This window comes from Ischnura elegans, chromosome 10, assembly GCF_921293095.1.
Source record: "Ischnura elegans chromosome 10, ioIscEleg1.1, whole genome shotgun sequence".
NCBI lineage: Eukaryota > Metazoa > Arthropoda > Insecta > Odonata > Coenagrionidae > Ischnura > Ischnura elegans.
This window is the reverse complement of record NC_060255.1, coordinates 17,863,438-18,007,616: the sequence shown is the minus strand read 5'-3', so window position 1 is coordinate 18,007,616 and position 144,179 is coordinate 17,863,438. Positions and strand designations below refer to the sequence as shown.

Sequence of the window (144,179 nt, the reverse complement as noted above, 5' to 3'; positions counted from 1 at the left end):
GACTATATTAAAAATGTTGCATATTGGAGGGTAATGGGGGGGGGGGGGGTACGAGCCCCCGTGATCCCCTCTTGATCCGCCTATGGTGTCAGAAGATAAAAGTATAAGAATTGAACCTGATGCTATTTGAAAGGATCATTTTAGAGATTTTTTTAGACTTCCTTGCCATATCGAGGAACAAATTCACTAAAACATATGAGGACCGTAATAAATTATTAAATTATATAAGCTGTAAAAAAGTTACTTACTTTTTACAGTGTTGTTTCTTACCAAATTGCTATTTTAAAACAACGATCATCTTGTGATTAAGATCCAGTATAGCATCAAAATCTATTCCGGTGATGCTACTTCCGAAAATTAACCAAGGGAAGGCCTCCAATCACTCCATATTGCCCATGTGTTTAATGGTCATAATTTCTTATAATTTACCCACAAAAATTTTAAAGCTGCCTAAATAAGGCTATAATATCTAGCTTCCTTTTTTCTATATGCTTTACTCCGTCATCAAAATCTAGGAGGGGAACGATAATATGTGGCCCAGATGGCTCCATTGAGAATCTAATACTATTGAGGAAACAAAATTGGTCACCTGCAGAAGTGAATCCAGGAAGAGGTTAGGGGAGACTACAAATCCCCCTGCGGTATCCAATTTCCACTAAATAAAATGGCAATTTTGTACTGCTACTGGGAAGTTATCCCCCAAGTTTCCCAGCCTGCAAGTTTCCCCCAGTTTGTCCCCTATCCTGGAGCCGTTGCTGTTCATATAATTTTTTAGATTGATTTTGACTCCATCCATTGTATTCTTGGCTAGTTATGACTTTTTAAATATGAAATTTTCCTCTCATTTCTAACAAATTGAAATGGTTCGACCTGAATCACTTGGACATTATTTTCCTATCCATGCCAATAAATATATGTACAATCTTGTTCCAGGAAAGAAAAGTCACTTGACCTTTTATTTATTTTTTTAGCTACTATTAATTTTAAACCACTCCTTTCATGAAATGGATGCAAAATGTTTGTTTTATTAGATACTTATCCCTCCCAAATTATATTCCCAACTTTTGTCAGGTTATCCATCCATATCATGTGAAAAAAATTTTATCAATTTTCTCTGAATATTTTATGGAGAAACACTGTGCATAAAATTCAATTCTTACTCTGAGCATTTTTTACCTCCAAAATAGACACCACATGTTGTAAATTTGAATAAACAAAGCATCATTTGAAAAAAAATAATTCTTGAAATCTTTTGTCAGGTCATCCATCCATATCATGCAAAAAAATTTTATCAATTTTCTCTGAATATTTTATAGAGAAACACTGTGCATAACATTCAATTCTTACTCTGAGAATTTTTTACCTCCAAAATGGACACCACATGTTGTAAATTTGAATAAGCAAAGCATCATTTGAAAAAAATAATTCTTGAAATCGTATCATGAAAGGTGGATATCTGCGAGCTATATTTGGATGTTGTACTTTTTTTTAGTCATAAATAATTGCTTTTACTTACTAATTTTGAAAGTATTATTTTTTGCAATCATTTCGTTGGGCACAGACAATTTTCGTATTGCAATAATTTTCAGAAAAATCTTTATATATTAGTGTATCCATTATTTTTGACGTGTGCCGATGCATCACATTATCATCATTGTTCAACATCACTAATAATGGTAGTAATAATAGGTCTACACTTGATTCTCCTATCAGCTAATATTTTCACACTTGTGTATTTCTTCTTTTTCACATCCTTATTTACCCGTTCCATATATTTTGTTGAAGGCCTACTTTCCGTTCTTGCCCTCTACATTTCCCTCAATGATTGTATAATCTGGCCATCATGTCTCAAGATTGGACCTTTTAAAGTCGTTCTTTCTTCTTATCAAGGTTTTCATGAGGATTCTCTTTTCTCCTACTCTTCATAGGACTTTTCATTACTAACTTAGTCGGTCTTTTTGAGGTGAATATGTTTACCCAATTATGAATTACTCGTGTGTACGAGTATCCATATTTTGGGGGCTTAAAATACTCAATAAGCGGACACACAACTACTAATGGAAACAGGGAGGCGGACATATAAATAGTATAGGAAGGGGAGGCAATTCGAGGGTTATGCGCTGAGAATTTTTTATTTTATTTTAGGTGAAAAATAGTGAGTTTTAAAGTTTTTAAAAAGCCTTTTAGAGGAGTCGTTTGATCAAAATCAGAATCCCGAAAACTCGACTCACTATAACTCGACACATCGGGAAATTCTACAAGCCTGAAACATCCCAGACGAAACGGAAGCGTTCGGGAAAGTGTGCTGGAAGTTTTGCAGGAGTGTTCAGGAAGCGTTTAACGGTATGTGGACGCTTCCCGGCAGCTTCCCGAACACTTCCTGAACAATACCTGACTGTCGACCCTTCGCTTGCCGAACGCTCCCTCGAACTTCCTGGTTGAAAAGCTTCCCAAACACTTCTCGAACAATGAAGGATCTAAGGTTATCCCGGCGAATAAACTGGAGGAAGAAATTTCGGCTTTCCAGCCGGGTCCAAGGGTTTTTTTAGCACCGACTTTTCGAGGGCGAAGTCAGCCATCGTCTTCAGGGTGAAATTTTCGAAAAAATTGAAAAAAAAAGAAAGTAAATAAAAGATTCACCCTGAAGACGATGGCAGTCGTCGCCCTCGAAACGTCGGTGCTGAAACCCCTTGGACCCTGCTGGAAACCCAATAACTCTTCCTCCACTTCCCAAACACTCCACGTCTCTCGACACTTCGGCTTTGCTGACGCTTCCTCGTCACTCCCGAGTTGAAACGCTCCCAGGACGCTCGAGCGACGCTTTCCATACACTGCCCCTGGAGTGATCCAAAAGCTCTCCGAAATCTCCCTGGTTTCTTTACTCGTTTCTGAACACTTCCCTCGCGCTTTCGCGAGTAGGGTGGGCCTATTTTGGTCATAGCACTTCCTCAAATGACTGATAATTTGTCATTTGTAATGTATGATGGAAAGGGTAAATCACAGTTGAAGTTGCATTTGAGAGAAATCACAAACAAACCACGAGAAGCGGGAGCGTCGATGAAGTATTGCGGGAGTGGAAGTAGCGGTTGAGTGTTATCACGGTAGTACACTAAAATCAGCTACGGCTTTACACAGTGCAATTTATGGTAGCGAAGAGGATGGACGTACCGCCGTAGATTTCCCAAGTCCCACCGCCGCCAGCGAGGGTCGCACCTTTTATAGTGGCGTAGAATTTTTTGAGCGGTAGACCGGTGGTTACTGAATCCTACTCGCACACGAAGGTCAAAGGTTCGATTCTTGGACGCGGCATTTTTTTCATAAATTGTTTCTACCTTTCATTTTACAAAAGCTGCTCTTCATCATTATTTCTATGATTTACAATATAAATTTTATTTTTCTATGTGGAAATATTTTTCTGCATTGTGGCAGCGTCAGGTGTCAGATGGACACTTCCCGAACGCTTCCGGAGGCGTTCCAAGAGGATCATAATCTGCTTCCCGGACACTTCCGTGACGCCTCCTCAGCGCTTCCGAAACACTTGACCGCTACTTCCAGAACACTCCGTCCGACTCTTCATCAACACTTCCGTTTCACCTGTTGTTTTTGGCTTTGAAAAAAGAAACAAAACATCAACAGCACCAGTGGCACCGACTTCATGGGGCCTGAGGGCGCCCGAGCCCCCTCAAAAAATTCGTTATGGGTGTGAGGAAAAAATTGGGCTTGTCGATTTTCCCCGTAGTGTACAGATATCGAGATTCGAGGTATCAGGGTTATAATGTTGATCATGTGACTATTCTAAAATGCTTAAAAAACTTAAAACTCACCAAGTACTTATTAAATTTCGCGGTGCAAGATTTTGGGCCCCCAATATTTTTTGTATGTCGGCAGCCGTGAACAGCACGTTATTTTAGTAAAAAGCCAATTTCATTTACAGTTATAAATACGCTCATAGACTATTACAGTGGAGGGAATATATAGCTCTGAACTAACTGAAATTATTTTCAAATATATCCTAAAGTATCATAAAAGAATAAAACATGAAATATTGCTGTCGCTAAGCAATAGCACTTTTGTTAATAAGTGATATAGCTAATTTAAGTTTAAATTGAATAAGACTCAGGGTTCATTAAATTACAACATGATTTAAACGTTAATAATTTAATACAATCAGTGAAGTTATACAGTAAGCCTAATACTTTTGGTGAACAAGTATATAAACATCGGGTTTTAATTGGGTCTTACTCTCGAAAAATACTGTAGTACTTCAAAATAAATAACACAGTACTGTAGTATGAAATATAGATATAAACTTAATAAATAAAAACAGTAGTAAAAGTAAAGTATCATAAAAGAATAAAACATGAAATATTGCTGTCGCTAAGCAATAGCACTTTTGTTAATAAGTGATATAGCTAATTTAAGTTTACATTGAATAAGACTCAGGGTTCATTAAATTACAACATGATTTAAACGTTAATAATTTAATACAATCAGTGAAGTTATACAGTAAGCCTAATACTTTTGGTGAACAAGTATATAAACATCGGGTTTTAATTGGGTCTTACTCTCGAAAAATACTGTAGTACTTCAAAATAAATAACACAGTACTGTAGTATGAAATATAGATATAAACTTAATAAATAAAAACAGTACTGATTTATCATTGACATTTCGAAACTGAAAATTAAAATTTTTGCATGTATTTATACATTTTATAAAATTTATAATATTGCTATAAATACCATTATTAGGGCAAGAGTGTCTTTAGAAAAGTGCAAATGTCGACCGTCTGACCGGATTACTGTATATGAAGTCGTTGATTACTGGTCCGATATCCAAACAACCAAATTCTTCCAAAACATCCCGGTGGGCATGGAGAACAGCCAAGTTATTCACTTGCTTCTGTCCCATTGCTGATCGAAGATATTATTTAATGACCGTTCTGCTGTCGCTGCCATTATCGGAACAACTTGGAGAAACTAATTGTACTTCACTGCTTCTCATATCTGCAGTCTCTTGTGTAATGTACTTTCATTTATTACGCACGTTTTTTAAGATCAGCTGTTTTTTTATTAGCAATATCGGCTAATATATGAAAGTGTAAGTGCAGTCTCTCAATGTCTAGGTCATTTTGAAAAACTCAGTTCATTTCAAAACATTTGTTTGCCCTCTGTTTATTAAAAGCAAACTCTCTTGTTTAACTGCAATAATCTGCGTGAGTTCAGTGGGTGCAAATCGCTCAGTAATGCAAGATTTCTCCGCTTCACAAACTTCATAGTAAATAGCTTTGTAGCATTCCTTAGGGGTTTTGAAAGTGTGCGGTGAGCTACCTTCGTCGTTTTTATATTTCTTTGGCATACATCTATTCGGAGGAAGCGAAGGGTCATCAATCTGTGAAGGTTTCTTTTTTAAACACAATTCCCAAAAGGGTTCAAAACTGTCACGCCTTCCATTCATTATACAAATCAAGCCCTCATATATTTTTCCTAGATCAGTAACAATTATATGAGGGCATTGAATTTTTTTAAAGACATCCTCTAATGGGTTCATTAAATGGAAATAAAGACGTAAAAATAAATAAGTCTGTGGTTGTGTGTACATCCAAAACTAACTTTTGTAGTCCATAGTCGACTATGAGAGCACTGTCCTAGTGAATTATTCATTGACAAATAAAGACGAGACTGAACGTTTTTTATAATAATAAACAGAGTTAGTGATTCAGTGTGGGGGGATTCTGCATGTTCTGGCCATGCATTTTTGGTCAACCAAGACTTCTGAAATGATCTTCCATTGCCAGATTGTCCACGTTTCAGCTGTGAACACTTCTCGCCTGATGACGATGAAGCAATTGACGACACAATAATTGTCAGAGGTTGACATGCAGTATCATTAAATTCCAAGCGTGCCTTTTTAGTAACAAATTTATCCATCACAAACTTAATTTCACAATACGCTAAGAGACTGAAGTAAACAATAAAATACAGTCACATAAAAGTTTATCTTAAACACTTAAGTCGAAACGGTGAACACGTCTGCATTGAAAGAAAATTCGTGCAGCCGTTTGGAAACACATAGCGAACATACTGGCATCCTTTCTATGGATATATGTATATAGATACGTGTTTTCCTGAAAATTCTAAATGCGGTGCAAATAAGTCTCATGAGGCCTAAGGAACAAAATCTTTCAAATACAATATATCCAAGTAATTAACGTATGAATGACTCCATTTCTTCTCGCGAAATAATCATAAATAGCATACAATACAGGAAAATTATTTGCCATGTTGTGAGTGACGATTTACGCGAGACTTTTTTAATCTTACGTAAAATTGGTATCACATTACCAGTCTGAATTATCGTGTTATACATTGTAATTTTTAACTTTCACACATTTTTGGCCTGATCAATTTATTATATTTTCATTGTATTACATGCCAAATCCCAGAGCAGATAAATGCTTGTTCGGAAACGATAAAGCAAATTAAAGCCATACCCGGTACTTTCTCGAATGCATCTCAAAGTATCTTTACAATCATAATTTTTTTATTACCATCATAATCTAATTTTCCCATCATTAGCGATTTAGTATATGCATTTATTTTGTTTTACCCATTTTTTTTGAATCAAAGTTGGCTACTTGGGGAAAAAAGATTAGCTTATTTTCAAATGTACAATATTATGAAATATAAAAACATTTTAGAAAGCGAATAAGATATATTTATTTCGCAAAAATCTATCATTTCAAGTGCGCCATGTTGTTTTATTGTTGTCACACATGTTTAGTTCCATATATCGCCTGAAAATTGGCCTCAATATGCGGGATTGAACCCAGCTACCGATATATTTTCTGTCTGAAAATCCGGAGTAGCCCCCGGATAACATGAAGTTATATGTATTCACTTCTGTAATTAACTTCTGGATTTCTTTGCAGTAAAATATCTGTTAGTTTTCTCTTCCAAAATCAATGAACTAATTTTGGCAAAGTCTAATCAAAATTTTTGGATAGAAAATTGTTGAAAAAAAACAGAGTTGATAATTTGATTGGTCAATGTTTTCTACCCGAATTTATCAGCGCGTCTCCCCTGTGGTGAAATCACCACATTAATTGAAGAATTTCATTCATTTGCTGATGAATTTGGATTCCCGGTTCAATGTTTTTCGAGCTTTCGTATATCGTTATTTTTGTGTCCTCTGAGTTTAACCACGCTGCTTAGAATATGTTATTACTATTTAATTTAATTAATTTTAAACATGGCACAATAACAAAATCCGTTCACAGGCTTCGAATAGTAGATTTTTGAATCAATTCCCGCCTGTGGGTTTTGACCAAGATGATTACTTCGTATATCTTGCTATGTTGATTATAGTAACGTTGAGTTATGAGAAGAAATTAAATATATGTAATATAAGGTTTCCTTTGAAGTCATGAAATAGTCAAGTTTTACAATTAAAATGCCCAAGTTTTGTTGTGCCTCGAATTTACTTTATGCGAGTTAGTATGCAAGTAATCAATGTACGTTGTTTGGGCCGACATATTCACGATTAATTAAATATGGAGTTTTTAAGCTATATCGGTAAATAATCATCGTAATTACTAACATTTCCATGATGCCATAGCCAATCACTTATCTCAAAAAACGTCCAATATTCAACGCACATATTGATGAAGTAAGGTTGGAATATTACATTCACAAAAACGTAATGTCACTAAAAAATATTTTCGAAGAATTCGTTAATTTATTGCCGAAATATTTCAATTTTGGGTGTGGCAGCAGTGATGCTTCGCTAAATTTCATGTTTCAGGTTAATATAATATAATGGGAGCTACAATTCGAATGGTGAAAAGGATTTGTGGGCATTGCCATTCACAATATTTATGATATTTTAATCTCCGTGCATTTCTGTTAACATAAAATTCTTACCATTAAAATCTTACCATCTATGATGCATGATGAAACTCTCGAACTAAAGCTGTGGATGAGAAATGGGGACTCACTTTTTCTAGAAGAAGGCAAAGGGTGAGAGTGAAAAATCTACTACATCATACTATCGCGCTAGGTTGCGTAGAATCAGGGATTCCTCAGACCCTTTTACCGTGGACGAGCTCGTTTTCGAGGGGCTCTACTGCCTGGCTAAAGAAATTGTGCGTAGATATGTAGCAGGGTTGAGACAACGCATACATAGTAGTAGTACAGATGAGCACGGCCTTACCCATTGAGTTAAAAGGAAGTTATAAGGAATTGAGGCTAAGAAAATGATCTCTGCATGTGACTTATTCCATTAAGTTACGTAGGCCCTCTGTACACGTCACTTTTATGGTCAAGGTAGCTATCAAAAAACACTGGTAGCGATAATAATCTCGGACTCTGCCAAAGTAGCGTGTCCAATGCCATTGAAGAAGTAGCAAAAACTCGCAACTCAAACGAAATCCTTTCTAATTGGATCCACTATCTATTACCGAGTGAAGAAAGGAACTGGATCATTCGCAGGCATGGAAATATATTTCTGATTTGATTTATTTATCATAAGCATTACAAAGTATTCATTCATTCGATTAAATAATAAATTAAAACATACATTAATTTATTAAAAACAATAGGTTTACACGAAATACAATCATTACAAAATAAAAATATGCAAGTTAATGTCTTTTCAGGAACTATGTGAATCTATAAGAGAGAGAAATCGAGAATGGATGGAACTCACGGAGCCATCAAAGAACCAAAATAACAGGAAAACTTATTTTTAAACAGAAGTTCAAGAACAACAAAAGTTCAAAAAGAACAAGTCATATCATTCCATCAATGTTATGATAGTAAGTGGAAATCTATTGAAACAATATTTTCCAAAGGAATACAATTGAAAAAGAAGGTTATCGATTAGTATCGAATTATTTCTAAGAATGAAAAATGAAATGTCTTCGATTATCCCTACACAATTTTTGTCTGTTCTTAGAATTTGAAATTTTGCCCTTTTACCGAATTTATTCAATGTTATGTGAATGTGAGCATTAGCCAGTGGAAAAATATTGAAGGAAATAATAATACATTTTTTTTTTATTGAAACATCTCTTCGAAAGATGCATGGATACATTTGCCTTTCTTCAATTGAAATTACTCATTTGCAACACCCTGGAAGGTCTCCGCCATTTGGGTCTCAGCAGCACTTCTCACCCTTGCCTCCTTCACCATGCGTTCATCGAGTGATGTGGAGTTATCATCTGGAGTAAATTTATTCACGACGCTTTAGGCTTCTCAAAAAATTGAAATGAATGTATGTTATGAACCAAATATTTAAATAGAAAATTACAGCCAAAATATAAATACTATGCAGTAGCAACGCAGTACTGAAAATTTATCGCCTATCTATACCTTTGAAAGAAAATAATGGAAAATGGTATTTAATGATAATTATCTATCATGCCATCAACATATGCAAAACGTGCCTCTGTCCTTTTAAAAATATTTTTGTGATGCTCTCTATCTTAAGGTGAAAGTTATTCTAAGATTCTCAATGGAATGAACTGGCTGCATCTAACTGAACTATATACTCGCTAGGTCATGAGCATCAAAATGTTTGTGATGACAGTGGAAATTAAATATGAATGATCTTAATTCAAGCTTCGTTACGAATAATGCTTTATATTACTTTCATTCCATTCAAAGATAAAAGTGTTTAACAACCATAAACATATTGCTATTTAGGAACAAGTTTGTATGTAGGCAACAATTTCGTCGGTTTTTGCGTATCTTTCACCGTTTAGGATTTGCGGGCCGCGGAGCCTGGTGCCAAGAGTACCGCTAAGCGATGCGGCTCGGCGACGCGGCGCAACAGACGGCTCGCCCACGGTCGCCCGCCACGTTAATATACTTCAGTGACTCTCTCTCTCTCTCTGAAATTCAGATTCTGAACTCATTTCGTAGACGAAATCATATCGGCATGCATGCTAATCAATCTTAACTTTATTTTGGAAAATCGTTACAACTTTGTTAACCTACTGAGAAAATTATTCAACAAAGCCAGGTTACAGTTGAACAAGCTCTTTCTTCGTACCCTCATTTATAATTTTTCGAAATTGGGAGACAATCTGCGGCAAATATTGCTTTTGTTTTTCGTAGTTAATAATTCGTCGAATTCTGTGATTAGGGCATCGCAAAACATGACTTATCCAGATTACCCTTATTTTGGCAGTTTTTGCGAAATCGTACTACGAATTAAAGGTGTTGGTATTTAGGCCATCTCGCTAAATAATTATTTAAAGTTTTCGAAAATCTTTTTTTCCCTATCCTCGTATACCCGAGGGTGATCGAAATCCAATTGACGATTTTGAAATTTCAAGAAATGTTTTTTTTGGGACAGCCTACTGTGAGGGCCGTAGCCATAAATTCTGGCCTCTGCATTGCGGCCAAACCAATGCTTGTGTGGTACTACAATGTCATTAGCACTGTCAGCGGCGAAGATATGTGAGCCCCCCGATATTAGTATCGAGATACCCCCCACTCTTAATGTGTGAAATTCACACTTTCGCTTTAAAATCATTTCCGGCTCGCATGGCATTGTGTTGTATCAGGAGATGGTGACCGGCAGCTAAGGCCATGTCGCAATGATTGGAGAGGTAGAGCGGAGGGAAACCCGACGCCGAGATCAGCCTGCTCTCGACGAAATGCGTCAAGGGAACCACGGTCCATCCGACGGATGGAGTGGGGCGCTTTAAGTATGCTCCACACAACGATCAAGCAATGATCGGGTGATCAGTGGCATAGCCAGGATATTATTTCGGGGGGTCGAAAACTAGGGGAAAAATTTTTGAAAAATGGGGAACCAAGTAATGGTTTTTAAAATAATTCTAACAATTCATAACCGAACAAACTTTATTTGTTAAAGAAATATTTTGTGGATTCATGTTTTTTCAAATTTTAGTTTTCTTTTATGAAGGAAAATAATTGTATATTTATATTTACGGGGGCGGGGGGGTTCCGGACCGGGGTAAGGTGAGTGGGGTTATTATCAAAGATACCACTCCTCAAGTGACCCACGGAGAAACATGTGGGGGAGGGGGGACGTCGAAGCAGCGAAATGGGGGGCGAGGAGAGAGGGTGGGAGGACGATAGTGAGGTGGGAGATGACGTCAGGCGATGTATGCCGATGTCCTTCGAACATCTTCGATCGTCACTTGGTCGCACTTCTACACACTCATGAATCAACTCCCCCTTGACCAACCGCCATTCCATCGGCAACACTACAAAATTACAAATTTCCTGGCAGCACGCATCATCCGGGAGGAGGGATGGTGATCCTTGGGCGGTGGGGGTAGAACTCACCTTTTACTAAGGGTGTTAAATTTCTCGCATATATTTAGGGCTTGGGGGCAGCAGGTCCTTTCCCTCGCACTTCCAAGACGTCATATCCCGGTCGGACGCCCCAAATAAGATCATCGAAAAAAAACTGCTCTCCCACACTGAATATATAATAAACACTCGCCTATGGCTAAGTCTGGGACGAACCCTACCTTCACCTATCCAAATCAACCTTCGGGTGCAATAACTTAATGAGGGAATAATTTTGACTAGAAATGCAACGGAGTTTGATTACATCTACATCTACACAATACCCTGCGAGCCACCTCTAGGGTGTTTGGCAGGGGGTGATCAATCAGCAGCATGCAGCATGCATTTGGACTCCCACATGCACACCACACCGTCCAAAAACGTCCCGTATAATAACAAACTATACTACTATATGCTGTTAGAAATAGAATATAGAATGGGAATTCAGAAACATGCATTAAGTTTTACATTGGTTAGTAGGCAACACTACAAGTCATGCAATCTATTTACGAGTTCTATTGCTGCCGTTATAATCTCTTATTGATCGTGGAAAAAATGACATTCGGAATCTGTCTGTTCTGCAATCTATCTCTCTTATTTTATTTATATGATCTGATCTTCCGTAGTACGTTGGCGTCCGCAAGATATGGTTAACTTCGTCAGAAAAGACACTGCTCTTGAATTTATCTAAAAGGCTTAGTCTATTTTTCAATCTACGGTCCGACAGAGATTCCCATTCGAGTTTATCTAAGAGGTCAGTTACACTAACAAGACTATCGTAACGACCTTTCACATACCTGGCAGCTCTTCTTTGCACGCGTTCTAACTCTGTTATTAAGCCTATTTCATGAGGGTCCCAAAAACTGGCAGCGTATTCTAAATGTGGTCTAACGAGGGAAAAGTAGCCAATTTCTCTCACTTTGTCGTCGCACTTTCCTAATATTCTTTTAACAAAACCCATTTTACGATTAGCTTGACCGGTTATTTCTCGAATATGTTTATTCCACGATAGATCATTATTGAGTCTAACGCCTAGATATTTCACGGATTCAACTGCATTTAATTGGGTGCCTCGAATGATATAGTTACGCTGTAGGGAGTTATTCTTCTTCCAGAAATTCATTACGACGCATTTTTCCAAATTTAATTCCAACTGCCAAGCATCGCACCAAGCTTGGATAGCAGCAAGGTCATTCGTTAGTTCATCTATATCTTTGCTGGAACGGATTTCTCTGTAAACTACAGCGTCGTCTGCAAATAATCGTAAATTACTCTGCACTACTTCGCCAATGTCGTTTATATAAAGAAGGAATAGGAGTGGGCCAATGACACTACCCTGAGGAACGCCAGAAGTGACTCTAACCTCATTGGAGACTGCACCGTCTAATACTACTCTTTGGACGCGGTCGCTCAAAAGTTCTCTAATCCAGGAAATGACATCTTCGTCTAGACCATAAGATTTCAGTTTTATTATTAACTTTCCGTGGGGTACTTTATCAAATGCCTTTATGAAATCAAGAAAAATCGAGTCTACTGGAATGTTGTCTTCCCCGGAGACTAAAATATCGTGGGCGAAAAGCGCTAACTGAGTTTCGCACGATCTGTTTTTCCTGAATCCATGTTGAGTTCCCATTAATAAGTTTTGCGCGTCTAGGTGTTTCATTACCGAGCTGACTACGATGTGTTCAAGGACCTTGCAAGAGATGGACGTTAAAGATATCGGCCTGTAATTAGATGGCTGTTCCTTGTCTCCACTTTTAAATATTGGCGTTACATTAGCGATTTTCCAGTCATTAGGTACTTCGTGTTGCTTGATGGATTTACTGAATATTAACTGCAAGTAGGGGGCAATTTCTGAGGCTAGTTATTTATGTACACGAGAAGGGATTTCGTCTGGACCAGGTGATTTATTTGGACTAAGCGATTTCAATATATTTTCTATTCCGAGCGTACTAATGTCAATAGTTGGCATCTTATGTATACAGGGATTGTCATCGGTCTCGGGTGAGTTTTCGGAAGGCTCCGTGAACACGCTCTTAAAGTAGGAATTTAATAAATTGGCTTTATCGTAACTGCTTGTCAACACATCTCCATTGTCGTGTCTCAGGGAACATACGGTAGATCGTTTACCTTGAACTTCCCTAACATATGACCAAAATGCTTTTGGGTTATCCTGTAACTGCTCTACTAGTGTTTTTCTTTTAAAATTCGTGAACGCATTCCTGAACGCTTCCTTCGTGGCGGCTTTAGTCATCCTATATTTTTTAATTATTAGCTCGCGTTCATTAGCGGATAAATCCGTGCTGACTTTTTTCATTTTAGCATGACACGCTCTCTGTCGCCTCAATGATTTTCTCACTTCCGCGTCGTACCATCTCGGTTCGCTGCCTTCTTTTACTATTTTACTTGGGATGTAGCTATTTATTCCCGAAGTAGCTATTTATTACCTTAAGCAACTAAACTTAAGCTTGCATAATTTAAGAATACCGGGACGTAATCATGTAGATATCTTTACGGAGTCACCCGCAACCCATTTTTCGCGCATTCTTGCGTTACTTTGCACCTCCCTGGAGATATATTCCACGAACGATGATAGCGAAGATACCGTCAAGAGGGTTTCTCACAGCGGCCAAGAAGTGAAAGCGGAGGAACTTGGGAAGTTGTAGTAGGGGGAAGTAATGGGGGGAGGGAGGGTTAGAACCATAGATGTCCAACTCCACGCTAAACTTCTTTGATAGTTAAGAGTTTTACTACTATAAGTTAAGATGGCAGCAGCATCGGCATCTGCCGCCAAATTCAAATCACTAAAACACGACCTCCCTTCCCATTCCATTATTTCAAGTCTATTTGCTTCAACTCAAAATGCCCGCAAACTCGTACGCACAAAATAACTGATTCTCAGGAGCGAATGGGTAGTTTCATATCATTTTTATTTGGAGGAAAGAGCCATCAAGGCCTCAGGGCGGTAGGTTATTGTTTATCTTAGGTTATTGTACATAAATTAAAATCGAATATAAAAAGACAAAAATAATATTTATTGTCAATAAGTACATTATTCATGAGAATAACAAACTTAGCCGAATAGTTCTGTTCTACATATTTTTTTCATGATGAAGTTCTGAAGAATGATTCATCAACTCCTGGATAAAGAAAGAAGAGCAAGAAACACAATCAGAGTAAATCACTTGTAATGTTTCAGAAATTAAAGGAAAATTACACCTCCCTATGAAAAACACAAGAAAGTTATGAGAAATGCTAGGACTTTCAAACAAAATTAGCTAAGTAAATTGGCCATTACTGAGTATTGCACTGTGAAACAATTTTTAGACGATATCCACAAAAATCAGTTATGTAAGACAAAAATGGAAGCAGACGCGTAACTATAGGGGGGAAGGGGGATAGATCCCCCCCAAAGCCTCAGAGAAACAAAAAGAAATTGTCTAGTTTTGACATTTAATAACTGCGTCTGCTTAAAGTCAATTTTTTAGTGCGAAAATTATGTGAAATGTATTTCCAGGCATGCTATTTTTCAAAAACTTTCCCCAACGAAGGTGGGTATCCCCTCCCCCAGCTATCCCCTCCCCCCAGGCTATCCCCTCCCCCCAAAGCATAGTCCTAGTTACGCCTCTGAATGGCAGCATGGATGATGCGATGATTCAAAACTTTCTAAGGAACTAGAAATACAGCTCAGTAACTGCTTAGAAGAAAATTATCTTAGACTGTTGCAAAGAGTATTTCAATACCAGGTTAATATTAAAGAAAGATTCACATGACACCAACACAAAAATTCATTAAGTTAACTTCACTAACAAAACAATTTGGTGTAGATAAGTGAAAAATAAAGGCATTAATTATAAATGATTTAACTTAATTAAATAGATTTAAACTAATTTTAATACATAGTAACTTCTAACCACCGAGTTTGGATGTTTGGAGCAAGCACATAGAAGCATAAAAACAATGTGACGAGCGAAGGATGGAAGTTAACTAAGCATAGTAAAAATTATGCATTCCTTTTTCGAGATCCTTGGAATTTAATAATAATCGCTTCAAGCAGATGAACTGCATTTGGATTGATCATTCTTAACAGTCCTGTACTTACTCCACGGGAAAGATATGTCTTTATCAATTGAGAGGAAATGAACTGAAATGTCAGTGTTTTTCTATAGAGTTGGATTAAGTTACCCAAATTTAAACATCCAACAACTACGTTCTTGAGAAGTATTTCACAACACATGACAGCAGATGCAATAAAAATGAATGTGACTTACCTGGCTACTTGTCGAGGAAAAAAGAAAAACTTACAGCCCTTGGAAGGGCAGTCCTTAACTGTGCAACAGTAACGTATTTCTTACGATACTACAAATTTTGAAGATTATTACGATGCAATACGCGCTGGCAAATGCCGACATTCTTCGATTTCACTACAGAACTCCAAAATAACAACACAGTTCACTTGAGAGGACGCGGAAGTCATCTTCATTTGTTTTCCTAATAGCACTTCGAGCGAAAATAAAAATGATTAGAAATAGACTTTTAGTTATCATAAGGAAAGGCAATATAGCGTAAATTGGAAATTCATGGCTGAATTATGCATTTTTATGACTACAAATATTATATATAGCAACAACTACAAGAATAGGTGTCGCAAATCTATCCTGTTGAACTTCCCTGGTTAGAACCGTCAGGCGAAGTATTCCCCGCCATCCTCCGTCCCACACAATCGTCCACATCCGGCACGCATCGGTGGGGGGAGTGCTTGGTGCGAGGCACTCTCATGTCAGCTATCACAGTCAAATGGGGTCCGTGCAAAGACGCTCAGAAGTGCGAGGTGAATACTGCGACGCAACTGCGCCCATTTTCCTCAAGTCGTGCTTGCTGATAGCGATAGACCATGACGTACTGCGCCCGAGGGGAAGTCGTGGATAGGACTTCCTCGCTTCTCCCAAGGTCTTATCATGAGAGTTGAAAGCAAAGACATTGAAGGGCGGGTTCTTCTCGTCGAGCGCAGAAAACGTATTTGTGGATGCAGCTCGAATTTTGTCGTTAACGCAGACGCTAAGAGTCCATTCGAAAAAAAAATCGGAATATGGTTTGGGAAAGGTAAGTGACGAATAAAGAAGACCCTTCCTCAATCTGATTTCATAAGAACTGAACATTACATACGCGGATAATGGCAGATACACGCACGGATGGGAAATTTTTCAAACCTAGTTGATGGTCCGCATCCGCAATTTGCTTGGGCACCTTTGTCCGCGATATCTCTTGCCACCGGCCCAAGGGCCTCCTCAGCTGATGGGACTCCTCCAGGGGCTCCTCTGACTCTCTGTCCGTGGATTCAGTTATATTTCACTATGTCTGCCCCTAATCACCTTGAAGAGAAACATTGATGTCTCTTGCCCAAAAGTTGAAAAAATTTCAGAAAAAAACAGGCAGATTCGGTAACACGCGCTTATGGAGACCAAATCATAATAACCACGTAATCTTCGGAAAACAATCTTTGGCTATAAATTTGAGCGCTACGCAAACGAATTTTATAGCTAATTGGTGAAATACATTGTTTTTTGATGTGTGGGAATTGATAACAGATTGCCAGGTTATGCTACGTGCATACCACACCAAACCACCCGCGTGGTAAATTTTTGGTTCAGTGCCTGCCTAGGGTAAAAATTGCCTATAAGAACTGCTTTGGCTTTAAAGTTATTCGGCTAGGAATGACGGCCGATGTAATTTCACCATTGGTAAAAATTTTATCATAGCCTAATAATAAAAAAATGGGAAAATAGCCGCCCACCTTTCGTAAGTTTTTGACGTCATTGACGTTTAGGCTCATCAAATCTTTAAGAGAGACCTGAGGGAATGAGTCGCTCGCTAGTAAGTTGATTAGAACGAGACGTGTGATACAGGTGCACGAAAGACCGAGGAAAAGCCATGGCCCGTTCGCAAGGGTCCGTGACCATGGGTTTACCCAGCCGGAGGCAGAGGGGACAACTGTCTCCCCCTCCAGACGGAAAAACAAAAGTTACGAACAGATTTTCCTTTTGAAGAAAAATGACATTGGTATACGACATGGAACTAAAATAAAAATAATTTTTTCAAGCAAACAATTATAAAAACTGATAAATTGTTGTCATAATTTCCTTAAAATGTTCGTGCACTTTTGTCGTAATTATTGTACAGGGTATGTTACTTTGTTGTTAATGTCATCTATTTTTTTGTCTTCAATCTTGATGACAGTGAGGGAAAGTGGAACAGAATGTTTCAATAGAGTACAACACCCACACCCAGTTTTGGCGAGGGACATAAATGTCCAATGTAATACGCTTTTACTATTTTCATCCTTCTCTTGATCTTCGAGGCCCCAGCGATTTCTTCTGTCTTCGGGGCCTCAGCTACATCTTCTTTTGTCATCTTCAGTCTTCAAACCTGAAATAAAATGTTTTAGTACAAAACCCACCGTAATACCCAAAGTAGAACAAAACCATTCCTATTTAATACTTTTTCAGTGCACCGTTGTGGTACCATTATTTCAGCGATGAAACATTTTTAAACTTGCTCCTTTGAGCCAGTACTTTTCGTGTACTTGTGTTACCTAGAGCTCATACTTGGTTTTACCAGAGTGGAATCACTTTCTACCAGGAGTCTCTCGTAACTCAGGTAGTGTTTTTCATGTTTCCACTCATTTACCATTCAAGATAACCTGATATATCTTTTGGAAAAATTCACAAAGGCACCACATCGGAGAAAAGCTGCACTGAATTCAGCCTCAAACTCAAATTGATGAATGGTGAGAGAAGGTGAGATTAAGGTGAGAAAAATAACAGAGGACATCCCACGAGGCCATCATCTGCAAGCTCCTGTCCTTTGGATGAGTCTCCATTCTTCTCTTCACATCCAAGATGGCTTACACCTAGGGAGAGAGCGGAAAACGAAATTAAACTTGGGTCTTCGGTTACTTAATCACGGGCCATTCCACCTCAATTCACCAAACGTTTGTCCCTTTGGATCTCAGATTTTGATGAAATTTTCCATCCGTATACACCCATCTGAAACTAAATACAGCGAGTCAGCTTTGAGAAAAAAATGAGGTTTTCAAGTTCATAATTAACGATTTGGTGTTGAAATATTGGAAATTATATGCATCAAGTCACGTTTAAAAAAAATAAAATGTGAAATAAATTGAAATGTGCATAGAGACCATATTTTTTTGGGAAGACTGTAGGGGTATTTAGTTTGGGGTGGGTTTCTTGAGATGAGATGAAGGAATGAAGATGAGAAAAGAAGAAAAATCTTCTTTTTTTCAAATTTCAAATTAATTTTCATCAAAACCTTGGACCCAAGGAAACGTTTGTTGCATTAAAGTGGTGTGAATTTATACCTTTTTGTACCACGACGTTTTAAAGCTATAAGTTTTAACGTCGTGGTAATGAATTCCTGAATATAAGCCTGTTATTTATAAAAGGCAAAATCTAAAAAAAAATCTCGAGTGATTCATATATTTATTCAATGCCTTTTTGAGATCTACTATCCATCGGAAAGAAATTGAATTATTATAATGCTACGGGAAATTCCTGAACTCCACTTTATTTTATCAGATATGGATATTTATGTAAATATAATGGATATTTATAAATATAGAAATTGAATCAAATAAATAATTTTAAAGATTGTGATAAATCAAAGCGCAAAGGCATTTTTTTGAAGTCGAGAAAAATAGGCAGACAACAATATTTAAATAACTTAAAGCATTCAAGTCCTTGACGAAAATTAGCGAATACGGTTCAAGTACGTTGCAAATTAAGCGAAGTTCATAATTTGTCATGGATTAGTATGTATTCGAATTAAAAGTTGCTCTGCTCCTCCGAGATCCTGATTTACCCTTCAACGGGACATAAATTTGGAGAATTAATGTACGCAAGGGTATCTTAATCAATCACAGGCGACATTTTTTCCTAGAAAGATCAATCGTGATAAGGCTGCTGGGAATGTACTTCTAGTCTTTACCTTCGTAAAATTACCTTCTGTCATATCCGTCTAAATTAATCTAGTACTAATTGATTTAAGTAAATATATTAAGATTTGCTCATTATAGACAAACTATTTTAACCCCTAAAATTTCGTACCCACAACAAGCATGAAGAAATGACTTTTACAACAAAGGCCTATTCCTTAAAAGTATGTTTTGATTTAAATTTCTTTTTAAAAACTAAACGTCTTCATGAAACGCATAAAACAAAGAATTTTATTGGCTCTGTCGTTAAAAAAATATACATATTTTTTAACTTTTACCTGACATTCGGACCTATATTAAATTCGGTGAGGTAATCGCAATTATGGATCTACTTCAGCCGTTTAGTTTTATATCCCAAATGCTGATGGAATTAGATCGATCACATTAGGAGGTTAGGCCGATTTTGAGGGCCACCCCCGGTTTACGAACAGAACCGGAAAATTCGCCTATCGCATCACGACGATTATGATAGGAGATGACAATTTGGAATTCACCCAGAATAAAACCATTAGCCAAGTATTGCATGTGATGGAGGCGGCCGAAAGAAAACGTCATTCGCGCCTGGAGAGCAGTTTTAAAAAGGGCAGGCCGCTGATACTCGGTTTACACCACGCACGTGCCGACGACGCGTCGTACGCAGCGGTCGCAGTGAGCTATGAAGGGCACAATTTTTGGGAGGGGCAGGAACTCTCGTCTCGTCGCAGCCGATCTTGTTATAATAATCGATTAAGGATTTATCATAAAACACATTTGTCACATGTTCATTTCTTTTACAATGCTAAAGAACTCTGCCTTGGTGTTTATGATTGGCACCAGGATTCTTTAACACGTGAAAGGATATTATTTAATTCATGAACTTAAGATTGCACCATGTAACCACCCAAATTGTGAAGGAGAATAAACAGAAAATAGAACATGTTCTAATTCGGTTCCTTAATTCACGTGTTAACTCGTAGGTGCGTGTATACATCTGCGAGGAACCGTGTAAGCCACCATCAAGGCCAGGCAAGTGGTGATTCGACGTCAGGTATCAGATACGCGCTCGCTTACCGGGCACAAAACTTGTAAATGTAACTTGCACTTGTAAAATTAAAGTTTGAGCTCGAATGAGCTCAGAGAACTCTGCAACCATTTGCCGTAAAGGAAACTTTTATTAGTAAACTATGAAGACTACGTGGGTATGTGACGTCACGAGAGGTATTTACTGCCCTTTTTGTGTTGAGGCCTGCGCTCTAAGTTCCCCCCACCCTCACCTTCGTCGACACCCTTTAAGTACCTCCCGCTAACCACCAGCTCCACCCAACGACGCGCAAATCGAATCTCTTCAGACCGCCTGCGTAATGCACTCCGACTTAAAATCAAGGCCAACAATTTTGACTCTGCCATGGACTATTCGTGCCAGGCAACCTCCCCTTATATCCATAACAGTTCCCCGCCTTCCATCATCTTTTGTTGTTGGTGGGCAGTACGTAAGAAGCAGTGCGTCACCAAAGGATTTGCCCATTAGCCCTCATTCTGCCATAGTGAAGGTTGAGTCTCACAGCAGTTCGGTTAGTGCTGTGAGGTGGATGATCTCTCGCTGAAGAGTACTGGTAGGTGCTATGTTTGTTAACAACTTATTGTTCCATGCCATTTATACTTGTTTAGTCATATTTTTGATAATTTATGTGCAAGATGGTAGCATTCTTTGGCAACAGGATTTCGTCAAAATTATTGGAGTTTTTGTACCCGTATTTTCGCATAGACTTATCATGTTTTGTACATATCACAAAAATCCGGCTGCAACAGCAAGGTTTAGTCACGCGAAACATTTCCACGCACAAGTTTATGCCTGAATTCATGAATTTTGTACACGATTTCGCATATGTTTCGTCCAATTAAAACTTTTGAGAAAAGTACATGAACTTGTACTAGTTACAGTATTATGCCAGGCCCTCAATAATGGCTTAAATTGGTATGGATCGCATTTTTTCCGCTGTTGAAATTTTTGAAAATTGAATTTTTTTGCGTTAAACCTTAAGGGCTATTTCTTTTCTTTTTAGAGTTTACGAGAGTTGGAGTGAACAATTTTAATTTATTCATTGAATGAAAATTGAAACCTAAAATCAAGCTTGCAACGATCTCTTTCCAGCCTTTGGGTCAACCGTCGGAGTATCATGATCGATCATAATGCTAAAAATATGCATATCTCATGGAAATAATGTGAAGTCACCTGCAGTGTTACTCAAGAGCAGGAACAAGTGTTACTCAGCTATACAGTGAAGTGAAAGTGTCAAAGGTTCATTGTCAGTTGTGTGTTATATGTGAAGTGTTGGTGAATATCAATAATTTGGGGAATCGACGATGTAAAGCTAAGCTCTGCCGCCGATGGACCTGACAGCAAATGAAAGGTAGGGAGACATCTCCTCTTTCAGTGTGGTACAACATGAAGTTTAAGCTTTATTGCAGAAAATTATTTCAATCTGGTTTTAGGACTCGTTTTCAGTGAGGAGAAGAAAAATTCTTTTTAAAAACAGGTTGGCGTCTTTTTGAAAAATGCATGATTTTTTAAAATGCTGATTCAAGTGTTTTTTTTTGTAATACAGCGGAATGAAATAAAAAAGATTTCAGATTAGTTTTATAGGTTATAAATGAAATCATTGCACTTTTACTATCGTGTGACGCTACCACCAATTTTCACATGCTCGATTTAGTTGAATTATGATTTAATGTGATGAATGATGAACTTCGCAATGTTCCATTACATAAATTTTATTTCTTATGAAGTTCAGCACTCAAGCGTCATTCCTAACAGTTAAAACTCCATCAAAGCGTCTGAAAGTGCAAGTTATGTGCAGATCAAATTCTTAAGGAAGTATGTATGGAGTGAGAATAGTTTGATATAGAAAAGAACAGCTGGATCACCACATGGGCGAAGTGGGTTAGATTGAGAAACTTATTTGGGTGGGGGGAAGAAGATAAGCTTCTTTCCCCATTCCCTCTGCGCCCTCGACACATTACCATGCAAACCTACGTGAAGCCGTGATCGCAGCGGGCATGACCCTATTTGACCGCATCTTTCACCCACTTCATCCCGAATGGTGATAGCTGGATAATTGTCTCAGTCTTAAGATGGTCTACCTATCTCTCCCATGAATAACATGACTTAAAAGAACATACCACTACCGCTCGACCGAAGAGATCTTCTAAATAATGGTTATATTCGTAGTTATACCTTTCTCTCAACATATTGCTTGCTTAAGTCTAAAGCAAATGCAAAAAAGCATTGCTCAGGGTATATAACTCCAAAAGATCCTTTACATACCGTAAAAATCTCTGTCGCAACATAAACCATGTATGCTAAATGAACAGTTACACCCTATTTACTTATTTCATTTGTTTATCAAAGGTAAACCCCTCCCCATTTTTTTTGCTTCTTCGCGCACGAAAATTGGAAATTTTGTAACCTTTTGGAAGCTGAAATAAAACGTGAGGAAACTGCCCTGGTGTAAATCTAAAACTCATCGTGATTTTCGTAAATTCAACAATTCAAACATTCAATTATTCGGCGAACGTTTTTCCAGCTACACTCACGCCAAAGAGGCGGACGAAGTCTCTTAAATTTTATTTGACTACGAATTATTGAATTGCGCAATACGGACAAACAAACCTCGCAGGCATAGACTGAATTATCGGCGAGACATCCATAAACATTGTCATACAAGGACGCATTGATTAAAATCCATTAAGTTAGCAATTAAAAATGACTGCAGTGGGGGTGAACCGAACTTGGCGTGAGCTGAAGCTGATATTTGTTAAATCATTTCCAGATTGCTTTTTCTTGCGGTATGCAAGCATTTTATTGTCGGAAAAGGGGGCTTCGTTGATCGCTAACGGACTCTCCTTCACTTAACCGCTTTAACCTCAGAGCCTCTCTTGGGCATACCTCTTAGTGGCGCCTAAAATGCACAATTGATGGTAACTACAATGGTTTTATTTTGGGTAGAATTAAACTATAAATTTGTAATTATTTTAAATATTTTATACCTACTCAATATGACAGTTTTTATACCATTATTGAATAATAAAGCCAACTAAATCAACGATAATTAATTTTAGTCGTGACAAACATTGATTCAAATGATGAAATGAATACATAATGACTTACCTCGAGTAAGATTACACGATGAAGATCAAGAATGTTGTATGCCTTCATGGAAAGAAATCAATTACATTGGTTGCTCCTTAAATTTTCCTTGAAGTAGCATCTTCTGCAGGTAAATTATATATTCATTTGGTTACATAGGCTCCAGTGTTGTCCACAATGAACAATTCAGCAACCCTTTTTGTGTAATGATGACAGCATCAGGCTAGTCCTCACGGACATGCCTTTAGTTGAACATGGCTATCTGGGAAACGAATCTGCGAATGACCAGAAAAAATAAATACTACTGTCATTTTTATTTTTCATTGAAGTGTTACTCATTTCAACGACGTTCAAATGGAAGAATAATGGCTTAAATATTCAGCTAATGGCACTATTTTGAGTCCAAGAAAGGTGTGCCAGCTACTGACTACCACCATTATTATCTACAAACGCAGGAAGCCTTAGAAAGCGTAAGCGATATCTGTGGAATTGCGGATGAGGATGATCACATGTTTGTCTGAAATTATAACACATATTATTTCGAAGATAGGAGTTCTTTGTTGAAATTGAAAGCTCTGTTTTGTCATTGACTAGGTTCCACCGTTTATTCTTGACCAATAAAAAGATAAATAATTTGTGCCTGTCATTCTAAAGTTGTAATGTTCTCACTTACCTCAGTCAATACCGCTGCATTTCTTCTTTGCATTTCTGTTGATAGTGTAAAGTAGTCTTCGCTCCCAATCCTCGTTTCCCGTGATTAAGACGGTGACTTCAACGAACGAAGAAACGATTGAAAATTGATTTAAAGAAGTTAAAACTTGCAGAAATATGATTGTACCGAAAAGACGGATGGTGAATGACTAGGGGGTGTGATGAATGAGTGGGGGGAAGGGGAGGAGCTGGATTGGAAGCGACAGTTGAATGTAGACCAATGAGAAATTTCTCGTTATCGTTTTTTGTTAAGCGATGACGTGTTCTGCACTGACCTTCGATATTACTGGAAAATTCAAGAATATTGATCCACGTGTACTGTGAAAATTGGCCGTTGAAAAAATCCCGCGCTATTTTAGTATAACAGCGCCACCGGATGAACAAATATTTTTTTCGCGCGATATAGTTTTTTTTTAACATATATAATATCGCCGTATTTACTGATATATTTAATTGGATAAAATTTCAAATAACTGAAAACCTACGATATTCAGTTGTTTCTATGGTTTTCGTTTCCATAAAAAGAAAACGATTCGAAATTACCGTGACGTCACAGGTATTCGTCATGTGGCTGGCGAAGTGTCGGAGGTCCCCCTCCCTCTGTGCATGGACTTCACTTCGCGGCTAGATCTCTTGGGGTAAAGAGGTGAGTACTTGACCAATTCTTTTGACGAAGGATTTTTCGTATTGTTTTCAATGTGCTGTCAATTCCCTGTAATGGAGAATTATTCGCAAATACCATTTATTCAACTTCAAGTAAACGTGATCAGAGTGGCTATTATTTTGAATAAACAATTTTTATTAAGCCAGCCGTCTGCTGCCTCAACCTTGAATACCACGTGAGGAATCTCCCGTTTCAGTTAAAGTTAATTTCATGGTAGTGTTTTTTTAAGAATGCCGGTTATAGGGAAATATCCCCTCAGGTTAAAATCGTCCTGTTTTCACTCTCAGCCCTGTGAATTTTGAATTGAAATAATATATTTTGTGAAAAGTATATCGGCGATGGTCGAAATGTCAGAGCGATTTTATGTGACGAATGTTTGATTATTCATCGTGTTTGATGCCTCTTGACTTACATAAGTACTAAGTGTATTCGTTTCTGAGCATAATTGGTGTAACTTATAAAAATTGCGTTCGGTTATGGAGTGTCGACATTTGCAACGAGTAAGTAACCTGTGATTAGTTTAGCCTTTGAATTGATTGCATTTCTTAGGACATCAAAGATAACGGGTTGAATACAGGAATCATGCTTCTTGCAGCAATCCGGTAGCGTGTTATCAGTTCCCTGGTAGCTTAGAAACGTTTTTCCGAAAGTCAATCTGATGATTTTTATCGCTGTGATTGTAAATATGGGGTATTAAAAGTATAAATGGAACAGCGTAATTCATGATAGCCACACTGCTTCGTCTTTGGTTATGACAGAACCTGAATTTTCAAAATTTAACTCATATCCGTGAGCATCAGTCATCAACCCTAATTCGCCCTCTAAACATTCTCTCTCGTTGCTAACTGAATGTTGAATTCTTCCACATATTTATTGTTTCTAAAAGGCATTTTACAAAGTACTCAATGTTTAAATCTAGGAAATGGAAATCGACAGCTTCCATTCTGATATCTAACTGCCAACCCGAAACCGCTGTAATAATCGGTCATATAATTTTCATGAGTAAGGACTATAAGAAAATATTTGCGATTCTAATTGCATTTACAGCGCTTCGTTTGGAATTTTATTTTTTCATTAATACATTCCATAAATCAATACACATTCCTTCTTCATCGTTGTTAGAATGACAAATTGTTCTAGGCTTTAACTTTACCATCATCATTAAGTAATGCTCCTTGTTAACTGTAAACTTTTAGTGCGTGAACATTGCCAGCCTCTAATGCAAACTTTTTCTTTTCAGGTGCACGAGTAATATGGGGTAGCGAATAAACTCAGTGATACGGGTGGGATTTAAAGGGAGATTTTCGATGAGGTAACAAAGAAGAGGACGAAGACTAGAGAAATTAGGTGAGTTAATATCATCCATTAAGTGAACAATATTTGATGGATATTTAAATATTCCCATAGGTCTTCTACTTCTTTTTGTGTCTCTTAGTAGTAACATGTTAACCAAATCATGTTCAGTTCGCATACAAACTGATTCTGTGATAATTTTTTTGACTAGAAGGTACTTTTTAGTTTACTATTTTTCATAGCGTTTTATGCGACACATACTCAGCTGATTAACCAGTGTGATCCTCCGTGACAATGGTGCTTACGAATGCAACAGGAGAATTTAAAATGTTAGAGGTTTACGTAGCTCATGTAAATTTTGAGCGATTACATTTTACTGTATAATGATGCCATGTGGAGTCTCTCAAATTCCATTTCTTACTCTTCATTTTTGGTTCCTTTAAAACGATATCCGAGGCATTTCTTCTCTTTTCTAATCATCCCCCTGTCCCCCGAGGGTTGACTTCGTCAGGCCATCAAGATAAATGCTTCAAGACACGTCCGATTATAATGGTCTGGCTTGTACTTGAAACTTTTACGGGGCTTCTATTCTCTCCCACTCTTACGGGAAATTAGGCATTCCTCACTCGGTCGATTCAATTTATTTTCGCGTTAACGCATCACCAACAGTTTCTCCACTGTTGTAATTGCCCATGATTCATTGCCGTAAATTGTAAGTTCTGCTGAATTGTTTCCTTACTTTATGCTCAAATTTCCTGCTCTTGTAAGTAACTAGATCGTTTGTTTTTCTGAAAATCGCTTTGCCTCATCTATACTACTGATTATTTATTTCTTGCTTGTTCTATCGTTGGTATTTCTGCTTCTCAAATAGTATTGTTGGTATACCTCTTCTACTGTTTGTTTCCCTAGTTTTATGTTATTATTGACTTCGTCTTTTGCTGCACTGTAATATTTTATGGTGATTATCAGATGACATAATCTTTTTAAATGTTAAAAAGGCTCTGCTCATGGATATTCATGACATTAAGACTCCTGACAGGTTTTCTTTGATTTCATCAAACCTTTCTAGGTGTAAATTTTGTAAATTACCTGAGAAATAACACAGCCTCGTCTCACCCAGTTACTATTTCTTCATGGTTAGGTCCTAATTTTATCACTCCCGCCAGTTTTATTTTAATTGTGGATGATTAACCTGTTAATGTTAAGCACCTCAACTTCTTTTACGAGTCTAAGAATTGAATTCTTTATCTACCATGCAACTGATGTGACAAATTCTGGTCTTAGCATTTGGGCTCCCGTCTTCACCCTACCCGAAATCCTTTTCGATTGTTTTCGTAGCAAGTCTCCGTTCCTTATAAAACTCTTCCAGTTATACAATCCATATCTTCACTTGTAGATATTCATTTCAGTCATTAGTTCTCCGTATTTTGTCACTTTCGTTATCACATCTGACGCTCTATATTTTAAAATGGTTCCTCTGGGCTGCTTCAACTGTTCCCCTTGCATGATGTTTTTGAATGCATTCGTCGTTCGTGTTTCTCAGACCTCCCTGGCTTTACGACATATCACGTTCCTTATTCTCATTTGTCATTTCTCAGTTTTCGTATTCGTATTCTTCGGTATTCTCTTCACCGACTACCGAACTTCAGTTCTTTAATTATTTTAGGTAGACATTACATCGCTATAAGTTATAGCCGCTGTCGGTTTAGTTAGGTCCTAGGGTAGCCATTGTCGTCCTATTCTTGGTTCCTGAATATTTCTTTTAGCCAGAATATAGTCTATTGAGAATCTTCTCCTCTCTACTGGCATTTTCCTTGTGTATTTTCTTCGCTTCATTTGGCTTGCGTTCAGTGCCAGTCTTCATTTTGGATACATCATCCCTCTTTCACGGTTATTCACTCGTCTTGAGCTTCGCCGGTGATAGCATTTATGTCACCGAGAATTTCTTCACCTCTTACCTGCTTGATTTCTTCTTTGGTATCTTGATAGACCTACTCCACCCTCGCATCTTTTAGCATTTTTTTGTAGGCTTGAAAACCTCCAAAGCTGCAGTAGTTCTGCCTTTTGGTTTTTAACGTCACCATTACCAACCTTTTATTAAAAACTATACGTAGCTTTTTTATCGGCTGTCTTTCTAAGCTCTATCCCCACCTCGTCATTACCGTTTAGCAATCTTTCGTGTATTATTATGTAAGTAGCTTCCACTCCATAAGTCTCCTACTTCAGTCCATTTCATTCATCTTATTCGTAATACCTCGAGAATCTTTCTTTAAACTTTTATCTTCCGGTTTTCTGGTCTTTGAAGCGATCTCACGATTCATATTCTCATCTTTAAGAAATGTATCACACTTCTTCAATGTACTCCCTCGTGTAGTCCCTTACCTGAAATTCAAATGGGGGACTATCATTGTTTAACCAGGGCATACTTTACTCAAGAAAAATACAATCGTGTTTGAATCGATTGGGGTAGCTTCGAGTTATCTGGATAATCGTGGTGGTTGCCCCTAATCTTCTATTGCCCCGTTCACACTACCTTCATTGTCAACCAGCGTAAAGATGACGTCAGAACCAACGCGCGTTCAAAAATACCATGGTTAGACGGGCGTCATCTGATAAGTGATAAGCTAAGTAAGTCCAAGTAAAAAATGAATTGACAAGAGCAAATAACCTGTTGGAAGGAAATAGAGGATATGCAGGAAAAAATTCTTGTGTTAATAGCAATGATTTTCAATGTGTATGCGTATTATGAGCTGCTTATGAATTAAATAATTGCATTCCAGGGTCGTCGAGCAGTGTTCTCAGTTACGTAGAAGTTAATTCAGATGTGTTCGCCCAACTTATCGTTTCATCGATAGCGTTGTTTGCATTTTTCTACTGCTCTATTGAATCCGAATTAAAGTGACTATAAGTAATAATTTGGTTGGTATCAACCACATAAACTACTACTTGCCCGAGATTCGGATGTGTAGACAAATCGTTGATGTATGTGAAGAAAAGGGTTCCTAGTCTTCAGCCTTAAGCGTCAATTGAGTCACACGTTTGGTGATTTGGAATTGAGATACACTTGTCGCTGCAATGCAGTCATAGATATTAGTTTTCTTATTTTGAAAAAGGACATGATCCAATCTGATGCTATACCATAAATTAAAACTATTTTACTTCAATTCAATGGTGAGTGAACTTGCAGACATGTGACTTGAATATTGTTGAACTTATGAGATAAGAGAGTATGAATATGCTTTTAGAGTATCTATGTCGATCTTATTAATTTAACTTCTAATGGATATTTGTGATGCTTAATATATCGATAGTTAGTGAATTCGCTCATTGATATCTATTTCGTCCGTATTACCGACTCATTGTCTGTATTTCATTCTTTGCATGCTTCTATTCACTTAGGTTGTCATTGTTTACCTAAAACTCATCTTTATATAGCATATTATTAACGGCTATTCCACTATCAATTGTACTATAGAAAAATTTTTACTCGACGTTTCACTCCTCCTACTGGGAGCGTTATCAAGAGAATGGAAGGAATTTTTTCTCGTCCCGAGCTTATATATGTTTTTCGCTACCCATTGTTGTGCCGGATTTGAATTTTAGCCGATAGCCGTTGGCCATTATATTGTGCTAGGAACCCTCTCCATATACGGCTGAGGTTATACCCATCCTCCCCATTAAAGTTATTAGGTCTTTTCGCTATCTCGATGGATTCGCGTATAAGACGCGGATGGTATTCTTCCGTCTTCGCTAATACCCGTGAAGCGTCAAACATTCTATGCCCAGGGCTGGAGGCAAAATGTTCAGCAACAGCTGATGCGTCCCACTGATGTAATTTTAACGCCCTTTCGTGCTCCTTAAGCCTTTGGGAGATTGAACGCTTGCTCTGTCCCACGTAGCTTCTGCGATGGGTAGCGAAAAACATATATAAGCTAGGGACGAGAATAAATTCCTTCCATTCTCTTGATAACGCTCCCAGTAGGAGGAGTGAAACGTCGAGTAAAAATGTTTTCTACACAGCAATACCCGAAAACCACCAACAACATAGATAAAAGAAGCTGTGAAAGTCTTCAGACGAAAATTGTACTATAGTTTTCAATAATGTGCAGACACCCACGAGACCCACTTAACTTATGGTCGGTGAAAACTTGGAAGGTTGGCACTCGAAATAACATGCATCTATCGCCGTCAGGACAACAAGAGCCGACGAGGAGCCCCGTTGGAATTAATATTAGCCGCTGTAATGCAAGAGGAGACTCACTCGTCCACGCTCGCGTAGGGCCCGTGGCGAGGTTTTTCATTTCTTTAGATTCATATTTGCACTCTCCGTTTATGACTCACTAATACGTTGATTCGCAGCCGAATAGGTCTCTTTAGCCCGCGGTGGTTGACGTAAAGTTCTGGAGGGGTTCGAGTCCTAAGTAAGCATTTCTTTTTCATTTATTATAAGGCATTCTTACCATCAAAATTATCTATGCAGATGACTCATCAAAAATTAATGCTGATTTTTTTAAACGAGTCAAGTTATTGAATTAAACTTAGGCTCAGAGGTAATTCGCATGGCGAAGATTTTAATATCACATAAATTAAACTTGGGAGCGGTAATGCTGGAAAATAACGGGATTTCCAAAAAGCATCGATAGGACTCCATCTTCGGTAGCTCAGTCGCGTTCGCGTCCGCCCTCGTCGACTCTTGGTGCCGCGAGGTTCCAAGCTTTCAGCGTCCCGGCCCCGTCAGTTAAGTGGATGTCTTGGGTGTCATGTCTTGGATCAAGGAAAAACGATAGTGCATCTTATTCGTTCACATACTGGAACTTAAATTTAGCCAAACTTCCAGCCGAAGATACCTATAGGTTGTTGAGTTGAATCCTGTATCACCCAATCATTTTTTCCGTCCCTATGGCTGATAGCTCTAAAGATGTTTTCATGGACTAAAAAAGTGATCGCTCGAGCCATTATTTCCTGAATGACAGGGACATTTACACCGTCCATTTTTCATACTAACAATAAGCATCCCGCACACATATCTTCACTTTCCGTATTTGCCCCAGTCATTCAATTAAGATCCAAGTTTGGCGTTAGGGGTGTTATTGATAAATATATAGGTAGCCACTGTTGAAAACAAACCCAAAACCCTTACCGCCTGCACCTGTATGTTAACAGGCATGGCTCAGAGTTATACAAACTTTTGTATATCGGGTTGCCGTAATGCTGCTACAACGTACAACGCTCCTTCGGGCCGCCGACATGATGAGAAAGTCTCACGGGATAAATGAAAGACAACAACTGAAATTTACATGCATATCTAGAGACCTTCAGGCAAATAATATTTCAATTTGTAATGGAATAATTCTGACGTAAACCCTTTAAGATATAACTGGGGCCCATAAAAAGTTTATCCCAATCAAAACTCCTTTAACTACCCCAGTATCTGAGTACCCCAAGTACCCCCAACTAAGTAATAATATAAATTGTCCTGTTTGCATTCGTATCCGATGTGATTTAACTTAATTAGGTGAAATACGTCAAGCTATACTCTTCTGCTCTGCCTTCTCTTCACCAGAATGACATCCGACGATATGTCTTACTCATCACCATGCACTTCCTCCATGGTTACAATTGATGTCATTGATGACAGAAACATTGTGTTCAGGTTTAAGAAACGTAGTGTTTAGCCTCATACTTATCGAAATAGTTTTTTCAGATATCTGTACATGTTTTTGTGCTCCACCACTTAAGGATCCATAAAGTTCATATGCAGTAGCCGTTGAGGCCCACTTATAAAGTTTATAGTTAAAGTTTAAATTACTTGTGGAAATATTTGTAAGCAAACTAAGATCCTCCTTAGATATATACTTCAAGGAATTCCTCTGCGATCGATAGGTTTGATAATCCAAAGACAAACGAAGGAAAAGACTATGACAAAAGCTACTGAAATCAATAATTCATCAACCACTTATAAATTTGAAAAAAAAACAATGGTGAATTGACAGTGGATATATTAGAAACAGAACCACCTTCAATGTTCGCCGCACAGCTGGATGCCACCTTTACTGGGTGCCGATGTTGCACATTCCCACCTTTAGGAGGCTCTGTCATTAGATACACGTTACTACGATAAAAACTTCTCGTGGTACATTTCAACATTATTTCCATGAAATTCTTTACCAAGTTGTTTCTGTATATTTTAATTAATTTTAATTAAGAGATAAGGAATAAGTAGAGATATTCTGAAGCAAAAGAGAGAAAACTACTCAAGTCAATAACTAGGTTTTAAATTTGAAAAAATGTGGATGTGGCGAGGAGCGTTTTCAAGCAGTAGGTACACCAAACTCGAGAGCGATATGGTAAATGACAAGATCAAACTCTAAAATTTACGTTATATCGGATAATTAATGCTTCGGAACGGTCAAGATTAAACTTGAAAATTTACGTTATAATGGATAGTTCAATCTTCACTGCTGTCATTGTTCATGCCACTCTTTTGTAGAGAATCAGTGCGTAAAGATTTTCCCATTGGAACTTATTTTGTTTCCAGTTCGAAGGATAATCGGTAGCGAAGTTCCAAATGGGGTGTTTTATGATGCAAAGCTGCGGTTCCTAAAGTTTTTTCCTCCATTACTTTTCTATATGTAAATAACTAATATTGTAACCACAAAAATGTCAGCGCCCATTTTATGACATAATTTCACTACGAGTAGGTGACACTTTCAGTTAGAAATAATTCTATAAATAGAACTTCGATTTCAACACCCCATATAATATGCATACATATTTCCTGGTGAAGAGATCCATAACTCCTGGCGTCCACCATACTGATTACTTTCGGCGTACCCCCAAGGGGTAGGCGTGCCACAGGTGGGGAACCGCTATTGTAAAGCATTTGAATGTCTTCTTTCCATTTATGATGCAAATTACCTTTATGGATTCATTTGCAACGCGAATGGAAACGTAGTTTTTGAGGTTTACGAACACGAGTTGTTGGCTACTTCATTATTGTAGAGAACTAAAACAATGCCTTCCTACTTCGCTTTATCGCCTGTTCATTCGTAGTTCATTCCGATTCTCCTTATTGCCGCCAAACGCAGGCAATATCATCTTAGTACTGGTGATGTTTTCCTCACTCGGCCGTACAGTCATTTCAGAATTGAAACGCGATATATTTTTCCATCCATTCTTGTTATTCACGTCTTTGCACGGCAAATTTTGCACTCCACGTTTGTTTGTGCATCAGGCTGTGCAACTTCTCGTCTCGTGAAAAACTGGCTTTGTTGCCCATTTGAATTATTTTTTCCGAATGCGATGGCCTGCATTCGCCCCTGGTGATGAGTGATCAAATTCAGTCTCCGACTCATAGAACGCTAACTCCTGAACAAAGGATCCCGGTGTTCCTAGGTATTCCTCGCAAAAACGTGGGCACGTACAACCTTCGACATATCGTAGGAATGAATCTGTTGGAGAAGAAAGACATCCGTGAATCTTGATACAGTCCTTCCACAAACATGTGCCCCTTATTTTTATCCCCTCACGGTTTAGATTTTGATCGGCATCATGATCATTTCTGGTCAGCAATCCTGACATTGTTTTCACGCAGATCTCCCCTGAACTCCCCTAACAGCTGATCTTTTCACACCAACGTATTTCTTCTATTTCACATCCGTCGTTACTCGTTCCATATACTGTATTCGAGGTCTTCCTTTTCCTTTATTGTTATCTACATGTGCCTCAACGATTGTCTTCTTCAGGCCATTATGTCTCAAGATATGGCCTATGAGGTTGTCTCGAGTCTTCTTGCGAAGGTTTTCATGAGGCTTCTCTCCTTTTCTTCTCAGGACTTCCTCATTAATAGCGCAATCGACCTATTTGATACTCATCATTCTTCTATAGCACCACATTTTGAAGGCCCCCAGCATTCATTTCTCCGCAACTGTCACTTTTCATCCCTCACTTCCGTAGAGAAGCTACTCCAAATATAAGTTATAATGAATTGTTTCTTTGCGTGTATGTTTAAATTTCCCGCCGTAAGTAGTTCTTTCCTTCGCCTGGGCTATTTTGCTGATAGTAATAATTCCTTTCTTGAATCTTCCATCGCTAGTTATTCTACTTCCCAAATAACTGAGTTGATATTTTGATAGTTGTGGATAATTTTATTAGTATTTCACGTCACAATAATGCCTAAATTCGTACGCTTTAGGAAATGGATATTCATTCAGGTCCCACAAAATGAGCTAAATGTAGAATATTCTGAATTGAAGTTGTCCAACGAAAATTCAACGCGGTTTTGGTGTAACTCTTCTTTATGGTTATTGCATTATCTTTGCACTTTATCTCTTTTGCATTAGCTATTTTTATCGCCTGTTTTTCCGAAAGGTAATTTCATATTGCAAGCAAAAATTAACAGATATAATTGGCCAAGAACAAGGTTGAGAAAATGATTCCGCTTAAGTAATTCCTAAGTCTCCAAATGTGTACATTGAAGTAAAGGGCCTTACAAACATTTAGAATGGTCCATTAAGATCGAGATCTCAAGAAGAAAACTAAGTTATCGATATTAATTTCGCAAGTTTGAAATTAAGGCAGCAGCTCGATATTTATTAATATTTAGTGTATATATCGCTTTTATAAAGCTAGTAACATGTAATTTTATGCGTATTTTTAAACTTCATATTCGCAACATATGACTTCAAAGCCTAAGGCGTTGGTTATATATTTGACATGGTGAATGGATAAATTAATAAATTAAGGATGAATTAATAAATGAAACTAGAGAACTTCCTTTGGTTTTAAACCTTGAAGTACGACTTATTATTTTTCTATCAGCGGATTGAAATTTTTTAACATTTTATTTCCATTGGATAAGCAAATATTGAATATGGTGGGATTTTTTATTTGCTAATTTTGGATGTGTGATTGACTACTCAATGTTTAAAAAAATTCTGGATCTCTGAGTCACATGAAATTGAGTTAGCTGTAGTTAGTCAGAAAAGAGATCAATGCATGGGAATATTAAAAGAACGTAGTGCTATTATAAATCTTTTCCCTATGATTTTTTCCTATGAATTGGCTTTTATTTAATTTCCACCTTGCTCATGTTATTATCTCCACAATTATTGACATTTACTCAGTGAAGTAACTTGGAATCTCTTCTCTCTTCTTTGCAGAATCAGAGAGTTTGGAAAAAATATCTTCAAAGCAAGGAAAAGTGGAATCACCAAATGGAGAAATGGAGAAGTTCAATTCTTCGGCTACAGAGGAAAGAAGAGAAGAAATAAGTCTTCAATGCGGGAAGGGGATTAGATTTGGTGATAGGCTCTTCATCTCTAGGAATTTTAGGCTGATGACGGATATTTTTATGCGATTCTCTGGGTTTACGTCGATGCGTCTTTAACTCATGCATTCCCGTTTACACACAAATGACACATGGTACGAATCAAGGATCATCATGGTACATGAAGGAACATTAAGCAAAGCGTCGAAATTGACTCTGAGAGTAAAGAATGAATACATGGTTATATGGTTGCAACTAACGAGAGGTTATGATGAATGGTATTAAAATTCAAGTGAATAAAAACATTCACAAAGATCATTGGCCAAGAACAAGGTAGAGAAAATGAATATGAAATAAGCGCTAAAGAAATCCCAAAGTCCCCAAATGAATACTGAAATAAAAGGCCTTATAAACCTTTAGAATGGTTTATTTAGATTATGAGATCTCAAAAAGAAAACTTAGGTAGGGGTGTGTGTGTGCGTGTGTGTGTGATGGTATTTTTTTGTTTTGGGGAGGGCAGTGTTATGTATATTTTTGTATGTGCTACTAATGCTACCTCTCCACAGATTGGATGCATCGCTGGATTTGAAGAAAAGAAGACAGAAGACAACGGTTGAAGTGCGTGTGTGCGCGTGCGAATGCGTGTGTTAGCTTTGATTTGGGCCATTCGGGCCGACTGATTTGCGTAACGTAAGGATAGGCGATTAACATGCGTGCGTTATTTTTAGCCTTTTGAACCAAGGTTTGGTATTCACGCTAATCCATTGCAGCGTACAGGAATGGGACTCTCACTTGGATTGAGTGCAAAGGTACCCCCTGTATGTTGTCGTGGAGTGTATACTAGGCTTTGGGGATTTTTAGTGCGAGTGTTATTTTATTTCTTGTGTGTGCTACTAATCCTACCTCTCCCCAGGTTTTGAAGAGGGGAAGTGGACAGCGAAGTCATCTCTTCACTTGAAGATTAGAAGAAAGAAGACAACGTTTGAAGAGGACCGCATCACTAGGACAGTGCGAGTGTTAGCTTTGATTTGGGCCATTAGGGCCAAAGAAAATTGCGTAACGTAAGGATAGGAGTGCAAGGGTTATTTTATTTCTTGTGTGTGCTACTAATCCTCCTCTCCCCAGGTTTTGAAGAGCAGAAGAGGACAGCGAAGTCATCTCTTCATTTGAAGATTAGAAGAAAGAAGACGACGGATGAAGAGAACCGCATCACTAGGACAGTGCGAGTGTTAGCTTTGATTTGGGCCATTAGGGCCAAAGAAAATTGCGTAACGTAAGGATAGGAGTGCAAGGGTTTTTTTATTTCCTGTGTGTGCTACTAATCCGACCTCTCCACAGGTTTTGAAGAGCAGAAGAGGACAGCGAAGTCATCTCTTCATTTGATGATTAGAAGAAAGAAGACGACGGATGAAGAGGACCGCATCACTAGGACAGTGCGAGTGTTAGCTTTGATTTGGGCCATTAGGGCCAAAGAAAATTGCGTAACGTAAGGCTAGGAGTGCAAGGGTTTTTTTATTTTTTGTATGTGCTACTAATCCGACCTCTCCACAGGTTTTGAAGAGCAGAAGACAGCTGCAGAACGGGACATGCAGTATGCTTACCTATTTCGCGAAGAACATGGCGCCATCCCATTACAGTAAGATTACATTCCGCCTCCATTCGATTTCATACATTCGAGATCTCACTTTGAAATTAAAATAGCTATTTATATTATAAAATCAACTGAGAAAATGAGAATTTTTTTGACAATCTTTTTTTTTGGACTAACATTGTTTCATTTTTTTCATATTTTATATTTCCAGCTTTGAATTAATTCCGGAGTAAAATTTTAAATTTCATAGAACGATATTAGAAATATTTTGTCCACAATTTCAGTTCAATGGGCAGTGAGTGCCCATTACTTTCAGTATATACAATTACTCTGTGAACTTATTTTTATTTTACGATTTATCTTAACTTGCCCTTAATTGCCTTACTTATTCTCTTGCTTATGGTTAGAATCATTTTTTAAACAACTGCCACATTTGATATTAAAGTACTTAATTTTTTTCAGTATTTTCTGGTTTTCAATTCTGAATTTCAGTTAACATTCGAAATTTTTCTCTTTCTAGCTAAGACTCATTCCCAGAATTGAATATCAATTTGGGAGAAGACAGAATTGCTCTGGATTATGGAGACATTTGAACGGATTGGATGCAATCACTTAATGGTAAGAATGGATTTAATTTCTTTCCTTTAAAAAACTAATACATGTGTTGTGACCCTTCTCTTGAAAATCAAAAATATTATCCTTTTCATGAACTAAGAGAGCCAATTATTTACAACATGTAATTTTGACTTATGCTAGTAAAAATAATTGCTTTTTGATTACTTGCTTCTTTGATTGTTGCCTTTCCGATTCGATATCAAGATTTACGATCCAATAACAGTAAATTATTCTTTTTTGTGTTATCACATAGAAAAGTTCGTCTTCTAACCATGAGACATGTCTTCCCCTAGTAGCAAATTTTTTGATGAGATAGTTTTTTTTCGAAAATGGATCATGAGGGAAGAGTTTTCATTGTTATTTCTGAATAGCTTGATTGTATTCATTGTAATCCTTCATTTAGATTTTAGGGTGCTATTTTTTCATCTCTTCAGACTTAACAATTAAGTTCATGCTCTCACTACTTTCCTTTGACCTAAGAAATGCACCTACTATTTATATATGCTCTTAATTTGGTAATAATTTGTTGGAATCAATATTTTAGTATGCCATGAATGTGAAAATAGTTTAATTAATTACTAGAAAATAAATTAAATGATTCTCTAGATAACAAACCCATTAATGGAACATTATGGTCATGTAACCGTAAACGGAATGTCAGTGCTACACTACTACACATAGTTACTGCAAGATTATGAATGTGTATCTTTCTAAAGAAATCAATGTGATAATTTATGCCGTTTTGGCTTTGCTAGAACTTATTACAGTCGCAAAGTATTTTTACTTAAATTAGGAATGTTTTTATTACATTCACCCTAAATATGTCCTTTTGCATGAATTTGTATAGGAATTTATTTGAAAAGCCTCATCTCAAGTAGCTAAAGAATATTGAAAAATGATTTTAAAATTATTTCAAATGATTTTAAAATCAAAATATCATAAGATGGCTAAATTCATGATTTTTTCAAGATTTTAAAATAATTTTAAAATAATGTATTAGGCATTGCTCTTTTTAAGTCTTGTATCATTTGATCTCATTTTGTTGATAGTATATTCTTGGATATGCAGGAAGTAATGGCTTATTTTTGCCAAAAATGTTCATTTTTTAATTTCACAGAAAAATAATTATGTGAACATAATTTTGAAATTGTTTTAAAATAATTTTACACAAATTTTAAAGTAATTTTGAAATAATTTGATTATTATTTTCTAATCATTCTAACATAATTTTGAAATAATAAGGTCATTATTTTGAAATCATTTTAAAACGCTCATATAAATTTTCTTTGGTACATATAATCTTAGTCATACCAGTGTGATGAAATAAACCAGTATAAGAATTCTCATTCCTTGGAGGTGAATGTGGGTGACTGACAAGTAATACGGATGATTTTGGAGACTCTTTCTACCAAAAATGAATCCTTTTTTTCAAAAGTGAGTTTGAATTTCGCCGTCTTGAAATCCACAAAACGGTATTTTTTGGCAGTTTTCCATAATATTTCTAGAATTTTAAAATTATGAATTCACAGGAAAATAATCCCAAAATGAAGGCATATCATAAAAAAATGGATATTGCATGATCCGAGAATGCAATCAAGGAACGCCTGAAAACACTCTATATGTGCTTCATTGCATACTAAAAACGGATAAGGCCTGAGTGTATACTTTCTATAAACATAATCGCTTTCTAATCCAAACACAGACATCTGATTTCGAAGTTCTCTTAGCGTCCATGGTGATGGTGGGCATTCCCTGAAAGCACGCAGATATAAGGAGATTCTGTAATTCTCACGATGCTTGTACTGCTTCCTTTGAAATATTCACGCATGTTGACACTAGGATAATTGTTTGGTGGGAAAATTTTTTTTACTGTTTCTGGCACAGTTTGTAATTTCAAACCTGTTTACTTAATTCATATTAACATAACATGTTGCAATTAATCATTTTAAAAAGAGGCTGAATTAGTTACAACATATTTAAAAACTATTTTAAAAACTATATTTCATAGCTCATACAAGAGTAGGACATATTTTAAACTTATGTTAAAATCATTTTGAAAAGATGAAAAAAAGATTTGTAACGTTGAAACAGAGAAAGGTAATATGTTTTCAAAATTATGTTAAAGTCATTTTAAAATGTTCTCGCAATTTAAAAATAATTTTTACATAAGATTATGCTACTTGGGATCCAGTTCTTATTAAGCCTGTCTTTCTTTAGGTCTTATTTCAAATTTAATTTTCAACAGGTAGGGGAAAAATGCGATTTGGTAGTTATTTGCATCGTTAGTACATGTGATGCTTCTTATTTGAACAGGTGATTCTGCATTATGCTGCGTTGTCCTGGAAAAGCGGTGCATCAAACTGTGTCACTTGAGACGAAGATTGAAGAAATTGAAGAAAAGGGCCTGGAGTCGTGTTGCTTTCATCGGTGTACTTGGACTATTTGTGTGTGCTTTTTTATTGCTGTGTACTTTATTGTAATTTATTTATTGTAATGTGTTGTTTTTTTTTCAGCGTTAAGGGGGATGTAGGCAGGAGAGTAGGAAATCGTCTTCGACATGCGTTGCTTTATGCGCAGGAAATTAGATAGTACTGACGTAGTACTTAGGTATCTTAGTTAGGATCAGGAACTTAGGTCCGTATCGTTTTCGACCTCGTGGGGCTGCTGCGATGGATGGGTTGTTAGATTATAATGGGCTGGATCGTAGGTGTGTGAATGTGTGCTTGGTATGAGTGAGTGAGTGTAGTAGTAGTAGTAGTAATAATAGTAGTGTTAGTAGTAATGCTAACACTAACTTCCCTTCCTTAACTAAAAATCCTTCCCCACCCTCCCTCCCCCTCAAATCCAACCTGCTCCCTCTACGTGGGGAGGGGGAGTAACAGAGGAAAGTCCATGAAAGTTAATTGGTGATGTTAATGAATGATGAAATAAAAGACCTGATTGAATTGTGACTTTCCTCTGGCTAAAGCAGTGTGGTATCCTAGTGTCCTCTCACATTTTGTGAATGTTCTAAATAATTTGCTGGATAGGTTTGGAGGAGTGATGGATTTACCCAATTTTATTCTCTTGTAATTTTTTCTGTTTATGTTGTCTTCCCCAGTGTATCCTTTGGTCTTTTGTTTGAAATGTTTTATGATAATCTTACTGATTCAATAATGGTGTGGTTTTAAATTATATTCTGCGGTTTTTATGTATTCGCCTTTTTTGGGAATTAAATTTGATTAAATAAAATATTTTCTCTTAACTATCACATGGTGAATGAGTGATACTTCTTTTTTTTAAGAAAGGAAACATTTTTTAAGAATTAAAATAATTGTAAATGTATCTTCTATATTTATTTTTCACTACCAATGGAATATTATGCCAATGGAGGTTTCAGAGATACATTTATTTTCACTGCTCTCAAACACTTTCTTCTATGATGTGCGTTGATAATGATATACATGTGATCATACGTTTAAAATAATGTGACATTTCAAGTAATCACATCAAATCCATAAATTTATTAACAATAAAACTTGATTTTTAGTTGATTGCGGAGTATATTTCTAATTCTTCCTGTGTGCTATATCATAGGAATATACTTTTTGTTATGTACAGAATCAACTTTAATGATTAAAGAATTGAAGTACTGTGCTTTTTCCATTTATTTTTTGTTAAAGCCTTTCCTTCAATCCTGTACATTTTGTCCAGTCTCGGTATCTTTAAAAAATTGATCTGCAATGCAAATTCCATTCTTAAAACCCTATCTCATTTGTTTTTCGATGAATTCATTTATTTGTTTATGCGATTATATTGAGTATATTGATGACTTTGGTGGAAAATATAATTTTTCAGTAAGTTGAGTTGTTTTAATGAGTGAGAAATATTTATTTCTTCTATTTTTATGGAAGTTACGCAAATACCCAGCAGTAAAGGAAACATTTTTTACAGCATAAATGGTTCTTAACATTACTATGCAGTACTTGGTTTTCTTGATAATGTATTTAGGGAGAGTATTTCTCGGAGAAAATTCAATAGTCAAGTTTCATAGTCAAGTTAAATAATAATACTATTTCTATTAATAAAAAAAACAATGTGAACCGATCCGGTTATACCAGACAAGGTGGTGTCATTACAGGTGTCGAAAGGGTGGGGAAACGGAATTCTGTCTACCAATTTGTATACAAATTAGACGGTGGTATTAGTGGCAAATTGTCCCAGCCGGTATGATCTTTAATTTTAAATCAGCAGTAACTGATATAGATGTCATTTATTACAAATAGTGTCTGTATATGATGATAAGGCAGTTGTGCTAAATTACTATGTCCCCTGGAGGGCAAGTCTGTAACTGTTCTCTCCCGAAAATGGGAGAAAGGAAATTTGTGAAGCGCCTGCGCGAGAGTTGTCGCCCGCCCCAAGTCTCTAGGGCGCCCCGCCGGAGAAAGGAGACTATTTGTCGCCTGGGAGAGTACTAGTCTCCCGACGCAAGTCCGTAAGCCCCCTCAAGCGCCTTTGGCGCCCCAGACGGGCGCTTCAGTTACGTCCCCCTCAAGAGCCCGACGTATCTCTTTCTCCCATGGAGAAAGTGCGTATCTCGACAGTGTTTTGTTGTATTATCTCAATATGGCGCGTTTTCTTTCAAACCATAGAATATTATTGCTCGTATATGAGGTGCATTTAAGAGAAGTGGGGCAATTAACACCAATGGGAAATTGTTGCGGGATATTAATAAACCGTTTGAGGCGAGGGAGGAAGATTTCCGGCCGCATTAGCGGAGAAGGTTGTCCTATCCGTCCTTCGATGGTCCGATTCTCTTCCTGCTGAAAATCCATCACCCTCAATAGCAGACAAAAACACCGCAATCCTATGAAATAACAATTTACTGTAGCTCTGAATTCTTTTCGTGTAAGTAGCGGGGTTTAGAAAGCTAATGCTAATTCAGAGAGCGCAAGAAAAGCACTTTAAATAATGGAAAATAACTTCTAAACAGTTACCTATGAAAAGCAACAGATAGTTAATGAAACACAAGACATGCCCTTATTGTTAAAAGAACTTATTCCACGACAATGTAATAGAGTTTCACCATTTCATTGGTTTCACGAATACGACTGCTCAGCAAAACCGTGTGCACACAACATGAGATCGCGAATCGGTTCCGCTGTCAACACATACAGAAGCTATAAATGTACTTCAATAATAAATGAATATCCACAAACTAAGTACTAGCACACACCGTAAATATAAAGTGAGACATAAGCAAATAAAATATAAAAAACTGGATATCACTTCCACTCTTTTATTCATCACGCACAACTTACAATCACTAGGCTCGTTATGATAAAAACAACTATTAATTCACTGATTTAAAGCCAGAAATTAGCCCACGAAAGAGGCACAGGTGACTTTTCTGACTATTATTCGTTAATATACTAGAAAAAGAAACTTCACACACAGCTTTGATCTTGATAGCTTGATCGTGAAATGTCAATGTACCTATACGATGAACAACGGAGGTGAACACGCCACTGACAATGTTTACATTGCTGTCAGACATTAATCGATATGGTAATAACACTGCTTACAATTCAATCACGATGGAGCACTGATAATTACAACTCTTAGCCGATATTTTTGTACATTGCAACCACTGGCACAGTGATTATCAGCAGAAGATTTACGGGAGTTGTCACATTGACATTAACACAATTTTGGCACAAAAGATGTTTGCACAAATCTGCAAGCAGCGAGCAAAAGCTGTATTCACATAAGAAATATACTCTTAATTTTCAACTTTGATGAGGTTGTAATTGATACGAAATGAAGAATTTACATGGTGACAAGCAAAATTTACCGGCACTTGGATTTAGCCTTGCAGCCGCTTGCAAGCGAGGAATCACTGCGCGCGGTCAAAAAAGTAGTCCCGACTTTAGTAAGTCATAATGAGGTTATTATGCATTCAATTTAGAAAATATTTGCATGGATGAGTTTGACATAAAATTAAAAACATTTTTAAATTGCACACGGTTAATTTTTCGATAAATCAAGCTCCAATATCAGATTCGCCTTAGAAATTTTTCATACTACTCATCGGAGCGAGTTTTCTCCCATCCGAACGGGAGAAACAGTTCTCTCTACCGAGTTACGGACTTGGGTCGGGAGACAATTTTGGGCGACAACTCTCTCTCCCAAACGAGGCGCCCCAAGTTACCGACTTGCCCTCCAGATTCCATTTTTTTTAGAAGCTAGATTAGCTACACTTCACGAAGGTAATCGCTGTGATATGGTCACATAAAATAGGGAGGCAAATGCAAGGAAAGGAGAATGGAAGTGGTGAAGACCGATCGATTAAATCGACGCTGATAAATGCAACACATTAATTCACCCCACTCTCTCTTTTCGGATAGGCCTCTGAGCTCTTTTGGTAGACGTAGTGATAATTATTCATGTTTCTGTGAGAATACATAAGTATTAAAAAAAATTAAGCAATCGTTTTTCGGGGAGAGGAAGAATATGTATTCAGACAAGATCCATTATAACAGCTTGTTGAGTATTCAATGATCGCCGCACAGTTGAGTGCCAACTCTGCTGTGAAATTCCGATGTTGCATATTCCCACCGATGGGAGACTATGTCATTAGATACACGTTACTACCATATTAACTTCCACTTGGGATTTTCAACATTATTTTCATGCAGTTCATTACGAGGTAAATGCTGTATATTTTAATTATATATATTCTGAAGGGAAAGACGGGTTTTGCAGCAGTGGCCTTAGAGACTATACCCAATATGCATTTCAATAATGGCGATTTTAAGGTGACAACTTCAACACCGTTGGCAGGGTGAGGTAATTAAGGCATCTGCCCTCAATATGGATGAAATAAGTTACGAAACCCGAACTCTTATATTCATTTTCAGAATGTGATGATGGAATGTAATAATATACATCAATCCATACTGCTGTGTATCAGCCAACAGGTGGTTCTGTCTGAACATTAGCACGGGAGACTCAGCTATCGAATTTTTAAATGTCGATTGTTACCACATATCCCCTTTTAACTTCACTTGCTAGAGGCTATGTCAGGTGGTATTGGCGTGCTGAAATTATGATGAGCAAAATTGTATCTTTTGGTTTGAATATAGTGGGAAGGTGGTAACTAAACGCTCAACATATTGAACTACTTGTTATCAATCTATGGATACGATCGACTTTGTGCTACATTAGTATGAAGCGATTCGGTTGGAAGTTATTTCTCGCCGTTCACTGCAGGGAAAAGTATGGACATTCTGTGACGTGAATTAAGTTTTTTTTTGTAATTCGAGCGCATATGTTGGTTCTTTAGTTCATGGTACAAGTTCATTAATTACTCTTCGACTTGGCAGATTTGTCTGTTATTCCGTAATTGACTTGACATCAATAGGTGAAAATGTTTACCGCGAGATTCATTCAAATGAGTCTGCGAAAAATGAATTTTCCAACCTTTACTGGTGAGGAACTGCTAAGAGTCATCTATCATTTTGGTGTTGAGGATCAGGTGTGTACGCATATTGCTGACATGCTGACAGATGAGTTTCAGATTACGCATCGTTAAAAAGCCACATCCGAACAGGATTAGGTACTACCGCGCTGTGCGGAAGTCCAAGTGCTACATTGTAACCGTAAGTAGGAAAAATCACCTTTTTTATAGTCAACTTTATTTTAACCTGCATAGAAAAAAAATAATGTCTCTTGGCACTCAACCATTTAGGTAGTCAATGCAAACTAGAAAATTTTTAGGTACCTGGGCAAGTTTGTTTATCATTAGGTGATGAAATGGCTAACGCGGAACCACTAGTAGTGATTGGTGCCAGTTGCACCCTTAAAAGGAATGGTCGTGATCAGAATTTTGGCCTCGCCCAATACTCAAGGCTCTTTTATGATAAACTGGTCTTGCGACAATCGCCTGGTATGAGGGGACCATGTCCAGGACTGCAAAAATATTGAAATTTGTACATTTGCAGGCCTACTTATTGTTCAATATCTCATAATGGGACATCTGCCTCTCTTACAAATCTCGGACTCTGCTTGTTGCAGGTGGTGGGAGGATGGGGATGCAACAAAGACCCATCTTCCACACCATCGTCCTGCTATTGTGAGGATTCAGTACAGAGACTTAAGATAAGACGCACCTTTAATGGATGTCAAAGATTTTCCCATCATGCTTGGGACTTGCTGACCATTTGAATGGATATCTGTGTCTATCATCAGCAGGGGCGGATCCATGATTTCTTTCTGGGGGGCACAAGCAAGGTCGTATCCAGGATTTCGTTCTTGGGGGGGGGGGAGGCAGACAATGTTACCTCGTAGTACCAAACAGGGTAGGGGGGGGTACGAGCCCCCGTGATCACCTCTTGATCCGCCTATGGTGTCAGAAGATAAAAGTATAAGAATTGAACCTGATGCTTTTTGAAAGGGTTATTTGAAAGGATCATTTTAGAGATTTTTTTAGACTTCCTTGCCATATCAAGGAACAAATTCACTAAAACATATGAGGACCGTAATAAATTATTAAATTATATAAGCTGTAAAAAAGTTTCTTACTTTTCACAGTGTTGTTTCTTACCAAATTGCTATTTTTTAAACAACAATCATATTGTGATTAAGATCCAGTATAGCATCAAAATCTATTCCGGTGATGCTACTTCCGAAAATTAACCAAGGGAAGGCCTCCAATCACTCCATATTGCCCATGTGTTTAATGGTCATAATTTCTTATAATTTACCCACAAAAATTTTGAAAGCTGCCTTAATAAGGCTATAATATCTAGCTTCCTGTTTTCTATATGCTTTACTCCGTCATCAAAATTTAGGAGGGGAACGATAATATGTGGCCCAGATGGCTCCATTGAGAATCTAATACTATTGAGGAAACAAAATTGGTCACCTGCAGAAGTGAATCCAGGAAGAGGTTAGGGGAGACTACAAATCCCCCTGCGGTATCCAATTTCCACTAAATAAAATGGCAATTTTGTACTACTACTGAGAAGTTATCCCCCAAGTATCCCAGCCTGCCAGTTTCCCCCAGTTTCTCCCCTATCCTGGAGCCGTTGCTGTTCATATAATTTTTTAGATTGATTTTGACTCCATCCATTGTATTCTTGGCTAGTTATGATTTTTTAAATATGAAATTTTCCTCTCATTTCTAACAAATTGAAATGGTTCGACCTGAATCACTTGGACATTATTTTCCTATCCATGCCAATAAATATATGTCCAATCTTGTTCCAGGAAAGAAAAGTCACTTGACCATTTATTTATTTTTTTAGCTACTATTAATTTTAAACCACTCCTTTCATGAAATGGATGCAAAATGTTTGTTTTATTAGATACTTATCCCTCCCAAATTATATTCCCAACTTTTGTCAGGTTATCCATCCATATCATGCGAAAAAATTTTTATCAATTTTCTCTGAATATTTTATGGAGAAACACTGTGCATAAAATTCAATTCTTACTCTGAGCATTTTTTACCTCCAAAATAGACACCACATGTTGTAAATTTGAATAAGCAAAGCATCATTTGAAAAAAATAATTCTTGAAATCGTATCATGAAAGGTGGATATCTGCGAGCTATATTTGGATGTTGTACTTTTTTTAGTCATAAATAATTGCTTTTACTTACTAATTTCGAAAGTATTATTTTTTGCAATCATTTAGTTGGGCACAGACAATTTTCGTATTGCAATAATTTTCAGAAAAATCTTTATATATTAGTGTATCCATTATTTTTGACGTGTGCCGATGCATCACATTATCATCATTGTTCAACATCACTAATAATGGTAGTAATAATAGGTCTACACTTGATTCTCTTATCAGCTAATATTTTCACACCTGTGTATTTCTTCTTTTTCACATCCTTCTTTACCCGTTCCATATATTTTGTTGAAGGCCTTCTTTCCGTTCTTGCCCTCTACATTTCCCTCAATGCTTGTATAATCTGGCCATCATGTCTCAAGATTGGACCTTTAAAGTCGTTCTGTCTTCTTATCAAGGTTTTCATGAGGCTTCTCTTTTCTCCTACTCTTCATGGGACTTTTCATTACTAACTTAGTCGGTCTTGTTGAGGTGAATATGTTTACCCAATTATGAATTACTCGTATGTATGAGTATCCATATTTTGGGGGCTTAAAATACTCAATAAGCGGACACACAACTACTAATGGAAACAGGGAGGCCGACATATAAATAATATTGGAAGGGGAGGCAATTCGGGGGTTATGCGCTGAGAATTTTTTTTATTATTTTAGATGAAAAATAGTGAGTATTAAAGTTTTTAAAAAGCCTTTTAGAGGAGTCGTTTGATCAAAACCAGAATCCCGAAAACTCGACTCACTATAACTTTAGATGAAAAATAGTGAGTTTTAAAGTTTTTAAAAAGCCTTTTAGAGGAGTCGTTTGATCAAAACCAGAATCCCGAAAACTCGACTCACTATAACTCGACACATCGGGAAATTCTACAAGCCTGACACATCCCAGACGAAACGGAAGCGTTCGGGAAAGTGTGCTGGAAGTTTTGCAGGAGTGTTCAGGAAGCGTTTAACGGTATATGGACGCTTCCCGGCAGCTTCCCGAACACTTCCTGAACAATACCTGACTATCGACCCCTCGCTTGCCGAACGCTCCCTCGTAACTTCCCGGTTGAAAAGCTTCCCAAGTACTTCTCGAACAATGAAGGATCTAAGGTTATCCCGGCGAATAGACTGGAGGAAGACATCTCGGCTTTCCAGCCGGGTCCAAGGGTTTTTCAGCACCGACTTTTCGTGGGTGAAGTCTGCCATAGTCTTCAGGGTGAAATTTTCGAAAAAATTGAAAAAAAAAGAAAGTAAATAAAAGATTCACCCTGAAGACGATGACAGACTTCGCCAACGAAACGTCGGTGCTGAAACCCCTTGGACCCTGCTGGAAACCCGATAACTCTTCCTCCACTTCCCGAACACTCCACGTCTCTCGACACTTCGGCTTCGCTGACGCTTCCTCGTCACTCCCGAGTTGAAACGCTCCCAGGACGCTCGCGCGACGCTTTCCATACACTTCCCCTGGAGTGATCCAAAAGCTCTCCGAAATCTCCCTGGTTTCTTTACTCGTTTCTGAACACTTCATCCGATGTCATGATGGTATGTCTCATGATGTTGCAGATTGAATTGTTTTGTATCCCACCGAAGGTTTTCAAAATACGTCTTTCCTCTCCTTCTCTTCCTATGAATTCCGATTTACTCACATGATTTACCAATTCGATCTCTATTATTATTCTAGAATACCATATTTCGAAGGCTTCTAACCTTCATTTCAGCTACTCCATCATAGTCTAAGGCTCACTATCATTAAAAACCATGATCCAAGTCTACGTCATAATAAATATCCTCCTAAATTCAACCCTTATATTTTCAGTTGTAACGCGACTCCCCTTTTTGTCGATTGCTTTTTGAGTTACCAGCAAAATAATTCTGTGATTGAAACCAATTACTCGTAGGTACATGAAAATGAGACTTCTGTTGGTTCATATCGCTAGACAAGTTGAATACTGAAATGTTAGCATTACATTTTCCACATCCTGAGCACCCTGTTGGTAATATTTTTCCTCTTATGTTTGCCTGTTTGTGATAGCATACCATTTTTTTTGTAAAGAGTCGCTCTATGTATTTGTATTTAATCGCGCACCCCGAACTCCCCAGTATTAGTTGTGCCTAAAACCCCCCCTAGCCTCAATTCCTAGCTGCGCCCCTGTTCCTGCGAACGGTATTCATGAATTGGAGTGTCCAATTTCCATGTATATCTAAAATGTGTTTCCTGTTACATCTGGAATTGCTGGTCATTGGTCTATTGCTGCTGAAAATTAGAACATATTCTCAAAAGGTGATACCTTGATGTATTGAATTGGCGATTACACAATTAATAATGTTCAATTGTTGAATTGAGGGTCAGTCACATCGGCAGTGCTATCTAAATAAGAACATGAAATCCGTTTTAGCAAAGGATCTACAGATATATTACCACCATTTCAACACTGAATTGAACGTGGTCATTGTAGAAATCGAGGGGCAATGAAGAGAATCATTAGTTCGCTGGTAGAATATTCAAGCAAAGAAGTAGATGGTACTATTGGAGTGTACCGTTTTATAATTTCGTCGGGCATCCCATCTATGAAGGTTTAACTTACTAAATATTCCTTCCCGCCTCCATTTCTCAGCACGCTCGTGGATAAGTTAGAAAGACTATGTAATGAATGTGGTATGAAGTTTTATCATAAGAAGGGCGTGGTTATGTGGCCCGCAGAATTCGAGAGAAATCGGAGTCCTCGACTCGTCTCGTCGGCAAAAAGACTCGTTCCCCAACATGCAACAAGTACGGTATTCACCGTGGCCAGGAGCGACAAGCAGCAACAGGGGCCCATGGTCTAAAATCTGAATTTAATTTCGGCGTTATAATCCAACGTAAACAAAAATTCTGCGAGAATCGGGGAATTATGTTTCACATCTTTGAAGTCAATTTGACCTGGATATCGTGTTGGCGATAATAAATGTGGCTAATGAAATTGGAAAATATTAATTTATGTCATAAATATAAAAATTATGCATTAATTTTCAAGGGTTAATAATAAAGAATAACTTACCAATAACATTATATTTTTGGTGTCATTGCAATACAAAAAAAGAGGTGTTTCTAATAAATATAGAGAGAAGCCGCTAGGTGTCCTCCGACCACCCGGATATTACAATTGTTCCTACTGTTGAGAGGAGCGAGGGAGTCCACCTGACTCACGGCGGTGATTCAGTATTGTCTTGTGACCGGAATGGTGCGGAGCAGTGTACGCTTTTGTGACGAGAGACATGGGAGGCGAATCATCGGGGGAGAGGAGAGAAGGCCACGAAGCGAAAGGTAGGGTGGGCATGTGGGCGTTCTCTCTCTCCTCTTCCTAATACATATTCATAGGAAATGAATAATTTTCGTCATATTTTTCCGCGAAAGCTTCAATAATTAAAAAATCTTACAAATGGCATCGAAGACCAGAAATAAGTCACGTATTCAGGTAGAAAAAGAAAGCATAAATGGGATTCGGTTATTAAATTCCAGCAAAAAATTAATTATCTTTAATAATGCGTATAAGGCACCAAGTGAACGAAGTTATTAATATAGCCTAAGGCAACCTTATTTATCATACAAACCTCCTGAAGAGGCCAGATACGCGACTGCGCCGATCAAAACAATTTCTTTTCGGTGACAATGAGTACTTTAACAATAATACGACATCCGTTGAGTTAAAAAAATTGGACATGGGCACAAGGAATGCTAAAAATTTATTTGTACTATTACGTTTACACACTAGGATCTGGTAGATGTAGTGGCTGTAGTGTTGGCGTTTCACCCTTAGCGTCCAGATAAAATACCAGTAGAGGCGGAGGTTTTTCATAGAGTTCTCGCTGCCTGGTACAGTACTTCGTGGAGGGCAATTGAAGCACAGCACTTCGTCCGTCGGATGGTATGACAATCCATATAATTACCATGAATTTTATCAGTGATAGTGTAATTTAATCTTTACCTCTTACCTCTTGCTGCTTATAGGGGTTGATGTTTTATTTTTATTCACCATTATATTATTGTAATGATACCATACATTTTATCTGCTTAAATCAAGTTGGTTTCAAAATACATATGGTACTTATGATAACATTAAATATATATTATTACTTTTCAACGTTTAACAGCAAACAATATATCAGTTAAAATAATCACAGGTACACCAATATTGAATGTTTCATAATTTTTGTGTGGAATGGACCAGGTTTCGACAGTATTAACTGTGTGATTCCTAAAAATAGCCAGCATTTTGCCAAAGAAAGTCATTCATCCTTAAATTGAAAAATATATTATTTCTGTATCATCATCAGTGGCTAACAAGCCTGAGATTGGTTTAACGTAGCTCCCCGCCCAATTCTATTATCCGTTAATCTTGCCACTCTTACGCATTTCTTCTTTTCGACGTCCTTTTTTACCGCTTCCGTTTAATGAAAATTCAAGGTCATTCTTTTCAGCTCTTGCCGCGTACTTGTCCCACGACGATTGTCTTCATCAGGTCATCATATCTTAAGATATGTGCTATGAGGTTGTTCCTTCTTCTTGTTAAGGCTTTCATTCCCTTTCTCTCCTACTTTTCTTCTGTGTACTGTAAGGAAATGGATATGCCGAAAAATTAAGGCTTGAACAACCTAAGTAAGTGATAAAGTAAGTGCCTCTGATGGTTGGTTTCAAAATGTTGGTGGTACTAATCATAGCATCAATATAATTATAACTTGAAGATTTTTCCCCAAATCAAGGATTGATCTCGATTTCTTCAATATTTGTCAATTAAAATTTGATTTTAGATTTTATCGTAATCGATTTTTCCGGCATTAGGCGGGTACCGCGCTCAGAGGGCAACTGCGCCTCCTCCGTATCTCACGCTCATAAGGGAATTGTCCGAAAAGTGGGCCTTGCAACGCACACACGTCGCGAGAATGAATTGACGAGAATATAGGTGGTTAGGAGTAAAAAATTAACAAACAATATGGTTGATTTCCAACAGTAATAATACATTTAATGACCGAAGTAAGCTTTAGGAGCACAATACATAAAATACTAAATTGCCTGAGGATAATGTACTCTTGCCGGCACGAAAGAGAGTTCCTTCCTTGTCTGAGGTCAGTAGCAGAGAGCGAGGGCCAGACCGCTTGCAAGTTCGCGGCGGCGCTCGAAGCAGGCGTGAGAGGGGAGGTGTAGGCAGAGGAGGGGAAACAGGTTTCAGGCTGACGATTCACCTTACAATTGGGTAAACGGTGGCGGAGGGTAATTGAAGTTCACACATGCCGTAAAGAGGTCGACACCGTTTGGGAATTCACTATAAATTGTGAGCAGTTCACAGGACGCGAGGATCAGCGGCCCGCGTGGGTCAGCCAGGCACGACGTACTCTGGAGCTTCGCGAGAGGGGTCAAGTCTCAGAGGGGTCAAGTCTCAGAGGGGTCAAGTCTCAGAGGGGTCGAGTCTCAGAGGGGTTGAGTCTCGGAGGGATTGAGAAAGTGCCCATTATGGCACATCCACCCACTGATGTGTTTTGAACAAAATGAACTAAAGATGGGGGTGAGACTTTTTCACCCAGAACAGATATCCCTTACAATAAAGAGCTTCCCCTGAACAATAAGCAAATAAGTGAATTAATAATATTGAAAAAACATTTATTTCTGACCAATCCAAACCCCTCGATATATCATATTACATTATTGTAGAGTTCCCATATGTTAATCAGCAAATATTAATTGTTCAACAGACATTATTATTAGAATTACTATCGTTGCACTCATGATACCATATTGGCCACGTAATCATTCATTATCAGAGAAACGATAGTTTAGAAATTACCAAGAAAACCTTAACATACATATTATTTAGATGCCTCCATCTCTGCCTAATTTTACACAATATACTGCTTTGGCAAACAACAAAGATACATGACAAGGAAATAATCAAGCTTTGACTTTTAGAGAAGTCCTTAATATTGTCACAGACTTCAATAATCATGACAGATCAAACAAATCTAACAATAACATTAGTGATAAATCATTACATAATAGATAGAAAATAGGATAGACGAGTGTGGACCTTGTTATATTATTATTTTTTTTATAATTCAATCTTTGTAATGATATTTTCTTATATTTTTTGTTGTATTTTTTTTTCATACATTCATATTTCTTTCATTTTTTAACCAATTTTGATGAATATACATATTTTTTTTAATTATATTTTTTTTTCATTAATTGTTATAACATTTTTTCTTTTCTTTTGTTGCTCCATTAAGGAGATCTTTTCTGATCCACACTTACCGTCTTACAAACATTTTGGATAAGAATTCAAAGAAAATATTCACTGGAACAAGAGAATTAACACAATTATCAACTTTTCTTCCGTCTCAGTGAGACAAACTAATTAGGATGAACCATAACCCTTTTTACTTGATTAGGCCAAAGCATGAAAAACTAAGGTTCACTATACCAGACATCAAAAAGCATAGACATCATAAACTCCCCATGATAACATGGATGCAAGGGTGAGAATATAAAGAATTCAAAAGTAGTGATGCAGTATAAATAAATCACTGAAAATTTACACAAGGTAACCATCGAGAAACTAGATGAGATGGTACCCATCAGTCGTGAACCAAGTAGGAGGCAGAGAGAGATGAAGAGTGCATCTTACCATTTACAAATGACATTAAGTCTTTTGTCCACTGCTTAACCACATGTGGATCAGAGAAAACACAATTGCCCACTATATGTCGTAGACACCAGATAAATAATTGCATTACAAGCAAAATAAACAATTTGAATAAAATCATCCAGCAAAATGCTCTAAATATTACTTAGCCAGTGCCATACTGGGTTTGAAAAAACGTGAAAGAAGTAATTTTGCATGTTCAAGAATCGAAAGACAGAGAGCATTCAGCTAAATGTGGGACAAGAATTTAAATGAGCTTTACTGAGAAGCTCGCAAACAGGGGAATAAAAACAAGTCAATGGCTGAGGTTAAATGGTCAATTATTCAAACAGCCTTATTCAACAATTCAAGTATTCAGTATTTCAATAATTCATATTTAGAATTCTTCTGTCGACAGACAGGATAACCCCATAAATCCCCCCAAAATACCAGCCAGAATACTGCTGGGTGCTGATAATTCATATTTAGAATTCTTCTGTCGACAGACAGGATAACCCCATAAATCCCCCCAAAATACCAGCCAGAATACTGCTGGGTGCTGATAATTCATATTTAGAATTCTTCTGTCGACAGACAGGATAACCCCATAAATCCCCCCAAAATACCAGCCAGAATACTGCTGGGTGCTGATAATTCATATTTAGAATTCTTCTGTCGACAGACAGGATAACCCCATAAATCCCCCCAAAATACCAGCCAGAATACTGCTGGGTGCTGACTGCGGAAGGCAAGCCAACCGGACGATGGGAACGCAACCCCCCTACGCCAAACTGTGGCTTGACATAAGCCATCTGTGCCAGGAATCTCAATTCCATCAGTGGCAACAGGTCCCATTCTGGGCATTGCAGGTGTTCAGGCCATCAGCCATGAACAAATATCATCTTCCCGAGCAAACAGCTGACTCGGGTTAGTAACCAACTTGGGTTAACACCATCCCTGGGTTGCTCCCATCACTTCAAAATCAGGCCCCCAATAACTTGGGTTGGCGAGTTGGCTGCAGTATTGACCATGAATAAACTTGGGTTAATGGCATGACCCATAAATAGCAAATAATGAATTCACCAATTGGCAAACAGTGAATTTTCCCACTCACAGAATGAATGCTCTCATAAATTTGTGAAAAAATGGAATCAGTCAAGAGTGACTGGCAAGTGACATCTGGTGTGAGTGACGACATATAGATGGGTAACACAATACCAATTGCACACCAATTCGGTGTAGAGAATACTAAAATTCATTATATTACTCACTTATTTTCATAAATTATTTGAGATATTATTCATATTTTCAGTAAATTATTAATAGACCACTCAAATATATGTTGTTTTAATATAATAATACAAGTTGCCAGTAACAAAAATTGAAATCAGTAGAAATAACATCAGATAGTTTTAGCCAAGTAGACTGGATTAATTACAGTAGGCCTTCAAATGAGAAACATGTGCAATTTTCTCCTTTTTTGATGACACCTTCAAAGCTACTGTTACAGGAGTAAGCATTTTAACAATTGAGAAAGGGCCTTCCCATTTTGGATATAGCTTGGCAGTTTTACCTTTTAATTTGGAACTCAAGTGGTGAGTTTTGAGAAGTACCTGGTCTCCCACCTTGAATTGAACATCACTGTGCATCTTATTGAACCTTACTGATTGTCTCTGATGTGCATTTTTCAAATTACTTAGTACCTCAGACCAAAATGAAGACATATCTTTTGTATCAGTACCATCATTAAACATTTCAGGGGGAATTTCCCAGACATTATTCAATGGGTGTGGCAACTCACGACCCAAGAACACCTTAGCCGGAGAGTGGCCAATACTAGAATGACGAGCTGAGTTAAACGAGAAAGACAGATCAGGAAGAAATTCCTCCCATTTATTGTGAGAATTATTACAGAGAGACGAGAGGGCACATTTCAAATTTCTGTGAACCCTCTCTGCTTGGTTTGCCTTCGGATAATATGGTGAAGTGCAAACATGAGAAACACCAAGCTTAAACATTGTATCATGAAATAACCTTGATTTAAAAGCAGAACCATTGTCTGACACACGAAATTTTGGATATCCAAATTTGGGAAATATTTTCCTTGACAACAGGTTAACAACCAAGGAGGCACTTGGACTCCTGATGGGTTCAATGAAAGTGAATTTTGAGAATCCATCAATTATTGTGAATGCATACTCATTGCCATTCTTGCTACGGGGCAAAGGACCCACAAAATCTACATAAATTCTCTCCCAAGGGTAAGTTGAAAGAACAGAAGACATTTGCCCCTGTGGGAGACGATTTAAAGGCTTCGATAATTGACAAGAGTGACATCTTTTGACCATATCAGTGACTTCCTTCCTCCAATTTTGCCACCAAAACTGACGTCCAATTTTCTCACAAGTTTTGGCAATACCCATGTGGCCACTGGTAGGAAGGTCATGAAAATATTTAAATAACATAGGCCTTATAGCAGGCGGTACAACAATTTTGGGCCTTTCAGCTCTGTTTGTGACATGGCATAGAAGGTGGTTTTTTAACTTCCAGCCCGGGTGTGACTCTGGGTCTCTAGATAAATCCTCAATAATGGTCTTTAGACCAGCATCCGAAATTTGGTGCTCACGAATATTTACAAAAGAGAGAGGGACATGATGCAGAAAGAGAGAGCTCTGGCAAGCCGTATCGGACTCATTGGGGCGAGATAAGCAATCAGCAACACTATTTTGCTTGCCTTTTACATGGTGAATGACAAAACGAAAGGCAGATAACTTTAAGACCATACGCCCCACTTTTCCTAGCTGCTTAGGATGTTTGAATAGCCAAGTCAAGGCATTATTATCAGTATACAAGTGAAAAGGTTTAAATTGGACGTATGACCGGAATTTTTCAACAGCCCAACAACAACTCATAGATTCTAGTTCATAAGAGGGCAGACGTTTTTCATGATCATTGAGCATCCTACTAGCATAAGCAACTGGCTTTAAATGACCATCATAATATTGATTTAACACAGCCCCTAGGGCAACTTGGCTGGCATCAGCATACAAGTGAAATTCTTTGTCAAAGTCAGGGAGAGATAGTACTGGTGGATTAGTTAAACACTCTTTTAACTTTTGGAATGCTTCCTGCAGCTCACCGTCCCAACGAAAAACAGCACCCTTCCGTTTCAAGCGAGTCAACGGTGATGACAATTCGGCGAAGTTAGGGATGAATTTGGAATAGAAAGAAGACATACCAAGAAAACGTGACACCTCCTTCACCGATCTCGGAGTGCGGAACTCTCTGATTGCTGCAGTGCGATCTGGGTCCACCATAAGTGCCCCTTCAGAAATTCTGTGGCCAAGGAATGCAATGGATGTTTGGGCCATTTTTAACTTGTCAGGATGTACCGTGAGTCCTGCCACCCTCAGTTTGGATAGCACTGCTTCCACGTCCAACAGATGTTGCTCAAAGTCCCTCGAGTAGATACACAGATCATCAATATAAGGAAAAACACAAGCATATTTGAGGTCACCCAATACCAAATCCATCAACCTACAAAAAATTTGGGGTGAAGTCGTTAGACCGAATGGCAGCCTAGTATATTGATACAGACCGAGTGGTGTAATAAAAGCTGTGTACTGCTTTGCCGTTGACGAGAGAGGAATTTGATGAAATGCAGAATTTAAATCGATAATAGAAAAGAATTTAGCCTTACCCAAATACTGGAAGGCATTTTCGACATTGGGCGTGGGGAAACAATCCGCCTTTACCTTCTTGTTTAACTTACGATAATCGACCACCAACCGATCAGATCCGTCCTTTTTGGGAATTAGAAACGCAGGGCTTGCCCATTGAGAATTAGACGGTTCGATAATTTTATCGTCCAACAGTTTCTTCAAGTGACTTTTCAATGCTTGTAACTTCGGTGGCGATAAAGAATACGGGGACGAGCGAATTGGCTGATTGTCAGTCACCTCCAATTCATACTGTAACAGGTGGGTCGCGCCGTGAGAATGACGGACTACATCGGAGAAACGAGATAATACGCTGCTCATTTGTTTTTCAAGTTCAAACGGCGAAGCGGGAGCGTCACGAGCGAGCAAGTGCGAATTAGTTTGGCGTAAATTACTATTTTCGCCATCGGTCATGGATTTTGCCACACAAGTCGAATTGAAATCATGCTCACTACCGTCGTTTTCAGAAATAGTGGAATCCAAATCGTCTTCTATCAGTTTTTCACGAAATGGAAATACGCGATCCGGAGACGACGCAAAAGAAAAGCCATTCGGGTGAATAGAAATAGACGCCTTCTTAATGAAATCCTGTCCTAAAAGACACGGAAGCGGGAGAGAACACACATAGAACTGATGTTGCCATGACAACGATTTAATTTTCACACGTAAAGTCACTCGAGTGCGAAGTATAATTTTATCACCGGCGATAGAATGTAATGGAATTGAACACCCTTGTCTACGACTTCGTCTGCATTTATTAATATTGTTCCAAAATCGTTCATCAAGCAAAGACAGAGTAGACCCTGTGTCAAGCAACGCATCTCCAGGCACGCCCTGAATTTGAACTGGGATATGAGCAAGGCCGAGGAATGAGTCACCGCAAGCAAAAGTCAGCTGTGGCCGAGACGGCCTGTCTCGAGCGTTCAAATCACGTATTTTCTTTCGACATTCTCGCTCAACGTGACCACGTTTTCGGCAGTAATGGCATGTAAGAGTAGAGAATTGAGGAGAACGAGGAAATTGAACAGTGGGGCGCGATTCGGAAACAGAATTTGAGTACTCAGCTCGTGTCATAAGAGCTTTAGCGGCATGAATCAACATTTTTTCCAAGTCGACCAAATTCGTGGGCTTTTGACAAAAGAGCAAAACAGACTGCGTTAGTGGATTGATACCATCAAGAATGACTTCCACGAGTTCGAGATCGGTAAACTTTTTACCTAGTGCCTTATTTGCAGACACGATAGAGTAATAGAAATCACGAGGGTTTTCGTTAGGAAATTGAAATCTTTTGAGCTTCTGAGAGACCAAACGGTCAAGCTCGCGATTGGAGACGAAAGTGTCCCAAATTTCGGAGATAGTTTGCTCCCAGGAAGCATTCCTACGAATAACACCCAGCCAGAAGGGTCGACAATTTGGTGGCAGCTTACATAGTAAAAGAGTAAATAAGTGAGTTTGAGAGGTCAGAGCCAAATCTAACAACTCTGAGGTTTTACAAATAAAACTAAACCATACACTAGAAGACGAACTTGACGAAGTAGGAATTTCGTCAATCAATTGACGTACTACACGCAGACCGTCCGCGTTATCCATGTTGACTATGGATTCGTGTTGCTCGAGAGAGTTAGCTGAGCCTACGTTTGACTCTACAGCATTCAAGGAAGTTTGGCGAGCATTAAGACGATCACGCCGGTCTGACGACGTGGTGAGATACTCTACCGCGTAGGGGTTTTCTGGATTTTGAGACATGAACGCAGTAAACTACAGAGCACACAAACACTGATGCGAGGAAAATGATTATCAGAGCAAGAGACCCTAAATAAATCACACCACAAGGCCTGAGTCGATGTCACGACACTCTTAGAAAACACAGTAAATACGAAAACAAGTGACTTAAGAATATGCACACCAGAGAACACAGTGAATACACTAAGCAAATCAGTAATACATACGATATCAATAGCAGAAAATACCTCGATCAAGGTGCAGTGAAAGACAAGTAAACCATTTAAGAGAATATTGTGGAAATCAGTGCCCAGACAACTTAAAGAATACAATAAATGACACTCCATTAGTTAAACCACATGTCAATTCGACCAATATCCTGGTCACGGCACCATTTTGCAACGCACACACGTCGCGAGAATGAATTGACGAGAATATAGGTGGTTAGGAGTAAAAAATTAACAAACAATATGGTTGATTTCCAACAGTAATAATACATTTAATGACCGAAGTAAGCTTTAGGAGCACAATACATAAAATACTAAATTGCCTGAGGATAATGTACTCTTGCCGGCACGAAAGAGAGTTCCTTCCTTGTCTGAGGTCAGTAGCAGAGAGCGAGGGCCAGACCGCTTGCAAGTTCGCGGCGGCGCTCGAAGCAGGCGTGAGAGGGGAGGTGTAGGCAGAGGAGGGGAAACAGGTTTCAGGCTGACGATTCACCTTACAATTGGGTAAACGGTGGCGGAGGGTAATTGAAGTTCACACATGCCGTAAAGAGGTCGACACCGTTGGGGAATTCACTATAAATTGTGAGCAGTTCACAGGACGCGAGGATCAGCGGCCCGCGTGGGTCAGCCAGGCACGACGTACTCTGGAGCTTCGCGAGAGGGGTCAAGTCTCAGAGGGGTCAAGTCTCAGAGGGGTCAAGTCTCAGAGGGGTCAAGTCTCAGAGGGGTCGAGTCTCAGAGGGGTTGAGTCTCGGAGGGATTGAGAAAGTGCCCATTATGGCACAGCCTCAGAGTTCAATAAAACTTGAAAAATTATATGAAAAGAGATCAATCAATCTAAGAATTAGTAGATATATATCCATCGGGAACTGTCCTCGAATAACCTCTCACATGAGGCTAGATAAACAAATGTTTAAACAAAAAACGTATTCAAATATTTAGAGGTCAAATGTAGCTAGGGATGAGACGGATTATAAATGACACGCATAAAGCGCAAAGCAACAATAACAACAATGAATGCACCAAAAGCCACGAAAAAAAACAAGAAAATTCAGGCGATCCTACTTTTACAATTATAAGGTTATGCTGCCATGTTTTGAAGTGAAAAGTTGGTTAGGGATTTCAAGTTGCTTGTGAGGACAGCTATAAATGCACCTGATAAGTGTGAAACATTGCGCCGATTGCGAGTAGCTATTAAAAAAGTAGTCATGCTTACTTCTGGAAGTATTCTGATTCATGACAACGCCCGTCCTCTGAGAAAATCAGGGTCCGCCATTATCTTACATATCTGCAACAAATATAACAATTATATCATAATATTCAATAATCAAGAATACATAACCTTTTAAAAACACTATATTTTTGTTCTCATTGGAACACCATAATACACAATAGGTGTAGCATTGTCTTGAATGTGGTGAATCTCAGAAACACATTCAGCACCGGCGATTTGGCGAAATTAAATCCATTTGGCCTAGAATATTGACCAAAACTTCGTAAAATTTGTAGCTAAAAACCAGTTTAGTAATTTTTGGCGTGCTTTTCCAATTTCAGTTCACTGTGCAAAGTTACGTGATCATCTCCCGGTCTCTTGTTCATGGGAAATGAATAATGTTGGTCACATTGAGCCGTGAACGCAAAATAAATCTTAAAAGAAATTTAAAATAGCATTTTTGATGGCGTCGCAGACCAGAAGTAAGTCATGTTAGATATATAGCGTGCAGAATTTTAACAGAAAATACATAAGTAAGAGGGGTGATTTATTTTCGATCTCCGATTGTTCAGATAAATCGTCATACTGGCGATCGGCGGGTACGACAATGAATTTAGTGTAGACGACGCTGTAGTTCACAGAGAAATCCGTTCCAGAAAATATATAGATGAACTAACGAATGACCTTGCTGCTATCGAAGCGAGGTGCGATGCATGGCAGTCAGAATTAAATTTGAAAAAATTCGTAATGAATTTCTGGAAGAAGATTAACTCCCTACATGGTCGCTATATAATTCGGGTCACCCAATGAATGGCAGTTGCGTATCCGTGAAATATCTAGGAGTCAGACTCAAAAATCTTGTATCGTGGAATAAACATATTCGGGAAATAACCGGTCAAGCTTATCGTAAAATGGCTTTTGTTAAAAGAATATTAGGAAAGTGCGACGAAAAAGTGAGAGAAATTAGCTACTTTTCCCTCGTTAGACCCCATTTAGAATACGCTGCCAGTGTTTGGGACCCTAATGAAAAAGGCTTATTAACAGAGTTAGAATTGTGCGAAAAATCCACAGAGAAGAATCATTCGCCTTGACCGGGATTCGAACCCGGATCCCTCGATTTCCGGCCGAGTACTTTAGCCAGTTAAGCTACCGAGGCATCATTCTTCCCTGTGGTAGCTTAACGCCTCGGTAACTTAACTGGCTAAAGCACTCGGCCGGAAATCGAGGGATCCGGGTTCGAATCCCGGTCAAGGTGAATGATTTTTCTCTGTGGATTTTTCGCACAATTTGTGCATTGCGGGTTACTCCCGTAAAGTTATCACCGTGGCTAGTCCCGGTATACTTAAATTAAACAGAGTTAGAACGCGTGCAAAGAAGAGCTGCCAGGTACGTGAAAGGTCGTTACGATAGTCTTGTTAGTGTAACTGACCTCTTAGGTAAACTCGGATGGGAATCTCTGTCAGACCGTTGATTGAAAAAAAAAACAAAACCTTTTAGATAAATTCAAGAGCAGTGTATTTTTTAACGAAATTAGCCATATCTTACGGACGTCAACACACTACGAAATATCATATCATATAAATAAAATAAGAGAGATAGATTGTTTAACAGACAGGTTCAGAATGTCTTTTTATCCACGACCAATAAGAGATCATAACGGCAGCGATAGAACTCACAAATAGATTAAATTACTTGTAGTGTATTCTGCTAACCTATGTAAAACTAAATGCACGTTTCTTAATTTTATAATTATTTCTAACAGCATATGGTAGTATAATTTTTTAGTATACGTGACGTTTTTTGGACTGAGAGGTGTGCATGTGGGAGTCCAATTGCATGCTGGTGATTGATCACCCCCTGCTAAAGACCCTAGAGGTGGCTCGGAAGGTATTATGTAGATTTAGATGTGTAAAAAACAGCATTCTGAATATGAATGTTGTACATTCCATATTTCTTTTTTAATTTTTATGACCTAATCTATCGTAGTAACCGCACAGACAACCACGCTAGTACCGCTTTAGACGACAACGAAGACGTAGTGCATCGCATGCTGCATGTTGGTGTGTACTCACCTCCTGCCAAACACCAACGGAGTGCCTGGCAGTGTATTATACAGATGTATCATCATTCAGGCCAGGTTAAAGTCAACAAATCTATCAATAAGCCCTTACTCTGCCGTTATAGTCTCGATCAGTCTCTCTAGTGTCTATCTCTTCTACAGTATATCTCTTACTTTATATTTATGATCAAATTTGCTGTAGAGCAAGTGCTTTATTATTGAACAATGCAGACTACGTAGGTATGTGACGTCTCGAGAGGTATTTAGAGCCTTTAGTCTCTTCTCCCCCCCTCCTCCCTACTTCGCCGACGCTCTTGAGTACCTCCCCCTAACCACAACTCCCCCCAACGACGCGCAAACCGAACTTGTCCCGACCGCCTTCATGATGCACTCGGACTCAAAATCTGGCCAAAAATTTTGACTTTGCTTTGGGGTATTTGTGCTAGGCAACCTCCCCTGCGATCCTTAGTGTTTCCTCACCCTCCGTTACTCCTCCAGTGTTGTGAGTAAGAAGTAGTGCGTCACTTTGGCTTCATCCCCTTATTCCTCATTCTGTTATGCGAAGTTTTAGTCTCATAGTAGTCCGGTTAGCGTCGAGAGTGGACGTATTTTCCGCTGAAGAGTACTGGTAAGTTAAATGCTTGTTAATAACCTAATATTCCATGCTATTTGTATGCATTAAATCATAGTTTTTGGACTTGGTTCAGACTTTTCGTGTTTAGTTAACTATTTTCAAAATCTGACTTCAGGAGCAAGGTCTGGTTACGCGATATATTATCACGAAAGAGTTAATATATGAACGCAAGAATTTGGTTCACGCATTCACATATTTTTCGTTCAAGTAGAACATATGCGGAAATTTACATGAACTTGAACCAGTTACAGTGCAAGAATGGCTTAAATAGATAAGCATTGCATGCATTTCCGCTGTCACTTTTCCTTCTTGTAATATGAATGAAGGTGTGGTGTCTTTAATATAATTTTTTGTGTTAGAGCTTGTAGGGTATTTCTTTTTTATGTTAGAGCCTACAAAAGGTGTAATGAATAATTAAATTAATCCATTAAATGAAAGTACAAGCCTAACATCAAGCTTTCAACGATCCCTTTCAAGCTCATGGCTTGGCCTTTGGAGTATCATCATCGGTCATGCTGCTCAAAGTATGCATGTCTCATGGAAATAATGAGAAGCTACATGCTATGTTTACTCATCGCCAGTAGCGAGTGATCATCCAGCTGTGCAGTGAAGTGAAATTGTCAATGTTTCGTAAAAAAATCATTGTCAGTTGCGTGTTCTATGTGAAGTGTTGGTGAATATAAGTATCTTGGAGTATCACTGTTGTAAAGCTGAGCTCTGCCGCCCATGGACCCGGGAGCAAATGAAAGGTAGGGAGTCTTCTCTTCTTGCAGTTTAATCGATATGAAGGTTAAAAATTTTTTGCTGAAAATTATTCAAAATAAATTAGTTTTAGCTCCCACTTTTAGTTTGAGAAAGAGAATTCATTGATGCAGGGTGGCGTCTTTTTGAAAATCCACAGTTTTCTTTGCATGCTGGTTCTAGTGTTATTCGCAATATAGAAAAAATGATTTTCAGATTAGGTCAATATATATTAAATGCAATTATTGCACATTTACTTTCGTATCACACTCGCACCAATTTTAAAAAGCTCGACTTAGGCAAGATTGTAATACTTTTAGTATGGCACCTTACACGGTTTAGCAATCATACGTCAATCAGTAGCAGTTTGAACTCCAATGAAATGTGTGTAAGTTAAGTCTACATCTAAGAGCTACCGTGCAAGCCACCACTACGGAGTGTGGCACGGGGTGATTCCATGCCAATAATAGTGAACGAAAAGTTAGATTAATAAAAGAGTCATGTATTAATTGTAACATGCAAAAAAATGCATGCAGATAACTAGTATTGAGAATTTAATGAAATTGCTTTCTAAAATACAGAGCCTATTTTATCTGGTCCACGTCAAGGTATCATAGAGCAAAACTATCGCAGGTATTACGCGTAAAAAACGGCATCTTAAATATATCGGTTCTGTAGTCCATGTCCCTAATCTTATCCTAGTGATCGTTTAAACTATAATAATTAGGCTTTCTCAGAATATCTCGAACATCAGGCAAATAGTATTCTACCGGAAATTTTCGAAAAAGATTTGATCTTAGGTTTGCCATTCAATCGCTTTGACTTTCCGAATTGACGTGATGGTAAAATTATTCAGGAAGTATGTATTGAGCGGAATTAGGGAGAGAGAGAGAGAGATGAGAATAACTGAGTCACCTCGTGGAAGAAGTGGGTTGGAGAGGGAAACGCATTTGGTCTTCGGCAGTAGATAAGCTTTTTCCCCTTCCCACTGCGATGTTGACACATGAACGTTCAAACCTACGTGAAGTAGTGATCGCGGCGAGCAGGACCCTATTTGACCGCAACTTTACGCGAGGTCACCTCCAATGTGTAACTCTCTCCTGAATGACATGGCTTTTAACGACGTGCCACTAACGCTCGTCCGAATGTATATATATTCTCGAATATGGTTATACCTCTTTACTGACACATTACTTGCTAAAATCTGAAGCTTTTCTTTTGCAGGGTGTGAAGTTTAGATAATATGCACTTTTCCACATAAATATTTATTTGAAATTGAGTCAACATAATTTACTGGACTCATGATAACTGATGATGCTGCAGTGCAGCGAAACATGTTGACTCATTTTTAAATAAATTAATTTAAAATTAAACGCCTCCTTATGAATGAATCTTATTGGTTAGGCCGTGTACTGTATGAAACCTGAAATCTTCGATCTTTAGTGGTATCTAGGTTTTTTTGTTGTCTTATAAAGAAATCAGCTAGAAAATAACGGCGGAAAAAGGCTCTCTCTCCAACTTTAGTTGACTAAGTCCAATATTATTGAATTACACAACACTGATAATAAAACCTCGCAGTAAGAATTTTCGATGAAACTTTCATAAACATTATCATATAGAACCCGTCAATTAAAATCTATGAACCTCTCATAGGCATATCTTGGAGGGTTTTAAAGTGGACAATTAATCGTGACTGATAATAGTTAAGAGTAGTAACCAAACCAAACAAAAATTTATAATTAATAAAAAGATGTTTTAGCCTACTCAAGATGTCTTTTCAAAACTATTAATCACTAATAAAGTCAACTAAATGAAAGATTTTTGAATGTTGGTCGTGACAAACTGATCAGTTGAAATGATGAAATGATAATGACATTACTTACCTCTACTAATTGTAACAATCGACGATGAATACCAAGAATTTGGACTGTCTTCTCGGAAAGAAGTCAATTCCATCAGTAGTTCCTTAATTTTCCTTGAAGTAGCAGATTCCCCAGGTAAATTATTTATTCATTTGGTTACATAGGCTCCAGTGTCGTACACAATGAACCTTTTAGCAATCCCTTTTGTGTAATGATGACTGCATCAGGTTACTCCACACGGGATCGGCTTCAGTTAAAGATGGATATCAGGGAAACGAGTCTGCGAATGACCAGAAAAAATAAGTACTACTATGATCTTTTTTATTTTTCATTGTAGAGTTATTCTAATTCAAAATTCAAATTCGTTCAAATGGAAGACTAATGGCTTAAATATTCAGGCTAATGACACTATTTTCAGGCCAAGAAAGGTGTGCCAGCCACTGACTAACACCATTATTATCAGCAAATGCAAGAAGCCTTAAAAAGCTTAAGCGATATCTGTGGAATTGTGGATGAAGAAGATCACAAAGTTGTCTGAAATTATTAATCATCATCATTAGTCAACAATCCTAAGATTGGTTTGACGCAGCTCTCCATTTCTCTCTCCTATCCGCTAATCTCTTCATAGCTACATATTTCTTCTCTTTTACATACTTTATAACTTGTCCTATATAACTCCTGACGAATAGGCTCCAGTGCAAGTTATAGAATAGTAATGACGTATGCGCAAGTATAATCGCGATAACACACATTATTTCGAAAATAGGAGTTTTTTGTTGATATTGAAAGCTCTAGTTTGTCATTGACTAGGTTTCACCGTTTATTCTTGACCAATTAAAAAGATAAATAATTTTTGCTAGTAACTTTAAAGTTTAACCGCGATTGAACTTAAGGCAGCAATCGTGAGAATATCAAATAAGAAATACGAAGCTGACATAAAGACGGGAAATGTATAGAATATTTCTGCTTCATAGAATCTTTACCGCCGAAATAATATGCAGATACCAAGAAAAATTAGCCGGTATTACCCTTCAGTGGTTTTTGCAATAGCGGGATAAAATTAAAAAAAAAATTATGGATTGGTTCAAAATGTATTGAATGCAATGATTGCACTTTTACTAGTGCGTGACACTACCACCAATTTTCATTTAATTGAAAGGAATCTTGAATGCTCAATGTTTTAAGGTCTGCATATTAAAATCGTAAATAAATTTGGTACATCGATGGCAATCAAGTGAGTGGTGAAGGGGATCATTTTTATGCACTCGCTTACGGACTCTCCTTCACTTAGCCGCAATAAACCTCTTTTAGCTATACCTCTCACAATTATACTTCTCGATTATATACTAATCGCATAATGGGATTAGTTATTTTTGATCGTTCATGAACTCCTCAATGTCTGTTCACTGCCTATATCTCTGCTTCTCATTCTCCTGTGCAATATTTTCACACGGTGTGCTATAGGAATGACGTATCCGCAAGTATAATCGCGATCACACCAATATTACAACTAACACCTCTTTTCAATATGACATAAAATTGTAATGTTCTCACTTACCTCAGTCAATACCGCTGCATTTCTGCTTTGCATTTCTGTTGATAGTTGAAAGTAGTTATCATCACTCCCTATCCTCGTTTCCCGTGAATGAGACGGTGACTTCAACGAACGAAGAAACGACTGAAAATTGATTTGAAGAAGTTAAAACTCGCGGAAATGTGATTGTACCGAAAAGACGGATGGTGATGGACTAGGGGGTGTGATGCATGAGTGGGGGGAAGGGGAGGAGCTGGATTGGAAGCGACAGTTGAATGTAGACCGATGAGAAATTTCTCGTCCATATCTATCGTTTTTTGTTAGGCGATGACGTGTTCTTCACTGACCTTCGATATTACTGGAACATTCTAGAATATTGATCCACGTGTACTGTGAAAATTGACCGTTGAAAAAATCCCGCGCTATTTTAGTAAAACAGCGCCACCAGATGAACAAATATTTTTTTCGCGCGATAAAGTTTTTTTATAATATATATAATATCGCCGTATTTAGTGATATATTTAATTGGATAAAATTTCAAATAACTGAAAACCTACGATATTCAGTTGTTTCTATGGTTTTCGTTTCCATAAAAAGAAAACGATTCGAAATTACCGTGACGTCACAGGTATTCGTCATGTGGCTGGCGGAGTGTCGGAGGTCCCCCTCCCTCTGTGCATGGACTTCACTTCGCGGCTAGATCTCTTGGGGTAAAGAGGTGAGTACTTGACCAATTCTTTTGACGAAGGATTTTTCGTATTGTTTTCAATGTGCTGTCAATTCCCTGTAATGGAGAATTATTCGCAAATACCATTTATTCAACTTCAAGTAAACGTGATCAGAGTGGCTATTATTTTGAATAAACAATTTTTATTACGCCAGCCGTCTGCTGGCTCAACCTTGAATACCACGTGAGGAATCTCCCGTTTCAGTTAAAGTTAGTTTCATGGTAGTGTTTTTTTTAAGAATGCCGGTTATAGGGAAATATCCCCTCAGGTTAAAATCGTCCTGCTTTCACTCTCAGCCCTGTGAATTTTGAATTGAAATAATATATTTTGTGAAAAGTATATCGGCGATGGTCGAAATGTCAGAGCGATTTTATGTGACGAATGTTTGATTATTCATCGTGTTTGATGCCTCTTGACTTACATAAGTACTATGTGTATTGGTTTCTGAGCATAATTGGTGTAACTTATAAAAATTGCGTTCGGTTATGGAGTGTTGACATTTGCAACGAGTAAGTAACCTGTGATTAGTTTAGCCTTTGAATTGATTGCATTTCTTAGGACATCAAAGATAACGGGTTGAATACAGGAATCATGATTCTTGCAGCAATCCGGTAGCGTACTATCAGTTCTCTGGTAGCTTAGAAACTTTTTTCCGAAAGTCAAACTAATGATTTTTATCGCTGTGATTGTAAATATGGGGTATTAAAAGTATAAGTGGAACAGCGTCATTAATGATAGCCACACTGCTTCGTCTTTAGTTATGACAGAACCTGAATTTTCAAAATTTAGCTCCTATCCGTGAGCATCAGTCATCAACCCTAATTCGCACTCTAAACATTCTCTCTCGTTGCTAACTGAATGTTGAATTCTTCCACATATTTATTGTTTCTAAAAGGCATTTTACAAAGTACTCAATGTTTAAATCTAGGAAATGGCAATCGACAGCTTCCATTCTGATATATAACTGCCAACCCGAAACCGCTGTAATAATCGGTCATATAATTTTCATGAGTAAGGACTATAAGAAAATATTTGCGATTCTAATTCAATTTACAGCGCTTCATTTGGAATTTTATTTTTTCATTAATACATTCCATAAATCGATACACATTCCTTCTTCATCGTTGTTAGAATGACAAATCGTTCTAGGCTTTAACTTTACCATCATCATTAAGTAATGCTCCTTGTTAACTGTAAAATTTTAGTGCGTGAACATTGCCAGCCTCTAATGAGAACTTTTTATTTTCAGGTGCACGAGTAATATGGGGTAGCGAATAAACTACGTGATACGGGTGGGATTTAAAGGGAGATTTTTGATGAGGTTACAAAGAAGAGGACGAAGACTAGAGAAATTAGGTGAGTTAATATCATCCATTAAGTGAACAATATTTGATGGATATTTAAATATCCCCATGCATAGGTCTTATACTTCTTTTTGTGTCTCTTAGTAGTAACATGTTAACCAAATCATGTTCAGTTCGCATACAAACTTATTCTGTGATAATTTATTTGACTAGAAGGTACTTTTTAGTTTACTATTTTCCATAGCGTTTTATGCCACACATACTCAGCTGATTAACCAGTGTGATCCTCCGTGACAATGGTGCTTACGAATGCAACAGGAGTAATTTAAAATTTTAGAGGTCATGTAAATTTTGAGGGATTACATTTCACTATATAATGATGCCATGTGGAGAGGGATGGAGTCTCTCAAATTAAATTTCATACTCTTCATTTTTGGTTCCTTTAAAACGATATCCGAGGCATTTCTTCTCCTTTCTAATCATCCCCTTGTCCCCCGAGGGTTGACTTCGTCAGGCCATCAAGATAAATGCACCAAGACACGTCCGATTATAGTGGTCTGCCTTGTACTTGAAACTTTTACGGGGCTTCTATTCTCTCCCACTCTTACGAGAAATTAGACATTCCTCACTCGGTCGATTCAATTTATTTTCGCGTAAACGCATCACCAACAGTTTCTACACTGCTGTAATTGCCCATGATTCATTGCCATAAATTGTAAGTTCTGCTGCATTGTTTCCTTACTTTATGCTCAAATTTCCTGCTCTTGTAAGTAACTAGATCCTTTGTTTTTCTGAAAATCGCTTTGCCTCATCTATACTACTGATTATTTTTTTCTTGCTTGTTCTATCGTTGGTATTTCTGCTTCTCAAATAGTATTGTTGGTCTACCTCTTCTACTGTTTGTTTCCCTAGTTTTATAGTATTATTGACTTCGTCTTTTGCTGCACAATAATATTTTATGGTGATTATCAGATGACATAATCTTTTTAAATGTTAAAAAGGCTCTGCTCATGGATATTCATGACATTAAGACTCCTGACAGGTTTTCTTTGATTTCATCAAACCTTTCTAGGTGTAAATTTTGTAAATTACCTGAGAAATAACACAGCCTCGTCTCACCCAGTTACTATGTCTTCATGGTTAGGTCCTAATTTTATCACTCCCGCTAGTTTTATTTTAATTGTGGATATTAACCTGTTAATGTTAAGCACCTCAACTTCTTTTACGAGTCTAAGAATTGAATTCTTTATCTACCATACAACTGCTGGGACAAATTCTGGTCTTAGCATTTGGGCTCCCGTCTTCACCCTACCCGAAATCCTTTTCGATTGTTTTCGTGGCAAGTCTCCGTTCCTTGTAAAACTCTTCCAGTTATACAATCCATATCTTCACTTGTATTCATTTCAGTCATTAGTTCTCCGTATTTTGTCACTTTCGTTATCACATCTGACGCTCTATATTTTAAAATGGTTCCTCTGGGCTGCTTCAACTGTTCACCTTGCATGATGCTTTTGAATGCATTCGTCGTTCGGGGTTCTCTGACCTCCCTGGCTTTACGACAGATCACGTTCCTTATTCTCATTTGTCATTTCTCAGTTTTCGTATTCATATTCTTCGGTATTCTCTTCACCGACTACCGAACTTCAGTTCTTTAATTATTTTAGGTAGACATTACATCGCTATAAGTTATAGTCGCTGTCGGTTTAGTTAGGTCCTAGGGTAGCCATTGTCGTCCTATTCTTGGTTACTGAATATTTCTTTTAGCCAGAATTTAGCCCATTTAGAATCTTCTCCTTCTACTGGCATTTTCCTTGTGTATTTTCTTCACTTCATTTGGCTTGCGTTCAGTGCCAGTCTTCATTTTGGATACATCATCCCTCTTTCACGGTTATTTACTCGTCTTTACCTTCGTCGGTGATAGCATTTCATTCACCGAGAGTTTCTTCACCTCTTACCTGCTTGATTTCTTCTGTGGTATCTTGATAGACCTACTCCACCCTCGCATCTTTTAGCATTTTCTTGTAGGCTTGAAAACCTCCAAAGCTGCAGTAGTTCTGGCTTTTGGTTTTTAACGTCACCATTACCAACCTTTTATTAAAAACTATACGTAGCTTTTTTATCGGCTGTCTTTCTAAGCTCTATCCCCACCTCGTCATTACCGTTTAGCAATCTTTCGTGTATTATTATGTAAGTAGCTTCCACTCCATAAGTCTCCTACTTCAGTACATTTCATTCATCTTATTCGTAATACCTCGAGAATCTTTCTTTAAACTTTTATCTTCCGGTTTTCTGGCCTTTGAAGCGATCTCACGATTCATATTCTCATCTATAAGAAAATGTATCACACTTCTTCAATGTACTCCCTCGTGTAGTCCCTTACCTGAAATTCGAATGGGGGACTATCATTGTTTAACCAGGGCATACTTTACTCAAGAAAAATACAATCGTGTTTGAATTGATTGGGGTAGCTTCGAGTTATCTGGATAATCGTGGTGGTTGCCCCTAATCTTCTATTGCCCCGTTCTTACTACCATCATTGTCAACCAGCGTAAAGATGACGTCAGAACCAACGCGCGTTCAAAAATACCATGGTTAGACGGGCGTCATCTGATAAGTGATAAGCTAAGTAAGACCAAGTAAAAAAAGAATTGACAAGAGCAAATAACCTGTTGGAAGGAAATAGAGGATATGCAGGAAAAAATTCTTGTGTTAATTGCAATGATTTTCAATGTGTATGCGTATTATGAGCTGCTTATGAATTAAATAATTGCATTCCAGGGTCGTCGAGCAGTGTTCCTAGCTACGTAGAAGTTAATTCAGATGTGTTCGCCCAACTTATCGTTTCATCGATAGCGTTGTTTGCATTTTTCTACTGCTCTATTGAATCCGAATTAAAGTGACTTTAAGTAATAATTTGGTTGGTATCAACTACATAAACTACTACTTGCCCTAGATTCGGATGTGTAGACAAATCATTGATGTATGTGAAGAAAAGGGTTCCTAATCTTCAGCCTTAGGGATCAATTGAGTCACACGTTTGGTGATTTGGAATTGAGATACACTTGTCGCTGCAATGCAGTCATAGATATTAGTTTTCTGATTTTGAAAAAGGACATGATCCAATCTGATGCTATACCATAAATTAAAACTATTTTACTTCAATTCAATGGTGAGTGAACTTGCAGACATGTGACTTGAATATTGTTGAACTTATGAGATAAGAGAGTATGAATATGCTTTTAGAGTATCTAAATCGATCTTATTAATTAAACTTCTAATGGATATTTGTGATGCTTAATATATCGATAGTTAGTGAATTCGCTCATTGATATCTATTTCGTCCGTATTACCGGCTCATTGTCTGAATTTCATCCTTTGCATGCTTCTATTCACTTAGGTTGTCATTGTTTACCTAAAACTCATCTTTATTTAGCATATTATTAACGGGTATTCCACTATCAATTGTACTATAGAAAAAATTTTACTCGACGTTTCACTCCTCCTACTGGGAGCGTTATCAAGAGAATGGAAGGAATTTATTCTCGTCCCGAGCTTATATACCCTATGGGCCGTATTTTTAAACAATACTCTTATCGCCGGAGTGGGATGAGAAAGAGTTGTATCTCCACCTACTATTCGCAGTCAAGAACGTTCCTACAGCAACACCAAACTCTTCCTCTTCGAAGTAGTGGGTGTTGAGTTGATCGCTGAAATTCTCATATCTACGTCATGCTTGTGTGACGTTTGCTGCCCACAGTTCATTGCGGCAAGAACGCATCAACAAAAGGAAGATCGCTTTTATTAATAAAACTGGAGGACAACAAGATGGACAGGCTTACAAGGGAAGAGACGAAGTTGTTGATTGGCGTCATAACTAGCGTCTGGAGGTGTTGGAAAGCAAGAAGACGGATGCATTATGGAAGGCGAAGAAGGCGAGAGCCTAGTTGAATGTGCAGGACGAATTTAATTCGAACGAATTTGTTCGGAAGGTAAGTATGTTTGTTTGGAAGTATGATGGTGATAAATGCATTGTCTGATAGTTGAAAAGATTTTTGTTTCAATGAACAATTAATTATGAAAAATGGTTGCTGACTGATCGCTAACTATTTATCAAAGTCATAATTTTAAAACTATCTATAAATTCGGAGACATTTTCATGAAGAGCCAATCTGCGATTGCGACTATCCATGCTCCGCAGTTCGCGAGACAACTTGCTCATTTTCAACAAAAATCTAACATAACTCGTGTAAGTCTGTTGGTAACATCGACGTAACTCATTCTAGGTTCGTAGCTAGTTCATTGGTTTTGGGGTTTAAAAACCGGTGAAAAGCTATAACTTTTTTTTAAATTCTTTGCTGAAATCCTCATAAAGTGCACTTTGGTGGTAGATTGCAAAAAACCTTCGTAATTATGTCGCGGCCAGAGATTTTCCACGAAACGTATTTCCCTTCATTTCCAATACAAGATTAGACGTGATTCGCGCCATGCGATACAAGTAAATCTTATTTTCCTGCGCCGAAATCAAAAGCTTTGCAACAATAATTCCAAGTTAATGGAATGTTAATGGAATTATTATTGTGAAGCTTTTGGTTTCGGCTTGTAGCGGCGGGGTAGGGGTAACAATTAAAACGACTCCGCAATGGTGGCGGAGTTGCTGTAATTGTTATTTAGTGGCAAAGTAAATAAATTCGTGAATATACGTAGTGTACGTGTAGCATTATCAATTGTGGCTGTAGTGATGGATATTTATTTTTGGTTTGGTTACAAGTCCAGTGATATATTTTGTCGTAAATCTCAATGTAACGGATAATTTTTCTATCTCACAGCGTACCGCCAAGCAATTGAGGAAGAGTTGCGATAATATCAAGATGAGGAAACGGGAAGAGCTGGCGAATGAAAGGCAGGAGATGATGAAGAGTGGTGGCGGACCAATGACACCCACCAGTAAGGAAGATTTGCCACCAGAGATGGAAATAGCCTCGCCGTCCGTCTCCTACTCTCCGGCGAATGCTGGGGACTCTGATGCGTTGGCGGTCCCTAGCGTTTCCCCGGTGGGTAGGGATGGGACCTTGGATTGTTTGCTTCCTCTCAACATTTCTGAGATATCAGGCAAGTTGATAAAAAAAACGGGTATGTTCCTATCATTATTAAAGGGAATTCCTTAGTGTTGCACTGAGATTATTATCAAGTAAAATATTATCATGTTGCATCTGTCAGTCAAAAAATATAAAATGTGTACAGTACCATGATTGTGCTTAAAGGAATACAACTTCGTTAAAGAGAAATTGACCTGCATCATACTAGCCTTTGTGTATTGTGTGGTTATTTTTCTATGACCTTTATAAAATGTCATTGCATATCCAATATAATCATCATGGTTGAAGTTAAGTTGAGTTACTTGATGCTATTTCCAGGAATTATGTCACATGATTTTCATTAATCAACGTTATACTTTCTTATTTTTCCTCTGAGTTAAATGACCACCATCGAGAGGAAGCATACACTCCGAGGATGCAATCTGCAGGGACTTCTTGCAGTACAAAAAGGGCATAATTAATCAGGGAAGCGGCCATTGAGAAGGAGATGGAGGCTAGGCTGGGACTCATGGCATCTTACAATGAAAAGTAGGATGCCATCCAGCGGATCCGGAAGAGGGAAGCGGAGATTGCTTGTGCTATTAAGGAGCAGGAACTTGCCAATGCCAAGGCTGCTGGAAACATCATCCATATGGAGGAGGAATTTAAGAAGTGTATCCAAGGCATACAGCTTCAAACAGAGGAGGCGAAGTTGAAGCGTGTGGTATTTGTTATGATATATTTTGCTCGGTGTTGCTTGTGCTTTCATTTTAAAATTCTCCATTATCTTGATGTTTTTAAAGTCATTAGCAAATGATTATCTGCCAAAGGTTATTCAGGGAAAATATATTCATTGCAATTACCTAATTTTAGGGATAATGAAAACAAAATAAATGTAGTTAGAAGTTTGATGCACGTTTCAGTTTGAGCCTCTGCAGAATAGGCAAATTAGTGATGGGAATTCAAACTTAAAATACTGGTACTAGCCTTAGGCTCAGTTTATGGAGGCTTTCAATTTTGAAACCCAGTGTGATAAAATTGAATCCATGCAATGCTCTCTGAAATGAATTATTACAAATGAAGATATTAAAAGCATGTGAATGATCATTGTGTTTGCATATGGATATTAAGGTATAATGCATGCTTTGAGAGACCTAATTATGCCTGTATTATTGCATGGAGTTTATATGTATCATATGCTTATATGCCACTTCTTTGCAAGCTTTCAGATACTCCTCTATGAATTCCTCCTCTTCCTTGACATTGGTCAGCTCCTGCTCCTGCTTCTCTCTCCTGGGCTGCTGGATACCTCGATGTCATGAAAGATGCCATAACTCTGCTGCCTGCTTCTATGCCTTAACCTGAACCATTTCCTGTGGTGATGGTGCCCTCTCTGTAACTGGAATGAGAACTTCTGCACCTGCATGGCTTTTCCCCGCCTTCATTACTCCTGCCTTTCATAAGCCATATCCCATCTCTTCCTCATCTAATTCTGCACATCCAACTAGCAATTTTGCCTTTTTTGCATTAGATTTTGCATCGTCTTCTTGCTATCGGAAATGTGTTTTGTGATTTTAATTTCAGTGCCAGCCAACAACTTTGTTCTTCCTTAGTAAATTTCTCTTGTTTTTGTAAATGTGTTTAATTTTCATTTAATAAAGCTAAATTCAATTGAACCTGTATAATGTTATTTAGCTGCATTTCCCAATCCCTATATATGTATATCTTTCTTTCAATCTTTTCAGGTAAAATGATGACACAGGTAAAGGCAAGATGTAATGTAGTATGCATTCTTTTCATACAGTGAGTGGTCAACATCAAACGTGCAGTATGAGGTTCAAAATGAAGCAATTTTTTGGATAATTTTAACATGTTGGTGAAGGTAACACGAACTAATGGTTGGAAAAACTTTCGTTTAGCAAATTAAGTGAGTAATATTTATGTTAACGTGTAAGTTATTACTGCCTCCAGGTCAATCATTGCTGCTTTATCAATTTTATAGTTGCTTTCATGTAAAATTGTAAAAGACGTTTACTCATACCACCCATGAGTGAAAATAATTTAGTACTAATCAAGTAGTATGCTTGAACAATTCCACTAATTAGTCATTTCACTGCTTACTCAAGGCATTACTGCCTTTCAAGGATCAAAGTTTTTAAAAATTCCATTTTATATTTTAAGTAGTATCAGTCACATATATCAATCGTCACTGAATATGAAGGTTGATTGAGTATGCCTGCGGACTTGATTCTCCTATGTACTAGTGTTCCATTGCTGACATAGAATTCCTTATTTACATTCTTGATTACTTGCTCCATGTTGTAAGATATTAATAGCCAATTCAGAATATGAATAACAGGGGTAGGCCTTCCATTACCTTACTCTGTAATTCCTTCCTTCTATCAGCCCTTCCATCAGACAGTCATGTTTCATTATCTGGCTGATTACCACTCCATTTTTTAATTAAAAGTGATTCTGCTAAGGTTAGTTCAAATATTTATAATTTTAAAATAGAACTGTTTAATTTTATTTATTTCTTGAAATTACATTGCTAAAATCCAATTTTTTGGCATAATTATTATTATCACCCATGCATTATTAATGATTATTTATGCATACCATTGTATGTATGTCCCTACAAATATGAAATGGGTACTTTGAAAGGGCCTAAAATAATGAGATAGGGTATTAAATTAGGAGAATGAAGTACCCGTGACAAGAGATAACTCTACCTATCTTCATGTTGTTAACTGTATTTATACATTGTAAGGGACATGCAAAGGAAGTGGGAGTCTTGGGCAGGAAAGGAAAATGAAGGAACTACCTATATGGATTTTCATTGGAATAATATAATTTTATTCAAGACTAAACAAGACCCATTACAATGGAACAGTACAGTATGGAGGTGTGTTTCGGAAGAGCTTTATGTATCAGTTAGAAAAATACTCTAAAGGGATAAGCAGAATCCCATTTATTAAGAAGTAGAATTACTCAGCAACCACGGTTTGCCTCAGCTTGATATTTTCAAACCATAATATGCCTTGAGATGAAGCTGCCAATTTCAACATAAGATACGTTGTGATAAACTTGGTAAATAAACATTTACATACCTTTACGTTTAATGAAAACCATATGATCTATTCCGGTTTCCGTACAATTAGCCTAACTCTCCCCCCGAACTCACAGTCGGAACATAGGTGCAGTCGATACCACCCAATACGTATACTCTAGGAAATCAACCTTTGTCATAAAAAGATGTCTTACATCTAGCAGTATTTTCCTCTGAAATTGGCAACTTATGTTTACATTTGTAACGAGGTATCAATGCCACCAGGTCATTACTGATGCTCTGTAACGGTTACCAAATATTTTGAACTCAATACCTTATAACACTTCCTCTCCAAATGGAAAATTTTCATTCATACAATTTCCAAACTAAGGAGAAATCATACCTTAATTATTCTCAACACCGTCCCCTGAGCAACTCCGGGTAGATCGCCACAAACGAGATTTAATACTGTGTTACATAATCAAAGCGATAATATAAATCTTGCGTAAAAATACCACATACCTGGAATGACCCGGAGGCATAAAACCTAAAGGCAATTAGCAGTTTTAACATATACGGAATCGTCAGAACACGATTGCTTAAATGTTCACTCCATTCAGAGGGTAAAATAACGTCTGTTACGGTTCATATTGTGAAGCGATACCTCTGGAGAAATTCCTTTCTGAATAGTAGTACTCAATGATATTCTACCTATCCCTTAAGTGTATTCGTCCAACATAAATATACGACTCTTTCAACACATACCTTGAAAATTCAGCATCCATTTCATAACAACGGTTGTTTACTTACAGACTTAACGCTTTTTTCGTTCTTTTTATACGTTTCCTCATAACAGGCATATATTATGAAACAAATAAATATCATCACGTTAAAAAAGCGTAATTTTTATGGAATTTTGATCGCATACTGCAAAATGTGTCCGGAAAAAAATGACAAAATCCGGAGGTTAACAACGCATTCCGCCATATTAGGCCTTGAAACAGTTCCTACAATTTAGAAGGGTGGTCTGATCCATGCTCAAAATAGTAGGGAGAAATTCGGTAAGCTTGTAGATGGAGTTGATTCTACTAAGAAGGAGGTACGTTTAAAAAACGCTTGGAGGTTGATTTCCCCCTAGTAACGCGTCACACAGGAGGAGTCGTTCCTCTAGGAACGTCTTAAAATACGGCCCTATGGGCCGTATTTTTAAACAATACTCTTATCGCCGGAGTGGGATGAGAAAGAGTTGTATCTCCACCTACTATTCGCAGTCAAGAACGTTCCTACAGCAACACCAAACTCTTCCTCTTCGAAGTAGTGGGTGTTGAGTTGATCGCTGAAATTCTCATATCTACGTCATGCTTTGTGTGACGTTTGCTGCCCACAGTTCATTGCGGCAAGAACGCATCAACAAAAAGAAGATCGCTTTTATTAATAAAGCTGGAGGACAACAAGATGGACAGGCTTACAAGGGAAGAGACGAAGTTGTTGATTGGCGTCATAACTAGCGTCTGGAGGTGTTGGAAAGCAAGAAGACGGATGCATTATGGAAGGCGAAGAAGGCGAGAGCCTAGTTGAATGTGCAGGACGAATTTAATTCGAACGAATTTGTTCGGAAGGTAAGTATGTTTGTTTGGAAGTATGATGGTGATAAATGCATTGTCTGATAGTTGAAAAGATTTTTGTTTCAATGAACAATTAATTATGAAAAATGGTTGCTGACTGATCGCTAACTATTTATCAAAGTCATAATTTTAAAACTATCTATAAATTCGGAGACATTTTCATGAAGAGCCATTCTGCGATTGCGACTATCCATGCTCGGCAGTTCGCGAGACAACTTGCTCATTTTCAACAAAAATCTAACATAACTCGTGTAAGTCTGTTGGTAACATCGACGTAGCTCATTCTAGGTTCGTAGCTAGTTCATTGGTTTTGGGGTTTAAAAATCGGTGAAAAGCTATAACTTTTTTTTAAAATTCTTTGCTGAAATCCTCATAAAGTGCACTTTGGTGGTAGATTGCAAAAAACCTTCGTGATTATGTCGCGGCCAGAGATTTTCCACGAAACGTATTTCCCTTCATTTCCAATACAAGATTAGACGTGATTCGCGCCATGCGATACAAGTAAATCTTATTTTCCTGCGCCGAAATCAAAAGCTTCACAACAATAATTCCAAGTTAATGGAATGTTAATGGAATTATTATTGTGAAGCTTTTGGTTTCGGCTTGTAGCGGCGGGGTAGGGGTAACAATTAAAACGACTCCGCAATGGTGGCGGAGTTGCTGTAATTGTTATTTAGTGGCAAAGTAAATAAATTCGTGAATATACGTAGTGTACGTGTAGCATTATCAATTGTGGCTGTAGTGATGGATATTTATTTTTGGTTTGGTTACAAGTCCAGTGATATATTTTGTCGTAAATCTCAATGTAACGGATAATTTTTCTATCTCACAGCGTACCGCCGAGCAATTGAGGAAGAGTTGCGATAATATCAAGATGAGGAAACGGGAAGAGCTGGCGAATGAAAGGCAGGAGATGATGAAGAGTGGTGGCGGACCAATGACACCCACCAGTAAGGAAGATTTGCCACCAGAGATGGAAATAGCCTCGCCGTCCGTCTCCTACTCTCCGGCGAATGCTGGGGACTCTGATGCGTTGGCGGTCCCTAGCGTTTCCCCGGTGGGTAGGGATGGGACCTTGGATTGTTTGCTTCCTCTCAACATTTCTGAGATATCAGGCAAGTTGATTAAAAAAACGGGTATGTTCCTATTATTATTAAAGGGAATTCCTTAGTGTTGCACTGAGATTATTATCAAGTAAAATATTATCATGTTGCATCTGTCAGTCAAAAAATATAAAATGTGTACAGTACCATGATTGTGCTTAAAGGAATACAACTTCGTTAAATAGAAATTGACCTGCATCATACTAGCCTTTGTGTATTGTGTTTTTTTTTTTTCTGTGACCTTTATAAAATGTCATTGCATATCCAATATAATCATCATGGTTGAAGTTAAGTTGAGTTACTTGATGCTATTTCCAGGAATTATGTCACATGATTTTCATTAATCAACGTTATACTTTCTTATTTTTCCTCTGAGTTAAATGACCACCATCGAGAGGAAGCATACACTCCGAGGATGCAATCTGCAGGGACTTCTTGCAGTACAAAAAGGGCATAATTAATCAGGGAAGCGGCCATTGAGAAGGAGATGGAGGCTAGGCTGGGACTCATGGCATCTTACAATGAAAAGTAGGATGCCATCCAGCGGATCCGGAAGAGGGAAGCGGAGATTGCTTGTGCTATTAAGGAGCAGGAACTTGCCAATGCAAAGGCTGCTGGAAACATCATCCATATGGAGGAGGAATTTAAGAAGTGTATCCAAGGCATACAGCTTCAAACAGAGGAGGCGAAGTTGAAGCGTGTGGTATTTGTTATGATATATTTTGCTTGGTGTTGCTTGTGCTTTCATTTTAAAATTCTCCATTGTCTTGATGTTTTTAAAGTCATTAGCAAATGATTATCTGACAAAGGTTATTCAGGGAAAATATATTCATTGCAATTACCTAATTTTAGGGATAATGAAAACAAAATAAATGTAGTTAGAAGTTTGATGCACGTTTCAGTTTGAGCCTCTGCAGAATAGGCAAATTAGTGATGGGAATTCAAACTTAAAATACTGGTACTAGCCTTAGGCTCAGTTTATGGAGGCTTTCAATTTTGAAACCCAGTGTGATAAAATTGAATCCATGCAATGCTCTCTGAAATGAATTATTACAAATGAAGATATTAAAAGCATGTGAATGATCATTGTGTTTGCATATGGATATTAAGGTATAATGCATGCTTTGAGAGACCTAATTATGCCTGTATTATTGCATGGAGTTTATATGTATCATATGCTTATATGCCACTTCTTTGCAAGCTTTCAGATACTCCTCTATGAATTCCTCCTCTTCCTTGACATTGGTCAGCTCCTGCTCCTGCTTCTCTCTCCTGGGCTGCTGGATACCTCGATGTCATGAAAGATGCCATAACTCTGCTGCCTGCTTCTATGCCTTAACCTGAACCATTTCCTGTGGTGATGGTGCCCTCTCTGTAACTGGAATGAGAACTTCTGCACCTGCATGGCTTTTCCCCGCCTTCATTACTCCTGCCTTTCATAAGCCATATCTCATCTCTTCCTCATCTAATTCTGCACATCCAACTAGCAATTTTGCCTTTTTTGCATTAGATTTTGCATCGTCTTCTTGCTATCGGAAATGTGTTTTGTGATTTTAATTTCAGTGCCAGCCAACAACTTTGTTCTTCCTTAGTAAATTTCTCTTGTTTTTGTAAATGTGTTTAATTTTCATTTAATAAAGCTAAATTCAATTGAACCTGTATAATGTTATTTAGCTGCATTTCCCAATCCCTATATATGTATATCTTTCTTTCAATCTTTTCAGGTAAAATGATGACATAGGTAAAGGCAAGATGTAATGTAGTATGCATTCTTTTCATACAGTGAGTGTTCAACATCAAACGTGCAGTATGAGGTACAAAATGAAGCAATTTTTTGGATAATTTTAACATGTTGGTGAAGGTAACACGAACTAATGGTTGGAAAAACTTTCGTTTAGCAAATTAAGTGAGTAATATTTATGTTAACGTGTAAGTTATTACTGCCTCCAGGTCAATCATTGCTGCTTTATCAATTTTATAGTTGCTTTCATGTAAAATTGTAAAAGACGTTTATTCATACCACCCATGAGTGAAAATAATTTAGTACTAATCAAGTAGTATGCTTGAACAATTCCACTAATTAGTCATTTCACTGCTTACTCAAGGCATTACTGCCTTTAAAGGATCAAAGTTTTTAAAAATTCCATTTTATATTTTAAGTAGTATCAGTCACATATATCAATCGTCACTGAATATGAAGGTTGATTGAGTATGCCTGCGGACTTGATTCTCCTATGTACTAGTGTTCCATTGCTGACATAGAATTCCTTATTTACATTCTTGATTACTTGCTCCATGTTGTAAGATATTAATAGCCAATTCAGAATATGAATAACAGGGGTAGGCCTTCCATTACCTTACTCTGTAATTCCTTCCTTCTATCAGCCCTTCCATCAGACAGTCGTGTTTCATTATCTGGCTGATTACCACTCCATTTTTTAATTAAAAGTGATTCTGCTAAGGTTAGTTCAAATATTTATAATTTTAAAATAGAACTGTTTAATTTTATTTATTTCTTGAAATGACATTGCTAAAATCCAATTTTTTGGCATAATTATTATTATCACCCATGCATTATTAATGATTATTTATGCATACCATTGTATGCATGTCCCTACAAATATGAAATGGGTACTTTGAAAGGGCCTAACATAATGAGATAGGGTATTAAATTAGGAGAATGAAGTACCCGTGACAAGAGATAACTCTACCTATCTTCATGTTGTTAACTGTATTTATACATTGTAAGGGACATGCAAAGGAAGTGGGAGTCTTGGGCAGGAAAGGAAAATGAAGGAACTACCTATATGGATTTTCATTGGAATAATATAATTTTATTCAAGACTAAACAAGACCCATTACAATGGAACAGTACAGTATGGAGGTGTGTTTCGGAAGAGCTTTATGTATCAGTTAGAAAAATACACTAAAGGGATAAGCAGAATCCCATTTATTAAGAAGTAGAATTACTCAGCAACCACGGTTTGCCTCAGCTTGATATTTTCAAACCATAATATGCCTTGAGATGAAGCTGCCAATTTCAACATAAGATACGTTGTGATAAACTTGGTAAATAAACATTTACATACCTTTACGTTTAATGAAAACCATATGATCTATTCCGGTTTCCGTACAATTAGCCTAACTCTCCCCCCGAACTCACAGTCGGAACATAGGTGCAGTCGATACCACCCAATACGTATACTCTAGGAAATCAACCTTTGTCATAAAAAGATGTCTTACATCTAGCAGTATTTTCCTCTGAAATTGGCAACTTATGTTTACATTTGTAACGAGGTATCAATGCCACCAGGTCATTACTGATGCTCTGTAACGGTTACCAAATATTTTGAACTCAATACCTTATAACACTTCCCCTCCAAATGGAAAATTTTCATTCATACAATTTCCAAACTAAGGAGAAATCATACCTTAATTATTCTCAACACCGTCCCCTGAGCAACTCCGGGTATATCGCCACAAACGAGATTTAATACTGTGTTACATAATCAAAGCGATAATATAAATCTTGCGTAAAAATACCACATACCTGGAATGACCCGGAGGCATAAAACCTAAAGGCAATTAGCAGTTTTAACATATACGGAATCGTCAGAACACGATTGCTTAAATGTTCACTCCATTCAGAGGGTAAAATAACGTCTGTTACGGTTCATATTGTGAAGCGATACCTCTGGAGAAATTCCTTTCTGAATAGTAGTACTCAATGATATTCTACCTATCCCTTAAGTGTATTCGTCCAACATAAATATACGACTCTTTCAACACATACCTTGAAAATTCAGCATCCATTTCATAACAACGGTTGTTTACTTACAGACTTAACGCTTTTTTCGTTCTTTTTATACGTTTCCTCATAACAGGCATATATTACGAAACAAATAAATATCATCACGTTAAAAAAGCGTAATTTTTATGGAATTTTGATCGCATACTGCAAAATGTGTCCGGAAAAAAATGACAAAATCCGGAGGTTAACAACGCATTCCGCCATATTAGGCCTTGAAACAGTTCCTACAATTTAGAAGGGTGGTCTGATCCATGCTCAAAATAGTAGGGAGAAATTCGGTAAGCTTGTAGATGGAGTTGATTCTACTAAGAAGGAGGTACGTTTAAAAAACGCTTGGAGGTTGATTTCCCCCTAGTAACGCGTCACACAGGAAGAGTCGTTCCTCTAGGAACGTCTTAAAATACGGCCCTATATGTTTTTCGCTACCCATTGTTGTGCCGGATTTGAATTTTAGCCGATAGCCGTTGGCCATTATATTGTGCTAGGAACCCTCTCCATATACGACTGAGGTTATACCCATCCTCCCCATTAAAGTTATTAGGTCTTTTCGCTATCTCGATGGATTCGCGTATAAGACGCGGATGGTATTCTTCCGTCTTCGCTAATACCCGTGTAGCGTCAAACATTATTCTATGCCCAGGGCTGGAGGCAAAATGTTCAGCAACAGCTGATGCGTCCCACTGATGTAATTTTAACGCCCTTTCGTGCTCCTTAAGCCTTTGGGAGATTGAACGCTTGCTCTGTCCCACGTAGCTTCTGCGATGGGTAGCGAAAAACATATATAAGGTCGGGACGAGAATAAATTCCTTCCATTCTCTTGATAACGCTCCCAGTAGGAGGAGTGAAACGTCGAGTAAAAATGTTTTCTACACAGCCATACCCGAAAACCACCAACAACATAGATAAAAGAAGCTGTGAAAGTCTTCAGACGAAAATTGTACTATAGTTTTCAATAATGTGCAGACACCCACGAGACCCACTTAACTTATGGTCGGTGAAAACTTGGAAGGTTTGCACTCGAAACAACATGCATCTATCGCCGTCAGGACAACAAGAGCCGACGAGGAGCCCCATTGGAATTAATATTAGCCGCTGGAATGCAAGAGGAGACTCACTCGTCCACTCTCGCGTTGGGCCCGTGGCGAGGTTTTATAAATATATAGGTAGCCACTGTTGAAAACAAACCCAAAACCCTTACCGCCTGCACCTGTATGTTAACAGGCATGGCACAGAGTTATACAACTTTTGCATATCGGGTTGCCGTAATGCTGCTACAACGTACAACGCTCCTTCGGGCCGCCGACATGATGGGAAAGTCTCACGGGATAAATGAAAGACAACAACTGAAATTTACATGCGTATCTAGAGACCTTCAGGCAAATAATATTTAAATTTGTAATGGAATAATTCTGACGTAAACCCTTTTAGATATAACTGGGGCCCATAAAAAGTTTATCCCAATCAAAACTCCTTTAACTACCCCAGTATCTGAGTACCCCAAGCACCCCCAACTAAGTAATAATATAAATTGTCCCGTTTACATTCGTATCCGATGTGATTTAACTTATTTTGGTGAAATACGTCAAGCTATACTCTTCTGCTCTGCCTTCTCTTCACCAGAATGACATCCGACGATATGTCTTACTCATCACCATGCGCTTCCTCCATGGTTAAAATCGATGTCATTGATGACAGAAACATTGTGTTCAGGTTTAAGAAACGAAGTGTTTAGCCTCATACTTATCGAAATAGTTTTTTCAGATATCTATACATGTTTTTGTGCTCCACCACTTAAGGATCCATAAAGTTCATGTGCAGTAGCCGTTGAGGCCCACTTATAAAGTTTATAGTTAAAGTTTAAATTACTTGTGGAAATATTTGTAGGCAAACTAAGATGCTCCTTAGATATATACTTCAAGGAATTCCTCTGCGATCGATAGGTTTGATAATCCAAAGACAAACGAAGGAAAAGACTATGACAAAAGCTACTCGAATCAATAAGTCATCAACCACTTATAAATTTGAAAAAAAAAACAATGGTGAATTGACAGTGGATGTATTAGAAACAGTACCACCTTCAATGTTCGCCGCACAGCTGGATGCCACCTTTACTGGGTGCCGATGTTGCACATTCCCACCTTTAGGAGGCTCATTCATTAGATACACGTAACTACAATAAAAACTTCTCGTGGTACATTTCAACTTTATTTCCATGCAAATCTTTACCAAGTTGTTTCTGTATATTTTAATTAATTTTAATTAAGAGATCAAAAATAAGTAGAGATATTCTGAAGCAAAAGACAGAAAACTACTCAAGTCAATAACTAGCTAACTACTTTTAAATTTGAAAAAATGTGGATGTGGCGAGGAGCGTTTTCAAGCAGTAGGTACACCAAACTCGAAGGCGATATGGTATATGACAAGATCAAACTCTAAAATTTACGTTATATCGGATAATTCATGCTTCGGAGCGGTCAGAGGGTAAGATAAAATGGATGATACGTCTTATACGATACGCTCGACAGCTTACTCTCGAAGAATAATACTAAGATTGGTTTGCTGTTACCTGCCGTGCGTTTGAATTGTTGGAAATTATGCCAAATATGCCTTTAGTTTTAGTTTCGTCGACACATACTACTTAGCATCTCATCCTCAAATAGTCTGGCCGCCTCCCCGAAAACAAATATTGAGCAAAGTCTCGCACTTGGCTGTTTCCCCACTCAAAACTGGTGCGACCCTCGATGTACCGTAGAGACTGACTTTTCGGCAAAAAAAACATCGCATTCCCAAGTCGGAAACAATAAATATCATACTTCTGTATCAATGTTTTGTAGAAGAAAAGGTATTTCGCGGTAATTACGTACGTAATCTGTGTATGTTCCAATTCATCATTCATTTTATCACTGAAGACATCAATCCGCATGCATTTAATATAAAATATACCATGGGACAAAGTGAATTGTGACTATACTCAAGTGTGCGAACAGGAAATTTGACTGGGGTCTTGTCAAGGTTTTCATGAGGGTTCTTTTTTCTTCTCTCCTACTCTGCTTAGGACTTAGCATTTCTCACTCATCGTCAGTCGATCCGTTTGATCCTCATCATTACATATACTTCCCTATGGATGGATATATGAGGTTCATCATTCATAAATATCACCACTTTTCGATCAGTGGTGGAGGCTTTCAAAAATTGGTGATCTCTTCACTGCTGTCATTGTTAATGCCACTGTTTTGTAGAGAATCAGTGCGTAAAGATTTTCCCATCGGAACTTGTTTTGTTTTCAGTTCGAAGGATAATCGGTAGCGAAGTTCCAAATGGGATGTTTTATGATGCAAAGCTGCGGTTCCTAAAGTTTTTTCCTCCATTACTCTTCTATATGTAAATAACTAATATTGTAACCACAAAAATGTCAATTCCCATTTTATGACTTAATTTCACTACGAGTAGGTGACACTTTCAGTTAGAAATAATTCTATAAATAGAACTTCGATTTCAACACCCCATATAATATGCATACATATTTCCTGGTGAAGAGATCCATAACTCCTGGCGTCCACCATTACTGATTACTTTCGGCGTACCCCCAAGGGGTAGGCGTGCCACAGGTGGGGAACCGCTATTGTAAAGCATTTGAATGTCTTCTTTCCATTTATGATGCAAATAACTTTTATGGATTCATTTGCAACGCGAATGGAAACGTAGTTTTTGAGGTTTACAAACACGAGTTGTTGGCTACTTCATTGTTGTAGAGAACTAAAACAATGCCTTCCTACTTCGCTTTATCGCCTCTTCATTCGTAGTTCATTCCGATTCTCCTTATTGCCGCCAAACGCAGGCAATATCATCTTAGTACTGGTGATGTTTTCCTCACTCGGCCGTGCAGTCATTTCAGAATTGAAACGCGATATATTTTTCCATCCATTCTTGTTATTCACGTCTTTGCACGGCAAATTTAGCACTCCACGTTGGTTTGTGCATCAGGCTGTGCAACTTCTCGTCTCGTGGAAAACTGGCTTTGTTGCCCATTTGAATTATTTTTTCCGAATGCGATGGCCTGCATTCACCCCTGGTGATGAGTGATCAAATTCAGTCTCCGACTCCCCGATCGCTAACTCCTAAACAAAGGATCCCGGTGTTCCTCAGTATTGCTCGCAAAACCGTGGGCACGTACAACCTTCGACATATCGTAGGAATGAATCTGTTGGAGAAGAGAGACATCCGTGAATCTTGATACAGTCCTTCCACAAACATGTGCCCCTTATTTTTATCCCCTCACGGTTTAGATTTTGATCGGCATCATGATCATTTCTGGTCAGCAAGCCTGACATTGTATTCACGCAGATCTCCCCTGAACTCCCCTAACAGCTGATCTTTTCACACCAACGTATTTCTTCTATTTCACATCCGTCGTTACTCGTTCCATATACTGTATTCGAGGTCTTCCTTTTCCGTTATTGTCATCTACTTGTGCCTCAACGATTGTCTTCTTCAGGCCATCATGTCTCAAGATATGGCCTATGAGGTTGTCTTGAGTCTTCTTGCGAAGGTTTTCATGAGGCTTCTCTCCTTTTCTTCTTAGGACTTCCTCATTACTAGCGCAATCGACCTATTTGATACTCATCATTCTTCTATAGCACCACATTTTGAGGCCCCCCAGCATTTATTTCTCCGCAACTGTCACTTTTCATCCCTCACTTCCGTAGGGAAGCTACTCCAAATATAAGTTATAATGAATTGTTTCTTTGCGTGTATGTTTAAATTTCCCACCGTAAGTAGTTCTTTCCTTCGCCTGGGCTATTTTGCTGATAGTAGTAATTCCTTTCTTGAATCTTCCATCGCTAGTTATTTTACTTCCCAAATAACTTAGTTGATATTTTGATAGTTGTGGATAATTTTATTTGTATTTCACGTCACAATGATGCCTAAATTCGTACGCTTTAGGAAATGGATATTCATTCAGGTCTCACAAAATGAGTTAATGTAGAATATTCTGAATTGAAGTTGTCCAACGAACATTCAACGCGGTTTTGGTGTAACTCTTCTTAATGGTTATTGCATTACCTTTGCACTTTATCTCTTTTGCATTAGCTATTTTTATCGCCTGTTTTTCCGAAAGGTAATTTCATATTGCAAGCAAAAATTAACAGATATAATTGGCCAAGAACAAGGTTGAGAAAATGATTCCGCTTAAGTAATTCCTAAGTCCCCAAATGTGTACATTGAATTAAAGGGCCTTACAAACATTTAGAATGGTTCATTAAGATTGAGATCTCAAAAGAAAACTAAGTTATCGATATTAATTTCGCAAGTTTGAAATTAAGGCGGCAGCTCGATATTTATTAATATTTAGTGTATATATCGCTTTTATAAAGCTAGTAACATGTAATTTTATGCGTATTTTTTAACTTCATATACGCAACATATGACTTCAAAGCCTAAGGCGTTGGTTATATATTTGACATGGTGAATGGATAAATTAATAAATTAAGGATGAATTAATAAATGAAACTAGAGAACTTCCTTTGGTTTTAAACCTTGAAGTACGACTTATTATTTTTCTATCAGCGGATTGAAATTTTTTAACATTTTATTTCCATTGGATCAGCAAATATTGAATATGGTGGGATTTTTTATTTGCTAATTTTGGATGTGTGATTGACTACTCAATGTTTAAAAAAAATTCTGGATCTCTGAGTCGCATGAAATAGTGTTTGCATGGGTGAGGAATAAGCATGAAACCCTTTCCATTTAGTACATACATGTTTGAAGTTCACATATGTTTAATGAAAATTCCATGTGTTTTTTTATTAATTTATAATTTAAGTTTTAATAACCTTTGTTTTAGCATCGAAATTCAGGAGGGTAAAACGACCTGTAATTGGCTATTCGTTATGTGACGTATCTCCCATAGTACAGCTGCAAGCGGACGGGAGCATTGATGAATAACTTTTATTTCGCGTATTTTACGTGATATTTCTTCTTTTTTCTGCAAGTAAATTTGCAAAATGGAACCTGGTTTCGTTAAGGCTTGTTCAAATAACCTCCCTTGGTTTCATATTTGAACTAGTTGTGCTTTAGGGATACATCGAACGCGTATTAATTTTCATTCGTTTGTTCGCTTCTAAGTTCTGTTTGATTTTATTACGTATTGAATCTATTGCCAATAGGGAACTTGCATACATTTCAGATATAATCAATAGCCCCAAAATTATATAAAAATATATGTGTGCATACCTCGGTGAAAGTTTTTTTTATTATTTTATGACGTGGTTTGCGATATTTAATGCATCAAAGTTCACGAGAATTTTCAAATGCAAGTGAGAATCGAAAACGCCCGATGATTGGCTGGTAGAAAAGTGACGTCATAGTTCAGTACGAGGAGGCACGGCCGTAGTAGAGGTTGCATACTTGAATACATGCGACGGCGCGCCGTGTGGTTATGCGACGCCGCGGCGTGGTTATGATTCATTTATTGAAGTGCAGACGTATCGGAGTTGTTCATTGTGACTTCAGGGCTATTATTTGATCTATTTCTCCTCCATTGAAAGCGATAGATTGCGTAAAGATGAAGGAATATGGTTATTCCTAGGCTGATCCTAGCAAGCTTCCTGTTACTGATTCCATCATGATAACAGGGTATTTTAGTGAAACTGTAGACTTCGTCGGCGCCGAAAGTCGATGCCGAGAAATGGAAAGGTAGCTGATGTGCATCTGAAATGTTTTATAGTTCATAACATAGTGAGACTTGCGTATAATATTGGCGAAAGCGTATACTCATGTGAAATGTGTATTCTTTTGGCAGACCGGTAGACCTTGCCTGGAGGGGGACAGGAAGCTCTGAGGAAGCCAGACTATTAATGTTTCAATTTAGTAGCGATAATATAGACGAACTTCCAACACAATCTCCCATCTTGTGACTCAAAAACCCCGAAGCCACTTCCTATTCTGCAGAAAGAATCGGTCAATCGCACTTCGATCATTATAATAAACACAACGTCTTCAGGTGTTAATAAGTTACTTTTGTAATAAAATCCTTCCTAAATTAGCATTAAAATGTGAATGTTTTCCAAACAGAGTCTTTAATACATTTTGGGAGCTTTTCTCACGATATATCTGAAACCTACTCTAAAGGCGAGCTCATCGTCATTGCGATCGGTTGTCACTTAAAAATTCCGTATCGGAAATCCTAGAGGGATGACCTTCGACGATGATCATGATCACCTGCACTCTCACTATCACTGGAACCCGTGGTGAAAATATTATCCCAATCCAACTTCTATTTGGTTTTAACTGGGGAAAGAGCAACATAGAACTGCACATTCTTTGGGCAACTTTGGGTTTGACTTTCCCTCAAACACACCATTTCCCCTGTGGTGCACATCAGTCCTATCTTTATACGATGGTCTGACAACCTTTAAATGGATCCTTGGTTTATCCTGACAACCAACTAAATGGAAATTGCTGATCCACACGTCTTCCTCTATCTCCACAGATTCCAAATCAAGGGCCGCGGAACATCCCTCTTGTGACTCAACTTTTTCTGAAAAGCAAGCCGGCGTAGAATAAAATCAAAGAATGCTGCGATTCATTTTTTGTGACTACCTCTGGATTCCATTCTTTTTCCATCTACATTTTCCTTTATCTTTCGGGGTAACCTATGGAACAAGATAATGTTTAAATATTTTCATTAATTTATTACAAAATATAAGTTCTAAAAATGCCCAAAAGCCATTTTATTAATCCACACTGATGAGTGAAATTAATGTGGATGATGAATGCTGTAGACGTAGTAGTTTTCCTTAGGTTGAGTTGCAAAGTTCATGAAGTTGACAAAACGGCTAATTTTTCGGTGCGCGGAGTCATTTATTGCACTGGCCGTGTCTACATTTTTCAATTTTTTTGTAATAAAATAAATCAGAATTTAGGATAAAATTTCCTTTAAAATGACGTAAATAATTTGCAAAGTACAGCGGCACATCATTTTGACGCCGACAGTAGAAGAAAACGCTGTCTTCTTGGCTGGCACTCGAATGCATGAGGATCAACGTTGCTCTATATTTTCATATTTCCTCCCTAGATTTTAAACATCATGGGATTTTCTATGTCCTTCCGTAACTGAAATTGAACAAGTGCCATAAATAATTTGAGTCCATCGTAACCATCGAGAAACACCTATCTCGATTTTTGTTGTGAAGTTGAGTTTTAATTATTCTACGGCGGCCGAATTATCGAAAAATCTCAGTTTCAAGTTATTCAGTCAATGAAATATGGAAATATTATTTATATAAATGTTATCTTTGCTCACATAGCATACGGGTTTATCATTCCGTTTATTATTATTTCCTCTTATTTTTCCGTAACGCTCATCCCGACAGACGGCAACCATCGAGGCTTTTCTTCTAATTTCCTCCGTGGGAATGCAGACGAAAATTTTTTCTGGGGTGCTATTGCACAGAGGAACAATGCACCACTTGTAATTTTTCCTTGCTTCACCCATGTTCTCCTTTAAACGCAACGTGGCTCTTCCAAACCTGCAGTTTGGGCTTGGATCTTGGACTCCTACTGAACTATGACGTCACGGCCAAAGATTAGTGGGGGCGGTATTTTTTAGCCCGCGAAACTCGGGAGACTTTTGGGAGTCATTTTCTAGTGTATAAACTGAATTTTAAGCGGAAAAAAGTATATTGCGGTACTAAGTGTTTACTGTAGTATATCAGCATACTGTTTATAAAAAGTATGCAATTTTCCTATTCATTGTGAGCACGGTCTTAGATTATTGTGAGATTTCGCCTGTGTATACACTTCACGCATTTTGTTGCGCTGTTGTTCGTTTTTGTTTTGGTCATGTTTTGGTTACGGTAGGAGTGATAGTAAAATTCGAAGTTTTTTGATGTTACAATAACTGGCTTAGCAATTTGTTTCATCCTATTCATTTAATTGTCTTCGCAATGTTAACGTGAAATAACGTAAACTGATTCTAAGTCCTTAGTGATGTGTGGAAAGTGAGATGTGAAGAATCCTTACGAATTTCAAGGAGTGCAAATTCTTTTAGTGTGTTCAGAGTGATTGGAAAACCGATAATCATGCTTTATTAGTGTTACATAATGGTGTTTTATATTTATTGTGAGCCAAGTTCTTCATTGAAATATAGTTGATTCGGCATATACTGATTATAAGTATCAAACAGACAGCTCGTGAAATGTGTGCGTGGTAGTGCTATTTGTGATATGATGAGCAATAAATATGTACAAGTAAGGGTAATTTTGCATTGTTTTTTATACTTTAACACCTCTATTAAACTATTTTTCCCTATGTTTCCGCAGTTTTACGCTGTCAATATTTGAAAATTTAAACGTAGCGAGGCAGATTGTTGTGTTTCCTCAACTATAACTTTTTAGGAGTTGCAAACAGGTTACTAATGCTCGCATGTAGGTATTTGCCAAGGTTCTTATAGTAAAGGTTGCCTCATTCGCGACTCGGGCTCCCATTGGCTTGACGTCACTGTAGACCCAACTTCCAGCGCCATTTCAAATTCTAGCCTTTCCGCGGGCGTAACTGCTTACCGCAGCGAGTTACCCTCTATCGAACACTATAAGCCGAATTTTAAATTGAATGCCGATTCATGATAATAATGATGTTAAGATTTAAAAAAAGATAAATTCGTGTATTCAGACGCTATAATGTCCTGATGAAGTGATGAAATGGGAAGGTGTGCGAGTTAATTCCGTGTCCTCACTTCCTTCCTGTAACTCTCAAAACACTGTTTTCCTTGCTACTTCCGAAATATAATTTAAACTTAGATTAATATGGCTGGGAGGAAAATACGCAAAAAAAGAATTAGTTGTTTCAAAAAATTTCAGTTCCACCACTTTTTAAATAGAAATTATGCTCGCTCTGAGTCGCATGAAATTGAGTTAGCTGTAGTTAGTCAGAAAAGAGATCAATGCATGGGAATATTAAAAGAACGTAGTGCTATTATAAATATTTTCCCTATGATTTTTTCCTATGAATCGGCTTCTATGTAATTTCCACCTTGCTCATGTTATTATCTCCACAATTATTGACATTTACTCAGTGAAGTAACTTGGAATCTCTTCTCTCTTCTTTGCAGAATCAGACAGTTTGGAAAAAAATATCTTCAAAGCAAGGAAAAGTGGAATCACCAAATGGAGAAGTTCAATTCATCGGCTACAGAGGGAAGAAGAGAAGAAATAAGTCTTCAATGCGGGAAGGGGGTTAGATGTGGTGAAAGGCTCTTCATCTCTAGGAATTTTAGGCTGATGAGGGATATTTTTATGCGATTCTCTGGGTTTAGGTCGATGCGTCTTTTACTCATGCATTCCCGTTTACACACAAATGACACATGGTACGAATCAAGGATCATCATGGTACATGAAGGAACATTAAGCAAAGCGTCGAAATTGACTCTGAGAGTAACGAATGAATACATGGTTATATGGTTGCAACTAACGAGAGGTTATGATGAATGGTATTAAAATTCAAGTGAATAAAAACATTCACAAAGATCATTGGCCAAGAACAAGGTAGAGAAAATGAATATGAAATAAGCGCTAAAGAAATCCCAAAGTCCCCAAATGAATACTGAAATAAAAGGCCTTATAAACCTTTAGAATGGTTTATTTAGATTATGAGATCTCAAAAAGAAAACTTAGGTAGGGGTGTGTGTGTGCGTGTGTGTGTGATGGTATTTTTTTGTTTTGGGGAGGGCAGTGTTATGTATATTTTTGTATGTGCTACTAATCCTACCTCTCCACAGATTGGATGCATCGCTGGATTTGGAGAAAAGAAGACAGAAGACAACGGTTGAAGTGCGTGTGTGCGTGTGCGAGTGCGAATGCGTGTGTTAGCTTTGATTTGGGCCATTCGGGCCGACTGATTTGCGTAACGTAAGGATAGGCGATTATCATGCGTGCGTTATTTTTAGCCTTTTGAACCAAGGTTTGGTATTCACGCTAATCCATTGCAGCGTACAGGAATGGAACTTTCACTGGGATTGAGTGCAAAGGTACCCCCTGTATGTTGTCGTGGAGTGCATACTAGGCTTTGGGGATTTTTAGTGCAAGGGTATTTTATTTCTTGTGTGTGCTACTAATCCTACCTCTCTCCAGGTTTTGAAGAGCAGAAGAGGGCAGCGAAGTCATCTCTTCACTTGAAGATTAGAGGAAAGAAGACAACGTTTGAAGAGGACCGCATCACTAGGACAGTGCGAGTGTTAGTTTTGATTTGGGCCAATAGGGCCAAAGAAAATTGCGTAACGTAAGGCTAGGAGTGCAAGGGCTATTTTATTTCTTGTGTGTGCTACTAATCCTCCTCTCCCCAGGTTTTGAAGAGCAGAAGAGGACAGCGAAGTCATCTCTTCATTTGAAGATTAGAAGAAAGAAGACGACGGATGAAGAGGACCGCATCACTAGGACAGTGCGAGTGTTAGCTTTGATTTGGGCCATTAGGGCCAAAGAAAATTGCGTAACGTAAGGATAGGAGTGCAAGGGTTTTTTTATTTCTTGTGTGTGCTACTAATCCGACCTCTCCACAGGTTTTGAAGAGCAGAAGAGGACAGCGAAGCCATCTCTTCATTTGAAGATTAGAAGAAAGAAGACGACGGATGAAGAGGACCGCATCACTAGGACAGTGCGAGTGTTAGCTTTGATTTGGGCCATTAGGGCCAAAAAAAATTGCGTAACGTAAGGCTAGGAGTGCAAGGGTTTTTTTTATTCCTTGTATGTGCTACTAATCCGACCTCTCCACAGGTTTTGAAGAGCAGAAGACAACTGCAGAACAGGACATGCAGTATGCTTACCTATTTCGCGAAGAACATGGCGCCATCCCATTACAGTAAGATTACATTCCGCTTCCATTCGAATTCATACATTCGAGATCTCACTTTGAAATTAAAATAGCTATTTCTACTATAAAATCAACTGAGAAAATGAGGATTTTTTTGACAATCTTTTTTTTTGGACTAACATTGTTTTATTTTTTTCATATTTTATATTTCCAGCTTTGAATTAATTCCAGAGTAAAATTTTAAATTTTATGGAACGATATTAGAAATATTTTGTCCACAATTTCAGTTCAATGGGCAGTGAGTGCCCATTACTCTCAATATATACAATTACTCTGTAAACTTATTTTTGTCTATTTTACGATTTATCTTAATTGCCTTTCTTATTCTCTTGCTTATGGTTAGAATCATTTTTTAAACAACTGCCACATTTGATATTTAAGTAATTAATTTTTTCAGTATTTTCTGGTTTTCAATTCTGAATTTCAGTTAACATTCGAAATTTTTCTCTTTCTAGCTAAGACTCATTCCCAGAATTGAATATCAATTTGGGAGAAGACAGAATTTCTCTGGATTATGGAGACATTTGAACGGATTGGATGCAATCACTTAATGGTAAGAATGGATTTAATTTCTTTCCTTTAAAAAACTAATACATGTATTGTGATCCTTCTCTTGAAAATCAAAAATATTATCCTTTTCATGAACTAAGAGAGCCACTTTTTACAGCATGTAAATTTGACTTATGCTAGTAAAAATAATTGCTTTTTGATTACTTGCTTCTTTGATTATTGCCTTTCCAATTCGATATCAAGATTTACGATCCAATAACATTAAATTATTCCTTTGTGTAGTATCACAATGAAAAGTTCGTCTTCTAACCATGAGACAGGTCTTCCCCTAGTCACAAATTTTTTGATGAGATAGTTTTTTTTCGAAAATGGATCATGAGGGAAGAGTTTTCATTGTTATTTCTGAATACCTTGATTGTATTTACTGTAATCCTTCATTTAGATTTTAGGATACTATTTTTTCTTCTCTTCAGACATACCAATTAAGTTCATGCTCTCACTTCTTTCCTTTGACCTAAGAAATGTACCTACTATTTAAATATGCTCTTAATTTGTTAATAATTTGTTGGAATCAATATTTTAGTATGCCATGAATGTGAAAATAGTTTAATTAATTACTAGAAAATAAATTAAATGATTCTCTAGATAACAAACCCATTACTGGAACATAATGGTCATGTAACCGTAAACGGAATGTCAGTGCTACACTACTACACATAGTTACTGCAAGATTATGAATGTGTATCTTTCTAAAGAAATCAATGTGATAATTTATGCTGTTTTGGCTTTGCTAGAACTTAGTACAGTCGCAAAGTATTTTTACTTAAATTAGGAATGTTTTTATTACATTCACCCTAAATATGTCCTTTTGCATGAATTTGTATAAGAATTTTTTGGAAAAGTCTCATCTCAAGTAGCAAAAGAATATTGAAAAATGATTTTAAAATTATTTCAAATGATTTTAAAATCAAAATATCATAAGATGGCTAAATTCATGATTTTTTCAAGATTTTAAAATAATTTTAAAATAATGTATTAGGCATTGCTCTTTTTAAGTCTTGAACCATTTGATCTCATTTTGTTGATAGTATATTCTTGGATATGCAGGAAGTAATGGCTTATTTTTGCCAAAAATGTTCATTTTTTTAATTTCACAGAAAAATAATTATGTGAACATAATTTTGAAATTGTTTTAAATTAATCTTACACACATTTTAAAATAATTTTGAAATAATTTGATTATTACTTTCTAATCATTTTAACATAATTTTGAAATAATAAGGTCATTATTTTGAAATCATTTTAAAACGCTCATATAAATTTTCATATTCTCAGTCATACCAGTGTGATGAAATAAACCAGTATAAAAACTCTCATTCCTTGGAGGTGAATGTGGGTGACTGACAAGTAATACGGATGATTTTGGAGACTTTTTCTACCAAAAATGAATCCTTTTTTCAAAAGTGAGTTTGAATTTCGCTGTCTTGAAATCCACAAAACGGTATTTTTTGACAGTTTTCCATAATATTTCTAGAAATTTAAAACAATGAATTCACGGGAAAATAATCCCAAAATGAAGGCATATCATAAAAAAATGGATGTTGCATGATCCGAGAATGCAATCAAGGAACGCCTGAAAACTCTCAATATGTGCTTCATTGCATACTAAAAACGGATAAGGCCTTGTGTGTACTTTCTATAAACATATTCGCTTTCTAATCCAAACACAGACATCTGATTTCGAAGTTGTCTTAGCATCCATGGTGATGGTGGGCATTCCCTGAAAGCACGCAGATATAAGGAGATTCTGTAATTCTCACGATGCTTGTACTGCTTCCTTCGAAATATTCACGCATGTTGACACTAGGATAATTGTTAGGTGGGAAATTTTTTTTTACCGTTTCTGGCACAGTTTGTAATTTCAAACCTGTTTACTTAATTCATATTAACATAACATGTTGCAATTTATCATTTTAAGAAGAGGCTGAATTAGTTACAACATATTTTAAAACTATTTTAAAAACTATATTTCATAGCTCATACAAGAGTAGGACATATTTTAAACTTATGTTAAAATCATTTTGAAATGCTGAAAAAAAATTTGTAACGTTGAAACAGAGAAAGCTAATATGTTTTCAAAATTATGTTAAAGTCATTTTAAAATGTTCTCGCAATATATTTTAAAATAATTTTTACATAAGATTTTGCTACTTGGGATCCAGTTCTTATTAAGCCTGTCTTTCTTTAGGTCTTATTTCAAATTTAATTTTCAACAGGGAGGGGAAAAATGCGATTTGGTAGCTATTTGCATCGTTAGTACATGTGATGCTTCTTATTTGAACAGGTGATTCTGCATTATGCTGCGTTGTCCTGGAAAAGCGGTGCATCAAACTGTGTCACTTGAGACGAAGATTGAAGGAATTGAAGAAAAGGGCCTGGAGTCGTGTTGCTTTCATCGGTGTACTTGGACTATTTGTGTGTGCTTTTTTATTGCTGTGTACTTTATTGTAATTTATTTATTGTAATGTGTTGTTTTTTTTCAGCGTTAAGGGGGATGTAGGCAGGAGAGTAGGAAATCGTCTTCGACATGCGTTGCTTTATGCGCAGGAAATTAGATAGTACTGACGTAGTACTTAGGTATCTTAGTTAGGATCAGGAACTTAGGTCCGTATCGTTTTCGACCTCGTGGGGCTGCTGCGATGGATGGGATTATAATGGGCTGGATCGTAGGTGTGTGAATGTGTGCTTGGTATGAGTGAGTGAGTGTAGTAGTAGTAGTAGTAATAATAGTAGTGTTAGTAGTAATGCTAACACTAACTTCCCTTCCTTAACTAAAAATCCTTCCCCACCCTCCCTCCCCCTCAAATCCAACCTGCTCCCTCTACGTGGGGAGGGGGAGTAACAGAGGAAAGTCCATGAAAGTTAATTGGTGATGTTAATGAATGATGAAATAAAAGACCTGATTGAATTGTGACTTTCCTCTGGCTAAAGCAGTGTGGTATCCTAGTGTCCTCTCACATTTTGTGAATGTTCTAAATAATTTGCTGGATAGGTTTGGAGGAGTGATGGATTTACCCAATTTTATTCTCTTGTAATTTTTTCTGTTTATGTTGTCTTCCCCAGTGTATCCTTTGGTCTTTTGTTTGAAATGTTTTATGATAATCTTACTGATTCAATAATGGTGTGGTTTTAAATTATATTCTGCGGTTTTTATGTATTCGCCTTTTTTGGGAATTAAATTTGATTAAATAAAATATTTTCTCTTAACTATCACATGGTGAATGAGTGATACTTCTTTTTTTTAAGAAAGGAAACATTTTTTAAGAATTAAAATAATTGTAAATGTATCTTCTATATTTATTTTTCACTACCAATGGAATATTATGCCAATGGAGGTTTCAGAGATACATTTATTTTCACTGCTCTCAAACACTTTCTTCTATGATGTGCGTTGATAATGATATACATGTGATCATACTTTTAAAATAATGTGACATTTCAAGTAATCACATCAAATCCATAAATTTCTTAACAATAAAACTTGATTTTTAGTTGATTGCGGAGTATTTTTCTAATTCTTCCTGTGTGCTATATCATAGGAATATACTTTTTGTAATGTACAGAATCAACTTTAATGATTAAAGAATTGAAGTACTGTGCTTTTTCCATTTATTTTTTTGTTAAAGCCTTTCCTTCAATCCTGTACATTTTGTCCAGTCTCGGTATCTTTAAAAAATTGATCTGCAATGCAAATTCCATTCTTAAAACCCTATCTCATTTGTTTTTCGATGAATTCATTTATTTGTTTATGCGATTATATTGAGTATATTGATGGCTTTGGTGGAAAATATAATTTTTCAGTAAGTTGAGTTGTTTTAATGAGTGAGAAATATTTATTTCTTCTATTTTTATGGAAGTTACGCAAATGCCCAGCAGTAAAGGAAACATTTTTTACAGCATAAATGGTTCTTAACATTACTATGTAGTACTTGGTTTTCTTGATAATGTATTTAGGGAGAGAATTTCTCGGAGAAAATTCAGTAGTCAAGTTTCATAGTCAAGTTAAATAATAATACTATTTCTATTAATAAAAAAAACAATGTGAACCGATCCCGTTATACCAGACAAGGTGGTGTCATTACAGGTGTCGAAAGGGTGGGGAAACGGAATTCTGTCTACCAATTTGTATACAAATTAGAAGGTGGTATACCACCATTAGTGGCAAATTGTCCCAGCCGGTATGATCTTTAATTTTAAATCAGCAGTAACTGATATAGATGTCATTTATTACAAATAGTGTCTGTATATGATGATAAAGCAGTTGTGCTAAATTACTATGTCCCCTGATTCCATTTTTTTTAGAAGCTAGATTAGCTACACTTAACGAAGGTAATCGCTGTGATATGGTCACATAAAATAGGGAGGCAAATGCAAGGAAAGGAGAATGGAAGTGGTGAAGACCGATCGATTAAATCGACGCTGATAAATGCAACACATTAATTCACCCCACTCTCTCTTTTCGGATAGGCCTCTGAGCTCTTTTGGTAGACGTAGTGATAATTATTCAGGTTTCTGTGAGAATACATAAGTATTAAAAAAATTAAGCAATCGTTTTTCGGGGAGAGGAAGAATATGTATTCAGACAAGATCCATTATAACAGCTTGTTGAGTATTCAATGATCGCCGCACAGTTGAGTGCCAACTCTGCTGTGAAATTCCGATGTTGCATATTCCCACCGATGGGAGACTATGTCATTAGATACACGTTACTACCATATTAACTTCCACTTGGGATTTTCAACATTATTTTCATGCAGTTCATTACGAGGTAAATGCTGTATATTTTAATTATATATATTCTGAAGGGAAAGACGGGTTTTGCAGCAGTGGCCTTAGAGACTATACCCAATATGCATTTCAATAATGGCGATTTTAAGGTGACAACTTCAACACCGTTGGCAGGGTGAGGTACTTAAGGCATCTGCCCTCAATATGGATGAAATAAGTTACGAAACCCGAACTCTTATATTCATTTTCAGAATGTGATGATGGAATGTAATAATATACATCAATCCATACTGCTGTGTATCAGCCAACAGGTGGTTCTGTCTGAACATTAGCACGGGAGACTCAGCTATCGAATTTTTAAATGTCGATTGTTACCACATAACCCCTTTTAACTTCACTTGCTAGAGGCTATGTCAGGTGGTATTGGCGTGCTGAAATTATGATAAGCAAAATTGTATCTTTTGGTTTGAATATAGTGGGAAGGTGGTAACTAAACGCTCAACATATTGAACTTCTTGTTATCAATCTATGGATATGATCGACTTTGTGCTACATTAGTATGAAGCGATTCGGTTGGAAGTTATTTCTCGCCGTTCACTGCAGGGAAAAGTATGGACATTCTGTGACGTGAATTAAGTTTTTTTTGTAATTCGAGCGCATATGTTGGTTCTTTAGTTCATGGTACAAGTTCATTAATTACTCTTCGACTTGGCAGATTTGTCTGTTATTCCGTAATTGACTTGACATCAATAGGTGAAAATTTTTACCGCGAGATTCATTCAAATGAGTCTGCGAAAAATGAATTTTCCAACCTTTACTGGTGAGGAACTGCTAAGAGTCATCTATCATTTTGGTGTTGAGGATCAGGTGTGTACGCATATTGCTGACATGCTGACAGTTGAGTTTCAGATTACGCATCGTTAAAAAGCCACATCCGAACAGGATTAGGTACTACCGCGCTGTGCGGAAGTCCAAGTGCTACATTGTAACCGTAAGTAGGAAAAATCACCTTTTTTATAGTCAACTTTATTTTAACCTGCATAGAAAAAAAATAATGTCTCTTGGCACTCAACCATTTAGGTAGTCAATGCAAACTAGAAAATTTTTAGGTACCTGGGCAAGTTTGTTTATCATTAGGTGATGAAATGGCTAACGCGGAACCACTAGTAGTGATTGGTGCCAGTTGCACCCTTAAAAGGAATGGTCGTGATCAGAATTTTGGCCTCGCCCAATACTCAAGGCTCTTTTATGATAAACTGGTCTTACGACAATCGCCTGGTATGAGGGGACCATGTCCAGGACTGCAAAAATATTGAAATTTGTACATTTGCAGGCCTACTTATTGTTCAATATCTCATAATGGGACATCTGCCTCTCTTGCAAATCTCGGACTCGGCTTGTTGCAGGTGGTGGGAGGATGGGGATGCAACAAAGACCCATCTTCCACACCATCGTCCTGCTATTGTGAGGATTCAGTACAGAGACTTAAGATAAGACGCACCTTTAATGGATGTCAAAGATTTTCCCATCATGCGTGGGACTTGCTGACCATTTGCATGAATGTCTGTCTTTATCATCAGCAGGGGCGGAGCCATGATTTCTTTCTGGGGGGCACAAGCAAGGTCGTATCCAGGATTTCGTTCTGGGGGGGGGGGGCGGACAATGTTACCTTGTAGTACCAAACAAACGCAATGATAATGGGACTATATTAAAAATGTTGCATATTGGAGGGTAATGGGGGGGGGGTACGAGCCCCCGTGATCCCCTCTTGATCCGCCTATGGTGTCAGAAGATAAAAGTATAAGAATTGAACCTGATGCTATTTGAAAGGATCATTTTAGAGATTTTTTTAGACTTCCTTGCCATATCGAGGAACAAATTCACTAAAACATATGAGGACCGTAATAAATTATTAAATTATATAAGCTGTAAAAAAGTTACTTACTTTTTACAGTGTTGTTTCTTACCAAATTGCTATTTTAAAACAACGATCATCTTGTGATTAAGATCCAGTATAGCATCAAAATCTATTCCGGTGATGCTACTTCCGAAAATTAACCAAGGGAAGGCCTCCAATCACTCCATATTGCCCATGTGTTTAATGGTCATAATTTCTTATAATTTACCCACAAAAATTTTAAAGCTGCCTAAATAAGGCTATAATATCTAGCTTCCTGTTTTCTATATGCTTTACTCCGTCATCAAAATCTAGGAGGGGAACGATAATATGTGGCCCAGATGGCTCCATTGAGAATCTAATACTATTGAGGAAACAAAATTGGTCACCTGCAGAAGTGAATCCAGGAAGAGGTTAGGGGAGACTACAAATCCCCCTGCGGTATCCAATTTTCACTAGATAAAATGGCAATTTTGTACTACTACTGAGAAGTTATCCCCCAAGTTTCCCCAGCCTGCCAGTTTCCCCCAGTTTGTCCCCTATCCTGGAGCCGTTGCTGTTCATATAATTTTTTAGATTGATTTTGACTCCATCCATTGTATTCTTGGCTAGCTATGATTTTTTAAATATGAAATTTTCCTCTCATTTCTAACAAATTGAAATGGTTCGACCTGAATCACTTGGACATTATTTTCCTATCCATGCCAATAAATATATGTCCAATCTTGTTCCAGGAAAGAAAAGTCACTTGACCTTTTATTTATTTTTTTAGCTACAATTAATTTTAAACCACTCCTTTCATGAAATGGATGCAAAATGTTTGTTTTATTAGATACTTATCCCTCCCAAATTATATTCCCAACTTTTGTCAGGTCATCCATCCATATCATGCAAAAAATTTTTTAATCAATTTTCTCTGAATATTTTATAGAGAAACACTGTGCATAACATTCAATTCTTACTCTGAGCATTTTTTACCTCCAAAATAGACACCACATGTTGTAAATTTGAATAAACAAAGCATCATTGGAAAAAAATAATTCTTGAAATCGTATCATGAAAGGTGGATATCTGCGAGCCATATTTGGATGTTGTACTTTTTTTTAGTCATAAACAATTGCTTTTACTTACTAAGTTAGAAAGTATTATTTTTCAATCATTTAGTTGGGCACAGAGAATTTTCGTATTGCAATAATTTTCAGAAAATCTTTATATATTAGTGTATCCATTATTTTTGACGTGTGCCGATGCATCACATTATCATCATTGTTCAACATCACTAATAATGGTAGTAATAGGTCTACACTTGATTCTCCTATCAGCTAATATTTTCTCACCTGTGTATTTCTTATTTTTCATATCCTTCTTTACCCGTTCCATATATTTTGTTGAAGGCCTTCTTTCCGTTCTTGCCCTCTACATTTCCCTCAATGATTGTATAATCTGGCCATCATGTCTCAAGATTGGACCTTTTAAAGTCGTTCTTTCTTCTTATCAAGGTTTTCATGAGGCTTCTCTTTTCTCCTACTCTTCATAGGACTTTTCATTACTAACTTAGTCGGTCTTGTTGAGGTGAATATGTTTACCCAATTATGAATTACTCGTATGTATGAGTATCCATATTTTGGGGGCTTAAAATACTCAATAAGAGGACACAAAACTACTAATAGAAACAGGGAGGCGGACATATAAATAATATAGGAAGGGGAGGCAATTCGAGGGTTATGCGCTGAGAATTTTTTATTTTATTTTAGGTGAAAAATAGTGAGTTTTAAAGTTTTTAAAAAGCCTTTTAGAGGAGTCGTTTGATCAAAATCAGAATCCCGAAAACTCGACTCACTATAACTCGACACATCGGGAAATTCTACAAGCCTGAAACATCCCAGACGAAACGGAAGCGTTCGGGAAAGTGTGCTGGAAGTTTTGCAGGAGTGTTCAGGAAGCGTTTAACGGTATGTGGACGCTTCCCGGCAGCTACCCGAACACTTCCTGAACAATACCTGACTATCGACCCCTCGCTTGCCGAACGCTCCCTCGCAACTTCCTGGTTGAAAAGCTTCCCAAACACGTCTCGAACAATGAAGGATCTAAGGTTATCCCGGCGAATAGACTGGAGGAAGACATCTCGGCTTTCCAGCCGGGTCCAAGGGTTTTTCAGCACCGACTTTTCGAGGGCGAAGTCTACCATCGTCTTCAGGGTGAAATTTTCGAAAAAATTGAAAAAAAAATAAAAAAAAAGATTCACCCTGAAGACGATGGCAGACTTCGCCCTCGAAACGTCGGTGCTGAAACCCCTTGGACCCTGCTGGAAACCCGATAACTCTTCCTCCACTTCCCGAACACTCCACGTCTCTCGACACTTCGGCTTCGCTGACGCTTCCTCGTCACTCCCGAGTTGAAACGCTCCCAGGACGCTCGCGCGACGCTTTCCATACACTTCGCTTGGAGTGATCCAAAAGCTCTCCGAAATCTCCCCGGTTTCTTTACTCGTTTCTGAACACTTCCCTCGCGCTTTCGCGAATAGGGTGGGCCTGTTTTGGTCATAGCACTTCCTCAAATGACTGATAATTTGTCATTTGTAAAGTATGATGGAAAGGGTAAATAGCAGTTGAAGTTGCATATGAGAGAAATCACAAACAAACCACGAGAAGCGGGAGCGTCGATGAAGTATTGCGGGAGTGGAAGTAGCGGTTGAGTGTTATCACGGTAGTACACTAAAATCAGCTACGGCTTTACACAGTGCAATTTATGGTAGCGAAGAGGATGGAGTTACCGCCGTAGATTTCCCAAGTCCCACCGCCGCCAGCGAGGGTCGCACCTTTTATAGTGGCGTAGAATTTTTAGAGCGGTAGACCGGTGGTTACTGAATCCTACTCGCACCCGAAGATCAGAGGTTCGATTCTTGGGCGCGGCAACCGTGAACAGCACGTTATTTTAGTAAAAAGCTAATTTCATTTACAGTTATAAATACGCTCATAGACTATTACAGTGGAGGGAATGTATAGCTCTGAACTAACTGAAATTATTTTCAAATATATCCTAAAGTATCATAAAAGAATAAAACATGAAATATCGCTGTCGCTAAGCAATAGCACTTTTGTTAATAAGTGATATAGCTAATTTAAGTTTACATTGAATAAGACTCAGGGTTCATTAAGTTACAACATGATTTAAACGTTAATAATTTAATACAATCAGTAAAGTTATACAATAAGCCTAATACTTTCAGTCAACAAGTATATAAACATCGGGTTTTAATTGGGTCTTACTGAAGTACTGAAAAATACTGAAGTACTTCAAAATAAATAACACAGTTATACAGTAAGCCTAATACTTTCAGTCAACAAGTATATAAACATCGGGTTTTAATTGGGTCTTACTCTCGAAAAATACTGAAGTACTTCAAAATAAATAACACAGTACTGTAGTATGAAATATAGATATAAACTTAATAAATAAAAACAGTACTGATTTATCATTAACATTTTGAAACTGAAAATTAAAATTTTTGCATGTATTTATACATTTTATAAAATTTATAATATTGCTATAAATACCATTATTAGGGCAAGAGTGTCTTTAGAAATGTGCAAATGTCGACCGTCTGACCGGATTACTGTATATGAAGTCGTTGATTACTGGTCGGATATCCAAACAACCAAATTCTTCCAAAACATCCCGGTGGGCATGGAGAACAGCCAAGTTATTCACTTGCTTCTGTCCCATTGCTGATCGAAGATATTATTTAAGGACCGTTCTGCTGTCGCTGCCATTATTGGAACAACTTGGAGAAACTAATTGTACTTCACTGCTTCGCATATCTGCAGTCTCTTGTGTAATGTACTTTCATTTATTACGCACGTTTTTTAAGATCAGCTGTTTTTTATTAGCAATATCGGCTAATATATGAAAGTGTAAGTGCAGTCTCTCAATGTCTAGGTCATTTTGAAAAACTCAGTTCATTTGAAAACATTTGTTTGCCCTCTGTTTACTAAAAGCAAACACTCTTGTTTAACTGCAATAATCTGCGTGAGTTCAGTGGGTGCAAATCGCTCAGTAATGCAAGATTTCTCCGCTTCACAAACTTTATAGTAAATAGCTTTGTAGTATTCCTTAGGGGTTTTGAAAGTGTGCGGTGAGCTACCTTCGTCGTTTTTATATTTCTTTGGCATACATCTATTCGGAGGAAGCGAAGGGTCATCAATCTGTGAAGGTTTCTTTTTTAAACACAATTCCCAAAAGTGTTCAAAACTATCACGCCTTCCATTCATTGTACAAATCAAGCCCTCATATATTTCTCCTAGATCAGCAACAATTATATGAGGGCATTGAATTTTTTTAAAGACATCATCTAATGGGTTCATTAAATGGAAATAAAGACGTAAAAATAAATAAGTCTGTGGTTGTATGTACATCCAAAACTAACTTTTGTAGTCCACAGTCGACTATGAGAGCACTGTCCTAGTGAATTATTCATTGACAAATAAAGACGAGACTGAACGTTTTTTATAATAATAAACAGAGTTAGTGATTCAGTGTGGGGGGATTCTGCATGTTCTGGCCATGGTTGACCAAAAATGCATGTTCTGCCCATGCATTTTTGGTTACCAAGACTTCTGAAATGATCTTCCATTGCCAGATTGTCCACGTTTCGGCTGTGAACACTTCTCGCCTGATGACGATGAAGCAATTGACGACAAAATAATTGTCAGAGGTTGACATGCAGTATAATTAAATTCCAAGCGTGCCTTTTTAGAAACAAATTTATCCATCGCAAACTTAATTTCACAATACGCTAAGAGACTGAAGTAAACAAATAAAATACAATCACATAAAAGTTTCTCTTAAACACTTAAGTCGAAACGGTAATGACGTCTGCACTGAAAGAAAATTCGTGCAGCCGTTTGGAAACACATAGCGACCCAGACGGCACAGGAAGTTTTCGTACCTGAATACGAGGGTGGACCATCAAGATACAAAAATCGCGCTTAGGAATTTACTAAAAAGGTTTTGTTTCTTTATTTCCTTTAATGACGAAAGAAGATGCAAGAGGACTGGCAAATTCATGTGCATCGATAAATTTGTATCTCATTGATAAAACTGTATTCGGTCTGGGACTATTTTCTTTCGCGGGTGGTGCCATCGTGCCATATCCTCCTAGAAAGATCACATGCCTTCACAAGCTGGCACAAGCCGTTGGAGATCGCATCGTTAACGTCACGTCTCACCAAACTTCAGGTATTTTTGTGGTTAAGTTTGTGAAAAATAGAGTGTCTGGTAATGGTGAAGTTTCCCTTATTCTTTAATTTCATTCACTGGGCTTCAGAAACGTGTTTGTGAGATATTTTTGTTAAAAATGCCTTTCGTGTGTGTATTGTCGGGATGTAATGGAAACTCCGGGACATGGTTCAAGTTTTTAGCTTTCCAAAAGATCCTGAGTTGAAGAAGAAGTGCATTTGGGCGATAAGAAGAAAACATTTCACCCCTACGAAAAACTGTGAGGTATGTAATCTTTCTCGCTGTAATTATTTGGATGTAATTTGAAGTTAGAAGTTGCTTCGGGATGTTGATGCATCAACATCCCGAACTATTCAGTACTGAAGTACTATAGTACTATTCAGTACTAAAAATGGTGATTCAAAATATTGTAGCAGCAATTCTTTTGAAAATTCTTGCATTTTAGTTGTCTTTTTTGTATTAATTCATTCGGTAAACGTGTGGTTAAAGGAGAAACTAGGAATAAGCTGCCAAGTTTATAGGATCGAATATTGTTTCTTAGCTTGCCCTACACGTCGGCTTTCATCATTTCAAATTATCTTATGCTATAGTTTAAAACAATAAAAATATCAGGCATACAAATATTCACTATATTTACGAGCCTAGTAATTTGATTTCTCATGCAGAAATACCAAAAATTGGAAATGATTTGACCTAATAAGTTACATGGTATTTTATTATTTATTAATTTTAGGTGTGTGAGCTTCACATCGCACCTTGTGATATCAGAAAATAATCTGTGGCCTTGGACGAGAAGACGAGGAGAAAATTCTTGCTGAATTGAAGGTGCCCAGATTGGAGGAAGGTACCATTGCTTCACTGTTACCTGTCGCCAAGAAGACAGACATTGTGGCAGAAGTGACTGATTTGTGGATGTGGATTTGATTTGTGCAAGTTGATGCTGTGATAGTGGACGTTCATCGGAGAAAGTATTGAAGATAGTTTTTATGTATCGACCAGTCCTCTTTTAAATAATTTTCTATTCGAAAGAGAATAAGAGTAATTGTTTCGCTAAATTAGATGTGGGATAGAAGAGAAAATTGGAAATATTATTGTGGTTGACAATAGAAAATACATAATATATGTATTGTATTTCTGTGGGTTTTTTCTTTCCTGCCTCTTTAAAATTTCTTGTGGTGGTGACTTCATGCAAAGTAAGTATAAAATCGGAGGTGTGATCTAACAGATACCATGTTTTATTTTACAAGTGTTTATGCTGGTGATTTGGCAGGACTTTCATATTTTTAATACATAGGTTGATACATTTACTGCAGTGACCTAGAGACTTTTACTCATCTCAAATAATTTTTCAAATACTTTAGCGCCTGATATGGATAAGTTTTAGTAGCTGAGACTGAACTATACGTCAATTTTTGCTTGCATTTTGATGAATTCGATCATACTAATAGCAGATGTGTCAGCAATCCTGTTTCATCGGCAATTTTTATTTATAAATTTTATTTCGTCAGGCTTTAGGGTAAGCTTTTTAATGCTCGTGGGCTATGTGATGTCTTATTTAGTGTCAAAATTAATAAGAATTTACTCTTATTAACATCTCAAGGTTTCCAAGTAAGTACGAGCCACTTAAGAATGCTGGATGCTGGAGATGCGTGAATTAGCCTTGAGAATCTCATTTTTCGCAGTTACTTAAGTGGCCGAATAAGTTTTGTAAGTTCTTAATAGGTAAATAATACTGTATCATGAATTCTAAATACCATGATATAGTATTATTTACCTATTGAGAACTTACAATTCATAACGATTCATAACATTCTCGCTACGGTTGGTAGCTATCGATTGTGTTGCGTTCGATACATTTTTCGATCGTGCGAGTTACGATATATCTAATTTTCGACCCAATCGATTGAGATTAGCCTGAGTGTTGTGTTCCTGCGCGCTTCGTATCCTATCGTACGTGCTTCATAGCGGACATTCACATGCTGCGTACGCGCTTCGTCGACAGGCCGCGAATGGAAATTATCCATTGACGAAAAGCGACGGAGCGGCATAGTATCCCCGTAGTCAATGGGTACTATGTACATACGAATTAGATACGGAGGGTTCTGTGCCGTCTGGGGAACATACTGACATCCTTTCTATGGATATATGTATATAGATACGTGTTTTCCTGAAAATTCTAAATGGGGTACAAATAAGTTTCATGAGGCCTAAGCAACAAAATCTTTCAAATACAATATATCCAAATAATTAACGTATGAATGACTCCATTTCTTCTCGCGAAATAATCATAAATAGCATACAATACAGGAAAATTATTTGCCATGTTGTGAGTGACGATTTACGCGAGACTTTTTTAATCTTACGTAAAATTGGTATTACATTACCAGTCTGAATTATCGTGTTATACATTGTAATTTTTAACTGTCACACATTTTTGGCCTGATCACTTTATTATATTTTCATTGTATTACATGCCAAATCCCAGAGCAGATAAATGCTTGTTAGGAAACGATAGAGCAAATTAAAGCCATACCCGGTACTTTCTCGAATGCATCTCAAAGTATCTATACAATCATAATTTTTTTATTACCATCATTATCTAATTTTCCCATCATTAGCGATTTAGTATATGCATTTATTTTGTTTTACCCATTGTGTTTGAATCAAAGTTGGCTACTTGGGGAAAAAAGATTAGCTTATTTTCAAATGTAGAATATTATAAAATATAAAAACATTTTAGGAAGCGAATAAGATATATTTATTTCGCAAAAATCTATCATTTCAAGTGCGCCATGTTGTTTTATTGTTGTCACACATGTTTAGTTCCATATATCGCCTGAAAATTGGCCTCAATATGCGGGATTGAACCCAGCTACCGACATATTTTCTGTCTGAAAATCCGGAATAGCCCCCAGATAACATGAAGTTATATGTATTCACTTCTGTAATTAACTTCTGGATTTCTTTGCCGTAAAATATCTGTAAGTTTTCTCTTCCAAAATCAATGAACTAATTTTGGCATAGTCTAATCAAAATTTTTGGATAGAAAATTTTTGAAAAAAAAAAACAAAGTTGATAATTTGATTGGTAAATGTTTTCTACCCGAATATATCAGCGCGTCTCCCCTGTGGTGAAATCACCACATTAATTGAAGAATTTCATTCATTTGCCGACGAATTTGGATTCCCGGTTCAATGTTTTTCGAGCTTTCGTATATCGTTATTTTTGTGTCCTCTGAGTTTAACCACGCTGCTTAGAATATGTTACTACTATTTAATTTAATTAATTTTATACATGGCACAATAACGAAATCATGACACAACATGATTCCCGCTTGTGGGTTTTGACCAAGATGATTACTTCGTATATCGTGCTATGTTGATTATAGTAACGTTGAGTTATGAGAAGAAATTAAATATATAAGGTTTCCTTTGAAGTCATGAAATAGTCAAGTTTTCCAATTAAAATGCCCAAGTTTTGTTGTGGCTCGAATTTACTTCATGCGAATTAGTATGCAAGTAATCAATTTACGTTGTTTGGGCCGACATATTCACGATTAATTAAATATGGAGTTTTTAAGCTATATCGGTAAATAATCATCGTAATTACTAACATTTCCATGATGCCATAGCCAATCGCTTATCTCAAAAAACGTCCAATATTCAACGCACATATTGATGAAGTAAGGTTGGAATATTACTGTCACAAAAACGAAATGTCACCAAACATTTTCGAAGAATTCGTTAATTTATTGCCGAAATATTTCAATTTTGGGTGTGGCAGCAGTGATGCTTCGCTAACTTTCATGTTTCAGGTTAATATAATATAATGGGAGCTACAATTCGAATGGTGAAAAGGATTTGTGGGCATTGCCATTCACAATATTTATGATATTTTAATCTCCGTGCATTTCTGTTAACATAAAAATCTTACCATTAAAATCTTACCATCTATGATGCATGATAAAACTCTCGAACTAAAGCTGTGGATGAGAAATGGGGACTCACTTTTTCTAGAAGAAGGCAAAGGGAGAGAGTGAAAAATCTACTACATCATACTATCGCGCTAGGTTGCGTAGAATCAGGGATTCCTCAGACCCTTTTACCGTGGACGAGCTCGTTTTCGAGGGGCTCTACTGCCTGGCTAAAGAAATTGTGCGAAGATATGTAGCAGGGTTGAGACAACGCATACATAGTTGTAGTACAGATGAGCACGGCCTTACCCATTGAGTTAAAAGGAAGATATAAGGAATTGAGGCTAAGAAAATGATCTCTGCATGTGACTTATTCCATTAAGTTACGTAGGCCCTCTGTACACGTCACTTTTATGGTCAAGGTAGCTATCAAAAAACACTGGTAGCGATAATAATCTCGGACTCTGCCAAAGTAGCGTGTCCAATGCCATTGAAGAAGTAGCAAAAACTCGCAACTCAAACGAAATCCTTTCTAAATGGATCCACTATCTATTACCGAGTGAAGAAAGGAACTGGATCATTCGCAGGCATGGAAATATATTTCTGATTTGATTTATTTATCATAAGCATTACAAAGTATTCATTCATTCGATTAAATAATAAATTAAAACATACATTAATTTATTAAAAACAATAGGTTTACACGAAATACAATCATTACAAAATAAAAATATGCAAGTTAATGTCCTTTCAGGAACTATGTGAATCTATAAGAGAGAGAAATCGAGAATTAATAATAACATACATATATATATATATATATAAATATATATATATATATAATATATATATAAATAAATATATATATATATATTTATACTATCGCGTAGTGCGCTTTCCTCAAGACTTTATATATATATATATATATATATATGTATTTCTCTTCACCTAGGAATTACCTTGCCACACAAATACCTGTCACGATAGGCTATGTCGATGGAACTCACGGAGCCATCAAAGAACCAAAATAACAGGAAAACTTATTTTTAAACAGAAGTTCAAGAACAACAAAAGTTCAAAAAGAACAAGTCTTATAGAGTGAAGTCCTCTCGGGATTTCCACCGGTTGATTTGATTTATAGGCACCAACGTTTCAATGAACGCCTCGTTCATCGTCCTCAGGGTGAATAATAAATTTTTACTTAATAAAGAATGTTTATAAGTAACTATAAACAAATTGCAACAATTAAGTTACCCCTGATCGGCCGGAAAAATCTGAATTTTTATGAAACGGTGGGGTTCTATGATTTTTAATTTTCTTTAAAATGGGATTCCACGCATTGCTAATTTTGTATCCAGTGTCCCTATTGAAATTATTTTTATTAAGCCTAATTTCAATGGCCTCCTTAGCGAGCCTGTCCCAGAAGTTGTTGGAACGGCAGATTAATTTGGCGCTATCCCATTTAATTTGGTGATCCCTATTAATGCTATGTTCAGCCACAGCAGACTTATCAGGCTGTCCAAGTCTGAAATGCCTCCGATGCTCCTTAATCCTGGTGGCTATCGTTCTACCAGTCTCCCCCACGTAGATTTGGCCACATTCACAGGAAATCTGGTAGACGCCAGGTGTCATTAGGCCAACGGGGTCTTTTGCCTTCACTAATTGGTCCCTCAGTTTACTAATAGGTTTATGTATTGTCTCTATATTGTATCTTTTGAGAATGTTCGAGATCTTAGTAGATACTGTCGACATATATGGCAGAACGGCCCTGGCTACAGGCTTAGACTCTTCTTTCCCACCCGACAAATTTTCGTTGAAAGTTCTTTTCATGGCCAAAGTGATCTGTCGGTCACTGTATCCATTTTGCCGGAATGTTCTCTTCAAATATCTCATATCATCTGGAAGATCGCGGACACAATCAACGATAATTAATTTTAGTCGTGACAAACATTGATTCAAATGATGAAATGAATACATAATGACTTACCTCGAGTAAGATTACACGATGAAGATCAAGAATGTTGTATGCCTTCATGGAAAGAAATCAATTACATTGGTTGCTCCTTAAATTTTCCTTGAAGTAGCATCTTCCGCAGGTAAATTATATATTCATTTGGTTACATAGGCTCCAGTGTTGTCCACAATGAACAATTTAGCAATCCTTTTTGTGTAATGATGACAGCATCAGGCTAGTCCTCACGGACATGCCTTTAGTTGAACATGGATATCTGGGAAACGAATCTGCGAATGACCAGAAAAAATAAATACTACTGTCATTTTTATTTTTCATTGAAGTGTTACTCATTTCAGCGACGTTCAAATGGAAGAATAATGGCTTAAATATTCAGCTAATGGCACTATTTTGAGTCCAAGAAAGGTGTGCCAGCTACTGACTAACACCATTATTATCTACAAACGCAGGAAGCCTTAGAAAGCGTAAGCGATATCTGTGGAATTGCGGATGAGGATGATCACATGTTTGTCTGAAATTATAACACATATTATTTCGAAGATAGGAGTTCTTTGTTGAAATTGAAAGCTCTGTTTTGTCATTGACTAGGTTCCACCGTTTATTCTTGACCAATAAAAAGATAAATAATTTATGCCTGTCATTCTAAAGTTGTAATGTTCTCACTTACCTCAGTCAATACCGCTGCATTTCTTCTTTGCATTTCTGTTGATAGTGTAAAGTAGTCTTCGCTCCCAATCCTCGTTTCCCGTGATTAAGACGGTGACTTCAACGAAACAAGAAACGATTGAAAATTGATTTAAAGAAGTTAAAACTTGCAGAAATGTGATTGTACCGAAAAGACGGATGGTGAATGACTAGGGTGTGTGATGAATGAGTGGGGGGAAGGGGAGGAGCTGGATTGGAAGCGACAGTTGAATGTAGACCAATGAGAAATTTCTCGTACATATCTATCGTTTTTTGTTAAGCGATGACGTGTTCTGCACTGACCTTCGATATTACTGGAAAATTCTAGAATAATGATCCACGTGTATTGTGACAATTGGCCGTTGAAAAAATCCCGCGCTATTTTAGTATAACAGCGCCACCGGATGAACAAATATTTTTTTCGCGCGATATAGTTTTTTTATAATATATATAATATCGCCGTATTTACTGTTATATTTAATTGGATAAAATTTCAAATAACTGAAAACCTACGATATTCAGTTGTTTCCTTGGTTTTCGTTTCCATAAAAAGAAAACGATTCGAAATTACCGTGACGTCACAGGTATTCGTCATGTGGCTGGCGGAGTGTCGGAGGTCCCCCTCCCTCTGTGCATGGACTTCACTTCGCGGCTAGATTTCTTGGGGTAAAGAGGTGAGTACTTGACCAATTCTTTTGACGAAGGATTTTTCGTATTGTTTTGAATGTGCTGTCAATTCCCTGTAATGGAGAATTATTCGCAAATACCATTTATTCAACTTCAAGTAAACGTGATCAGATTGGCTATTATTTTGAATAAACAATTTTTAGTACGCCAGCCGTGTGCAGGCTCAGTCTTGAATACTACGTGAGGACTCTCCCGTTTCAGTTAAAGTTAGTTTCATGGTAGTGTTTTTTTAAGAATGCCGGTTATAGGGAAATATCCCCTCAGGTTAAAATCGTCCTGTTTTCACTCTCAGCCCTGTGAATTTTGAATTGAAATAATATATTTTGTGAAAAGTATATCGGCGATGGTCGAAATGTCAGAGCGATTTTATATGACGAATGTTTGATTATTCATCGTGTTTGATGCCTCTTGACTTACATAAGTACTAAGTGTATTCGTTTCTGAGCATAATTGGTGTAACTTATAAAAATTGCGTTCGGTTATGGAGTGTCAACATTTGCAACGAGTAAGTAACCTGTGATTAGTTTAGCCTTTGAATTGATTGCATTTCTTAGGACATCAAAGATAACTGGTTGAATACAGGAATCATGCTTCTTGCAGAAATCCGGTAGCGTACTATCAGTTCTCTGGTAGCTTAGAAACGTTTTTCCAAAAGTCAATCTGATGATTTTTATCGCTGTGATTGAAAATATGGGGTATTAAAAGTATAAGTGGAACAGCGTAATTCATGATAGCCACACTGCTTTGTCTTTAGTTATGACAGAACCTGAATTTTCAAATATTAGCTCCTATCTGTGAGCATCTGTCATCAACCCTAATTCACCCTATTAACATTCTCTCTCATTGCTAACTGAATGTTGAATTCTTCCACATATTTATTGTTTCTAAAAGGCATTTTACAAAGTACTCAATGTTTAAATCTAGGAAATGGCAATCGACAGCTTCCATTCTGATATCTAACTGCCAACCCGAAACCGCTGTAATAATCGGTCATATAATTTTCATGAGTAAGGACTATAAGAAAATATTGGCGATTCTAATTGCATTTACAGCGCTTCGTTTGGAATTTTATTTTTTCATTAATACATTCCATAAATCAATACACATTCCACCTTCATCGTTGTTAGAATGACAAATTGTTCTAGACTTTAACTTTACCATCATCCTTAAGTAATGCTCCATGTTAACTTTTAGTGCGTGAACATTGCCAGCCTCTAATGCGAACTTTTTATTTTCAGGTGCACGAGTAATATGGGGTAGCGAATAAACTCCGTGATACGGGTGGGATTTAAAGGGAGATTTTCGATGAGGTTACAAAGAAGAGGACGAAGACTAGAGAAATTAGGTGAGTTAATATCATCCATTAAGTGAACAATATTTGATGGATATTTAAATATCCCCATGCATAGGTCTTATACTTCTTTTTGTGTCTCTTAGTAGTAACATGTTAACCAAATCATGTTCAGTTCGCATACAAACTTATTCTGTGATAATTTATTTGACTAGAAGGTACTTTTTAGTTTACTATTTTCCATAGCGTTTTATGCCACACATACTCAGCTGATTAACCAGTGTGATCCTCCGTGACAATGGTGCTTACGAATGCAACAGGAGTAATTTAAAATGTTAGAGGTCATGTAAATTTTGAGGGATTACATTTTACTATATAATGATGCCATGTGGAGAGGGATGGAGTCTCTCAAAGTCCGTTTCATACACTTCATTTTTGGTTCCTTTAAAACGATATCCGAGGCATTTCTTCTCCTTTCTAATCATCCCCTTGTCCCCCGAGGGTTGACTTCGTCAGGCCATCAAGATAAATGCACCAAGACACGTCCGATTATAGTGGTCTGCCTTGTACTTGAAACTTTTACGGGGCTTCTATTCTCTCCCACTCTTACGAGAAATTAGACATTCCTCACTCGGTCGATTCAATTTATTTTCGCGTTAACGCATCACCAACAGTTTCTCCACTGCTGTAATTGCCCATGATTCATTGCCATAAATTGTAAGTTCTGCTGCATTGTTTCCTTACTTTATGCTCAAATTTCCTGCTCTTGTAAGTAACTAGATCCTTTGTTTTTCTGAAAATCGCTTTGCCTCATCTATACTACTGATTATTTTTTTCTTGCTTGTTCTATCGTTGGTATTTCTGCTTCTCAAATAGTATTGTTGGTCTACCTCTTCTACTGTTTGTTTCCCTAGTTTTATAGTATTATTGACTTCGTCTTTTGCTGCACAATAATATTTTATGGTGATTATCAGATGACATAATCTTTTTAAATGTTAAAAAGGCTCTGCTCATGGATATTCATGACATTAAGACTCCTGACAGGTTTTCTTTGATTTCATCAAACCTTTCTAGGTGTAAATTTTGTAAATTACCTGAGAAATAACACAGCCTCGTCTCACCCAGTTACTATGTCTTCATGGTTAGGTCCTAATTTTATCACTCCCGCTAGTTTTATTTTAATTGTGGATATTAACCTGTTAATGTTAAGCACCTCAACTTCTTTTACGAGTCTAAGAATTGAATTCTTTATCTACCATACAACTGCTGGGACAAATTCTGGTCTTAGCATTTGGGCTCCCGTCTTCACCCTACCCGAAATCCTTTTCGATTGTTTTCGTGGCAAGTCTCCGTTCCTTGTAAAACTCTTCCAGTTATACAATCCATATCTTCACTTGTATTCATTTCAGTCATTAGTTCTCCGTATTTTGTCACTTTCGTTATCACATCTGACGCTCTATATTTTAAAATGGTTCCTCTGGGCTGCTTCAACTGTTCCCCTTGCATGATGCTTTTGAATGCATTCGTCGTTCGGGGTTCTCTGACCTCCCTGGCTTTACGACAGATCACGTTCCTTATTCTCATTTGTCATTTCTCAGTTTTCGTATTCATATTCTTCGGTATTCTCTTCACCGACTACCGAACTTCAGTTCTTTAATTATTTTAGGTAGACATTACATCGCTATAAGTTATAGCCGCTGTCGGCTTAGTTAGGTCCTAGGGTAGCCATTGTCGTCCTATTCTTGGTTACTGAATATTTCTTTTAGCCAGAATTTAGCCCATTTAGAATCTTCTCCTTCTACTGGCATTTTCCTTGTGTATTTTCTTCGCTTCATTTGGCTTGCGTTCAGTGCCAGTCTTCATTTTGGATACATCATCCCTCTTTCACGGTTATTTACTCGTCTTTACCTTCGTCGGTGATAGCATTTCATTCACCGAGAGTTTCTTCACCTCTTACCTGCTTGATTTCTTCTGTGGTATCTTGATAGACCTACTCCACCCTCGCATCTTTCAGCATTTTTTTGTAGGCTTGAAAACCTCCAAAGCTGCAGTAGTTCTGCTTTTTGGTTTTTAACGTCACCATTACCAACCTTTTATTAAAAACTATACGTAGCTTTTTTATCGGCTGTCTTTCTAAGCTCTATCCCCACCTCGTCATTACCGTTTAGCAATCTTTCGTGTATTATTATGTAAGTAGCTTCCATTCCATAAGTCTCCTACTTCAGTCCATTTCATTCATCTTATTCGTAATACCTCGAGAATCTTTCTTTAAATTTTTATCTTCCGGTTGTCTGGCCTTTGAAGCGATCTCACGATTCATATTCTCATCTTTAAGAAAATGTATCACACTTCTTCAATGTACTCCCTCGTGTAGTCCCTTACCTGAAATTCGAATGGGGGACTATCATTGTTTAACCAGGGCATACTTTACTCAAGAAAAATACAATCGTGTTTGAATTGATTGGGGTAGCTTCGAGTTATCTGGATAATCGTGGTGGTTGCCCCTAATCTTCTATTGCCCCGTTCACACTACTTTCATTGTCAACCAGCGTAAAGATGACGTCAGAACCAACGCGCGTTCAAAAATACCATGGTTAGACGGGCGACATCTGATAAGTGGCTAAGTAAGTCCAAGTAAAAAAAGAATTGACAAGAGCAAATAACCTGTTGGAAGGAAATAGAGGATATGCAGGAAAAAATTCTTGTGTTAATTGCAATGATTTTCAATGTGTATGCGTATTATGAGCTGCTTATTTTATCTTCTTTTCTTCAGGCCCTCGTGTCTCAAGATATGGCCTATGAGGTTGTCTTGAGTCTTCTTGCGAAGGTTTTCATGAGGCTTCTCTCCTTTTCTTCTTAGGACTTCCTCATTACTAGCGCAATTGACCTATTTGATACTCGTCATTCTTCTATAGTACCACATTTTGAAGGCCCCCAGCATTCATTTCTCCGAGTTGGATTTTGCGCAGAAAGAATACAGCTTATTCTTTTCGGTAGCTCAGCCTTTTTATTTTTCTTTACTTTAGAAAGGCACGTAAACTAGAAGAACAATGGTGATAACAAACTGTTTACAAACATCAGCTGTTACTATATCTCCAACACCCCCACTTAACAGCTTATGTCGTCAGGCCCATTCCATTCCTTAATTCTTAAATTTTATTTTTGGAAGTGGCTTCGTCAGTGCATCAGCAATCATGTCGTCACTCCTGCAGTAAACAAGCTGAATAACATTATTTTTCATTAAATCTCTTATAAAATGGTGCTGGACATCGATGTTTTTTTTCTGGCACTAAATTTTTCATTTGAAGCTATTTTTATGCATCCCTGGTTGTCTTCATAGATTATTATTGGTTCATTCTGCACCTCCCCCAGATCATGCAGTAATTGTCGTAGCCAAACACCTTCCTGACTGGCAGATGCTGCAGAAACATACTCAGCCTCTGTTGTAGAGAGAGCGACAGAAGACTGCTTCCTGCTGGACCAGGAAATTGCACTGTTTCCCAACTTGAAAATATATGCACTTGTAGATTTCCTATCTTGTATATCTCCACCCCAGTCGGCATCTACATATCCAGTCAATTTAAGATCTTCACAGGCATAAATATTCAATGCCATATCACTGGTTTGCTTGTGATAACGCATTAGTTTCTTTAAAGCTTCCCAATCTCGCTGTCTGGGATTACTAACCCGTCTGCAGAGAATACTCATTGCTCCAGAAATATCTGGTCTAGTAGTTGTTGAAATATACAGAAGTGCCCCCACTGCTTCCATATATTTGCCATTATTTGGCAAGGCATCATTCTCTCCTTTCAATTTGGGATATTCAGGATCCATCGGTATAGATACACCTTTTGCATCTTCCATCCCGAACTTTTCCAATATTCCATCTATTTTGGATTTCTGATTTAACTGAAAACTTCCATCCTCTTTTCTCTGGATTTGTATTCCTAAATAGTTAGTTGCATCTACCAAATCTTTTACTTCAAAATGATGATTCACCATTTGTCTTAGTTCCTTAATTTTATCTTCATTATCATGAATTATAATCAGGTCATCTACATAAATCAGAATATACATCCTTTTCTCATTTTCATTCTTCGTATAAAGACATGGATCTGCTATGCTGCGCTGAAATCCTTTTTCAAGCAAAACATCATTTATTTTGACATTCCAAGCTCTTGCTGACTGCTTCAGTCCATATATTGATTTTTGAAGCTTGCAAACTAGCTTATCTTCATCGGTTTTTGTGTAGCCCGGTGGTTGTTTCATGTATAATTCTTCTTCGATGTCGCCATTAAGAAATGCTGTTTTCACATCAAAATGTCGGACAAACAGCCTTCGTACTGCTGCTATGCTCATAAGGACTCTAAAGGTGCTTTGTCTTACAACTGGTGCAAAGGTTGAATCGTAGTCTTCTCCATATTTTTGAGTGTAACCTTTTGCAACAAGTCTTCCTTTTCGTCGATAAATATCTCCATTTGAATCATATTTTGTTTTGAACACCCATTTGCATCCAATGGCATGTTTTCCTTCAGGCAATTTAGTTTAAATCCATGTTTTATTTTCTTCGAGAGATTTCATTTCTTCATCAGCGGCTTTCATCCACTCCTCCCTTTCATTTGCAGGCAATTCCATTACCTCTACTAAAGACTCTGGATCGGGCTTTGGGTTAATTTTAACAGTGTATGATAACCATTTTGGTGGCACCCCCTTGCATTCTCTTGATGATTTTCGAACTGGCTGATCTGTTCTGTCCATTTCCAGTTTGGTGTTATGATCTATCTTGGTGATTGGTATTTCTCTTTCTCTCATCAACCTATCATCCTGGTATGTATAACGCTCAGATGATTCTAGGTCGATATCCTTGATTAATTCCTCTTTATCTGTAATATTTTCATCAAATACTACAGTTCTGCTGATGATACTGCTATTCGTACTGGGTTGTAGGATCCTGTAACCTTTGGACGTTTCATTATATCCTACCATAATTCCTTTTTGAGCACGTGAATCCCACTTGCTCCGTTTTTCTTTGGGAAGATAAGCATAAGCTTTGCTTCCAAATACTCGTATATGCTGAAGATCAGGTTTTTCAGCAGTCCACAGCCCATATGGGGTTTTATCAATGGCTTTACTGGGCAAGCGATTTTGCAAATAGCATGCAGTCATGATAGCTTCTCCCCAATACTGTTTTGGCAAATTCGCATCTAGCAGCATGCATCGAGCTGATTCAACTAGATAACGATTCTTTCTTTCTGCTATTCCATTCTGCTCAGGGCTGTATGGCACTGTGGTCTGAACCTCTATTCCTTCTTTCTTTAAAATATCCTGAGTTTTCTTTCCTATATATTCACCGCCATTGTCCGTTCGCAGAATTTTCGGTTTTCTTCCGAATTTAGTAGAAACTGCTGCAACATATTCTTCCACTTTGATTGACACTTCTTCCTTTAAGCGTAGCAGATATACAGCTGTGTAACGAGAGTAATCATCAATAAATGTGAGAAAATAACGTTTCTTCCCTGGAGTTTCTGTCCTCATTGGACCACAAATATCTGAGTGAATGAGTTCTAGGAGTCTTTGAGCTTTATAACTGCTTGTTTTGGGAAATGATTTCTTCGATAATTTTCCTTTTACACAGTCCCAACACCTCAAGAATTTATTGCAGTTATCAATGTCTATTCCTATAGCAAGTTTATCATCAATTAATCTTTTCACTGTAACTGGGTCTCTATGTCCAAGCCGCCTATGCCATAGATGAATACAATTCCGGTGAATCCCAAACTTCGCAGAATTAGCCATTTCTTGACATGATAATTTATAAAGATCACCATCAATCTTTCCTACAGCTTGCATTGTGCTTTTCTTATCAATTATGCAGTCATTCTCCTTGAAAGTCACCACATTACCTTCTTTAGCTAATTTCTATACCGAGAGTAGGCTGCCTCGCAAATCAGGTACATACAGAACATCCTTCAATAGTATCCTGTTTATTTCTGTCGGAGATATCTTTCAATTGAGGTATCCTTCACCTGTCCCTTCAATAGCAATGAATTCCCCATTGGCAACGATTACCTTTCCTTCTTTATTTCGACGAATTCTTGTAAAGAAGTCAATATCATTTGTCATGTGGCTCGTAGCGCCCGAATCTACGTACCATGAACAAAACGCAGTAGCAAACGATGCGTTCAGCCGTTCAGGCTGGCATCTGTAGCACCTCGCGCCTCGTGACTGTCTTTTTCCTTTTTGAACTCTTTCATTTTTGCTTTCCATATTCTGCAATCCTTCTTTAAATGTCCCTGTTTCTAGCAAACGAAACACTCGCGAGTCTCTTTATAATTACTTCTTTCCGATCTGGATTCATGTGGCTTTCGTGTTTTCAAAGCTGACTCCTATTGCAGGTTGCGTGATTCATCGCATATTATGGACTCATTCCTACGTGTGAATTCATCAATCAGTTTTCCTTTTACGTATTCTGATGTGAGTTCGTCATCTGGACGCGTATCAAGGGCTATTACAAGGGTGCTATATTCATCTGTCAAACCACTAAGCAAGAGAGCAGCTATATTAAAATCTTTAATTTCTTCTCCGATGCTCCGCAAACGTTCGATTAGTTCTAATGTTGACTTTATACATTCTTGCATTGATTGACCCTTTTTAAGTTTTGATTGAAAAAGTTTTCGAAGTAGATACAATTTATTGCTTAAATTGGCCCTTTCATGCACTTTTTGCAATTCTAACCACATTTCTCTGGCACTTTTACACTTGCAAATGTGTATTATCTGACCATCCTCGACACTAAGGGATATGGTACTTTGTGCTTTCTCGTCCTTTCCTTTCCATCCCGCCGCGGAATTTTCTGGTTTATCTTCATCAACTACTTTCCACGTACCTTCTCTTATTAACACCATTCTCATCTTGAATTTCCATGCTTGATAATTATTATCATTTAGCTTCTGGACGGTTATTCTTTCGCTATGAGCATCCGATGACATCGTGAAAGATTAAATTGTCCGGATTCTGTTTCTTTTTCTTCTTACACGATTTTACTTTCTATTACTGCGTTCTTCTTATCCTTGCGTAACCTCTGAGCCCATAACCAGTTGGATTTTGCGCAGAAAGAATGCAGCTTATTCTTTTCGGTAGCTCAGCCTTTTTATTTTTCTTTACTTTAGAAAGGCACGTAAACTAGAAGAACAATGGTGATAACAAACTGTTTACAAACATCAGCTGTTACTATATCTCCAACACTCCGCAACTGTCACTTTTCATCCCTCACTTCCGTAGGGAAGCTACTCCAAATATAAGTTATAATGAATTGTTTCTTTGCGTGTATGTTTAAATTTCCCGCCGTAAGTAGTTCTTTCCTTCGCCTGGGCTGTTTTGCTGATAGTAGTAATTCCTTTCATGAATCTTCCATCGCTAGTTATTCTAATTCCCAAATAACGTACGTTTTAGGAAATGGATATTCATTCAGGTCCCACAAAACGAGCTAAATGTAGAATATTCTGAATTGAAGTTGTCAAACGAACAATCAACGCGGTTTTGGTGTAACTCTTCTTTATGGTTATTGCATTATCTTTGCACTTTATCTCTTTTGCATTAGCTATTTTTATCGCCTGTTTTTCTGAAAGGTAATTTCATATTGCAAGCAAAAATTCACAGATATAATTGGCCAAGAACAAGGTTGAGAAAATGATTCCGCTTAAGTAATTCCTAAGTCCCCAAATGTGTACATTGAAGTAAAGGGCCTTACAAACATTTAGAATGGTTCATTAAGATCGAGATCTCAAAAAGAAAACTAAGTTATCGATATTAATTTCGCAAGTTTGAAATTAAGGCGGCAGATCGATATTTATGAATATTTAGTGTATATATCGCTTTTATAAAGCTAGTAACATGTAATTTTATGCGTATTTTTTAACTTTACATACGCAACATATGACTTCAAAGCCTAAGGCGTTGGTTATATATTTGACATGGTGAATGGATAAATTAATAAATTAGGGATGAATTAATAAATGAAACTAGAGAACTTCCTTTGGTTTAAAACCTTTAAGTACGACTTATTAATTTTCTATCAGCGGATTGAAATTTTTTAACATTTTATATCCATTGGATCAGCAAATATTGAATATGTTGGGATTTTTTCTTTGCTAATTTTGGATGTGTGATTGACTACTCAATGTTTAAAAAAATTCTGTATCTCTGAGTCGCATGAAATTGAGTTAGCTGTAGCTAGTCAGAAAAGAGATCAATGCATGGGAATATTAAAAGAACGTAGTGCTATTATAAATCTTTTCCCTATGATTTTTTCCTATGAATTGGCTTTTATTTAATTTCCACCTTGCTCATGTATTGTTATCTCCACAATTATTGACATTTACTCAGTGAAGTAACTTGGAATCTCTTCTCTCTTCTTTGCAGAATCAGAGAGGTTGGAAAAAATATCTTCAAAGCAAGGAAAAGTGGAATCACCAAATGGAGAAATGGAGAAGTTCAATTCATCGGCTACAGAGGAAAGAAGAGAAGAAATAAGTCTTCAATGCGGGAAGGGGGTTAGATGTGGTGATAGGCTCTTCATCTCTAGGAATTTTAGGCTGATGACGGATATTTTTATGCGATTCTCTGGGTTTACGTCGATGCGTCTTTAACTCATGCATTCCCGTTTACACACAAATGACACATGGTACGAATCAAGGATCATCATGGTACATGAAGGAACATTAAGCAAAGCGTCGAAATTGACTCTGAGAGTAAAGAATGAATACATGGTTATATGGTTGCAACTAACGAGAGGTTATGATGAATGGTATTAAAATTCAAGTGAATAAAAACATTCACAAAGATCATTTGCCAAGAACAAGGTAGAGAAAATGAATATGAAATAAGCGCTAAAGAAATCCCAAAGTCCCCAAATGAATACTGAAATAAAAGGCCTTAAAAACCTTTAGAATGGTTTATTTAGATTATGAGATCTCAAAAAGAAAACTTAGGTAGGGGTGTGTGTGTGCGTGTGTGTGTGATGGTATTTTTTTGTTTTGGGGAGGGCAGTGTTATGTATATTTTTGTATGTGCTACTAATCCTACCTCTCCACAGATTGTATGCATCGCTGGATTTGGAGAAAAGAAGACAGAAGACAACGGTTGAAGTGCGTGTGTGCGCGTGCGAATGCGTGTGTTAGCTTTGATTTGGGCCATTCGGGCCGACTGATTTGCGTAACGTAAGGATAGGCGATTAACATGCGTGCGTTATTTTTAGCCTTTTGAACCAAGGTTTGGTATTCACGCTAATCCATTGCAGCGTACAGGAATGGGACTTTCACTTGGATTGAGTGCAAAGGTACCTCCTGTATGTTGTCGTGGAGTGTATACTAGGCTTTGGGGATTTTTAGTGCGAGGGTTATTTTATTTCTTGTGTGTGCTACTAATCCTACCTCTCCCCAGGTTTTGAAGAGCAGAAGTGGACAGCGAAGTCATCTCTTCACTTGAAGATTAGAAGAAAGAAGACAACGTTTGAAGAGGACCGCATCACTAGGAGGACAGTGCGAGTGTTAGCTATGATTTGGGCCAATAGGGCCAAAGAATATTGCGTAACGTAAGGCTAGGAGTGCAAGGGTTATTTTATTTCTTGTGTGTGCTACTAATCCTCCTCTCCCCAGGTTTTGAAGAGCAGAAGAGGACAGCGAAGTCATCTCTTCACTTGAAGATTAGAAGAAAGAAGACGACGGATGAAGAGGACCGCATCACTAGGACAGTGCGAGTGTTAGCTTTGATTTGGGCCATTAGGGCCAAAGAAAATTGCGTAACGTAAGGCTAGGAGTGCAAGGGTTTTTTTATTCCTTGTATGTGCTACTAATCCGACCTCTCCACAGGTTTTGAAGAGCAGAAGACAACTGCAGAACAGGACATGCAGTATGCTTACCTATTTCGCGAAGAACATGGCGCCATCCCATTACAGTAAGATTACATTCCGCTTCCATTCGAATTCATACATTCGAGATCTCACTTTGAAATTAAAATAGCTATTTCTATTATAAAATCAACTGAGAAAATGAGAATTTTTTTGACAATCTTTTTTTTTGGACTAACATTGTTTCATTTTTTTTCATATTTTATATTTCCAGCTTTGAATTAATTCCGGAGTAAAATTTAAAATTTCATGGAACGGTATTAGAAATATTTTGTCCACAATTTCAGTTCAATGAGCAGTGAGTGCCCATTACTCTCAATATATACAATTACTCTGTAAACTTATTTTTGTCTATTTTACGATTTATCTTAATTGCCTTTCTTATTCTCTTGCTTATGGTTGGAATCATTTTTTAAACAACTGCCACATTTGATATTTAAGTAATTAATTTTTTCAGTATTTTCTGGTTTTCAATTCTGAATTTCAGTTAACATTCGAAATTTTTCTCTTTCTAGCTAAGACTCATTCCCAGAATTGAATATCAATTTGGGAGAAGACAGAATTGCTCTGGATTATGGAGACATTTGAACGGATTGGATGCAATCACTTAATGGTAAGAATGGATTTAATTTCTTTCCTTTAAAAAACTAATACATGTGTTGTGACCCTTCTCTTGAAAATCAAAAATATTATCCTATTCATGAACTAAGAGAGCCAATTATTTACAACATGTAATTTTGACTTATGCTAGTAAAAATAATTGCTTTTTGATTACTTGCTTCTTTGATTATTGCCTTTCCAATTCGATATCAAGATTTACGATCCAATAACAGTAAATTATTCCTTTGTGTAGTATCACAATGAAAAGTTCGTCTTCTAACCATGAGACAGGTCTTCCCCTAGTCACAAATTTTTTGATGAGATAGTATTTTTTCGAAAATGGATCATGAGGGAAGAGTTTTCATTGTTATTTCCGAATACCTTGATTGTATTTACTGCAATCCTTCATTTAGCTTTTAGGATGCTATTTTTTCTTCTCTTCAGACATACCAATTAAGTTCATACTCTGTCTTCTTTCCTTTGACCTAAGAAATGTACCTACTATTTAAATATGCTCTTAATTTGTTAATAATTTGTTGGAATCAATATTTTAGTATGCCATGAATGTGAAAATAGTTTAATTAATTACTAGAAAATAAATTAAATGATTCTCTAGATAACAAACCCATTACTGGAACATAATGGTCATGTAACCGTAAACGGAATGTCAGTGCTACACTACGATACATAGTTACTGCAAGATTATGAATGTTTATCTTTCTAAAGAAATCAATGTGATAATTTATGCCGTTTTGGCTTTGCTAGAACTTATTACAGTCGCAAAGTATTTTTACTTAAATTAGGAATGTTTTTATTACATTCACCCTAAATATGTCATTTTGCATGAATTTGTATTGGAATTTATTTGAAAAGCGTCATCTCAAGTAGCAAAAGAATATTGAAAAATGATTTTAAAAATATTTCAAATGATTTTAAAATCAAAATATCATAAGATGGCTAAATTCATGACTTTTTCAAGATTTTTAAAATAATTTTAAAATAATGTATTAGGCATTGCTCTTTTTAAGTCTTGTACCATTTGATCTCATTTTGTTGATGGTATGTTCTTGGATATGCAGGAAGTAATGGCTTATTTTTGCCAAAAATGTTCATTTTTTAATTTCACAGAAAAATAATTATGTAAACATAATTTTGAAATTGTTTTAAAATAATTTTACACACATTTTAAAATAATTTTGAAATAATTTGATTATTATTTTCTAACCATTTTAACATAATTTTGAAATAATTAGGTCATTATTTTGAAATCATTTTAAAACGCTGATATAAATTTTCATATTCTCCGTCATACCAGTGTGATGAAATAAACCAGTATAAAAACTCTCATTCCTTGAAGGTGAATGTGGGTGACTGACAAGTAATACGGATGATTTTGGAGACTTTTTCTACCAAAAATGAATCCTTTTTTTCAAAAGTGAGTTTGAATTTCGCCGTCTTGAAATCCACAAAACGGTATTTTTTGGCAGTTTTCCATAATATTTCTAGAAATTTAAAATAATGAATTTACGGGAAAATAATCCCAAAATGGAGGCATATCATAAAAAAATGGATGTTGCATGATCCGAGAATGCAATCAAGGAACGCCTGAAAACACTATCAATATGTGCTTCATTGCATACTAAAAACGGATAAGGCCTGAGTGTATACTTTCTATAAACATATTCGCTTTCTAATCCAAACACAGACATCTGATTTCGAAGTTCTCTTAGCGTCCATGGTGATGATGGGCATTCCCTGAAAGCACGCAGATATAAGGAGATTCTGTAATTCTCACGATGCTTGTACTGCTTACTTCGAAATATTCACGCATGTTGACACTAGGATAGTTGTTAGGTGGGAAAATTTTTTTTACTGTTTCTGGCACAGTTTGTAATTTCAAACCTGTTTACTTAAATCATATTAACAAAACATGTTGCAATTAATCATTTTAAAAAGAGGCTGAATTAGTTGCAACATATTTTAAAACTATTTAAAAAACTATATTTCATAGCTCATACAAGAGTAGGACATATTTTAAACTTATGTTAAAATCATTTTGAAATGATGAAAAAAAGATTTGTAACGTTGAAACAGAGAAGGCTAATATGTTTTCAAAATTATGTTAAAGTCATTTTAAAATGTTCTCGCAATATATTTTAAAATAATTTTTACATAAGATTTTGCTACTTGGGATCCAGTTCTTATTAAGCCTGTCTTTCTTTAGGTCTTATTTCAAATTTAATTTTCAACAGGGAGGGGAAAAATGCGATTTGGTAGTTATTTGCATCATTAGTACATGTGATGCTTCTTATTTGAACAGGTGATTCTGCATTATGCTGCGTTGTCCTGGAAAAGCGGTGCATCAAACTGTGTCACTTGAGACGAAGATTGAAGAAATTGAAGAAAAGGGCCTGGAGTCGTGTTGCTTTCATCGGTGTACTTGGACTATTTGTGTGTGCTTTTTTATTGCTGTGTACTTTATTGTAATTTATTTATTGTAATGTGTTGTTTTTTTTCAGCGTTAAGGGGGATGTAGGCAGGAGAGTAGGAAATCGTCTTCGACATGCGTTGCTTTATGCGCAGGAAATTAGATAGTACTGACGTAGTACTTAGGTATCTTAGTTAGGATCAGGAACTTAGGTCCGTATCGTTTTCGACCTCGTGGGGCTGCTGCGATGGATGGGTTGTTAGATTATAATGGGCTGGATCGTAGGTGTGTGACTGTGTGCTTGGTATGAGTGAGTGAGTGTAGTAGTAGTAGTAATAATAGTAGTGTTAGTAGTAATGCTAACACTAACTTCCCTTCCTTAACTAAAAATCCTTCCCCACCCTCCCTCCCCCTCAAATCCAACCTGCTCCCTCTACGTGGGGAGGGGGAGTAACAGAGGAAAGTCCATGAAAGTTAATTGGTGATGTTAATGAATGATGAAAGTAAAGACCTGATTGAATCGTGACTTTCCTCTGGCTAAAGCAGTGTGGTATCCTAGTGTCCTCTCTTATTTTGTGAATGTTCTAAATAATTTGCTGGATAGGTTTGGAGGAGTGATGGATTTACCCAATTTTTTTCTCTTGTAATTTTTTCTGTTTATGTTGTCTTCCCCAGTGTATCCTTTGGTCTTTTGTTTGAAATGTTTTATGATAATCTTACTGATTCAATAATGGTGTGGTTTTAAATTATATTCTGCGGTTTTTATGTATTCGCCTATTTTGGGAATTAAATTTGATTAAATAAAATATTTTCTCTTAACTATCACATGGTGAATGAGTGATACTTCTTTTTTTTAAGAAAGGAAACATTTATTTAAGAATTAAAATAATTGTAAATGTATCTTCTATATTTATTTTTCACTACCAATGGAATATTATGCCAATGGAGGTTTCAGATATACATTTATTTTCACTGCTCTCAAACACTTTCTTCTATGATGTGCGTTGATAATGATATACATGTGATCATACGTTTAAAATAATGTGACATTTCAAATAATCACATCAAATCCATAGATTTCTTAACAATAAAGCTTGATTTTTAGTTGATTGCGGAGTCTTTTTCTAATTCGTCCTGTGTGCTATATCATAGGAATATACTTTTTCTTATGTACAGAATCAGCTTTAATGATTAAAGAATTGAAGTACTGTGCTTTTTCCATTTATTTTTTGTTAATGCCTTTTCTTCAATCCTGTACATTTTGTCCAGTCTCGGTATCTTTAAAAAATTGATCTGCAATGCAAATTCCATTCTTACAACCCTATCTCATTTGTTTTTCGATGAATTCATTTATTTGTTTATGCGATTATATTGAGTATATTGATGGCTTTGGTGGAAAATATAATTTTTCAGTAAGTTGAGTTGTTTTAATGTGTGGGAAATATTTATTTCTTCTATTTTTATGGAAGTCACGCAAATGCCCAGCAGTAATGGAAACATTTTTTACAGCATAAATGGTTCCAAATGGTTCTTAACATTACTATGCAGTACTTGGTTTTCTTGATAATGTATTTAGGGAGAGAATTTCTCGGAGAAAATTCAATAGTCAAGTTTCATAGTCAAGGTAAATAATAATACTATTTCTATTAATAAAAAAAACAACTGTGAACCGATCCGGTTATACCAGACGAGGTGGAGTCATTACAGGTGTCGAAAGGGTGGGGAAATAGAATTCTGTCTACAAATTCGTATACAAATTATACGGTGGTATACCACTGTGGTGGAGCTCTTCATTACGAGCGCCGTCACCAAGGTCAGCACCTGGTTGAGGTCATTGCCCTGGGACCCTGAGGTCCCTGCCGCTGCCGCCAGGGTACGCGGAGGATAGCGCCAGCAAGGCGCCGCGAGAGAGAGACGCTGGCGAAAGGGCAAGAGAGAAGGACTATCCCGCGTGAGAAGCATTAAACAAGTGTATCGCTTACCATCGCAATAAACGTGGTCGCAAATACTTTAGTGTGTTGATTGAGGCGAGGTTAATACCAACCCTAACCTTTCCCTTTAGTGGTGACCCCCGGCGCGAATTATTTTCTCGAAAAAAAAAACTCTTTTCGTACCATGTGCGCGACCACGCCGAGTTCCGTTAGCCATGCCGCCGACATCGCGCGAATCCTTGGCCATCAAGTCTCTAAGTTGATATTTTTATTGTGATCCTGTGCTATGTGCGTGTGTAAATAGTTTTCCTTATTTTGTGTTTATTATATTGTGTTTGTGAAGATGCCCGATCCACCAGCATCGCAACCCGGCGCGGACCGCATCGCCGTTCGAGCACCACCATTTTGGCCGGAGGAGCCTTCTCTTTGGTTTTCCCAGCTAGAAGGACAATTTTATCTTGCTGGTGTCAAGGAGGACGAAACCAAATTTTGGTTCGTGGTTTCGCAGCTAGATCACCGCTACGCGCAGGAGGTAAAAGACATTATATCGTGCCCTCCTACCTCTGATAAGTACAATACTTTAAAAAGTGAATTAATTAAAAGACTCTCCGCATCGCAGGAGCATAAATTAAAACTCCTCTTAGAGCATGAGGAGATGGGGGATAGGAAACCATCCCAGTTTTTGAGACATTTGCGGGATTTAGCGGGTAACTCCGTCACGGACGATTTCCTAAGATCGCTGTGGCTTTCACGTCTACCGAGCCATTTGCACGCTATTTTAGCGGCTCACGATGCCCCAGACCTCAACGCCCTTGGGTCCTTAGCGGACCGCATAAACGAAGTGGTCCCCCGTGCAACGGCTCCCCCTTCCCTCAGTGTAAGTAAAGTTGCCCCCACCTCCCAAACCTGTGCCGCAGGCTGTTCGCAGATAATGGCCTCCCTCATCGCCAGGATGGACGAGCTCACCCGGCAGGTAGGCGCACTCTCCGTCTCGGGGCACCCTCATTATCGCCGTCACAGATCCCGTTCCCGCTCCCGAAAAAGTGCCTCACGCCCTACGTCACCAGGCCCTCGCGACCCGAATGTCTGCTGGTACCACTGGCGCTTCGGCAAGGACGCTCACAAGTGCATTCCCCCCTGCTCCTACACTCCGGAAAACATCCCGGGCAGGTTGTAAATGCGGCTGCCGACCCTTGCCCTACTTCCAGCCGCCTTTTCATGACCGACGTGTGCACTAAGGTGCAATTCCTGGTGGACACCGGAGCGGACCTATCAGTGTATCCGCGCTCATATGTAAAAGGACCACGGACGCGGACAGATTATCAATTGTTCGCCGCGAACGACTCAATTATTCACACTTACGGCTGGGAAACTTTAAATTTGAATTTTAACCTTCGTCGTGACTTCACTTGGCGTTTTGTGGTCGCCGACGTATCGAAGCCAATCATTGGCGTCGACTTTTTAACTCATTTTGGACTTTTGGTGGACGTGAGAAACGCCAAACTTATCGATGGCACCACCTCACTGCATGCCATCGGTAGCATCGGCGTCTACTCCGGGGACCAAATAAAAGCGGTTGTTGGTGAGTCCCGTTTCCACACCCTTTTGTCCCGTTTCCCGGAGATTACTCGCCCGGCAGGAACCCCCGGGAAGACAAAACATTCAACCGTGCACTTCATACGCACCACTCCCGGCCAGCCCGTATGCAGTAAACCCCGACGCCTGGCCTCGGATAAGCTCGAAGCAGCCAAGAGGGAATTCGAGTTGATGGTGCGAATGGGTACCGCCCGCCGTTCAGACAGCAGCTGGTCGTCAGCCCTCCACCTCGTCCCGAAAAAAGGTAACGAGTGGCGCCCCTGCGGTGACTACCGCGCTTTGAACGCCCGCACTATACCCGATTGTTACCCCGTCCCTCACATAGAAGACTTTTCCTCTTCCCTTAGTGGAGCCCGAATTTTTTCAACTATAGATTTAGTAAGGGCATATAACCAGATTCCTGTGCACAATGAAGATATTCCCAAAACCGCCATCACCACACCCTTTGGACTTTTTGAATTTCCTTTTATGTCATATGGACTCCGCAATGCGGCGCAAACATTCCAAAGGTTTATTGACGAGGTGCTCAGAGGCCTAGATTTCACTTACGCCTATCTGGACGACATTTTGATCGCCTCTAAAGACGAGGACGAGCACGAGCGCCACCTAAGCGAACTTTTCCTTAGGCTTAGTGATTACGGTGTCGTTATCAATCCCTCCAAGTGTGTTTTTGGTGTGTCACAAGTGACATTTTTAGGTTATAGCGTAAGTGTTGACGGTACAAAGCCATTAAAAGACAAGGTTAGTGCCATTCAAGAATTTCCTGAGCCGGTGACTATCAAACAGTTACGTCAGTTTTTGGGTATGGTCAACTTTTATAGACGTTTCCTACCCAACGCGGCGTCATTACAGGCGCCACTCAATGATTTATTACGTGGTGGAGTGCGAGGAAATGACGAGATCACATGGACGCCCGAATTGCGCCTCTCATTTCAAAAGTGCAAAGACGCCCTCTCCAACTTTGCCCTCCTCGCCCACCCAGTTCCCTCCCTCCCCCTAGGCCTTTTCACCGACGCCTCGGATTTTACCCTGGGGGCAGTTCTGCAACAACAGACAGACACCGGTTGGAAACCCTTGGGTTTCTTCTCTAAAAAACTCAATGCTGCAGAAAAGAAGTATAGCCCATACGATAGGGAATTATTGGCCATTTACCGTGGAGTTCGCTACTTCCGACATATGCTCGAAGGGCGAACTTTCACGATTTTCACGGACCACAAACCATTAACATATGCATTTAAACAAAAGTCCGACAAGTGCTCACCCCGGCAATTCCGCTACCTTGACGTGATAGGCCAATTTTCAACGGATATCCGTCATGTAGCGGGGGCCGACAATGTTGTTGCGGACGCCTTGTCCCGAATTGAGGAAGTGACTCGTGCCATTGATTTTGAGGCACTAGGCCGTTCCCAGGAGACTGACGAGGAACTGGCCTCCCTTATCAAATCTGAAACAACTTTAATTCTCAAGAAAGTGCCAATCCCCGGGTGCAGTGTACATTTAATGTGTGATACATCTACCTCAAACATTAGACCATATGTCACACCAGCTTTCCGTCGCCAAGCATTCGACTCGATACACAACCTTTCACACCCTGGAGTGAGAGCCACCACCAAATTAATGACAACTCGTTTTGTGTGGCCATCAATCAAAAAAGATTGCCGCCAGTGGGCTCGTTCCTGCATCCCCTGCCAGCGATCTAAAATCACACGGCACGTCTCCTCACCTCTTTCTAATTTCTCTCTGCCAGGAAGGAGATTTGAACATATACACATAGATCTTGTTGGTCCCCTCCCCATCTGCCGTGGTTACCGCTACTGCCTCACCTGTGTAGACCGTTTTACACGGTGGCCTGAGGCCATTCCTGTCGAGGACATCTCCGCCGAAACTGTGGCACGTGCCTTCCTTCGGGATTGGTTGTCCCGCTTCGGCATGCCTCAGAGAATTACCACGGACCAAGGCAGGCAATTTGAGAGTGCCCTTTTCCGCCAGCTGTCCAATATAGCCGGTGCAGTCCACTTGAGAACATCAGCATACCATCCGGCAGCAAACGGTATGGTGGAGCGCTTCCACCGCCAATTGAAATCTGCCATCCGCTGCCACCAAACGCAGCAGTGGGTGGATGTACTGCCGGCAATCCTCTTGGGTTTCCGATCTGCGCTGAAGGAGGATATTCAAGCCACCCCAGCGGAGCTCGTGTACGGCGAACCACTAAGACTTCCAGGCGAGTTCCTCTCCCCAACCAGTGGCCCCACCCCCAACGCCACCTATTTCACCTCCCAGCTCCGGGAGCACTTTCGAGGCCTAAGCCCTCGACCAGCAGCACGCCATGGCACACGGCATGCCTTCATCTATAAGGACCTGCCATCAGCATCTCACGTTTTTGTGCGTCATGACGCAAGTCACGGTGCCCTTCAGGCCCCTTACAACGGTCCATACAAGGTCCTACAGCGGGATGGTAAAACTTACAAAGTGCGTTTGCCAAACCGTGATGCGAACATTGCCATTGACCGTTTGAAACCTGCGTACATCACCTCCGAGGAGCCAATCATCCCTGAGGAGAGGAGTGAAATCCTCATTCCGACCACCAGGAGGCAGCCTTCAACCCAGGTGTTGCCATCTACCAGCATCCCTCCAGCTGATGGGCCAACTCCTGCACCCGCAGCTCCAGGGGCAGAATATACGCTGCCCAGTGGCCGCCCTAAGAGGCGTGTCCGTTTCCCGCAGCATCTGCTGGACTACCACCTCTAACCTTCTCCAATTTTTTTTCTCCTCCACATATTTACAAATTTTCTGCTCTTTCTTTTTCCTTTTTTTTTCTTCTCCACGCTAGGGTTACTCACTGCCAGGGGGGTGATGTGGTGGAGCTCTTCATTACGAGCGCCGTCACCAAGGTCAGCACCTGGTTGAGGTCATTGCCCTGGGACCCTGAGGTCCCTGCCGCTGCCGCCAGGGTACGCGGAGGATAGCGCCAGCAAGGCGCCGCGAGAGAGAGACGCTGGCGAAAGGGCAAGAGAGAAGGACTATCCCGCGTGAGAAGCATTAAACAAGTGTATCGCTTACCATCGCAATAAACGTGGTCGCAAATACTTTAGTGTGTTGATTGAGGCGAGGTTAATACCAACCCTAACCTTTCCCTTTACCACCATTAGTGGCAAATTGTCCCAGCCTGTATGATCTTTAATTTTAAATCACCAGTAACTAATATAGATGTCATTTTTTTTACAAATAGTGTCTGTATATGATGATAAAGCAGTTGTGCTAAATTACTATGTCCCCTGATTCCATTTTTTTTTAGAAGCTAGATTAGCTACACTTAACGAAGGTAATCACTGTGATATGGTCACATAAGGTAGGGAGGCAAATGCAAGGAAAGGAGAATGGAAGTGGTGAAGACCGATCGATTAAATCGACGCCGATAAACGCAACACATTAATTCACCCCACTCTCTCTTTACGGATAGGCCTCTGAGCTCTTTTGGTAGACGTAGTGGTAATTATTCAGGTTTCTGTGAGAATACATAAGTATTAAAAAAAAATTAAGCAATCGTTTTTCGGGGAGAGGAAGAATATGTATTCAGACATGATCCATTATAACAGCTTGTTGAGTATTCAATGATCGCCGCACAGTTGAGTGCCAACTCTGCTGTGAAATTCCGACGTTGCATATTCCCACCGATGGGAGACTATGTCATTAGATACACATTACTACCATATTAACTTCCACTTGGGATTTTCAGCATTATTTTCATGCAGTTCATTACGAGGTAAATGCTGTATATTTTAATTAAATATATTCTGAAGGGAAAGACGGGTTTTGCAGCAGTGGCCTTAGAGACTATACCCAATATGCATTTCAATAATGGCGATTTTAAGGTGACAACTTCAACACCGTTGGCAGGGTGAGGTAATTAAGGCATCTGCCCTCAATATGGATGAAATAAGTTACGAAAACCGAATTATTATATTCATTTTCAGAATGTGATGGTGGAATATAATAATATACATCAATCCATACTGCTGTGTATCAGCCAACAGGTGGTTCTGTCTGAACATTAGCACGGGAGACTCAACTATCGAATTTTTAAATGTCGATTGTTACTACATTTCCTCTTTTTAATTCACTTGCTAGAGGGTATGTCAGGTGTTATTGGCGTGCTGAACTTATGATAAGCAAAATTGTAGCTTTTGTTTTGAATATGGTGGGAGGGTGGTGACTAAAAGCTCAAAATATTGAACCGCTTGTTAGCAGTCTATGGATACCATCAACTTGGTGCTACATTAGTATGAAGCGATTTGGTCTGAAGTTATTGCTCGCGGTTCGCTGCCAGGGAGAAGTATGAACATTCTGTGACGTTAATTATGTTTTTTTGTAATTCGAGCGCATATGTCGGTTCTTTAGTTCATGGTACAAGTTCATTAATTACTCTTCGACCTGGCAGATTTGTCTGTTATTCCGTAATTGACTTGACATCAATAGGTGAAAATGTTGACCGCGAGATTCATTCCAATATGTCTCCGAAAAATGAATTTTCCAACCTTTACTGGTGAGGAACTGCTAAGAGTCATCTATCATGTTGGTAATAGGAACAGGTGTGTAAGCATATTGCTGACATGCTTACAAATGAAGTTCAGATTACGCAAGTCCAAGTACTACATTATAACCGTAAGTACGAAAAATCACCTTTTTATAGTCATCTATATTTTAACCTGAATAGAAAAAAATTATGTCTCTGGGCACTCAACTATTTAGGTAGTCAATGCAAACTAGAAAATTTCTAGGTACCTGGGCAAGTTTGTGTATCATTTGGTGATGAAATGGCTAACGCAGAAGCCACTGGTTGTGATTAGTGCCAGTTGCACCTTCTAAAGGAATGGTCGTGATCAGAATTTTGGGCCTGTGATGTCGCAACCTTTTTTTGCTTCTCAAACAATAATAGTCATCTAGTATAATCTTTAGAGCTTTATTTACTCTCCTGCATCCAAAATGGCTCTCTTACTAACATTCCGTCGTTTACTCCCCCATCACCGCCCATCAGAAATGTGAAGAAAATAAGTGAAAAAACCGCGAAAAAAGGAAAGGTTGATAATTATAAATGCGTTTTTTAAATAATTAACGGAAACTAATCCCCCAAAATCTACATCCTTATCATTGATCATCATGTTTTAGAACTTTTCACCTCTCAAAAACCTAGTAAGAAATATAAATGTTAATATAATCCTTTTCATTCCTACAAATTATTGCAAAAGTGATGAAAATGAGAGGGGGGGCTGCCCCCCGAAAATGGAGGGTGATGGAGAAAAACGGATGTCATATTCGGATTCAGGAGGTCATTTTACATAAGAAGCAGCAGGAATGGTACCAGGGCTCGAGAAAAAATTATTTTTTGCCGTCCAGTGTACCTAATCAATCACGCCGAACATCATGGACGCGACGCGTTACTGGCCTCACCCAGTAATCAAGGGTCTTGCACCAAAAACTGGTCTAATGACAATTGCCTTTTATGAGGGGACCATGTTCAGGACTGCAAAAATATTGAAATTTGTACAGCCGTAGGCCTAATCATTGTTCACTATCTCATAATGAGGCATCTGCCGCTCTTGCAAATCTTGGTCTCGGCTAGTTGCAGGTGGTGGGAGGATGGGGATGCAACAAAGACCCATCTTCCACATCATGGCACTGCTATTGTGAGGATTCAGTACAGAGAATTAAGATAAGACACACCTTTAACCCATTAGTGCATAAAGTTATTTTTGTCAAATATTTATTTAAAAATTATTATTCTGGCTATTAAGGTTCATTTTAACTAATTTATGCAATTTTTAAATTTTTACAAACAATAGTTAAAATAATACTATCCGTCTGATATATCGGACGCCATGCACAGAGGGCAGTAGGTAGTGTGGGTTGCTGTAGTGCATTCCTATAGAAGTTTTGCTAAAATAATTTAATAAATGAGTACAATAATCATGACAGTGATTTGATGTTAAAATACGATACATAAAGAGCATATAAACTAGAAACATTATATATTTTGACTCTTTTACATGATGTCCGTAGAAGAATTTTGGATGAAGGGCAACGTTGCATTTATTACAAAAGGATTTTGCTTCCCTTTTAGAGTTTACTCTTCGTCTTTAGGTAATGATAAATTGTGACCAGAGGTTTAGGCGATCAAATCTAACAGAATTAATGGAAACCTGAGTTTGATTTTCAAACATTTTTAGCATAATCAAGGATAGTGGCCTTCGATATTTCGAAAGAGATTTTTCTCTGTTCAGTTATTTTTGATAAGGAAGCCACGCATTTAGGCTAACTATAGCCACCACCATTTATTCTATCTTATTCTGGACCTATATGAAGCAATAAACTGGTCCATTTGATCAACTCCACCAATACTTAGGCTATGAGATGAAAAAACTATTGGCTGAGCTACAGAAATCTAGCTTTTCTCCTCTCTTGACCATCTTTTTGTAGCAAGGACGGATAATTTTTCATAGTTTGTTGCAATAGTGATGACACAATAATCTTTTCACCTGACAAGTAGAGCATTATCATAACTTTTAAAGCAATAGGCACTTCTTTCTTCCTTCTTCATCATTAACTTTTTCTTGAGAGGACAATTTTCTACTCTATTACCCTGTATTGCACCTCTTGCACAGATATTTATAGAAGCAAGGAGTGCCCAATGAGTTTCACCGGAGTGAATTAATTACAAAAAAATTTGGTTCATTAGCAGCATTTAAAAGGCGAACAACAACATCTCCACTTTGCCGAGGTCTGTGGGCTTCCACTTTGCTGAGGTTTGTGACCAAATTGCCGAGGTTTGTGGGCATCTTTACCGGAGTACACTTGTAATGTTAGCACTGGTACATAAGGCCCAATTTTTTAAAGCCAAATGCATTGGCTTTCCCTAATACATTGTTTTGCATAATGCCTCCGATAATAGGGTATCATGCTCTCAACAATCGATTAATTTTCTTCCAGGTCGCCAAAAAATTGGCAGGCAGTTTCAAACATCGTCAAAAATAGTCTGATTTTGAGCAGGCGGTCACTTCCTTCACATAGAGTGAATGGGGATATTAGTGGAAGGTGGGAGAGTAAGCAGATGGTGGGGAATGGGTGCTAGGTGGCGCTAAGCGCACTTGCAGGGTTCGGTAATGAGAAAATGATACAATCAGGACGTATGGGACGCAACTAAAAGTAGCACTACGGGGTTTGGGAGCATGTGATGTTCCTCTGTACGGACTTTGGCCACAATCCATGAAGCCGTATGGAAATGGGTAGCGGACAGACAAATAGACATAGCCACCACTTTAAGCCAAAGATTTAGCTTAGCCTGACATTACCATATCACCGACGAATGCCCTGACTTCCTCCATCTCCAGACTGGGTTCACATTTTTATAGTTACAGTGGAACCTCGTTAAAGCGAGTACGGGCTATAGCGACACCCCCGCTATTACGAGAGATAGCCGATGCACCGTCAATTGACCCTATAATAAGCGCGTAAAAAAATCGTTTTTACGAGACCCTTTCGGTGTTGGCGCTCGCCATAGCGAGGGTTTCACCGCCGGAAGACTTTCACGAAGACTCCTTAACCTCTGTAATTGCTAGCGATCTGTTAGAAATGAAGTTAATGGAGTGCTCAGTCTCAAATTTATGTGGTAAACTGTCGTTCGATAAATATAATGATGACGAAACAATGCTTTGCATGATTTTTATTCAGTGCGGTGCTTATAAATTGTTTGAATAGTTAGTCGTTATTTGAGTAAGGAAATTTAGTGATGCAAAAAAACATCGCCTTTCGTCTGGATTTATGCTTACGTTTATCGGATAGATGTTTATCTGTCGCCGCACCACTCCTGTTCCTGTATATGTATCTGTTCGCAAGAGGTATATTGGCTATTATTTGCTCCACCTCCGGTAAAGCGATAATTCGCTATAGCGAGTGTTTATCAGTGCACCGTGGGGTGTCGTTATATCGAGGTTTCACTGTAGTATGCATGCAACTGAGTCTGCAAATGTAAGTTCACATCATTATTCACCTACAGAGGTGACATTAGGTGTTTGTTTATTTATTGCCAAGGCTATCCCACACGGAAAATAGATATCTATAGATATCTATATATTGTCTATTTTCATCTATGAATAGATGTATATCTAATAGATGTCTATTAGACATCTATTAGATGTGCAGGTGACAAGGGGCGCTTTTGGATGCATCTCCGAAAGTGTGTTTTAAAACGCGATTCGTGAGCTATGGAAGCGACATAACATTTGATTTAGGGACAATTTTTTTGGTTCCTTACTGGAGTGATGGCGGACTTGAAAAATTTTGCGACGCGTAGAACGATGCGTGGCGACTATGCCAACTGTATCTATATATTGTCTATTTTCATCTATGAATAGACGTATATCTAATAGATATCTATTAGACATCTATTAGATGTGCAGGTGACAAGGGGCGATTTTGGATACATCTCCGAAAGTGTGTTTTAAAACGCGATTCATGAGCTATGGAAGCGATATAACATTTGATTTAAGGACAATTTTTTTGGTTCCTTACTGGAGTGATGGCGGACTTAAAAAATTTTGCGACGCGTAGAACGATGCGTGGCGACTATGCCAATTAACTGTATCTATATATTGTCTATTTTCATCTATGAATAGATGTATGATTCCATTGAATGGGCCTTAGTTTGGCTGTAATTAATTTATTTCCGAGTGTTATTTTTCACAATTGTTATAATATTTCAAAAAAGCATAATTTCATCAACAAGATCTGCTGGTGTAGTGGTGAGCGCGTTTGGCTACGGAGTGGGGAACACAAGTTTAATGCCATGTCGCGGTATTTTTTTTGTAGTTTTCATTTTGATCATACGGCGACAATTTTTTCATTAATGTTAATTGCATCAAGCATAGGCATGAGAAAATTTTTAATAGATATAGATAAGTATAAAACAGATAATTAAATATCTAATAGACAACTACAGTAGACATCTAATAGACATCTACAGTAGATATCTATTAGAACTGCTTCTATTTTGACAATAATATATCTAATAGATATCTATGATAGATGTCTATTAGATAACTATTTATCTATCTGTAGATATCTATTAGATATCTAATAGATGTTTATTTTCTGTGTGGCTGATAATCTTTTTATGGATAGTTACTTACAATATGCTAGTACTCCATCGTTAAATAAAATTAATTTCATTTTATAATCATTCATACCGCAATAAAACAAAAATTTGAGATTGTAATACAAGAGCAGCCATCTTTATATTAGTTACTAGAACTGACCCCCGTGCATGGCATCCGATATATTGGGCGGTCAGTTTTAATTGTTGATAAAAAATTGAAAATAGTGTAGAAAAAATTGAGAAAATTGGAGATAGAAATATCAACCTTTAGAACAAAAATGAGATAAAAGTTATCAACATATTGAGCAAAATACTTCAATAAAAAATAATTTACTTACCCCGTATGTGACTGAAAACATTTTCAATTCCATGTCCCACATAATTGCTTCTCAAGTCGATAAATTCAAGAACGCAACTAAAATATTAGCGGAGAGGTGCAGACAGACATCCATTTGAACTTAAAGTAGTATCACAATGTAGAGCATGTCAACTGGAGCCCAGAAATAAAATTAAATACGCGCGTCCGATATATCGAACGCTATGCACTAATGGTTCAATGGATGTCAGTGATTTTTCCTTTTAACTTCCTCAAAACTTGTGAGTAGGGCAGAACAGAGTCGCTAGAAGCCTCACAACTTATTTCGTTTCCTAAAGATATTTAGCATAAAACTTAAACTTTGCTCGACTGTTGATTCCATTTTTTTCCTTGACAAGGTCGGCCAAGGGGGGGGTTTATAATAACTTACGTCCTTCCATAGCTTAGAAAGCGATCAGATTGGTCTTGCAACAATGATTAGAGTCCATTCCTCCTACTCCAAGTAGTTTGATCCCACTCCAACCAATTGGGGTGGCACGGGTTATTCAATTGCATCACTTTCAGAATTCACCCTGTATGTTATGTAACTGCTTGCATAACATAACCCTATATAAGCATGCGTAAGGTGAACTGATCAATCATATCCTCACCATACGTTGGCATCTGGGAGACCGGACCCTAGGCGACGAGAGAGTGACTCTTTGTTGTGTTTTGTTAAAATGACCATTGGAAGTGTTGACTCACTCTGTAGAGAAGACTAGCAGTGGCCATCATGAGATCTTATTCTATCTCCATCTGGCGTGCAATTGCACGGATATTTCAATGAAATTAGAATAGGGGCTATTTCACCATCTTGCATGTATTCGTTCTAGCACTTTATCGCTTTGCACGATGTTATTTTGACAGCGCCTTAGTAAATTCATCAGTTTGTGCAATTATGTGCACGGTGTAAAATGGCCGTTAACGGGAGAAATGCCTTTTAATGTACCTATATGTTTTTTTCCAACTGCCGCCGCCTTCGATCATAGCATTTAATCAGAAAATTCCGAGAGTTAGGTAAAACCCTAATGCAGATAAATTTATTGTTACTTTGGCTTCACTAGGTCCTATTTACCCGCCGAAACTAAGAAACTAGTGATTTAC

The 144,179-nt window shown here is 37.8% G+C and overlaps 8 long non-coding RNA genes across 9 annotated transcripts; 6 read left to right on the top strand and 2 right to left on the bottom strand.

The window, feature by feature from the left end:
• The first annotated feature begins 36,981 nt into the window (after positions 1-36,981).
• Positions 36,982-40,415, top strand: LOC124167306. The gene is made up of 3 exons (XR_006866655.1): positions 36,982-37,036; positions 37,512-37,609; positions 39,920-40,415. It is a non-coding gene; the product is annotated as an uncharacterized LOC124167306 (long non-coding RNA).
• A 10,862-nt stretch (positions 40,416-51,277) lies between these two features.
• Positions 51,278-67,825, bottom strand: LOC124166568. Its single transcript, XR_006866457.1, has 4 exons — positions 67,592-67,825; positions 66,055-66,313; positions 60,741-60,812; positions 51,278-51,792 (listed from the first exon to the last, which is right to left on the bottom strand). It is a non-coding gene; the product is annotated as an uncharacterized LOC124166568 (long non-coding RNA).
• A 5,549-nt stretch (positions 67,826-73,374) lies between these two features.
• On the top strand, positions 73,375-76,668 carry LOC124166566. 2 transcript variants are annotated; one of them, XR_006866455.1, is made up of 3 exons: positions 73,375-73,588; positions 74,426-75,398; positions 76,479-76,668. It is a non-coding gene; the product is annotated as an uncharacterized LOC124166566 (long non-coding RNA). The 2 variants fall into 2 exon arrangements; XR_006866454.1 differs by lacking the exon at positions 76,479-76,668 and adding an exon at positions 75,897-76,350.
• LOC124166571 lies at positions 74,864-80,769 on the bottom strand. Its single transcript, XR_006866459.1, has 2 exons — positions 80,693-80,769; positions 74,864-74,936 (listed from the first exon to the last, which is right to left on the bottom strand). It is a non-coding gene; the product is annotated as an uncharacterized LOC124166571 (long non-coding RNA).
• Positions 79,087-80,464, top strand: LOC124166570. Its single transcript, XR_006866458.1, has 2 exons — positions 79,087-79,342; positions 80,181-80,464. It is a non-coding gene; the product is annotated as an uncharacterized LOC124166570 (long non-coding RNA).
• Positions 80,770-81,065: 296 nt separating the features above from the next.
• On the top strand, positions 81,066-82,106 carry LOC124166567. The gene is made up of 2 exons (XR_006866456.1): positions 81,066-81,154; positions 81,653-82,106. It is a non-coding gene; the product is annotated as an uncharacterized LOC124166567 (long non-coding RNA).
• Positions 82,107-96,006: 13,900 nt separating this feature from the next.
• On the top strand, positions 96,007-99,472 carry LOC124166572. The gene is made up of 3 exons (XR_006866460.1): positions 96,007-96,118; positions 96,586-96,683; positions 98,985-99,472. It is a non-coding gene; the product is annotated as an uncharacterized LOC124166572 (long non-coding RNA).
• A 27,289-nt stretch (positions 99,473-126,761) lies between these two features.
• LOC124167199 lies at positions 126,762-130,326 on the top strand. Its single transcript, XR_006866628.1, has 3 exons — positions 126,762-127,064; positions 127,533-127,630; positions 129,938-130,326. It is a non-coding gene; the product is annotated as an uncharacterized LOC124167199 (long non-coding RNA).
• The last annotated feature ends 13,853 nt before the right edge of the window (positions 130,327-144,179 follow it).